Source organism: Phyllopteryx taeniolatus, chromosome 1 (genome assembly GCF_024500385.1).
Source record: "Phyllopteryx taeniolatus isolate TA_2022b chromosome 1, UOR_Ptae_1.2, whole genome shotgun sequence".
In the NCBI taxonomy this organism is placed as follows: Eukaryota; Metazoa; Chordata; class Actinopteri; order Syngnathiformes; family Syngnathidae; genus Phyllopteryx; species Phyllopteryx taeniolatus.
The window spans coordinates 9149178-9293356 of record NC_084502.1 but is presented as its reverse complement, the minus strand read 5'-3'; the positions used below and the strand labels follow the sequence as shown (position 1 = coordinate 9293356).

The window sequence follows — 144179 nt, the reverse complement described above, 5'->3', positions numbered from 1 at the left end:
GACGATGCTTGGGTGGTTCTAAAACGCAACTGTATTGAAATTGCATTTTCTTTTTCTTTGTTTTACCTCGCAGGCCACGGAATTCCATTAACCGCCTGACTAAATGGATGGAGACCTTATCTGAACACAGACAATCAAAGCTTTGCATAAAATAGTAATGTGAGTGTTTTATCACAGGCAGAGCAGACAAAAGCTTTCCCCCCACCCCCACCCCCCAACTCACTGACAAATACACACCCTACCTCATACATTGGCATGAGGACTCAAACAGAAACATTGTGGTAGTGCCGCAAAATGTACGCTAAAGTTCAGCGGCAGATCATTACAAGTATCACATAAGTTAGCTCAGATTCATGAACAAACTGCTAATTGACCTTTTGCCCCAAGACACAGACTGGCCAATCATAGTGCAGAAGAGAACTCTTTTCTGGCAGCACACTGCTGAATTCGTCAGTACACAGTTTATCAAATTTTGATGCATTGTTCATCTTGTAAAAGCTAATTATTTGTAAATCATGGGAATGTAGACTCAGAATAAAGCTATGCGGCCACATAGTCAAAATCAGCAGGCGCATCATTGTCTGCTCCAAGCTAAACAAGCTATCTGTGTTATCCGTAAAAACTATGATATAGTGTTGCTAGCTTGATGACCAAAATGCTAACGTGCAACTAACTTGAGTTGATGAGGAAAGCCACACCCCTGTCTGTGCATGTCAGCGAATGAGAATCATAAGGTCAAAGGAACTGCCTGAAGAGCTCAGAAACAGAATTGTGGCAAGGTACAGATCTGGCCAAGGTTACCAAAAAATTCTGCTGCACTTACGGTTCCTAAGAGCACAGTGGCCTCCATAATCCTTAAATGGAAGACGTTTGGGACGACCGGAACCCTTCCTAGAGCTGGCCGTCCGGCCAAACTGAGCAATTGGGGCTGAAGAGCCTTGGTGAGAGAGGTAAAGAAGAACTCAAAGAGGCAGTGGCCGAACTTGAATGGCCCAGCCAGAGCCCTGACTTAAACCAAATTGAGCATCTCTGGAAAGACCTGAAAATGGCTGCCCACCCAACATTCACCATCCAACCTGACAGAACTGGAGAGGATCTGCAAGGAGGAATGGCAGACGATCCACAAATCCAGGTGTGAAAAACTTGTTGAATCATTCCCAAAAAGACTCATGGCTCAAAAGGGTGCTTCTACTAAATACTGAGCAAAGGGTCAGAATGTGGCCGTGTGATATTTCAGTTTTTCTTTTTTAATAAATCTGCAAAAATTTCAACAATTCAGTTTTTTTTCTGTCAATATGGGGTGCTGTGTGTACATTAATTTGGAAAAAAAATGAACTTAAATGATTTGAGCAAATGGCTGCAATATAAAAAAGAGTGAAAATTCTAAGGGGGTCTGAATACTTTCCGTACCCACTGTATAAGCAAAGCCGCCGAGGGAGGACGAGCTTCTCCTGGTCTGCTTGGCTCATGCAAGCCTTCACTCTGGATATGTTCTTCAGCTGGTAGAAAGCTGTTTTAGTGATTGATTTGATATGACTACTGTAAGTCAGGTCGGAATCTATCAGCACACCAAGGTTTCGGATTTGGTCTGTGGTTTTTAAAGAGACTGACTCCAGGCATTTACTAACAGCAATCCTCTTTTCTGTACTTCAAAAAAACAATTGTCTTGGTTTAATTGAAGGAAGTTTTGGTTCATACATTTATGTTTTAGACAGTGACACAACAGCTCAATTGAACTGTGGTTATCTGGAGACATTGCAAGATATAAGCAAGATATAACAGTGTGTTATCTGCATCGCTATGATAGTCAACATAAAGGTTCTGAAGAATTTGACCCAAGGTTAGCATAAATAGACTGAACAGAAGAGGTCTAAGAACTGACCCTTGGGCGACCCCATATGTCATTGCCTTTCAATGAGATTGCAAACTTCCAATGGTTAAAAACCAACTCCTTTCCTCCAGGTAGGACCTGAACCATTTAAGGACTTTTCTATGTTGTGCTATTCACATTTCCAACCTCTTCAGCAGTATGTTGTTCTACTGTATGCATCGAACGCCGCACTGAGATCCAACTCATTCAGAACATGCAAACTCCACACAGGAAGGCCTGAGCCCAGATTCGAACCTCTAAATTCTGAGGCAGACGTGTTAACCACTTGGTCAAATTTGTAAATTTACATTTTGTACAATTTCAAAAAATCTGAGTGGATTTGATGCAGTAGCTGCAGTCAAAGTCAAGTCAAGTCTCTTTTTCACTGCTCAAGTTGATACCAAACAAAGAACTCTTCATTTGGATCTGTTAACTGTTTTTGGTCACCCTTTCCCAGTTTTCCCATACTGCCAATGAATGATTGCTTTGAAGGAAAAACATTACTTGTCTTGCTACTTTTTTTGATTGCTTTTTTTTGTGTTTTACCCTCCATGTTCTTTCCTCCAGGGTTGGCCAGTTTGAAGGCTCAGCATCAATCGAGTATGTAACTCTACAATGGTCATTCACTCTGCGTTGCTCACAACAACTTTAAGGAAAGATTCCTGGCTTCTTAAAAAAAAGAAATTTGTAAGTTCACGGCATCTCATCTAAGTATGACTTCACATTTTTTGCTGATTTTATTTATTTATTTTCCCCCCCAAGGTATTATACTACAGTTTCCCCTACCCTCATCTGCCAGCTACAACCAGCCGCCAGGCTGTGAAACCTGATGTAGTACCAGTAGTACGAGAAAATAAAAGCAATCATGACAAAATCCCTCAAAAAAAAAACATTAACAGTGTGACTACATCAGAATTTTTGAGTGGCTCACTTGAATCGAAAACATTTTGAAAAAAACAACGAATACAAATAATATTCATATACTGACATTTCCCCCTCTAATTAATTAGTGTGATGATGATGTCTGTAAAACAATGGTAAAATATTCAGATTTTGATCAAAATTAGTTGGGTATGTTATATTCTGATTTTCACGTTGGTGCAGACCTCTTTGTATTAGACCAAAATGTGTCACTTTCTAAAAAGGCTGTTATTATATTTTTATATATTTTACATGTATTTCAATATATATATATATAATTTTTTTTAGGAAAGGACATTTCCAGAGATTTATATATTCTATGTAGGCCTATCTTTTTTTCTTTTTTTTTTTACTTTTCAACACTTTATGGTCATCCATAATTGATATTCAGGAAATGAACCTTTTTTTTGCAGCAGATGTAAAAGAAGTAATGACATAATGGACCTAAAAAAACACTGAGTTCATCTTTCTTTCTTGTTGTGATCCCAACTCTGCAAGCCAACATTTGGTGCACTCTCCAAGTTTGAGCTAAACAGCCCGTGTAGCCAGATGTGCTTTGCATTCTGGGATGCAGCAGAGCATGTATTTACTTTCTTGCTTCCGCCCCAGAACATCGAACCAAAAAAGCACAATCAAGAACATCCACACGCATGCAAAGTGCTTTTTTTTTTTTTTTTTTGCTTGGATTTTTTATTTATTTTTTTTTACGTGAAAAGAGAGCGCCGAGAAAATGTTGATCACGCTTTCTTTCAAAGTAAAAAAAAACAAAAAACGAAAGAGCCGTTTAAAATGCATGCACAAAGTGAATTACAATGCTGTTGCTGATTGTTTTAATAGAGGAGATTGGAAACTGAGTGGAAAATGGAGCAAATGGCAACAAGCAATCAAATAGCTTCTTATCTCCTGAAGGTCAACTTTGTATTACGTAAGAGTTTGTTTGTGTGCGTGCGTGCGTCTTCCATGGACAATATCATGTCATGTGGGAGAGCGTGTATCAGGTCTTCACACTGCACTAGATCCTCAAGTGCAGAAAGAATCTCATTTCCCCTCCTCGGCTCGGGGTGTATTGATGCGCAGAACTAGCGGCCCGTGTAAAATTGACCATGAAAGTCACTCAATTCAGATCAAAGTCAATACAGCCCCACTTGCCTGTTCAATAGCTGCAGCGCATTAGAGGTTGCAAGGCGCCTTTGAGGGCCTCCCCTCTCTTCCGACATTCGTCAATGACCAGTGACACTGACGAAAAGCCGCCATTGTGTGACAACAGATGAAGTGATGGATAGATGGCTGCCCTTAAATAGAAGGGTAACCCCATGAAGGGGAAATAAGCTATCTATAGATTGGGAATTACGCAGTAGTGTTGTCACATTCGAGACTGGTCTTGACGTGAGACCGCATTTTGAAGGTCTTGGTTTTGTCTCTGACGAGATTCCCAAAGGTCTTGGTCTCTGTTTCGGACTGCCTGGACACGGGATTTTCCGTCGAGACCATTACTGATCTGCTATTCTTCAACTTCTTTATTGTGATTAAAAAAAAGGGAGAAGCACTTGATAAAAGGACAAATACCTTCAATTCCTGTGTTACCAACCTCCCTCCATCTCCATAATAACTGCAACCTTCACGATGTTGTGACTGAGGAACACAGCCACCGTCCACACGCAAGCGGAAGTGGAAGGTGCGAGACATAAGTAAGAAACTAACTGAGGAGACGCCGGAGCAAGATATGTCAGCTAACTCGACGGTAATTCAATTTTGCTTCCTCAACCACAAAGACTGTGTTACATATTATATCTTTCAACCATGGTTTCAAACATTATTTGAGCAACATTTTAATCCAGCTTCAGCAACAGTTTTCACCCTTTGCACCAAGGCAGGACACTCATACACTTCCTGAGTGATTAGGTTATGAATTGTTTTGTTTTTGTGAGGGTCGATATTCTCAAGATCTTAATTTCCCCCAACGGGACCAAACATCGGTTTGACCAGCAAATAAAAGGGGACAGAATTCTGGGACAAGCAGTTCATCCAGAAAGAAGGCAGACTCTGTAGGCTTGTCTCATTGGGTCAATTCCAGTATGCTGAAAAAACAGACCCTGATACTTCGCTTAGTAAAACATTTAATTTGCTGTATATTTTGGTATGATCATTGACTCCCTCCATGAGCTTTTCAACAAAAGAACTGGAAAAACTACAACTTCATATGTAAAACAACATGCAAACGAAAACACTCTGCAGTGTGTAATTTCTGCAGTCTTCCATCATTGAAACGGTGGGGAAAACGTCAAGCTTTAGCCCGCATCTCGAAAGAAAACAAGCGGATTAGCGTTGTATTTGGAAACCGATTCAGAGTGGGGGTCATTCATGTTTGCATGCACGAGGTGCATTCAGGTACACTATGTAAATAGAAGAGAATGTGTTCTTTGTTAGGAAAATTAGGATTTATATCAGACTGCTTTAGGTAAAACACTGCACGAGCACACTGTCATAATATGGAATTTATTTTTTCACAGTAAGAGGGCGGCACGATGGACGACTGGTTTGCACATCAGCCTCGCAGAGGGGCCGGGTTAAAATTTGGCCTCGCTTGTGTGGAGTTTGCATGTTCTCCCTGTGCCTGCATGGGTTTTCTCCGGGTACTCTGGTTTCCTCCCACATCCCAAAAACATGCGTGGTAATTTCTCGTGTATAAGGCGCATTTTTATTTTTTTTTATGGTGTTGGTCTTGTCTCGATCTCGGCTTGTCTGGTCTTGGTCTTGACTCTGTGTCGATTCCCAAAAGTCTTGGTCTCAGATAGTGTTGTCTTGAGCCAACACTAGTCACAATCATTAACACAATGTTTGGAGAGGAGTCAACAAGGATTATGACAAAAAATACACCAAATGTGGAGGTGGATCTCTGGTGTTTTGGGGGTTGTTCGCTACAACAGCACAGGGATTGACAAAATGGCTGGCAAGATGATTGCAGCTTCTTATCAGTTGTTATTGGAGGACAATTTCATCAGCCTGGAAGCTGTGCATGGGAGACACCTGGACTTTCCAACAGAAGTCGACCCTTCAGTGGCTACGGCTAAAAAAAAATTGAAGGATCTGGTGTGGCACCTTTGGGGGGGTCTCAAACGTGCAGTTCAAGTAAGACAACCAAATAATTTAGGAAGGCTTAAGGTATTTTTGAACAGTAACCGTCTCATTTCCTTTATTGCTATGATTTTTAAAATGATTCTCCTATTCTGAAATGCCTTTTAATACTACCATATGTAACACTGTTTAACAATGCTTTGAGGATCCTCATTATGCAGTGCTCTCTTTTTCAGCAATGTTGTAATAAATGACTTCTTCCAAAAGCAAATATTCTCGTTCTTTATACAAACATACCGCTCATAAATCACCACTCTATGTAAGGACACCTTTAACAATGGTTTGCAACCATCAGCAGGTCACTGGGTGACAAGATTAGGAGAGATGTGACACCAGCTGAGATGCTGCCATCTCCCAGGGTTCATTTACTTCAGCATTGCAGCAGAAAAGCTGCAATTTTCCAGCCCAGTTGATCCCTAGTTATTAATGCATTACCTCAGCAAGGCACTCCCCCGCACACACACACACACACACACACACATTGCCTTGGAAACTTTTTTTTATGACAGTTTACCTTTGTATCACGGATGGTGCTGCACAGACTCTCACACATTATTACCAAATTATCAGGTCATATACACTGCTAAAATAAAGGAACACATAAATCATCCCAGTGTCACCATAGTCAGTCACACCTCCGGGATGCAATTTGTAGCACTAGAACTGTGTGGGGCTCTGTACAAACTTAGCGATTTATCGTGAAATAAAAATGCCACCGGAACGCACACCACACAAGAAATCGTGTTAAAAGTAAAATATTAATTCTAATGCAGAAAGAGAGGTCCAGAATCACATCGGAATTCATTCTTGGTCCTGGAGTCAACAATGTTGCACACCAAGTTTTTTTTCAATCAAAATATTTGTTATATTAGGAATGGCTTTGCAGGTGCGTTCACCTCGCTGTGGTAGCATGAGGCGGTATCTGCAGCCCACAGTAGTTGCTCAGGTAGTGCAGCTCATCCAGAATTAGTATGGTGCTCAAAATCACACTATCCGACACCAAGACTTGCCCGAGACCAGAACTCACAAAGACCTCTTTCATTTATGACAGCCAAAAACGGTGAGCTTCAAAATGTGATCTCAAGACCTAGATTGCTCTCGAGTGTTACAACACTACTGTGTGATTCCCAATCTATAAATACTTTCTTTACCCTTCATGGGGGTACCCTTATATTTAAGGGCAGCCATCTATCCATAACCTCATCTGTTGTCACACAAAGGCATCTTTTCAACTTTTGGTGATGATAGTTAAATTTTGGTCTTGTCCCTCCAAATGACTTTGTTCCAGAGGTTTTGAGGCTTGTCTGACATATTGTAAGTGTGCTGTTTCCTGGTATTGTCTCAGAAATGTCTTTATTTTTTTTCCTGCCTACTCAACTGTTGTCCATTTTGGTTTAAACATACATGCAAATCAGTCGCCTTTCGGCGAAATTCGCCGTTTTGAACTCAAAATAGGCCATTAACGTGAATCGTATAGATCCGATGAATTTTTCCTTTGGGGGGGCGGCGCCGTCGCTGACGTCATAGACTGTTTCGTACTCCTTCAACGCTGGTAGCTAGATCCATTCCACACATCCACCATCCACACGCAGATGTAATTTCTTAATATTACTTCGCGGCGGAATAATATGCTCACGCATCGGTCTGAGGTTCCGCCTCTGCGCTCGGGACCTGCTTTAGATAAGTCACGGGAGGTTGACGAGACCAGAAAAAAAACACTTCCGCCGCTTCTGCTGTTAAGAAGTAACGGTACTTTTACTCCGTTACAACACTCTGAATGTCGCTCGCTACTTTTATTTATCAATTATTGCTTATCAACTATTTCGTGCACGAGACTACGACTTCCGCATTGGCCGCTGTTTGCGCCAATCCAATTTAAGCGCTAGTGACCTTTAAGTCTAGTTTACCAATTAAACGACACAAGAAAGTCCTCACACAACGTCTTCCATTGGGCTTCCCGGGCATAGGTATTAATACTAGATAAGCCAGCCCGGCTGATTGTCGTGCCTATGTGGCGGCCATGTTGGGAAGGTTTTCATTACCATGAAGGCAACGACGCGCTACTCGTGTTTACATTTAGACGAACAAAAACAACAGCGTTCATGTATTGTAGTATTTGTCTGGTACTGTCTGCCCAAATATGGACATTTCACCCCACTTATAACTTGAGAAAACACCTTGCAGTAAATTGCAGATATTTTGTTGTAGTTTTGACTGTGCATACACACATATACGCAGCAATATAAAAATTTGCACATTCACATTTTATTTTGCAATTTCTTTTTTTAATGATGATCGTGCTTTGGTTAAAATATTAAGTTACTCACTATTTCCTCAGTACTTGAGTATTTATTTCACTGTGTATTTTGTACTCTTACTCAAAACATTTTTTGGAGGACTACTTTTTCCTTGACTCATATTATTGTTAACTAACAGTACTCTTACTTGAGTACAATATTTGGCTACTCTACCCACCTCTGGAGCAGACATCCTCTATTGCTACTCTTACGTTTAAGCAACATTTTCGCTCATCAGATCAGCCAGTGTCGTATTTGTTGCACTGGTCTTTTGTATTTTCGCGTTGATTGTGCTGCTGGTCGTGGGCCTGGTTGTAGTCCCAGCGGAATCGCCAAGCACAAGTAACATCGTCGACAAGAGTTGATCCGCTATTACATCTTGTATTAATTAGGAAACGCGCCTACAATTATCTAATTAGTTTAAGGATATTAATGTTAAATGTATTAAGTGACGGAGCGATTTTAGTGACTGAAGCAGCTGAAGTTGCTTTTGGGGTTCTCTTTACATTTCGAACAATCTTTATCTTGATCTGGCTGAAATCTTTGTTGGTCTACCTGACCGTGGCTTGGTAACAACAGAAACACTCATGTTCCACTTCCTTGTCAGAGTTTGAACACATTTTCAAATCTTTGGATAACTTTTTATCACTGGATTGTTTTTTTTTTATTAATCTAGCATTCTTTTACAGTTCTTTTGCTTTGCCCATGGCTCAGTATCCAGCAAAGTCAAGGAAGTCCTAGATGAAATGTGTAGGGGGCTCTCAAGAGCTTAGAAACTCATTGTTTATTTATACACAGACACTAATTGCATTCAGACAAGTCACTGGTGTGGACACTTACCCTTAATAGACTTTTAAATCTCTGTGTGTCAACATGTATGTATATTATCAGACCAAACATTTAAGGGTATATAAACTTTTGATCAGGGCCATTTGATGGATTTCAGTTGTTATGATTTAAAAACAGCACACACACTTACATAACAACAAATGGCCTTCTCTCACTAATATCCCTAAATAAAAAAATAAAAAGGTTTACGCATTACCCAAAAAATTGCCCAGATTTCACAGATTTTGCCCAGGTATGTAAACTTATGAGCACAACTGTATATAATCATCCATCCAGTATATACATATACATTATGTATTTGCTCTTGGAAGAAGTCATTACAACATTGCTAAAAAAAAAAAAAAAGAGAGAGCTTCATAAGCAGGATCCCTAAATCACCCCTAAACCAAGTAACGCTTTGTTTTTATATGCATAAAATTTGATGTTTCAAATCTGTTGAATATGCAAATGATTTCAAACGGGGTTTGTTTGAAAGTGTTTGTTTAGTGGCACACATTTGTTTGAAGAGTGAGGACCTTCTGATGCTTAAAAGAAACTGTGGAAGTGTTTTTCATCTCAAGCTGATCTTAAATGACAACACTGAATCCCTGTGTTCGGGGAAAAAAATATATATAAATGAAACATTTGAAGAAAATTGTATTCATTATTTATCAATGTTCGTGGACATTTCCGACAAGTTTTCTGGAGAAGAAAAGGGCTGTGTCATAACACACAAACTATTAAAATAACTAAGCTTTTGTAATTGACAGCAAATACGCAAATGGTGGTCTCCACTAATAAGTAGATCTACCTCAAATGAATAATTACAACCAAAAGCCGCTGTGTTTTTTTTTCCTCCCTCAGGAAAAAGAAATGATAAGAGTTACACACAACACCCGAAAGAAAACATGGCGTCTGTAAAGCTGAAGTTTAACAGTGGAGTTTGAAGAGAAGCATTGAAAAGGATATGTGACTGGAAAACAATTGTATGAACTAGATAATATTGGAATAACTATTGTCTAAATTAAATATTATCACTGATGTGTGGGGTAGATTAGTAAAATAGAGGAAATTTACAAATAAACTGCTATTCTCCGCAGTTGAGTGACTTGGGTCCTTTTCAAAAAAATATATTAGCCAACTCCTGTAGCTTGCGCTGGAGTGTATTTGTACAAGATTAGACACAGTTGATGTCTTAGCAATCAAAAAGTAACACCCTGTTAAGTGCCATCTTATTTTGAGGGGAATATATTGCAATGGCCAATTAACAAGACTTTATTAAAAAAAATCTCATTCCTACCAGTGATGCAACAAACCAAACTGCGCCTGACTTCAAAAGACCTGAGAGATTTTCCACTAATGCACATTTGCTGCGCCTCACTGGCGGCAATACTTTATGCAGATTGAACAGCTCTCCTTTCAGCACGAGTGACTCCATCAGCATTTGCTTATTTTTCAAACGTGCAGGACATTAAACGGAAGGCCAGATTGATGAATGCCATTTCATTTTTCCCGCTTGCAATGCTGAGAAACCCCTGAGTGTTCTGATGCATGTCCTCTAATTAGAGGGGGTCAGCTAATGAGCCTCGTTTGGGCTTGGAAAACTAATAAGGGAAATCTAACACAGAGGTGGCGCCCCGTGGCAATTAGATAAGTTACCAGACAAGCAGTATTTTTTCCAGCGCTACTGGGGGGCACTTGAACATCTTCATTACCCGAGATAAATTTGTCCGTTGCAGTCATCAATTGATCAAGATTGATCAGACCGAAGACACCATCTTGTCAGAGCAAGTCGCTTCATTAACCGCTGCCTCGTTAAAGTGCACAACAGTTGCTACTCCATGTGAATGTCTGCCCAAAGAGAAACTTGCTTGAAAATAATAGTATAAACTGTGGTTTCTGGACAACATTTCTTCACCTGTTATGGAGCTGAAAATGTATTATTTCTGACAAGTATAACAGCATAAAAGCAAGAGGTAATCTTTTCACTTGTTCTTTTTTTGTTTGTTTGTTTGCTTATCACACAAATACACCATAAAACCATAAAATGTTGGTGCAAATAAGAATAAAAACGCTACGTTGACAGTGCAACACCCCCCTGTTCTAGAATACAAATGATATATGGTGTTGTATACAGTACATCCATATTCTGCAGCGCATGTGAAAAGTCTACACACCCTTTTTCAAATCCTGTTTTTGAGATATAAAAAAAATCAGACCAAGATAAATCTTTTCAAAACCTTTGTCCACCATTAACGTGACCTATAACCTGTACAACTCAATTGGAAAAAAACAAAATATTTAGAGAGGGGAAGTAAAAATATTATAACTGGCTATGTGGCTGTGTTCAGAATTAACCAAAGACATTCAAGCTCACATTAGTGAGTCAGCACACACCTGTCATCATTTAAAGTGCTATTTGGCTTTTCCTGGTATTTTGTTGTCACATTTTACTGCACAAGCCACGGTTAGCAAAGAGCTTCCACAACATCAGAGTGACCTCATTGTTCAGTTATCAGTCAGGAGAAGGGTAAAACAGAATTTCCAAGGCATTAAATATGCCATAAAACATCGTGAAGACAATATGGCACAATAGTGACATTACAAAGAAGTGGATACCCGCTCCCCCCCCCAAAAAAAATATTACGAAAAGAGGAGAAAAGAACTGTTCACTGCTTTGAGTGGCTTTCAGAACGTACTCATGGTAGCAAGGAGTAAAAGTTGCTTGCTTAAAGTGATTTATTGAAACTCCTTTTTAAGTGCACTGTAAAACCAAACTCATATTAAAAAAAGAATTACACCTACTGAATGTTCAAATATATCATAGCCTTTGTTTCTTTCTTTGTTTTTGTTCACAAAAATTGCGAGCGAAAAGCTAACACAATATGAACGACAAATACCATTGACGAGCTAACGAAAATTAACATTGAACTCGCGGTACTTATGTCTCAAAATCATGATTATTGTTACACAAACGCTGTATAAGCGCATACAAACAGGCAATATAACAGTACTCTCTGGCATATATTCTTCAAACTTTGTGTGGGAAAAAAAGTTATAACAATATTTGATCTTGACTTCTACTTTTTGTAAGTGTGTGACAATAGCACACTAAAATATTGTACTTTATAAAAACAAGTAATAACATTGAGATCGCATGAAAAAGATTTAAACAGTTTGTGCATCATGAGTTCATGCGTCGATTCAATTATTTCTGCTGCTCCTTCTGGTGTGCCCGCCTTGGCCACCTGGGGACAGTATAATACAGCCATAAGACGAATGAAGAAGAGAGTGACTCTTCATTTGTCTGTATTTATTTACAGTTTCACTATTCTCAGCAACTCAAGCTGCAATGATATTGGTCTTTCTTTCACAGAGGATAAAGAATATATGCCTGTGGGTATTATGATATTGTTTTTCTACGTGTTGCGCCACCATTTGTGTTCAAATGTCCTCTGCTTGAATGTGAATGACTTTTTCCATTCTTCAGGCAATTTGGTTGTTTTAAATATACTACGTAATTCCCCTTGTTTTATGTTTAGTTGGACAGTACTGTAAGTTTCAACTGGGAGTGGCATTAACCAGTTTGAAGCCTCTTTTTTTGAAGAATTGTTCACTATTTGGCAATGTGCTGCTTATTGTGAAGTGAGTTGAGTTCACTGCCACCATACAGCGCCAGTCTCTCAAATTTGCACTCGCAAGTCAAAGCAAAAAATCAGCCTAATGACAGCTCGTATCACAAAAAAACTCATAAGTCAGTTCACTCGTACCTTAAGGCATCACTGATTGTTGTCTTTGATCCTGGTACTAGGTTGTTAGGCTTCTGATAGTAAGTCCACCTTGGTGTTTCACTTGCTGTAATGTATGACAGCCTCATAAAAGTCCAACACGTTGTACGTCCTGCACTGATTGCTGTGGGGCTCGTAGCAGATGGGGGTGGCGAGGGGAAAATATCTTCTCAGTGTGGAATGACTCAGTACAAAACTTCTAAATGTGTTTGAGCCGTAACAAAAACATAATGGATCCACTGCACCGTCCTATGAGGCGCTCCAGTTCTCCATTGCTCCATTCTTTTGCTCCAGGGCACAATATTTGGAAGAAATGCTGACTTCTCGCGGATCCACTTTGTTTTGTTCATCCTCTGAGCAATCACAATCATTTCATAATTTCTTCACATCTGTTCCTTTTGCTGCACAGCAAGATACCCAAGTTTTGGACATATCTTGTTTACAGATATTAAAGTACTCGTTGTACTGTAAACAAGGGCTTCTGTTGTGAAACTGTAAGAATTTTCTAAAATAGCAAAATGAAAACGTCGATGAATATCTGGATATAGAGACGAAACGGCATAAGCAAAAGCTAGGCGGTATGGCCCAATATATATATATATATAGTATTAAGTCTATTTGTGCAGCCCATTATCAAATGGTCCGTGGACTTGTAACATGCAGGTATCAGTAATAACATTGCTCATATAATACAAATGTAATATACTAATATGCTTTTGATGGGGGCGGCACGGTGGACGACTGGTTAGAGCGTCAGCCTCACAGTTCTGAGGACCCGGGTTCAATTCCCGGTCCCGCCTGTGTGGAGTTTGCATGTTCTCCCCGTGCCTGCGTGGGTTTTCTCCGGGCACTACGGTTTCCTCCCACATCCCAAAAACATGCATTAATTGGAGACTCTAAATTTCCCGTAGGCATGACTGTGAGTGAGAATGGTTGTTTGTTTCTATGTGCCCTGCGATTGGCTGGCAACCAGTTCAGGGTGTACCCCGCCTCCTGCCCGATGACAGCTGGGATAGGCTCCAGCACGCCCGCGACCCTAGTGAGGAGAAGCGGCTCAGAAAATGGATGGATGGATGGATGCTTTTGATGGGATGCACCCCGCCTTTCGCCCGAAGATAGCTGGGATAGGCTCCAGCACGCCCGTGACCCTAGTGAGGATAAACGGAACGGAAGATGGATGGATGGATAATATGCTTTTAGTCACTGATGGTGTAGTGGTATACTCGCCTGACTTTGGTGCGGGCAGCGTGGGTTCAGTTCCCACCCATTGACGGTATGAATGTGAGTGTGTCTGTGTTTATGTGTGCTCTGCAACTAACTGGCGACCAGTTCAGGGTGTAGTCCGCCTTTCCCCCGAAGTCAGTTGGGATAGGCTCCAGCGCCCCGTGACCCTAACCAGGACAAGCGGTGTTGAAAATGGATGGATGGAATATGCTTTTAACCTAATAGGCTCCTCATCCTGACTGACATATGCGGTAACGTACGGATTCATTTCCAATTTTCGGATGTGTGTTTACTGTGGAGCTGATGTACAATCTTCTCTCTAGACACTGATTATTTACCCGCTAATTTGCTGTAATGGGGTTCCGGTCAGACGCCTGTAAAAGGCGTACTGTACCACCTGAGCACTCATTCTGGTGTTTCTCGACATTCCACATTAGCTTTGCGGTTAGCATGGTTCTCCATCTTCTCCCGTTTTCTGTTCTTGCTCGGCATGTCACGTGTTTATAGTTACTCCTCATCTGTCTTTAGTGATCATGACACTTATAATATAAATGTAGCTTATTCGTTGCCATGGAAGCAGGACTTAGTGACTTAGAGGAGTAGATCCACACCTCGGAAGGACAGTGTTTAGCTAGCCAGCTGGTGCGGCCAAAGTTAGCTTAGCACTTAGTATTCCCCTGATAATTTCCGAGCAGCCAGGAAAGCAGGGAGGATTGGTGACTGCCGGCAGCGCTTCCAGGTCTGGGGTCAGACGTGCTTGAAGACATTTTCACACTGAGGGATAGATGGGTGATGATGTCATCAACAAGCGTTAATGCAATTGGTCAGCAAAGTCCAAATCTCCGCCGCAGACCAAATTCATAGCCAACCGTCTACCCCTATATATCGCAAATACCGTGCACCAACATTTCACATCACTAGCGTAGTGACCAAAATTATCACAGCTTAGTATAATCACAATATTACTAAAAGAAACAGACACATACAATTAGAAACCATTTTCACATTGTAAACTGTAAGCAGCAACAACCAAAAGCAGTTACATGAATGCATTAAAGAGACGAAAATTACTCTCCCCTTTAGGGTGCCCTTTTCCTGCATTCTCTGCATTCATGTAATTATCTTGAAATCCATCTGCAGTCATGTTGAAAATAATAATAAATACACCCACACGTTTGCCCTAGTCCTTTTTGTAGGCATTAAAAAAAAGAATAAAAATTGCGCTCCACCATGTTTGGTAGCATCGTAACATATGCGTCATCTTTTTTTCGCATCCTCCTGTTCTTTGAGTTCGTTGTCTTCCTCCAAGGTTTAATATTTACCAGTTTATGCCACAGAACGGAAAAAAATGCCATGAACAGGCGTGTCTAAACCTTTTTTCCCAATGACCACATACAGAAAAAATAGGAGGCAAGGGCCAGATTTACATTCTTCACCTTTCATTTATTTACAGTAACTTGCTGAAACCAATCCATCAGCAAAATCATAAAGTGGCGCAAACAATCTTGATTCATGCTATTTGCTGATGTAACTGAATTCTCCTTATTCATTGGGGTGTTACAAATAGAAGTTTTGTTACAATTACAGTTTCTTTTTGTTTATGCAGATCTAGAAAAAGTTAACATAAAACCAATGTATCGCATTGAATAGTAGTAGTAGTAGTAGTAGTAGTAGTATATGCTGCGGGGCTTTTAAAAAAACTGACCGAAGCCTTCAAATGGCCCCCGGGCCGTAGTTTGGATGCCCTTGTCACATTAAGTGGATTTATGGACAGCATATTGGTGAAAATGTTGCTGTAGAGGTGGTTTGTGCAGATGTAAAAAAAAAAAAAAAAAAAAAAAGACAAACAAAAAACTCAAACATAATGTTATTTACGCTTTGTAAAATTTCCTACAAAATTCTCGTGAGAGCATGTTGCCCACAGTCCTACATTTGCCCAGTTTACACGATGTCACAGTCCTGCCTTCTGTCGTTGGACCATCTTGAGTTTGGTGCTATGCTCGGGGCCAGATTATTTTTTGATTCATTATTAAATTTTTGCAGCTTTATCTCACTTTCTTCGTCAGTGTTTTGAAACGTGCCAAACGCACATGTGCCAACAGTCCGACCCTGATGGAACAATGAGAGCGTAAATAATCAATGTAAGAATGCATTACCCTCGAATTTGAAATATTTAGCAGCTGTTAAAAGCAATTCAACAAAGGCTCTCCTCAATCATTAAAATGTTATTGTGTTGATTTTACTTTTTTAAAGTATTTCTATTAACTTATTTAGACAATAAGTGTTTTATATTTGTCGTGTATTAATAATGAGAATCTCAGGAGATTATTATTTTTTTTATTGTATGAGCATGTGTTGGTTTAAATAATTACAGCAATTACAATATACCTCCAGGATTGTATAAGACTGCCTAATGAGGAAGATATTAATGACGCCAACATTTGCAACAGATTCATTATATTCGTGTATGTCTAAGGATTCACATGGCTTAATAAAAATGGAGCTAGAGTGATTAAACCTCATTATATTTCAAAGTATTACTTAGGTAGGAGTTTGCATGTTCTCCCCGTGCCTGCGTGGGTTTTCTCCGGGCACTCCGGTTTCCTCCCACATCCCAAAAACATGCATTAATTGGAGACTCTAAATTGCCCGTAGGCATGACTGTGAGTGAGAATGGTTGTTTGTTTGTATGTGCCCTGCGATTGGCTGGCAACCAGTTCAGGGTGTACCCCGCCTCCTGCCCGATGACAGCTGGGATAGGCTCCAGCACGCCCGCGACCCTAGTGAGGAGAAGCGGCTCAGAAAATGGATGGATGGATGGATGATAAAAAGCCTCATCCCTTACTGTTTACAGAAGCATACTGTGCTATGGTGTCACTTTTTGGTGTTTTTATTCGTTCAAATGCGACACCCTTAACAAAACTTTCTACCTTTGTCACTGTATTATTAGAACCAAAAGAAAAGACCAACAAAAGAACTGAAGAATCAAAGCGGTTTGTGGTTGGGATGCTCAAATCCCCCCCCCCCCCCCCCCCCAAAAAAAAAATGTTCTATGCAAGGTGCCTCAAGCTCCTGAATACAAGATGCAGCGCAGCCAGTGGCAAACACAATGTTTTTCGCAGCCCAAGGCAAATGTACACGAGGCCCTCCATATGCTCGACGCTCCCACCCCCCAAAACGATCAGCCCTTCTGTTACTGCAGGAGACTCTGCTGTGTTTCGCCATTTTGTCACATCTGCTTTTTGGGAGAGGCAAAGGAATATGTTCTCAGTTAAGGAGCAGAAGGGCAATCTCTCCCAATGGTAATGTGTCCTACCGTTTACCCACCGCTGACTGGGCAAAGTGCTTTTTGTCACCACTGCAAAAGACAATTTGCTATGATCATTATGAGCAGCAGCAACTCCCCAGACTAAGATGTTAAAGGAGACATATTATGCAATTATTTTGCATTTTAAAACATTTCCTAGGTGTCTTAATAACATCACCGTGGCATGCTTTTGTCAAAGTACCACTAGGATCAAGAATCATAGCACACGTTTCACTTTTTCTTGTTGTGGAACTGACACGGCCTTTTCTACCGGTAAGCGGCTACTTGTCTATGAGCAGCCCAGAGTCGGAAGGAAAAAACGAGGTACCGCAAAGATGAAATTCAAGGCTGCAATATCGGTATCGATCGGAAGTGAAAAAGTTAGATTGGGACATCCCCGAAAAATATGAAATAAGATATTGTCCAACAATATCACTTTAACTAATACAATACATCACATTTTTTTTAAGTATCATAATTTAAAGCAACTTTAGCCACATGAAATGTTTTTAAATTAACTTTCTTTGTTTACACTGGTGAAACATTATCAACTCATTGCAGAAGTCTTTTATTTCCCCGACAGTGATGTCTAAAAATCGGAGTGTACCAGCTGGACCATAAACAGAGCAGGAGTTGAAAATGAAAAAGTTAATCTTTTGTTTTCATCATTCCTTGATTATTTTAGTTTGAATATATTTTGTTTTATTCTGTTTTATTTAGGGCAGTATTTAATACTGAATTTTGTTCAAATACATTTGTCCACATCAGGAAAATAAATAAAAAGTTCTGCAGCTAGTTCTTTGCGAATTCGTTACTGATTGTTAGATGCCTAAGACATGAACATATACCAGAACTTTGCACGGGTTAACATTACCGTGATGCAGTCAAAGGAGCAAATACAATAAAGCTGACTCTAATTGAGTATGAATAACATTCTTTCGTAATAAAAATACTGGAGTATGAGTAAATAAGTAGATGGATTGACCCCACTCTGACAAGTACACATTTTCCACAAAGTTACTCAAGTAAATGTAACACAATAAATGTAGCACATTACTACCCACCTCACCATGTAGACAACTTCATTGAACATTCGAGTAAGTGCTGCAAATATTGATAAATGTTGTTGACTTTGACATGAAAGTGCTTCCGTCTAGTCTAGTGGTCGGACTCCAGCCTATCTACTATGTAATGGGCGGAGACACTTGTTGAAGGGGTGGAGTTATGTAAATCAGCAAAAAAAAAATGACGTCACAAAATTCCGAATGGCTTTCTTACAGACACATTTTCAGAAATAAACAGCTAACAAAGATTTAAAGTAATCCCCCCCCCCCCATTGTTGGGGTAAGTGAAATCGGCAATATAGTAACACACTATTTAAATACTGTACACCCTAGGCATGTTTTTTTTTGTTATAGCATTCATGGCACATAAAGGTTTTTAAGGTCTTTAAACTCACTTAAAAAAATACAAACATAATATATTGAGAGAGAGCAAGAGATATGGATAACACCAAAATATTGTACAAACAGTATAAAAAAAAAAAAGAGAAACAACTGTAATGACACTTTCAAAAAATCTGCGAAGCGTGACGCAGGAAATAGTGACTGATTAATTTACTTGATTATTTAATTTTAAACTCAATTGGTGGGCTAGAATTCCAGAGAAACAACTATTTGTATGCAATCAATAACATTTTTTTAATTCATTTTTATCCCTCCGTGTGTCCCCATTAAAGCTGAATACAACCTCTTGCCAGTGTTGTACCCGAACGAGTTCAAGGAACGAAATTGTTGATGAACTTGTTCATATTTTGGGCGAACGAGAACTGAACGTAGTGTATTTCTGCCTGATGAATGTTATTGTAAACACACTCATTCTGGTGTCTGAACGGTTTTTGAATGACAGCTCATTTTCAGTCAAGAGTACCAGGTTTCCTCAGTGACTTCCAGTAGAAAACCGGGCTCAACACACTGTAAACGATCCTTCACGTACCTTCAAACGCCTTATTTGTCAACCCCTGACACCAACAGTCGGAGGGCCACATGCATCATAGAAGGGCAATGCATGCCTGGAGGGGGCGTTGAAGCAAAAATGCATTTGAATGCAACTCACAGCAGCACTGTGGGCAGCACCACTCCTTCTGCCTCCACAAATGATACGGTATCCTCCAATTATATACATTTACAACAAAATGAAAAGTGATTTAAAGAAAAGATAAATACTGTTTAAATGTTTTGCATGGCGGCACGGTGGCCGACTGGTTAGAGCGTCAGCCTCACAGTTCTGAGGTGCGGGGTTCAATCCCCGTCCCCGCCTGTGTGGAGTTTGCATGTTCTCCCCGTGCCTGCGTGGGTTTTCTCCGGGCACTCCGGTTTCCTCCCACATCCCAAAAACATGCATTAATTGGAGACTCTAAATTGCCCGTAGGCATGACTGTGAGTGCGAATGGTTGTTTGTTTCAATGTTCCCTGTGATTGGCTGGCAACCAGTTCAGGGTGTACCCCGCCTCCTGCCCGATGACAGCTGGGATAGGCTCCAGCACGCCCGCGACCCTAGTGAGGAGAAGCGGCTCAGATGATGGATGTTTTGCATGTTGAATATTGCACTTTGAGGTACATCCTGAGTTTCTACCTCAGCCTCGTTCCTTCCTCAGATTGTGTTGGTGTTTGCACATTTAGGAGTATATTCCTGTTTTTGCTTTAATTCCTCATTTTAAAAAAACAACAACATTTAAGCACTAGGTTTTTCCTCATGTTTTTGAGAATCTAGGGCAAAAGCTGCAGCTGGCTACAAGTCAGAAACAGAATCAGAATCATCTTTATTTGCCAAGTATGTCCCAAGGAATTTGTCTCCGGTAGTTGGAGCCGCTCTAGTATGACAACAGACAGTCAATTGACAGAGAACACTTTTGAGACATAAAGACATTGACAAAACAGTCACTGAGCAATAAAGGGTTGCTAGTTATCTGATAATGCCGGTACATTATTTTTTTTTTTTTTTTGGCAATTGTGCAAAAAGATGCAGAGTCCTCTAGCACTTAGAGCACTTCGAAAGACTAATATAGCAATAGTCCGGTGCAATGACCATTGTGCAAAGGGCGCCGAGACTTCAAGCGAGTAGTGCGATAATCTGGGACAATGTTGATTGTGCAAATGTTGCAGATACTCCTCAATCAGTGTGCAAATGGAGCAGATGCTACTCTGGCATGAGTGGCCAGTATTGGTCAACAACAGATATGCAAATAGTGCAGCGTGGCGAGACTACTACAGTGAGTGCACGAGTAATATATAATTGGCCCCACAGAAATGTGACAACAAACTGTTGTAATGTAATTGTAGGTTAGGTGTTTAAGAAGTTGATTGCAAGAGGGAAGACGCTGTTGGAATGTCTGCTAGTTCTAATTTGCATTGATCGGTAGCGCCTATCTGAGGGAAGGAGCTGAAAGAGCTGGTGACCGGGATGTGGAGGGTCCGAGTGGATTTTGCACGCTCTTGTCTTAGTTCTGGCAGCGTGCAAGTCCTCAATGGTGGGTAGGGGGATACCGACAATCCTTTCAGCAGTTTTGATTGTCCGTTGCAGTCGGAGTTTGTCCTTTTTGTAGCAGCACCAAACCAGACTGTGATGGCAGAACACAGGACTGATTCGATGACCGCTGTGTAGAACTGCCTCAGCAGCTCCCGTGGCAGGCCATGCCTTCTCAGAAGCCCCAGGAAGTACATCCTCTGCTGGGCCTTTTTGAGGACGGAGTTGATGTTGGTCGCCCACTTCAGGTCCTGAGAGACTGTAATTCCCAGGAACTTGAAGGTCTCGACGGTTGACACAAGGCAGCTGGACAACGTGAGGGGCAGCTGTGGCGAAGGATGCCTCCTGAAGGCCACGATCATATCTACAGTCTTGAGCGTGTTCAGCTCCAGGTTGTGTCGGCCGCACCACAGCTCCAGCCGCTCCAGCCGCTGTGTGTGGACTGAATGGGTGTCAGCAATGGGGAAATAAGCAACATGTTGAGGAAAGAGCTAATATGAACTACTGTAGTTCATTGTTAAAAAAAGCTGAACTTAGTTCTTAATTTTAAGTTATGAACTATTAGCTCAACTGATTTAAAAATTTGTGAGCTGTACTTTGAACTAGCTTGTAAAGAAAATGAACTTTCCCAACACCGCCTCTTGTATACCGTCTTGTTAAACTCCAACTTATTTGTGTTAAACTCCTGAATAGATTTCTACAAGCAACTTCAGCATCACATTGCAGCATGCTGTTTTTTTTTTCATCATGTCAAATCAAAATGATGGGTGAAGAGACTACAATGCTGAGATGATGTATCAACCTAGGAGAAGATAGTTGCTCCCTGAAATTGCCCAAAATGTATTCAATTTTAACATCAGGTTGTCAGACAAAATATGTTGTCATAAATCTTTTTTTTTTAATTTAAAGATATTTTTGAATGAATAATTGATATGTATCAAGAGAGGGTTATGTGAGACATCACTTTGAACAAGCTGGGTAAAAAAAGCTAAATACATAAGTTCTGGTTTTGCAAAGCACACGAGAAGGTCGGTAACTGTCAGAAACAAAACAATCATAATTTCACACCAAATAGAAGACTTCCAGTGGCACGGTGGGAGACTGGCTAGGAAATCCCCCTCACAGTTCAGAGATCGATGGTTTGTATCCGGGCTGTGGCCTTCGCGTGTGTAATATCTACGTCTCGCACCTTTCACTTCCCCTTGTGTGCTGAAGTTGCAGTCATTACGGGGTTGTGGTGGGGGGTTAGTAAGTTTTTTTTGTTTGTTTGACAGGTGCCTCTCTTTATTATCACATTATGAAGTTGAAGAATAGCAGCGATCGACGAGTGTCGACAGAAAATCCCGAGTCTGACCACTCCTAGACCAAGACTTCCAAAATGTGGTCTCGAGACCTCGACAGATCTCAAGTGTTACATCACTACCAAACTTCAACTCGGAGTGGCAATAAACTGATTGAAGCCTCTTTTTAAGAGTAGTTTACTATACCTGTAGGTCAAACTGGTGCTTGCTGTGAGTTGAGTTCACTGCCACCATGCAGCGCTCTGATCTCAAGTTTTTGTCCACAAGTCAAAGCAAAAATCGGCCGAATGATGGTTGTTGTATGTCATTCAAAACTCTAGGAAACACTTTACAAGTGTGATCACAGCCCGGACAAAAACAAACTCTTCAAGTAGTCTCATTCCACGTACTGTATTTTGCGGTCACCAGGGTTCCCTAATGATAGCGTCAACACTTGATCAAACAAACCACATTGGCAAAGCAATCGCACCGGAGTTTGTTTAAATAGTAATAATGATCTGTCAAGTGTGCACACACTCATAGAATATTATTAAATAAATGTTTATAATGGTTTTACAGTGATCACAATGTTAGTTATTTTGGTGTTGTGAGCAAATTAAGAACACCTAAGTTCAAAAACCAAAAGAGCAAAGCCTCCAGTTGCACACCTTCAAAGTTAAAAAGCACAAATTGTGTGTACATGTCAAGAGTGTGTGGGCATTGACGTGCTTTGTTGTTGTTATTTACCGTAGCTCGACAGCAGCTCTGTTTGTTTCATGACAACTTTTCCTGCTTAATTGGTCACCTTTAGTTGAACAAAGCAGCTACTGTCTGCTCGCTTTCTTGCAATGTAACAAACCTTTCTTTTCAATTTATACTCTCATGTAAAGGTCAAGGGCCATGACAAAGTTTGGGTTACATTTTATGAATTTAAAAAAAATAAAAAAGAACACTGAGAGCACAGACCTCAGTCACAGCTTAAATATTGGTCATGCTGATTTTACTGATTTTATTACAATTTGTTCATTTTGATATGGCACAAATCCCGAACCTGGATAACCATATCTTAGTAGCTATAAACTTTTTCGTAAGTATAAGAAATTCCTACTTGATCCAATGCAATTCGACAGAGTCAAACAAGTTAACCTGTTAAATTTGGTGTTTTGTTAAATATAAATGACTACCAAATGCACCATGATTGATTTCAACTTTGGATAGGTTTTGGTGTAGATTATGCTTTCGATAAGATTTTTTGTTTTAGCATTTTTTTTTTTTTTTTTTTTTTTTTTTTAAATCATATTTAACTAGAATGTCACCATTACTTGTTTGTCCAACATGTGCGCACTGACCCAAAAGTTGTGGCTTATTGAGGTCTGAGGCTCTCTGGAAATCCTGGATAGGGGAGTTTTCCTGAGACGCATGTGTAGCGTATATTGGTTGAAATAAAAATGTAATTAATATTGAAAAAGATACAAAGGAAGCTAAACACCTGCGTTCACTTCCGGGTTAGTCCAATTTACGCTTTAACGTTAAAATCCAACTAATTTTTATCTCGTAAAGGGGAACCACGTCACTTCTTATTTGTATAAAATTTAGGAGAAAGTGATGACAAACCTTTTATCATTCTCATCGAAAGTTTGCTACATTTTAGGAAATACAAGTTCCAGATGACAGAGGCTTACTTAAACTCAAAACAGACACAAAACACAACCAAGAGTAGAATTTTATAGAATATTTATTCAAATCTACGAAGGATCTATAGGGAAACACAAAGAGGGGTCTGACTACAACAAGGGAACACGAATAATGGTGAAAGAAAGAAAATATGAGTACGAAAAGGGAAATAGTACATCGTGTGTTGGACAAAAGTTGAAAACGTGAGCGTTTAATGTGTCCAGTCTGGACGAGAGAGAGAGGACAAAGTTGGGATTTTGTGTGAAGCTAGTAATTTCCCTGAAATTATTAGGCACTAATATTGTACAGTCTGGCAACCACTGTTGTGTTACTCACGAACGTAGATCAGATGGTCTTTGGGAGTAGTCTTTCTGCACACGTCTCAGAAAGTGGTGGATGAAAAAGATGCACAAAAATAAAACAAAAACAGCCAGAAAAAGGGAAAGAAGTTGGTCTTCATCCGTTCTGTGGGAGGTTGCGACCGTTTCTCTTCCTGCCTTTTCAGGGACTCACAACTTCAGAGCAATCACGCTTGGCTGGTACTTTTAGTAGAAGCTGCTCTGATTGCCTAGCGGTGGCCCACGTAGAGGCTGGGAAGCCGAGTCTCCATCCCCAAGGCCTGCGGTTACCGAGCCGCGTGCCCGAACAAAAGAAGAGGGAGGGGTGGCCGAAGAGATAGGAAGGGCCAGGGAGGAAGGCAAGAGCGAAGAACCAAGAGTGAGAGGCAGAGGAGGAGCCACCGGTTAAATACCCAGGGGGCGTGTTCATAGAGGACAGAGGACCGGACAAGACCACACCCATCAGCTTGAATCTAGTCTACAATTTTGACCCATAAAATGGGTCCATCCATCCATTTTCTGAGCCGCTTCTCCTCACTAGGGTCGCAGGCGTGCTGGAGTCTATCCCAGCTGTCATCGGGCAGGAGGCGGGGTACACCCTGAACTGGTTGCCAGCCAATTGCAGGGCACATAGAAACAAACAACCATACACACTCACAGTCATGCCTACGGGCAATTTAGAGTCTCCAATTAATGCATGTTTTTGGGATGTGGGAGGAAACCGGAGTGCCCGGAGAAAACCCACGCAGGCACGGGGAGAACATGCAAACTCCACACAGGCGGGGCCAGGGATTGAACCCGGGTCCTCACAACTGTGAGGCTGACGCTCTAACCAGTCGTCCACCGTGCTGCCGGGTTTAAAATCACATATTAATATAAAATACTACCAACTTTGTACTTTTTACTCATAGGTCAAGCATATAGAATGACTGTTTAAATTTAATCTTTGCAAATCCACTGCTTATGGTTCAATCACATTTCATGCTGCGTGGGGTTTCAAATTAGGACAAACAGTTCTCAAAGTCTTGCAGCTGCACCGGTAAAGTTGACACACTGACACAGACATCAAGGCATACATTTGTAATATTTCTGCAGAGTTTGTGAAATATCAAAACTGTGATTTTATCTTCAGTTAAAAACAACTGAATGGAAGTTTATGGCTTGCAGTACTCTCAAACGCCTTGGGTGCACATTTGAATATTAAGCAAATAGTTTGTTGCTGTATTTGCATTCCATCGTTGATCTGTCTCTTTTGGCTGCTGTCGGTACAAACGAAGAAAATGACTCCTTGATGACTGTAAACCAAGATTTCAAGGGGACTTTCTAATTAATTTAGGGTCCAGTAGGCATCTTCTCGTGGTTGTCTCGAATAGCAGGGGCGCTTGGAAGAAAGCAGTTTATCCAGCTGTGGGGGAATCACTGTGACACATCAGGTTGCAGGGAGCATGTCCGCTACACATGAATGCCATATGAATGCCATATAGAATCCATTCAGAAAATATGTCACACTTTAAATGTGAAATTAACTTATGTAGCAGAAGTTAATCATCGCCAGTGAGACGTGCGCGCCGCTCATATAACAGGCTATTTTAAAGGAGTATGTGTTTTTGTATTCTGTGTTTTAAAATTCCAATAGAAGTAACAACTGCTATGTTTCCAGTGCTCAAGGTAGTTTACATTAATCTATTCCATTTTATTTATTTTTATAATGTGCAGGACACTTTGCTTAAAAAAAAAAAAAAAAAAAAAAAAACAAGTTAATTTTATCATACATTTATTAATTTCGTTTTCTGGGGACGCAAATGGCACAGATTCAGTGAAATGCCCCACATATAATGTTTTTATTATACTATTTAATACTATGTTTTTGTAATGGGCAGTATATAGATAAATGCTATATCTTCTGTTATTTGTCAGATGCCTAATCTAACATTTACATCCTGAGAAACTCATAAATTCTCTTTGTTGAGCTTTCGCCTCATGGTCAACAATCTCATGGCTGCAAACGAGGCCAAACAGAGCGCCCTGCTTTGTTTAACAACGTGGCAGACAATCCACTCAATGTGTGTCCATCCATGCAGTTCCCTTCACTTGCTTCCATTTAGTCATGTAAATGTGGTGACAATCCAGCTCCTCGGTTGTCGACTCCACACAGAGTGCAATAAGCATTGTCTGATTGCGGTGGAATCTTTTTGGAGGCAGGCGATTCAATTCGCATTGTGGGAGTTACAAACAGAAGCAATCAAAGTTGATGCAGGCTGGGATTTCAGTGCCTGCTTATTTCCAGGCTTAAAAAAAAGAGGAGCAGTTAAACAGAAAGCAAATTGGAGGGAAGAATGGCAGATAAGGGCTCACAATATCCAAAGCTCCGCTACACTGTGTCCCACTCACAGGATGCAGGGCCCCTTTGGGTGTGCTTTTATAAAAGCTCAAGTTGTATCTTGATCCAGTCAGAGATTTTTTAATCTGCATCATATGATCACCATATACTTGCCCCTAAACAATGAGTTGTATTTTGTTGCTGCCTTTAAAAACGGCTCCTGATGCTTTTCATTTTTCATTTTTACTTCCCTCGTTTGATTACATAGTGATTCATATGGCAAAAATACATTATTTTAGAGTCTTCCTTCTCCCAAACATCACCGTTTTACCGCCACATTATGCGACATTTTACATGGTTTCATGGTTAAGGTGATTTGCATGTTCCTGCTCATGATTATATCATCCAAACTTTTAAAGATAGCACCTTCTGTTGGAACCCGCCCGTTTTTAATGTGAGCAAAAGTATTGGAACATAGGATGAACAGCTGTGTTTTATTGTCCGGGTGTATCCTCTTACTATTCAAACAATAAATAGTGCTGAATATGTATATTCATTTTCAGTGGTGGGAAGTAAGGAAGTACAAATATTTCTTCACTTAAGTCGATTTGTAGTAGACATTTTGTTTCTACATTTGTAAACGTATATCTGTACTTTTTACTCCTTACTTTGTCAAAGTAAGATCACGTTTTTCAAAGACAAAAAGATACAGAGTGGTCTTGATTGTTTGAGATCTCGGGTCTTATATGGCAGATAAACAGGAACAACAGCGACACGGAGGAATATAAACTCGGGAGCATTAACGACAATGACGCAACAGATTTGGAGAAGCAAGATATTCCCCATCCTTGGCCTTATTAAAGATAATTGTTTGATATTGTCGGCAACAAGAATGATCTGCGGTGAATCTGTTGTCTTGGGCCATCAGAAACACCACCAGCTTCTGGCGCCCCCCAAAAATACTCCGTCTAATCTGAAAAAACACATAGTGTATTTTGTCTGTTTCTTTTTGTTTGTTTATTTTTGTGTATGTACTTCTACTGAAAACAAAAAGTACAGAGTAGGTTTGGAACTGATTAGGCAACAGGTCGATGAGTCAAATTAACTACATCTTTGACGTTTAAAGCTTGAAGTTGTCTTTCGACTCGCCCTTGGAGCTATGGCGCTCTGTGGACCAGAGAAGTGTTTGTTCGGCCAACAAGGTGACACGGTCTTTATACTGTACGTCTGCGTGGGTCAGAATTAAAATAAACGAGTTGAGATGAGAGAATAACGGTTAGCTTCCTTAGCTTTGGCTGCTAGTCTCCAAATATTTATACAGTAGCTCCATATTCGCTGCCAAAATGTTATGTCAAATGCGTGAATAACTGTGTGCTAACGAAAACCTTATTCACCAACATCTTGACACTTGTGTCACTTTACGCCATTGCGTCGTAACATTTAAGAATTCACAAAGGGAAAGAAATGGAAGGTTTTTGACATGCCCAAGTCATTCTCCAGACCTAAACGCTATAGAGCATATATTTTACCTGATAAAGAAGAGACTGAAGGGAGTAACCACCCACAATAAAAGATAACTGAAAGCTTAGAATAACAAATAGAACATGACGGTTTGTGGATGGCAGTGGGTCACAGGCTTGATGGGGTTATATCGAGCAAAGGATTTGTTACTAAATATTGATCTTATTCACGGAATGATGATGCTTGAGTGGGTAGGGGTTACCACCAAGCCAATTTTAGGACATCATGCTTGTCATTCCAATTCTTTGTCAGGTATAAGCCTGTATGTAAATCTTAGTTTTGCAAATAATTAGTTTACACAGATACTTTTGCGTTCACTTTGCGTTCAAAAATCCTAGCGCGACACTTCAGATAGTCAACAATGACTGCTTCCCATGTATCTCTTAGTCCATAAATTGAGCAGATTTTGTATATTGTATGAATTCACGGAAAAGGTTGACTGGCTGGGCTCTTCCGCTCCTCAAGTGGCCGAGCGCGCTACCCGAGCACCTGATGATTAATGTGGTTGTAAAACCTGTTGGCCGAATTTTAAGTGCTTCACTAGATCATCTACCGAGAGCTCGGTCATGTGCACCAGAGCAAGGCAAGAACTGTGAGCTGGGAGAAGAGCATGGGAAACAAATCAAACGTCTAACTCGGCTATGCTCCCACCTTCTCTGTCATCTGGAAGACTTTATTTGTCTCTGGAGAGCTTTGCTAGTCAACTTTAGCGTGTCAACAACATTAAGAATGTGCTGCTTCTGGTTTTATTTTCAACATTTACTGCCCCGTAAAGCAAAAATGTTCAATTAATAGATGATCCGTAAGGTGGAAAACTCTAAATTGAATCGCACTGCTCTTATTAAAGCAAGAAAGGGCAAGTGCTCAAGAACAAATAAGTATTTTGTTGAATTTTTCTTTCCATCCGTTTGCCATTTTTTAATCAAGATGGCATTGTATTCAATAAAAACATAATAAAAGAATATAAAGGAATAAACTGGTTTTGTAAAATTTCTGTGCGTAACGTAGTATTTGTGTGTTGGATGTTTGCCTTTAATGGGCATCTGGTAGGGGTGATGGAATGTTGAAGGAAATTCAAGTAAGCACAGGGAGAAGCAAAGAAACAAACTCCACACTGGAGCCGAGGTGTGCTCACCGCTAACCCACCGTGCCCCCCTTGTTGAATTCCAACCTAGGGAAGCAATAAGAGAATAGAGCTGATTTTGCTGACATTCTGAGGTACAAGATGACACTCTTCGTTCTCCCCCGGCAGAATCCTGAAGGGTGATGTCAGCCCATCAGGTAAATTGCACTTACTCGGACTGACTCCCTGATTGCACTGTATGAGCCTCTGGCAGTCTCTTCATCTTACTCCCCTGTCTTCCACCCTGACATGGTCCTCCGTGCTTTGGCTAATCTTGCATTATAGAAAAATATTCCTATTAAATCTAATTTTGATACAGGTGAGAGCACTGTGGCAGTGTCTGAGTTTGCAGGGTTTGTGCATATGCGCGTGTGCGTGCTGGGGGGTTCTATTACAGTGCATTCATTTAAAAAACATCTATTTATAAAATCATTCAAACTTGTAATTTCGCTATGTCAAATTAATATTACCATTCAAAAATAATGATGGCTGGATGGATATATATTAATATACTCATGAATGTTGTTGGCAGCACAGTGCATAAGTGGTTAGGCTACCTCACAGTCGAGAGATTACATTGCGAAAACTCAAAATCTTACCAAGTCTCACAACTAATCTGATTACACTTAAATTAAGACTGATCACTGAAAAAGTACATTGTTTTTAGACAATTTTTACTTGTATAAAGCTAATTTTTACTTCCTAATAAGTCGGGGGAAAATTGCCAGTGGGCTATGTTTTATTTTTTTCTTACTCCAGTGGGAATATTTTCCCTTCTTATTTCAAGTAAAAATGAACTTTAAAGAAGTGAAAATTGTCTAAAAACAAGTTGATCAAAAACATGATGATTGTTATTCTAATTAGTTTTGACTAGAAATAAGACGCATATTCTTGATCAGATTTTGAGTGTTGGGTGTTTGAATCTTGGCAAGTTTGCATGTTCTTCTCTGGGTACTCTGGCTTCCTGCCCATTCCAAAAACGCGCATGTTAGGTTTCCTGAAGACTCTAAGTTGTCGGTGTGAATGCTTGTTTGTCTACATGTTCACTGCAACTCGCTGTTAGCTTACGTTGTTGTACCGTCGTACCATTGTTTTGCTGGTCTTGGAATAGTCGGCAGTCAATCTCAGGGCACATACAGACAAAATAATTCACACTGACGTCGAATAATTCATCTTCTTTTTGGAATGCGGGAGGAGCTAGCCAGTCCAGGGTGTAGTCCGCATTTTGCTGGAAGTCAGCCGGCATCCATTGTAGGTTCCATCTCGCTGGAACACTGACTGGATGAATGAAGAATGAATGGATAAAGAATCAAGTTAAATCACAGACACTTTTTGTAGGTTGCAAAAAAGTGGACGGGTAAAAGAAACAATGTGGTCCTCGCTTGTGGTACGAGTTCAATTGTTTCACAGCTATTTACATTTGTCATTCACATGAACGTAAAGCAAAGCAGTAGGTATTAAACGGTTGAGCCCTGTATATCCAAGCGCTGCGGTGCATGAATTGAGTTAGTAAATATTAGACTGCACATATGGGCTTGAGTCATTCTTTAAAAGAAAACACAATAACATTCAATTCAGAGGACAGCAGGTGTGCGGCATCCAATTAGTAGACGCAACATGAAGCGCAAGAGGTGCAGAATACTAAATGTCCAAAAGACTCAAATGAGACTAACAGCAGTCTTTGAGACATTTGTTGCTATTAGGAAATGATGTGCTTTTGTTTGGTGTCATCAGAAAGTCCAGTTCTCCAAAGACTTCAACTCTCAAACTTAAATGTAGGCAGAAAGTTGAACTTCAGCCGCTTTCGCACAACACGCATGCTAACATTCACTTAACCTGTTGCTGCGCCCTAACTCTGGATGCTGCGGTATTTCACAGTGATCCCCTCCGATTTGCGATTTACCAGGGCTTGGTCCCTAACCCCTGTGAAATGTGAGTTTACTGTACTCCACAGTCTCCACATTGCTGTTTTGTTGTCCTCAGTCTCCTGATGGTGACAGCCAATAACCACATGCCCAGAAGTAAGTGGAGGAGATGTTCGCCGTTCGCCATTGTTGTTGATTGTTAATGTGCTCAATGAGGCTTGTTTTAATACTCAAGCAGTGCTTGAGAATATCCACATGTATTATTTTGTGAATTTGGGCAACACAGTCCTCCGGTATCTTACAGTTTGCACGCCTTCATTCCTACCTATCATGAATGGAAACTTTTAATTATTATAAAAGTTCCCTGAGGTTTGTGTGACTTTCATTTCAAGGAAAACAGTTTTTGTTTTTGTGGTTTTTGAAGACTATTGTTGTCTGCTTTCTGTTTCCACTTTTCTACAACACACTCTTAAGTCCTTCACCCTACATTTACCTCTAGATAAGGCGTTATTCGACTCAAAGTTTCCTCAGGGCTCCTCAAAAATACTCAGTTTTATTGTTTATTCTGTATTTCTCTTACAAGTTTGTAAAAACCGTTGCACAACAAAATTGTTATCCTCCCGTTCCCTCTTTGTCTCCTTCTGACTGTGGATCTCTATCCTCGTGTGAGGTACTGATTGAAAGTCTGACTGCCGGCAGTGTTGGTGAGTTTGCACCATCCTTTTATAGCCTTAATTATATTGATGTGGCTCCCCATCTTTTCCTTTCAATCCCTAAAGTGTTAGGTAGGCGAATACAATTATCTGTTCAAAAACAAGGGATCAGCAAAATTAATTCTGTCTGGATTTGGCAATCTTTTAGCTGTGAGGCTCATATGACAACACATCATGTCATGCAAGGATTCTCTTTGTGAGGCACAGCTATTATGTACAGTATATAGTCGCTACATAGGAGAGCAATGACACAGTATTACGAGCTAAGCCTCTTTGCTTGTTAACCAATGCCAGTAATGTGTTGGAACATAGCCTCTCATAGCTGTATATACTTTACATTAGATCAATCCAGGCCAGAAGTGGCAGTGACATATGAGGCCCGGTTGTTTTTGTGGGGATCTGAAGCAGTGAGCGATGGAACGTGAAGCCCACAACTAGGCAGTCTTCCTCTGCGTTTCTGCATATTGCTGCTGGCGAACATCTGCAGGAAATCTCCCTTCTACCATGTTACCTGCATTGAAGTGTGTCTGTCAGTTTGGATTTGAATAACACCTTCTCAGTCCAGAAACACCACGGCAACATTGTGCACTACCTCCACGCGGTGTTACGTAAAAGGAAAACAAGCATAGAGCAAGACGGCCCTCCGATCCATGTAATGTTGTTTCCGATTAGCTTTGACGCTCGTCCACAGCTCCAGATGAGCGAGGCGACAACGGCAGTACCGCACGACAGAAATGAAAATCAGGTCTTTAGTCGGATGCGTGCGAGCAGATTTGAGTGGCATATAAATAAGAATACACTTCATCGCGTCTGGGTAAAGCAGGGGACACACCTACCGACAACAGGGCCAAATTTGAGCATTTTCCCTCCGTTCCAATCAAAGGCCTGATTCTCGGATGTCTGCGGAAGATTATTTTGAACGATTATCCGAGCGCGATGCGGGCTCAGTCAAAAGTGATTTTCCTCCCCAACCCTATCGGAAAGCAGTCGGGGGCTACAATCGTACCCGTTCAATAAAATTGAGTGTTTGTATAATGTGTTTCACAAGTCATTCACTGTATCTATGAATATTTCTGTTCGGGCAAAATTGATTAATTGATTGTTAAGCAATGGTCAATTGTGTAAAATTGAAGCAATTGAGGCATAATAGGCTGCAACCAGCAGAGGAATTGTTGACTCAGTCTCCAGTAGTTTGCTAAAATTAAGACAATATATATTAACAAAGATAATAAATAAATAAATATATTTATTGAAGATTGTCCGTAGGTGTAAACACAAAGCGTGAATGATTGCTTGTCTACATGTGCCCTGTGATTGGCTGCCGACCAGTCCCGCCCCCCCATCTTGGGATAGTCTCAGGCAGACTCGAGTAGGATAAGCAGTCGAAAATGGATCGCTAAAATAGAAATGGCATAAGCGCAACCCTTCTCAGGATGGAAATGCATTTCACAGAATATCCATGGATTTTCCGCTGCTATGTACAGTACATTCAAAATTTAACGATGTTGTTGTCATTTTTACGTGGCTTTGTAAAAGTTGACTCCTCCGATCTCAATGCAGTGAATTTTGTCTTGAGATCTTGCACATTTTAAACTAAATATATTTTTATTGTAATGGAACACAACAAATGAGTAAATGGAATCAGTAGGAAACTGACCTTTTCAATTTTTTATTTTCACTAATTTAACATGTCATTTTAATAGCCATTGTTTTCAGTGGCATGTTTGCCATAGGGCACAGTAGGGGACTGGTTAGCACATCTGCCTCACAGTTCTTAGGACCGGGGTTCAACCAGGGGTCCTGCCTGTGTGGAGTTTGCATGTTCTCCCCGTGCGTGTGTGGGTTTTCCCCGGGTACTCCGGTTTCCTCCCACATCCCAAAAACATGCGCAGTAGGTTAATTGAAGACTCTAAATGGCCCGTAGGTGTGAATGTGAGTGCGAATGGTTGTTTGTTTCTATGTGCCCCGTGATTGGCTGGCGACCAGTTCAGGGTGTTCCCTGCCTCTCGCCCAAAGATAGCTGGAATAGGCTCCGGCGCGCCCGTGACCCTAGTGAGGAGAAGCGGTACAGAAAATGGATGGATGGATGTTTGCCATTTTTTGTAGTGTGTAGTATATGTTGCTTGGCAATAGTAACCCTTGAACATATTACAATGCTTACAATTTTATAAAGATTTCTTTCCTGACTAAAGTCTGTTGAGAACTTGTTGATAGCCTTGGCAACACCAAGGGCTATGGTTAAATAACAAATATCCTAATGTGTGAAATATGTTTATTCCCTGAATGGAGCCTGTTCGCCTCGCTACTAACTGAAATAGATCTGCTCCATTCACTCTCTGAAAAAAAGCCCTTCTGGCTGCCCATGTCCAACATAATGTAATTATTGAAATATTGAAAGAAGACAACCACATCATCACCATCGTCATCATCATGTCCAATATTAAAATACAGTTGCATAGTAGGCCAAAGTTTTCCTCAAAAACGAGGAAGAGGTTTTATTCCTAAAAAGTGTATTTAATATTATTGTAAGCCAATGTATGCACTATGCAGTTAAAATACATTGCATGTAAAAGTTTAATACAATTTGGACCTAAATAAAGTGTTCAAATGTGATCACTTTAAAATTTAAATACAACTGAACTTTATTTTAAAACTAATCTACTGGATTTGAAAAAAAACAAATGTTTAAGCCACTTTCACATTAAGCACAGTTTGGGCAATAACAGTGCACTTAAATATGAAGAAAAAGAATACAGTACCTAAATAATGATTCAATTAAAATGCATTGCATGTAAAGGTTAAATAAAAATTGGACCTAAATAAATGTTCCAAAACAAGCAGTTCTAAATGTATGTATAAATATATAAAATGTAACATTTGAATACAACTGAACTGTACTTTAAAAAAATACTGTACTGGATAGAGAAAAAAAACATTGAAGCCACTTTCACATCATGCAGTTTCAACATTTCATTCAGTAATTCTTTCGCATACCATTAGAGAGAGAGGCGGCACGGTGGCCGACTGGTTAGAGCGTCAGCCTCACAGTTCTGAGGTGCGGGGTTCAATCCCCGTCCCCGCCTGTGTGGAGTTTGCATGTTCTCCCTGTGCCTGCGTGGGTTTTCTCCGGGCACTCCGGTTTCCTCCCAGATCCCAAAAACATGCAGTAATTGGAGACTCTAAATTGCCCGTAGGCATGACTGTGAGTGCGAATGGTTGTTTGTTTCTATGTGTCCTGCGATTGGCTGGCAACCAGTTCAGGGTGTACCCCGCCCCCTGCCCGATGACAGCTGGGATAGGCTCCAGCACGCCCGCGACCCTAGTGAGGAGAAGCGGCTCAGAAAAAGGATGGATGGATACCATTAGAGAGAGCTTGTGAACCACACTTTAAGAATCACTGTCATGGAGGAGGTGGCCCTTTGAGAGAGCAGAGCTAGGTAGTAATGCACTAAATTTACTCCGTTACATTTACTCAAGTAACATTTTGGTTACATTGTACTTGTTGGAGTAGTCTGAATGCAACATACTTTTGACTTTTACTTGAGTATTTATGTGAAGAATCTGTACTTTTACTCCGTTACAATGATTGACATGGTGCTCACTGCTTTTATTTATCCATTATTGGGTGTGCGATCTATTTTTAGACTGCATCATCGACTTCTGCATACGGCGCCAATCCAACGTGATCACTAGTATCATTTGACTCCAAATTCATCAATCAGACGGCACAAGGCAGTCACATGACCACACACAAAGCCTTGGAGGGCCAATCAAAATGACTCATTTTGGTGGAGAAAAAAGCCTCGCGAGGGTTTATTTTACAGACTCTGAAAAACTACAGCTTCGCCATGCAGCGTAGTCTTAAATTATGACTGCCCAAACGTGGATATTTCAGCCCACTTCTAACTTGAGGAAACACCTTGCGGTAAGTTACAGATGTCTCTCTCTCTCTCTCTCGCTCTCTCTCTCTCGCTCTCTCTGTCTCTCTCTCTCTCTCTCTCTCTCTCTCTCTCTCTCACTTGCATGCTCAAACACATACACACACAGACTATTAATGAGTCTGGTCAGCAAACGGCTTGTTCATTCAGTCATTTAAGAGAAGAAACCAAATAATATTCCAATATTACTGTTGGGCCCAATGCATGTGTTGTTCATTTTTGGGCAGTTAAAAACTGAAATGGTGGCCTTACATCTATTATTTATTTATTTATTTATTTAATTTGACGTTCATGCTCTGATTTTATTTTTATTTATTTTTTTAATCAAGTTAGTTACAAGTTACTCTTTACGTGAGTAGTTTTTCACTGAGTACTTTCTTACTCTTAAGTAAATATTTGGAGGACTACTTTTTACTTTTAGTTGAGTCATGTTATTCTAAAGTAACAGTACTATTACTTGAGTACAATATTTGGCTACTCTACCCACCTCTGTTAGAGAGCCTGTTTTGCGCTACAAAAACCATCAAATCACCAAAGACTATGTTGTTAAAATGTAACACCTGGCTCATAACACCTGCAGGATACGGGAGCCTGCCTTACAAAGCTGCCAGATGTGTGTTCCGTTTAATGTAGTATAAAATAAGTGTTTGCATAAAATATATCTGTATCAACAGGTGGAGGAAAAACCTGTGGTGGTTGTCACCAGTGCTCGGGAGAGGCCGTTCGTTCAAGGATTGCTTGAGGTACAGTGGCTGAAATAAGTATTTAACATGTCACCATTTTTCTCACTACATATATTTCCAAAGGTGCTATTGACCTGAAAATTTCACCAATTTCACCAGTAACCCATACATACAAAGAAAGTGCAACAAATAAGCTCAGAAATTAAGTTGTGTGTAATAATGTGAAATGACACAGGGGAAAAGTATTGAACACGCCAACTGGTATTTATTTAATACTTTCTTCAAAAGCCTTTGTTTGCAATGACAGGTTCAAGACGCCTCCTGTATGGAGAAACTAGTCGCACGCATTGCTCTGATGTGATTTTGGCCCATTCCTCCACACAAGCAGTCTTCAAATCTTGAAGGTTCCGTTGGCTTCTTTTATGGACCTTGAGTTTCAGTTCTTTCCATAGATTTTTGATTGGATTCAAGTCAAGTTATTGGCTGGGCCATTCTAGCAGCTTTATTTTTTTTTTCTTTGAAACCAAGTGAGAGTTTCCTTGGCAGTATGTTTTGGATCATTATCCTGCTGAAATGTCCACCCTCGTTTCATTTTTATCATCCTTGTAATTGGCAGCAGATTTTTGTCAAGAATGTCTCGGTACATTCAATAATGTGAAGTTTACCAGTACCATTTGCTAAAACGCAGCCCCACGCCATCATGTTCCCACCTCCGAACTTCAATGTTTGTATGTTGTTTTTAGGGTGATGTGCAGTGCCATTTCTCCTCCAAACGCCGTGTGCATTATGGCATCCAAACAGCTCAATTTGGCTCTCATCAGACCATACTATATTCTCCCAGTATTTAACTGGCTTGTCCAAATGTTCAGCAAACTTTAAATGAGGTTTGACATGCTAGTTTTTATTTCTTTTCCTTCTTTCTTTTCTTTTTGAAGCGCTCCACAGGCGGTCCTTGGCTCTTGTACAACTCTTCTAATTATTCTTTGCACTCCTCTGTCACAAATCTTACGAGGAGCACCTGACCAAGGCAAATTTATGGTGCTATGATTGGCTTTCCACTTACGTATTATGGCCCCAACAGTGCTCACTGGAACATTCAAAAGCTTAGATATGTGCCTGTAAATAATGCCATCATTATGTTTTGCAACAATTACTTTGCGATAGTCGTGAGACAGCTCTTTGCTCTTACCCGTCACGAGATGTGTCTTGACTCACACCCTGGCAATGAGAGCTTTATGTAGGCCATCAATTAGGACTGAACTAGCTGATATTCATTTGCACTGACAAGGGGTTGGATTGCCGTTTGATGGATAGATTTGAGGTGTTGTCGTGGCTTTTCATGCCTTTTTGCACCTCCCTTTCTTCATGTGTTCAATACTTTTTCCCTGTGTCATTTCATATTATTACATACAACTTAATTTCTGATCTTATTTGTTCTACTTTCTTTGTATGTATGGATTACCTGGGTTGTTCCCAACATCTGGTGAAAATTGCATGTTAATTGCGCCTTTGGAAATATGTTTAGTGAGAAAAATTGTGACGTGTTAAATACTTATTTAAGCCGCTGTATGTTCACATACTTTTAATACAATACGACTCACAAGTATGTATCAAAATGATATGTAACCTGGCAAGCTAGTGCTAGCACTAATGGGTGTACATAAACATGCCGCCGTTCTGTGGAATCATGCTCTAAAACGTCAGTTAACATTGGTTTGTGCGAATGAATAACTGTTGAGAACGACATGAAAAGTATGTTGCAAAGTAGGTTGCAAATCGATAAATACATCAATCTGCTTTTTGACTTGTGGAGGCAGAGCTTCATCACCGAGCCTCTGAATTAGTTTGTGTAATTGATTGCTAAATATTAATTATATTTGATTAGGATTAAAAAATGGCCTCACCACCTGTGGGAGGGGCCATAGGGGTCGGGTGCAGTGCGAGCTGGGCGGTGGCCGAAGGCGGGGACCTTAGCGATCCGATCCCCGGCTACAGAAGCTTGCTCTAGGAACGTGGAATGTCACCTCTCTGGCAGGGAAGGAGCCCGAGCTGGTGTGTGAGGTTGAGAAGTTCCGACTAGCTATAGTCGGACTCGCCTCCACACACAGCGTGGGCTCTGGTACCAGTCCTCTCGAGAGGGGTTGGACTCTATTTCACTCTGGAGTTGCCTACGGGGAGAGGCGCCGAGCAGGTGTGGGTATACTCATTGCCCCATACGTTGGGTTTCACCCCGAGAGGAGGGTAACCTCCCTCCGCCTTCAGGTGGGGGGACGGGTCCTGACTGTTGTTTGTGCCTATGCACCAAACTGCAGTTCAGAGTACCCACCCTTCTTGGAGTCTTTGGAGTTGATGTTGATCGCCCACTTCAGGTCCTGAGAGACTGTAATTCCCAGGAACTTGAAGGTCTCGACGGTTGACACAAGACAGCTGGACAGCGTGAGGGGCAGCTGTGGCGAAGGATGCCTCCTGAAGTCCACGATCATCTCTACAGTCTTGAGCGTGTTCAGCTCCAGGTTGTGTCGGCCGCACCACAGCTCCAGCCCCTCCACTTCCTGTCGATATGCAGAGTCGTCACCGTCTTTGATGAGGCCGATGACAGTGGTGTCATCTGCAAACTTCAGCAGTTTGACAGCCAGGTGCGTTGAGGTGCAGTCATGTAAATGCCACACGGGCGGGGCCGGGATTTGAACCCCGGTCCCCAGAACTGTGAGGCAGATGTGCTAACCAGTCGTCCACCGTGCCGGCTCAGCAAATCCATGAACCAAAAAAAAAAAAAAAAAAAGAAAAAAGAACCACCCTTGGCAAACGCTAAGTAATAAAGATTACCTCAATTCTAGGTTGGTTTCACAGTCAGACACATAGGTACGACCTAATAATTTTCCACTTACAAGATGATTATACCCCTAACTGCTCTTTAATACGCCAATCTGGCTGTGAATATTTGTAGAACAGATGTTGCCGAGAAGATGCTCATTCAACACATTATGGGCCAAATATTCTCCCAGGAAATATTACCAGTCAATTTCAGTGTGGATGCAATTTTTTGTTGGCTTCTGTCGCTTCCTTGCTCCCCAAAAGAACTGTGTTACTTTCACAGTTGGGCAGATGGACTAAGGACAAAAGGAAATAAAATTATCCCAAAGGTAATTCGGAAAAGACCTTCACAACCAGCAGGGAAGAAAGGGCAGATGACCAATATCATTTGTTATCACCTTGTCATTTTGTTTTAAGCTGATAGCAATTGCAGGATGAAGCAAATGATTGACTATTGCCATGAAACATGCCTGTATTAGAGTCGGAACTTCTGTAGTAAGTTTAACTTTTACAGGCTATTATACCAGTATTGCACAATAGTTAGTAAAGACTGAATACCTTTTTAATATATCTAATTGAATGTGATGTAAATGCACCCTTATGTCTTTTAAGATCGTAGCAAACTGGGTTTTGTTGAAGAAAAAAAAACATTTTATGACAGCAATCAATCTACATGTTATATGATCAGTTGTTTTTGTCAGAGACCTCCCATGGCCTTTATTTAAAATTCTCAAATTATGTTTTTTCATGTTGTAAGTTCAAAACAGGGTTTTCTTCATTTTGTCAGTTATTTTATTGTGTATTTTATTATATCCTTTTATTCACTTTTTTTCTATTCACACAGTAATTCATTGTTATATTTTTATTCATTGCAAAAAACTATTTTTCTATTATTGCCATTTTGCTTTTTAAATGTATTACTTAATTCTACTTAGCAGTTCAATTGTATTTTTAAAAAATTTGTTTTTTAAATTCTACTCAACTCAACTTTATTTATAAAACACTATAAAGACAACTACAGCTGCAAACAAAGTGCTGTACACATAAAAATCGAAATTTAAAAATAAAAACAATTCTAGATTTATCACTGAATTATTTTTGGTTGTTCAGTTTTTCTTTTTATTTAGCTTTTTTAAATCTGGTATTATTTTATCTTGAAGCTAGTGTAAGTTGTCATACATATAAAATAAGACAAATTCTCCCGTCAATCATGACATGCACATGCGTCACAGCGTATACTCCTGGATTTAAAATCTATGTCAGTATGGAATTCTAAATGCAGGAAAGGGATTGAAGCCAATGAAATAGAGGGAACAATAATGGCTTGTGATGGAAGAACGGCTTTGCATGTCTTATCTTACATATTTTGCAACATGTGTCGAGCACAGCTCATTGGCTCGGCCATTAGCAGGAACAGGCTCCTCACTTTCCATCTGTGTTGCGTCCATTGATTATATCGGCTCGCTTGGGCACACTTGTGCTATTACACGGGGGTTCTGTCTGGAAGTCATTGCAATATTTATTGAGGAATAATTTGAATTTTTTCCGTAACCACGTCCGTAACTTAAAACACTCGTATCTCAAATCATCTGTCGACTTTGAAATGAATGAATATACCTTTCATCTGTTTCAGCCTCCCCCCACCAAAAAAAACAGCGTGATTTCAAAAATGAGATTTTTAACGAGGAAAATAGCACTCCTGATTTTTCATACACAGGTAGTTTCATGCAGATATACATATATAGGGGCACGGCCCTCTATGACCCGTCCACGGCGATGGGTGTGACCCCGCCTCTCACCCAAAGTCAGCTGGTTTGGCTCCAGCTCAACCCTCGACCCTAAAGAGGACAAGTGCTGTTAAAAATGTGGGTATATTATAAACAAAGAAAAGTAATTATTGGTTCTGGAAACTGTACATCCAATCACGCAAAATAATCAGTGCTGAAACAGAATCATCTGTCTAGTAAGTCAAAGATGGTCAACCTGAGGATAAGTTAAGTGACAACATCCTCTACAAATCTCTCTACAGAAACTATTGCAAGGACAAGCAAGCAGACACAAGCTGTCGTCCTGCAACAGAATGCTCTCTAACAGGTGCTTCCAGATGTGATGCCCTTACTGTTACTCTTCTTTTATGAGCCAAAGCTGTGAAGCAGAAAGTCCTGTCAAGCTAGAATTTTATGAAGAGACTGACATCTCTAAACCCTTGGGAAAAGGGTGGAACAATCATCCAAATACAGTACACTGAAAATCAAGAACGAAGCACACCAAGGGGGATCTGTGCTATTTTAAAAGCACACAATGGATATACTGAATAAAACAAGAAACAATCTATGGCTTTGCCATTCTCATATTATGATATCGCACACTGTTACTGTTCAACCTCATAAGTCCACTTGGTGATTTGCCTTGTGAACATTATTGTAGTAGTATTGTTAAGTCTGTAGCCAATCAATCAATGCAAACGTTTAAATCTGAGATGATTGGCAATGAAGGTACAGTATATTTTCAATGAACAGTCTAATTAATGAATGTACATCTGTATGTACAATGATCTTCTGCAATGTCTCGAAAAAGTGTGAGAATATGAGTTTGTTATGGTAAGAACTGTAAAATGCAAAAACTTTGCATGGTAAAACTTCCAATCTAACCACGTTTTATGTGTTTCTGGAAAGCATCTTTATCATATTACTTTCACATTCAGCTCACTTATCAACAAGACTTTAGGCTTCCACTGGTAAAAAGCACTCTGGAGCTGCCAACCCTATTTGAGCAGGACAGAATTGGGACATGGGTATCTCACTGCGAGGCCATCAGCGGGCATATGGCTCAAACAATACTTGTGCCAATTTCACATATGTGTTTGTTCAGCGCGGTCTCTCCACTGTCCTTATTAAGTCGTCGAGTCAGACGGCTGACTGTGTTTCATCTTTAGGACTGGTGTCCTGACATGGCCTGGCCTCCATGACCACAGACCCTGTTGTAAATTGGAAATGAATGAAGTGGCAATTCTCCCAGCTCAGAGAAAACAAGGGGATGGCAAAGGAGGCAACCAATTAATATTTCAACAATAAATCCTTTGTGGCCTGGGATTGACTGCCCCAACTGCTGCGTTTCATTGCATATCCCCATTAAGAGAGAAAGTGTCAGTTCTCAGACAAAAACTGTCGTGAGGGAAGAAGGTGGTTTCCCCAAAACATTTTCATCTCAGGACCCAAATTAGAATTGTATATTGACCTGGGCTACTAAGGCTGGAGTTACACTACAGACATCAAGTAACACAATTCCAATGTTTTGCTCTCAAGTGGCACAATTCTGATACATGTCATGGCAGTGCAGAGAGAATAAACCCAGGCATGGATAAATAAATGAAGTCATTTAAAAAATGCTGTAAGAAAGAAATGAAAGAAATGCTGTAAATCTAAACTACTGAAAATGATGTTCTAAATATGGTACCGTAGATGTGTATTGATGATTAAATGATAAATAATCAGAATAAATAAATAACTTCTGCTGGTGGTCAATGCAGTAATGACAAGGTTAGCCTGATTACATTCAATCAGTCAGTCCAGGCCAACTAAACACTATGTAACGTTTAATATTTTTTATATTATTTTTTTTTAGTGTACTTCCATGTTGCGACTTGCCAGTGTTGACATATGTGTTCTTGGTAATGTGCACTTTTTTCTGCGCATACGTGTCGTTCCATGCGTTCAGTGAATAAACACACAGTGATATCGGATGTGTCACTTGAAACAAACTGGACATGTAAATCGACAGCTCGAGGCACTTTTAAGCATTTGGGCCTAGTTGGAGGTTAACCAAAATCGTATGCTATGTGATGTCATCTTATCTCATGAGCATTCAGTGCTCAAATTGTGAAACCTATGGGGCATTTGAACTTTAATGTACCGCAACCCTGAACAGGATGAGTGGTAGAGAAATCGGATGGATGGTGCTGCTGGGATACTGCATGCAGAGTATACAATATTTGAACAGCTGACACATTTGTAAACTCTTCAGCATGTCTATTAACCTGTAATTTATTATTCGATGTGGCGTGTCATGCACATTCACATTTCACTCTGCTGACTACACGACGTTACATGCTGGAACAAACTTTGACGCTCTGATGACTCATTCATTGTCTCCCATTTTTAACATTTCAGTGTTAACGAGTTTATCTGCTGGACCAGAGACTGATGGGGCTCAACTTGTTATGTTTGGATGATTAGATTGGCTGAGACACAATAGGGAAATTGTGGCATGTGCCGAAAACACGCCGTGGTTCAGCAGCTCTCATGTCTACTTGGCATATGTCAGTCACGTTGGCCATGAACAATACAGTGTACATCCAGTGCTAGCATCTCCTCCATGCTCCTTGCAAGTGTTTCCATTTTGTATTTGTGTTTGAGGCGGCACGGTGGCCGACTGGTTAGAGCGTCAGCCTCACAGTTCTGAGGTGCGGGGTTCGAGCCCCGTCCCCACCTGTGTGGAGTTTGCATGTTCTCCCCGTGCCTGCGTGGGTTTTCTCCGGGTACTCCGGTTTCCTCCCACATCCCAAAAACATGCATGAATTGGAGACTCTAAATTGCCCGTAGGCATGACTGTGAGTGCGAATGGTTGTTTGTTCCTATGTGCCCTGCGATTGGCTGGCAACCAGTTCAGGGTGTACCCCGCCTCCTGCCCGATGACAGCTGGGATAGGCTCCAGCACGCCCGCGACCCTAGTGAGGAGAAGCGGCTCAGAAAATGGATGGATGGATGGATTTGTGTTTGACTGTTTGTCCAGTTCATATCATATCTGTTGTGCCCGTGTCCGCTTGACAGCATCGGATTAGTTTACTAAGCGGCAGATTTATTTCTTTTACCACCACTTCATGGAGCACATCTCCCAAGGTAAAAAAAAAAAATGTTGAGGAAAACAAGGGCAAGTTACTCTGCTACTTTTAAGAAGAAAGTGATTAATGTTGCTGTCAGAAGGGAACCGTGAAGGAGCTAGACAGTTCGACATAAACAAAGCTAATGTGAGATTATGGAGGAAAGCCAAAGAAAAGGTCCTACCTTGTAAAACTGTACAATTTTCAACAAGACTATTAAAATGTTATACCTTACCATATAATTGAGCATTGATTTGAGTTCATCACAGGCTCTGTTTGTTGCTAATATGAGAACTTGAGTAGAAATGCATGGTGAGGAAGCGACACGAACATCAATACATGCTCACAGAGCAAAACATTTCTTTGAAAAACCTCATGAAATACGGTTAGTACGTCATGTTTAGAGCCTCGATACCAGAAAATTGATGGTGCATATTATACATAGGTAGAAGGGAATTCCTAATTTTAGGAGTCACATTTGGAGGTGTGTATTATAATCGGGGCCGTATTGTACATGAGAAATTATGGTAGCTTGCCTAACACTGAAAATGTGCCACATCGTCACAGTGGTTGGTGATCTTGGATGCAATGGATGATAACAAGTGACACAAAAGAAACACGACATTGGCAATTGTACTGTATTTTACGGGTCAATGTATTCTTTTAACGAACGATCAGGAACTTTTGTGGTGCGCGGAAGAACCAACAACAATAATAGCCCGGTAACACACTGCTGTGGAATGGCATTCCAGTCCTCAGCCAACGTGGTAATACATTGACAGCACACCCAAGCAGATCCATTCTTTCGACTCCCAATTTGTGATGGTAGTCACTGATGAAACACCACTCTGTGGGTGCTCGCGTTGTCATCTTGGAGGTTTGAATTCAGTTGCTGAGTGTGGAGGTATAGGATTGGAATCTCACCGTGTTATCTATCCCTCTGTTTTGAGATTGCCTTTATTGGTGACATAACACTCACTCCATTAAAAAAGTGCAGCGATTATCAGAACCTTTAGTATAGTAAAGACCGAGCACATAAGCACAATGCACATACTCCATCTCCATCGATACGCCATCGCATGCCACGAACACGTTCCTTACAAATGGGACATCATTTAAAAGACAGTTTAAACCGTAAAAACTTAAATTATATACAGAACACAAATCTCCAAATGTTTTCTTTTATTTTACATACAGTTTTATATACAGTTGAAAAAAAAGACATTATTTTCTTTTCCCAATGTCTGATATGAAATCAGACTAAACCTTTCCTATTTTTGGTCAAGCAGGATTACCAAAATTATTTCTATTCGCTAGATGCCAGAATAATAACAGAAGGATTGTTTTTTTTTGGGACAATTTTCCATTACTTTCTTCAAAGTCAGAAGTTCACAGTACATACATTTCACTAGCATTTGGTACCAGTGCCTTGAAACTGTATGACTTGGGTCAAATGTTTTGGATATGTTTCCATAAGCTTCCCACAACAGGAATTTTACTCCGGGAAAAGAACCGGTGTAATGGAGCCAAGTTTTTAGGCCACCTTGCTCGCACATGCCTTTTCAATTCTCCCCATAAATTTTTAATACGATGATGCTGCCACCCCCGTATTTCAAAGTTCTCAGGCTTTCAAGCTTCCCTCTTTTTCCTCCAAATGTAATCACTCATTATGGCCAAACAGTTCAATTTTAGTTTTGTCAGACCACATGGCATGTCTCCAAAATTAAATTTGTAAACTGTATTTTTTTTTTATGTGTTTCTTTTGGAGTAATGGCTTCTTCCTGGCCTTTCAGCCCATGTTAGGTACGGTACTTGTTTCACTGTGGATAATGACACACTCTTAGCAGCTTCAGCCAGCATCTTCACAAGGTCTATTTGCTTTTTTTTCTTGGGTTGATGAATGCACATTTCGGACCAAAGCACATTCATCTCTGGGACACAGAACCCGTCTCATTCCTCAGCAGTACAATGCCTGGACATTGCCATGGTATGTATACTTGTGTACATAGTTGTTTGAACATGGGATAAACATGGCACCTTGAGGCATCTGGAAATTTGCAAGTCCGCAATTCTCTTCCTGATATTTTGTTGTGTGTTTTAGGTGTGCCTTCAAATACATCCACAGGCGTGTCTCTATAATTACGTTCCCAAATTGTTGAAAGACTGTAATCTTACTGAATATAAACTGAAACTTCTGATTTAGAAAAATGTAATGAAAAATTGTCTGAAATAAAAAAAATCCATATCTCATTATTCTGGCATTTAGCAAATAGAACACATTTTGGTAAGCCTATTTGACCTAAAACAGGAAAATTTTACTCTGATTTCATGTCAGACAGGTGATGGAAAAAAAGAATGTCTTTTTATATAGTGTATGTAAACATCTGTTTTCAACTGTATACATTGGTTCAGTCATTTTATTGAGTCCAACCTGTTGTTTTTTTTTTCCCCCAAACATCAAATTCACCCATTGATCCATTTTCTATAGTGACTATCTGAGCAGCTGACATCCTCACTAACCAGAAGCACCGTTCTAAATAGCCATCCACCCATTTTCCGTAACACATATCCTCACCAGGGTCGCGGGGTGCTGGAGCCTATCCCAGCTGACTGGGCGAGAGGAGGGGTTCACCCTGAACTGGTCGCCAGCCAATCGAAATATGGGTAGTAAAATTGTTCTTTTATCATATGGAAAAACCAAGCTTTCTCGGAGGCTTTATACATGTATGTAATCAGATATATGCACAGAGGAACACTGAGGAAGCACCTGAAGGCACCATCACTCTATTGGTGTGAACAGACAGAGGAGGGCTTGTGAGGGTTGATTTTATTTTTATTTTTTTTATCTATGTGCACTGGAGTCACATGGTTTCAGTTTCCATGCTCTTCTCCTCTCAATCTATCTATGTAGGGCAGCTTGTGGATCAGCTGACATCCCCATCCTCCCACATGCCCACACAATCTTGTTAAAGCATGCAGTTAATCTGAAGAGGAAAAGGGCTCTCTTCACTTGCAAGTCGCTCTTTCATCATGCCATTGTGTTTCCTTCATCACGTTGTCACAAAAGATTTCGCATCTGCCCTAAACCCAGGTGCTGGGATGACTCTTCCCTTCATCGTGGCTCCCTGTGATGCCCTTTTTCCGCACTGGGAGTGTCACTTGGAATCGGGATTTTGCGCAGCAGGTGCACATTTTTACCTCATAATGTGCTTGTACGGCTTGTCACTCAAAACCACACGGGGGGGGGGGGAGCTTGCAAGGACGGCATTGGTGGCAACATGAAGGTCTCTACCTCAATTACAGCTTGGACGGAACTTTGGAGTGTTCAGTGTTATTTTACACTTTCCGTTGCTTTAGCAAGATGACTCATATTTACCTAACAATTAAGTGGGGAAAAAATGCAGCCCTATGGGGGGCACAAGCCAGTGCAAACTGCAGGACGGTCCCAAGCCCGGATAAATGCAGGGGGTTGCGTCAGGAAGGGCATCCGGCTTAAAAGTTTGCCAAACAAATATGAGCGTTCATCCAAAGAAATCCATACCGGATCGGTCGTGGCCAAGGTTAACAACGTCTGCCAGTGGAAATTCAGCTACTGTGGGTCGAAGTCAAAGAAGATGAGGAGGTGGAAAGCAGAAAGAGAAGAGGAAAGCACAGAGCCTAGAACTGAATGTGGGGACTTTGAATGTTGGGACTATGACAGGAAAATCTTGGGAGTTGGTTGACATGATGATTAGGAGAAAGGTTGATATATTGTGTGTCCAGGAGACCAGGTGGAAAGGCAGTAAGGATAGAAGTTTAGGGGCAGGGTTTAAATTATTTTACCATGGTGTAGATGGGAAGAGAAATGGAGTCAGGGTTATTTTAAAAGAAGAGTTGGCTAAGAATGTCTTGGAGGTGAAAAGAGTATCAGATCGAGTGATGAGAAAGATTAGGAAAACAAAGGCAGAGCAGAAAACCATGTGGTGGAAGCTGAGACAGGACGAGTGTTTTCGGGAAGAGGTGAGACGGGCTCTCAGTGGACAGAGGAGCTTCCAGAAGACAGGACCACTGCAGCCAATGTGATCAGAGAGGCAGTAGGAGAGTAATTGGTGTATCTTCTGGCAGGACAGGAGAGAAGGAGACTTGGTGGTGGAACCTCACAGTACAGGACATCATACAAGGTAAAAGGTTAGCTAAGAAGAAGTGGGACACTGAGAGGAGAGGCGAAAGAAATACATTGAGATGCGACATAGGGCAAAGGTAGAGGTGGGCAAAGGCCAAACAAGAGGCATATGATGACATGTATGCCTGGTTGGACACTAAAGAAGGAGAAAAGGATCTATACAGATTGGCCAGACAGAGGGATAGAGATGGGAAAGATGTGCAGCAGGTTAGGGTGATTAAGGATAGAGACTAGATAGATGGAAAGACTACTTCGAGGAGTTGATGAATGAGGGAAATGAGAGAGAAGGGAGAGGAGAAGAGGCAAGTGTGGTGGACCAGGAAGTGGAAATGATTAGTAAGGGGGATGTTAGAAAGGCATTAAAGAGGATGAAAAATGGAAAGGCCGTTGGTTCTGATGACATTCCTGTGGCGGTATGGAAGCATCTAGGAGAGGTGGCTGTGGAGTTTCTGACCAGCTTGTTCAATAGAATTCTAGCGCGTGAGAAGATGCCTGAGGAATGGAAGAAAAGTGTGCTCGTGCCCATTTTTAAGAACAAGGGTGATGTGTAGAGCTGTGGGAACTATAGAGGAATAAAGTTGATGAGCCACACAATGAAGTTATGGGAAAGAGTAGTGGAGGCTAGACTCGGGACAGAAGTGAGTATTTGCGAGCAACAGTATGGTTTCATGCCTAGAAAGAGTATCACAGATGCATTTTTTGCCTTGAGGATGTTGATGGAAAAGTACAGAGAAGGTCAGAAGGAGCTACATTGTGTCTTTGTAGATCGAGAGAAAGCCGATGACAGAGTACCCAGAGAGGAACTGTGGTACTGCATGCGGAAGTCTGGAGTGGCACAGAAGTATGTTAGAATAATACAGGACATGTACGAGGGCAGCAGAACAGCGGTGAGGTGTGCTGTTGGTGTGACAGACGAATTTAAGGTGGAGGTGGGACTGCATCAGGGATCAGCCCTGTTTGCAGTGGTGGTGGATAGGCTGACAGATGAGGTTAGACTGGAATCCCCGTGGACCATGATGTTTGCAGATGACATAGTGATCTGCAGTGAAAGCAGGGAGCAGGTGGAGGAACAGTTAGAAAGATGGAGGCATGCACTGGAAAGAAGAGGAATGAAGATTAGCCGAAGTAAAACACAATATGCATGTGCATGAAGGAAAGGGGTGGTGGGGGAAGAGTGGGGCTACAGGGAGAATAGATAGCAAGAGACTTTAGATACTTGGGGTCAACTGTCAAACCGTAAAGTTTATAAAACAGTGGTGAGCCCAGCCATGATGTACGGATTAGAGACAGTGGGACTGAAGCGACAACAGGAAGCAGAGCTGGAGGTGGCGGGAATGAAGATGTTGAGGTTCGCTCTCAGAGTGACCAGGTTGGATAAAATTAGAAATGAGCTCATCATCCAAGGTTCGATGTTTTGGAGACAAAGTTAGCGAGAGCAGACTTCGATGGTTTGGACACGTCCAGAGGAGAAATAGTGAGTATATTGGTAGAAGGATGATGAGATTGGAGTTGCCAGGCAAGACCAAAGAGAAGGTTGATGGATGTCGTGAAGGAAGACATGAGGGCAGTGAGTATATTGGTAGAAGGATGATGAGATTGGAGCTGCTAGAGGAAGACCAAAGAGAAGGTTGATGGATGTCGTGAGGGAAGACATGAGGGCAGTTGGTGTTCGAGAGGAGGATGCAGGAGATAGGCTGACATGGAAAAGGATGACGCACTGTGGCGACCCCTAAAGGGACAAGCTGAAAGGAAAAGAAGAGAAATAACTTGACTGACATTAAGTCAAAGGGCTCTATTTTCCAAGCTTTGCGGACGTGTGGTGGATGTCAGATGTATTTCATTCATAAATATTTGACCAGCGGGCATCAAACTCTGAATCATTGTAGAAATCAATAAATTGTGCACATTATTATTCTTATTCTTATCATCATCCTCACAAATGATCAGGGGTGAGGATAGACTTGAGGTCCACGGACATATTTAGGTTGCCATCGGTTATAACCGGCTCATTCTCTATTTAATAATGGTACCCACTCCCCACTCACATTGTGAGTTGCCACACAGGCCAAGACCAGTGACATGCTGCACGCATGCATGAATCACTACAATTACGCATGGTCCTCTTCCGCATGGTCCCTTTCTGCATAGACACGTGCCCGTGCACAACTGTGACTGCGCCACATTTAAAGGTAATGAGAGCAGCCGCTTTGATTGGCGGTGAAGTGTTTAATTGCACAACGGCGCAGACCGCACATCTCCGAAATTACGAAAACCCGCTGGTCACAAAAATGGAGCCAAATTTTTTTGAGTAATAATGGATATTCTGTACAGTCTCTTTCATAGCCTTATGAGTTAACTAAAGTTGGTAGATTTGATGCCACCTATGGAAGCATAATTGTCCTCTTTTTGAAGAAGCCATGTATTTCGGAAATGTTGCTTGCAGTCTATTCCATTTTTACAAGGAAAATGCATCCATAACGCTTCTTTATTTTGTCCACAGCATACTGAAAGGTGTTTCCTACCTCATTGAGAACATTGCTTCCTTCATCCTTTTGCGTGCTGGGGTGAAGTGCAGCAATTTGATCCAGAGGAATGCGGGGCAGCACCAGAAAGGCCCTGTGATGACTGAATTGCCACTTCACGGCTGGTGCTGTTCTTCATTTCATACCCAACCCCACACAGTGTGAGAGAAGACAGGCGAGAGTGTCATCCATTAACGTAGGAGGGCTGCATCCCGGCCCTCATTTGAAACGCGAGGTATTGTCTGGTAAGAGGAGGCAGGATGTTGTGCTGCAAGCGTTCATCCCCATGCTAGAGTGGCTCAAAACCTTGAGACCTCAAACACTTATCTGTCCTTGTAGGCTCTTAGAGCTCGCCTCCTGCTCTTTTTTACGAGCTGTGGTGGAATTCTTCTAAAGCACACTCCTTCCCTCAAAAGAGGGAAAGTGAGAGAAAATCACAGCAAACTTCAACAACTCCCCCACATAATCACAAGTGGGCCTTTTCAGACATCATAAAAATGCACTGAGCACTCAAGTGAGCTGATCGGGCTCAAGAGGAAAGCCATCCTTTGAAAATGAAGTAAACTTCTTAATTCGCCTACAACTTGTTACTGTATAAAATGTCTCCAGGCTGTAGATTACAGCAATTCATTGCCTAAAGGTGGCTACATTTTTAATCTGCAATTGTCACATCACCAGCATCTTCTTCTTCTTCTTTGTATCATCACACGAGTCTCTCTTTTTTCACATTAAACCCAAACATAGGTTTAACCACCGTTTTCCGTTCTCCATTCTAACTTTGTGATGATGTCACGTAAACGTTGCATGAGTATGTATGGACTCACAGAGCTGTATGAATGTCGGTTCTTTTGGTTGTCTTGGCAACACTGCCATCTCATGGTGATGGAAAACACAACGTGCGCTCTCCTCCAACATCTTTATTGTAACACTAGCGGGTTAAGGCGCCCGGACTCCAGTTCCTGAGGAAAGCCCAATACTCCAAACACATCAAACAGTTCAAGGTTTTATTGCAATGCCCCAGGATCGACAATATGTTTTGTCATCTTCTTCTCTGCCAGTATCCACAAATCATTAGATCTGCCAACCCTTGAGCAACCAACATAAAACTGACCATGAGAAAAACATGAAGAATGCAAATCCAATCCAGCAACTTTCAGAGACTGATCTTGTGACTCGTTGATACTCATTGCAAAACCAATTGATATTGGAAACTGAGGCCTTCTGAATTGAACTGGTAAATCATTAGAAAATGGTATTCGGGCTAGAAATGCTGTCTCACCATTAGAAGGACCTGTGATTATAATAGCTTCAAGCACGTTAGGCGACATCTATCTATCTATATACTTAAAGCTCAAAGTTTGTGTGTCCGTTTTCAAAGAACTTTCTAGAGCAAAAATCTTTTCCTGCACGTTTTTGCACGTTCTGGCACATTTTGCACGTCCCTGCATGTTTTGCAATAAGCCTCCACTTATAATACATGTTTCTGCATGTTTTTACATGTCCTTGGTCGCATGTAATAGTAAGAATTACCTGTCATGATATGTATTACTGGCGGCACGGTGGCCGACTGGTTAGAGCGTCAGCCTCACAGTTCTGAGGACCCGGGTTCAATCCCTGGCCCCGCCTGTGTGGAGTTTGCATGTTCTCCCCGTGCCTGCGTGGGTTTTCTCCGGGCACTCCGGTTTCCTCCCACATCCCAAAAACATGCATTAATTGGAGACTCTAAATTGCCCGTAGGCATGACTGTGAGTGAGAATGGTTGTTTGTTTCTATGTGCCCTGCGATTGGCTGGCAACCAGTTCAGGGTGTATCCCGCCTCCTGCCCGATGACAGCTGGGATGGGCTCCAGCACGCCCGCGACCCTAGTGAGGAGAAGCGGCTCAGAAAATGGATGGATGGATATGTATTACTAGTTTGGTATTTAAAGAGGGCGTTAATCGTTAATGCATATATCAGCTCCTATCCTGGAGAATGGCACTCAGCCAAATTCAGCTGGGATAGGCTCCAGCTCACCTGCAACGCAAGTGAGGATAATATTTATATTTAAGACTTTTGGCCATTTATTTTTTATATCATAATATATAATATATATATATCATATTACTTATTCATTTTCATAATTTGCATAATCACTAATCTACAAATATTTTATTAGATCTAAAATGTATGTTTCTAATAAAAATATAGAAAATAACACCAGTGTGGGTGGGGATTTTATTTGAATCATTATTTGTATTATTTGTGAAAACTGCATCTGTAAATCTAGTACAGTGGGGGAAAAGACCATTAAATGCATTTTATGGCCATTCTGATGCTATGCTTGTATGCCATATTTCTCCTGTCCAAATGATTAAAAGAAATACAAAACACATTTTTAACATACTTTTATGTTCAATTTTTTTTATTTTGGGAAATAAAATATAAAATATGCCCTATTGTTTGCAATATGTTCTAACTCACGTAAACTACGAATATAAATAATAGTACAGAAATAAATAATTGTATACATCTCATGTCTTCATTTTCAACATTACAAAAAAAAAAACTCCTGGTACATTTAAATTTCAACATCTTGACACAAATCTGTTAATATATTTATTAAAACTGTATATTAGCTTTTTTTTATTTTATTATTTTTTTTTTTTAAACACAAAATAAGTGAAGCATAGACTCATGTTCATTCAAGCTCAAACAACTTTGTTTTTGAGCAGGTTTTTGTAATGAGGTCAAACTTATTCTTTAGTAGAGGATGGGTCTTGTTTCAGTCTTTTCCTAATCTCAGAAATGCAATAAAAACTCTCAATGAAGCGTTTAAGGTGGGTTTGGGTGTTAGTGTTGCGTTTAACAGTGGGTCCCTTCTCTGACCTCAGTGCTCCCTCTCTGTGTTAGGGTTGCGTCTCGCAGTCCTGCCCTGAAGTTGTCAATTCAATGTGTGCTAGCTGTAGTTCCTCCTGCTCCTTCCCGCAGCACCACTTACAGCATTTCACCCCAGCGGGAAAATCTCCGAATTCATTCTTGTGATGCTCCCACTTCACCACCAATATCCGGTAGAACTCTATGAGGACGACTAGGATGTTCTTGCATGTGAAGAAGATCATCAGCTGGTTGAGCACTTTTTCACGTATCATGAGATAAAGCCGGTAGCACATGAAGGGGCCATCTTGGAGTCCCACCGTCAGAAGCAAGATCCACACCTCACTTGGGCACCACGTCCTCACGTTCTGGACAATACGGCCAGTGGCGAAGCGGCCCCGGGTCCTCCGGGCATCCCCGCCCTTATGAGTGAGCATCAAAGGGAACTGCATGAGTGCCCACGAGAAGAGAGCTAAGCCAACAAGGACCACTTTTTTGTTTTCCTTGATCTCCTTTTGCCTGAAGGTATCAAAGATATCAAGGATATCAGCGCCCAGTCCCACGTAGACCATGAGGAGCTGGGAGAGCTGGTCACGGGACAAGTAGCCCATTGGCATTAGCCAGCGCCCGATCACCAACACGATGAGCATGGTTTGCTCTAGACCAGTCACCCAGTCCTCTGGATGGATGTCCATATTCTGGGTCAAGAAGAAAAGCACAGCATTGTTCACAAGGAAAATAAAAAGTAACTCTAGGCATTAACTTGTTGAACTGAGAGTTTTCATTTCTCAAAAAAAAAAAAAAAAAAAAACACTGGCATTTCTAAAAACTCAGTATAAACCTGACAGTTGACATTAGTTAGTCATTAATGTGAAAGAAATTCTCAACTGCGAATAGCTCATTAAATCAGTTACAGTATGGTCTCTGGCCCTATATTGTATGCCTACATGTAATTAGATTTTCAAGAAACCACAGGAGGAAAAACATCCAATCAGAGACAGAAGGCATGACTGACGGGGTGCAGTGGTGGGTAGTAACACGCTACATTTACTCCATTACATTAAATCCAGTCACATTTTGGTTAAAATCGTACTGGTCAGAGTTATTTGAATGCATCATACTTTTTACATCTACTTGAGTTTTTATGTGAAAAAGAATCGATACTTTGTTACAATGATTGACATGCCGCTCGCTACTTATCCATTATAACGTGCACGATCTATTATTAGACTTCATCGACTTCTGCATACGACGCCAATTCAATGTGATCACGAGCTTCATTTGACTCCAATTCCCCAATCAGACGGCACAAGGCAGTCACATGACCGCACACAAACCCTTTGTTGGCCAATCAAAGTAACTCATTTTGGCGGGGAAAAATACAGCCGTGCAAGTGTTTACTTAACAGATTCCGAAAAACAACAGCTTCGTCATGCAGCGTAGTTTTTTTCACTGAGTACTTTGTTACTCTTACTCAAGTAAATATTTGGAGGACTACTTTTTACTTTTACTTTAGTTATATTATTCTATATTAACAGAACTCTTAGTTGAGTACAATATTTGGCGACTCTACCCCCCTCTGATGAGGTGTCATTCATTTGCTGAGCACTCACGTGCACTCTCATAGCCACTCATTGACACCCCAAACACCCCGCCCTAAGCCCTACCCCGAAGCCTCGCGCTGACCTGTTAGTTAGTTTGGGTCTCAGGAACATCCTGAAACTTTAAAAAAAAAAAAAAAAAAAAAAAAACACCCATTACACATTTGCTAACAACTGGGGATAACACGCAAAAGAAGCAGAGCGAAGGGCCCTCAGACACTTGAGGATTCAGAAGTAACATGGAATTAGCAACATTTCTGCTTAACATGTACGTTTATCACCTCTTTTTGACTTTTAATTGATTGTACATTCCAAAAAAAACCCAACTTCAAACAGTTAACATTTAGTGTTATAGTAACACCCTATTACGAAAAAGTAATGCTACCAACATAGTAGCCTAGGATAACGTAAACTTGTTTACTGCGCTAATGCTAGCTTAGTATTGCTAGCGCTGCTATTTTGTTGAAGTTGGACAGCATTCTCTGTGACTGTTTATCACAACTGCGCACTTTCTTAATCGGATGACATGAGGAATCGTGCTCATGCACGTCAATGAGAGGTGTGGCTTTGGTCAGTGACTGTGGAGGGGATTGGTGAAGTGAGGCGTTCAAATATTGCTAGTAGTTTTAAAACCACAAACCTCCCTTTAAGTGCTAGGTGGCCAGGTATATTCGGGGGTGGGGAACTCTCGAGAAAGGGCTAGAGGACAGACCTCCACCAAGGCCAGTAAATGTGAACCAACAAATTTGGAATCTCCACTTTTATCAGGATCCGCAATGTGTCATACTCTCTTGAACACAAGCAAAAATCAGCCATGACTGGGTCTGCATTTTCTAGGACTATAGAATCTGGATTGCCACCCCGATCTAAATACACTCTTAGGGCTATATTTTTGCGACTGGCATAAATCCGGCACGGCGGGCAACACAACTGTGCACCTGGGGGGGGTTAGACCGGTGTTGGAAATTCCGTACACCAGCGGAGCCCCGATCTGAGTAACCAGGCTGCGTGACTGTGGGTGTGTCTACACCCGACTTCATTTACCGCCAACCAAAGCGGCTCCTCTCATTCCCTTTGTGGCACAACAGTCTCGATGGAGAGATCTGTTTGGAAGAGGAAGAGTAATCGCAGCCACCGTGCATGAGTGGAGCAGTCGCTGCTCTCGGCAGTGTGGCAACAGACAAGTTGAGAGGATACCCTTATTGAATACAGAATGAGCTGATGACTGCTGGTGACTCAAATACTGTATTTCGGCAGACCTCATGTACAGTATCTATCCCCTGATCATTCATGTGCCCCTCCCCATCGCGGTGCCAGCCAGTGGGATGATGTAATAAATATATTAGTAATAATGCGTTCAATGAATTTACTGTATTTCTACAATAATTCGGATGGCTTGATCAGAATCAGAATCTGTTACATTGCCATCGTCTGATGGTTCAACATGAACCATAGATGGTAATAACGAAAATAAAAACTCCAATATAAAACACACTAAGACCTAAAAGAAACAGTGTGCAACACGCATCAAGTGTCGGCGTGAATTTTTAATAGGTGATACCAGCTGATTTAGGGTTCAGGAGTAATGGCCGGTGGGAAGAAGCCGCATGTGGCGGGAGGTCCTGCCTGAAGGGAAAGGGTTCAACAGGTTGTGTCCAGGGTGTATAGGGTCAGCTGTAATCTCCTGGAAACATATAGGTGATGAATGGATAGGAGCCTACAGCCAATCATCTTCTCATCGGCACGTACAGTGCGCTGCTGTCTGGGCCAGTTCCTGGTGATAGAGGTGAGGATGGACTCAAAGATGGCCGTGTAAAACTGCACCAACACCTTGGTTGGCAGCTTGAGTTCTCAGCTGCAGGAGGAAGAACTTCCTCTGCCGATGCCCGTTCACATATTTATAAATGAAATACATCTGACATCCACCACACATCTCCGGAGGGCTCAGAATCTGTCTGCCTGCGCGCCGATCAAATTCATTAAAGTTGCTTCAGACCAGCTGCGCCAAGATTTAGACTTGGTTCCAGCAGGCATAAGTTTAGACCGACTTTCTGCCGCCAAATTGTCACTCTGTATATCAAAGGACACATCTTCGTTGCGCCAGAGTGCCCAGTTTGTCGCAGGCCAGTCTGGCAAATTGGCAAACACGAGCAGTGGGCCTTGCGCTTGCACAAAAAAATCAGGATATGCCAGTTTTTGTGCTCCACCGTAAACACGTCATCTATGAAAATAGAGGACTGAGAGTCTGTACCGGTACACTTTGACTAGATACACACGTGGTTTTTGTTTAATCCTGTGCACAATTGTTTAATCCTGTGCACAAACAAAAAGCAAAAAGATCATAAATATAAATATTTGTACATCCATTTTCTATAGGGCTTGTCCTCAGTAAGGTAACCCGTGAGCTGAAGCCTATCCCAGCTGACTTTGAGTGAGAGGCGAGGTACCCTGTACTGGTTGGCAGGTAATCACAGGGTATGAGTATCAATAATACTCTATGTAAATTTCTTGTTAAATGTTTGGCCTCGGTGGAGGTCTGCGCTCTCTAGCATTCGCGAGCCAAGCCTAGATCGACACCTTTATCGAGGGTACGGGAACATTTTAACCGATAACAGACCTGTAGGACTCTCGAGCAAGGGCTAGAGCTTTTATCAGCAGCCTTCATCTGAATACTTGAAGTATTTGCAGTAAAAGAAAATTTCAAGTGTTACAGAGAATGACATATTTAAAAGGGTGTTTTAAGAACTTTTTGTCATGCTGCACAGAAACAACAACATAAACCTGTCTTGGTGGAGGTCTGCGTTCTTGTGTGTGCTCTTGGAAGGGCTTGAGTCTGGACCAGCACCATTTATCTGACTAGGTACTCAAATTTTACGGTGTTTATGTTCCCATGCTCCACTCATCAGCAAGTAAAGGTTTCGCCTTGGTTGAGGCTTGCACTCTTTAGCACTTTCTAGCGAAGACTGTTTTGAAATTATCTCAGACAAAAACAAAGATATATCAACCTTGGAGGTCTACGCTTGTGTTCTTATCACACGTATCTCATTTTTTATTTTTTTTTTACTATCATGTGTCCAATAAGGGATCAGGGGAATGGGTTGTAATGTAAATAGTAAATATGTTAGGTCTCCAATATACAGTAACTTCTAAAGAATGTGTAAGCTTCGTTGCTTGGAGTTTACTCAAAATATCCTAATGACATCCTTTGACACATCCTAAATGTCTAAAGCTGCCACACAACTTCCAAAGAAACTGCAATATAACCATTACAGAAGAATGGAGATCCGTTTTTCCCCAGACCTCAAAGCATATCTTTATAAGACATTTCCTGCAATGAATCTGCCTACTCGCGAATGCAGCTGCTAGGCCTAATGTGGCTGAGTGAAGGTAGCGGTTCAAAAAGGTAGTTTGGAGGTAGGACACCTACCACAGATATTGGGATCTTTTTCAACAATTTATAGTTAATCTCTGTTAAATTCAAATTGATATTCTCTTCCAACAGGCTCAGCTCCAGGACCCAAATAGAGGGGACGACAGTGCAGAGGTAGAGGAAAACCATCGGGGAGAACCTAAAAGAGAAGGTTGATTTCTTTTTAGAGGATGCTTTGAACATTAGTTAAGAATACTTTGGAGAAGGCAATGTGTCATTGGAAAAATCTTAAACCCAAGAAATGTCTTTATAAATGTTAAACGCAGAGTTTCCAACAAGCTTCAAACCACTGGTTACATTTTAGAACAGTAAAACAAAGGTTGAGGACTTGGCCAGGAAGCTGTCTGGAATCACATTCTTTGGACAAGGTCAACTCATGTCATAATTAGAAGAGAAAAGTATGGCGAAAAGATGATCCAACTCATGATCCAAAGCATACCACATCATGGGTACAAAACATAAGGGAGGCAGTGTTACGACACTGTCATATATAAATGCTGAGTGTTTATTGGTGACGCAACTGCTGACAGACGTAACACGAATTGTGACGTGTATCGCGCTATACACTGCTCACAAATGATGTGACACTGACAGGCCGCAGCGCCACAGTAAACTAAAACCATGGTGGAGGACCTAAAAAGAGGGGGAGATTATTTTTACAGCCACGCACGACAGAATAAAGAGGTCCATTTCTTTCGTCAGAAAGTATGATCTTTTAGAGGGGCAATTATTCTCATCATAAATGCAAATCCCACTTGACAGTGCAAAGCTTCGTGCATGAGGAGAGAACTTCAAAGTAAAACTAGAACGGGCGAGGCCTGAAGAAAGCGTGCGCATCTGAGGATGTTCAGTCAGCTTTCCAATGAGCAGGTATGACACTAAACACTAATATCCTTTAGAAGCTTGCATAATGGAGGTCATCCTCAGTTTATATTTACTCAATGCAGACCCACTTGTTATATGTCACCCCCCACCTTCCAAAAAGGAAGAAAAAGTGTCAGCCAGAAAAACCTTTTTCTGATGGCACAGGTTGTGAAAGGCATGATGGCATGTTGCCATAAAGGACGGAGCAATAACTGAACAGAGGAATAGATTTATTCGCAAGCCGCGAAGGATGACACAACATTAAGTGGGAGGGAGTATTATAGGCCTAACGCAAGCTGCCTCTTGTTAAAGTACCAGGACAGGTCACCGTCTGAAAACCAGTTCTCCCAGAAATGCAGTGGGATTTTTGTACAAAAATTGTATGCACTATAATTAGTAGAGAAACAACATTTGAGGTGGGGTCTTGGGGTAATGTTTTTATGTCTTGACAGGCTGCATTGCTGTTTCAATTGACACAGCATTTTATGATTATTATTTTTTTTTTATTATTTCCTATATGGCCCAATTTGAACATGGTTCGTGGCAACATCAAGAAAAATCTCAGCTCAAGATGAGACGTGTTTCAAATGTGGATATGAATTGGATATCTACATATGCAACTGCCTTGTAAACAGATTGGATCTACGTCCAACAAGAGGCTTGGGTTATGGAACACACATCCACAATTAATTAAAGAAAAAACCTAGACCAGCTTTTCCACAGCGAGGAGTCCGTGCACTGGTTTTGAGCACTTATTTTGTCAATAAGTTCCTATTTTCATTTTCTTCGTCATCATTATGTTATTCGCAGGGTTTAAATCAAACCTTTCATACAATTCAAAGATCATTATTTACTACTCGCTGAAAACATGGACTGCACCCTGTTCCTTGACATTTATCAATGATCTTTTTAAATGCATAATAATTATATATGATAAATATTTACCATTTCCACTCTGCATTTCGGGTGCACTTCAGGGTGATGGCGAGCTCAATAGCTAGTAGAGTGATGCCTAACAGGAGAAACCAGTACATGGGTCCTTTTACGACCACCACCCGCCACACTGTCACTATGCCGTGGACCGCAAACAGGACGCGGCTCAGTAGAGCCAGGCAGATGTTCAACAGAAGGCACATCGTTTCCGAAAGAACCTGCACATAACATTATGTATTTTACAGAATGAATAACACAACCCCCCCCCCCCCCCCCCCCAATATGGTTTCCGAATGAAGCGGCAACAAAGACTCCTTCACATTGATTGTATTTTGCAAAACAATTCAACTTACACAAAATGGACGGTGTCAGACTTGCAACAGGTGAGAGGGAACAAAAAAATTGCAAAAACGCTTGCTCATTAAGCCTTGCGCTCAAAACACTCTCCTTATATATTAATAGTGCAAAAGAGCAATGCAGAAACATGCTCACTGTTAATTAGCAAACAGGATTATAGCGTCTGAGCTTCGAGAGAATGGAAAACGTGCGGGGAACGGAAAACAAAGAGCTTGCTGGTGGATAACAGTGATGACTTAATTATGACATAAGAAATGTCACCCTTTGTATAACTCAGAATGATCAGAAAACAAGCCTTGTTATAAGGCCTATTTTAATACTTTTATTTACTTTAATTTAGGATTTTTAAAGTCCCCCAAATCTGAGTCAACTTTCAATATTGGGTTTCGCATGAATATCAACTTGACATGAATTCATTAGTTCTTCAGTGACCAGACAATCCAATTGGGGTGTTTCTGTTTTCAGTCTGTTACCCAGGAGAATGAAGGTTATGTAATTATATTTATTAAGCATTAATAACTTAAATATCAAATATCCATAATGTGCAAAAAACTGCAAATGTCATTTTTTTTTCTGATTATCAGTGTATTAATCGTTTATGGCTCCATGTCTATTCACTTGTTTATTTTTGGCTCAAGTATATATATATATATATATATATATATATATATATATATATATATATATATATATATATATATGTGTACTATATGCTGTTGCCGATAATGCTAGCCATGAATCTTGAAAGTAATCCATTAAATAATGTAGTTTGGTCCAGAAGTAGCTTCATTTGCTGCTTGTTTGAGGGGCTTGCTGCTTTCACTTTTGTCTTCAAGTCCATTAAAAAGTAGACTTTACACCGGTTTTATCGGCCTTCTCGGTATTGGCCGATAATTAGCATTTTATGCTGATCGGCTTTAATGTCATAATTCGCCGATCCGATCAATGAATCGGCTCCGCGAAAGACATTTACGTCGCCATCGTGCACAGTATATTTGAATCAAAAAGCTGGTTTATTTTTAGCCTTGTCGCGTGTCTTTTGGCGTAGTCCTGTAAATATCTGACGGCCAGTAAAGTCTGAAAAACATGGCGGTGTGTAACAGACAACACATCTGAGACAGACAACAGGTAATGCCCGGATCAGACTACAAGACAAATTAGCTCTTTCACAATTGCACTATGTCAGACTACTGCAATAAAATCTTGTATTCCGATACCACCGCATCCCGTTTTTTCCGATCACTGGGCTTCATCGTGTCAACGCAAACGCGACCGGATACACTCGTTACCATGGCGACGACAACAATGGATCGCGCCGTGTGTTTGAAAAACGTGTGTTGGTGTTCACCGGTGCTCAAGAGAGGACGTTCGTTTAAGGCTTGCGTCAGGTATGTTCACGTACTTTTAATACTATACGGCTCGCAAGCAGGCAACAAAAACGTTATTTAGCCTAGCAAGCTAGTGTTGAACGTAAACATGCCGCCGGTCTGTCGAATCATGCTCTAAAGTTTCGGTGTGGGTGAAGTAATTTAATTCAAAATGAAGTAATTTAATTACAGTAAGTTAGCACCCATTATTTCTGTCATGTTGTAATGTTGGTTGTCACCCTGCTTATTTCAGCAAGACAATGCCAAACCACATTCTGCACGTGTTACAACAACGTGGCTTCGTAGTAAAAGGGTGCAGGTACTAGACTGGCCTGCCGGCAGTCCAGACCTGTCTTCCATTGAAAATGTGTGCCGCATTATGAAGCATAAAATACGACAACGGAGACCCTGAAAATTCCAAGTTAATGATTATTTGCTAAAAACAATAAAGGTTATCAGGTTGAACATTAAATATCTTGTCTTTGTTGTGTATTCAATTAAATATAGGTCGAACATGATTTGCAAATTTATGTTTAACACAACGTCCCAACTTCATTGGAATTGGGGTTGTAAGGTCCCAACACCTGTGGAATGAGGCGCATGTGTGTTCAAAAGGTATGTCAAGAATCCGTGTGCATGTGTCTCCATGCTATCGGTGCCATAGTGTAGCCGATAAAAAAAAAATGGCCTCTCCTTTTGATTGTCATCTGTCATGATGTCATCTCTCCTGGGCTGGGGCAAAGTTGGGTCAGCAGCTGTCAGAAAGCAGCTATCTCCACACATTGACAGATCTGATAACGACAGCCTTCATTAGCCTCAACACCCTGCAAAGCCTGGTCTAACAAGGGGAAAGAAACATGTGGATAGACCACTGAGCAGCTATTGCCAGAATGTTGGGGTATGCTGGAATATTAAACAGAATGTGGAATGCCTCTGTGGGGAGTAGTTTCAGATGGTTTGCAGCAGTGTACCCTCCAAAATGTAATATATTTCACCAGCTGCTGTTGTTTGAAAGTAGTGTTATATTACAATCACTGTCTCTGAATTGTACTGTGTTACACTACTTATGTGTTAGTTTTGAGTCATGGGTTATTGACATTGATGACCTTTAACAAGGTTTAACAAATTTGCATGAATTGTCCCTCTAACCAGCACAAGACCCATGTAGGCCTAATCAATATGCCAAGAGACTCCATGTGATTGATTTCCAATTTGAAACAGCATTATGCGACAAAGTATAGGAAGTTTGCAACAACAAATATAAATGCGCTGAAATCCGCATATCAAGCCGCAAACAGAAATCTTGTCACATGACACAACAATAAAAAGCAACAGACTGCTCACATAGGGTGGCGTGACTTTTGGGTAAGGGCAAGAGGCCAGTCTAGATGCAGAAATAATAATGCATGACTGAAGTGATGGATACAATGTTGGAAGGCAAACAAAGATGAAATTACAGTTAAAATGTTGCAAATGTTCCTCACTCTTATTCAACTATTTATGTCAAAATGGAAATTAAATTTTATTTTCGTGGGTATTTTTGTTATGATAAAAAGGGCGTTTTGTTTTGAGTATTGCATGGGTTCTCATTTCTGACCCCTCACATATTTTCTCTCAAACTGCATTTCCAATAAATCACAATCACAACTAAAAAAAAAAAAAAAAAAAAAGTACTGAGGTATATACTGTAGACAAACGTAATTCACTGAGTTGATTCATCTATCCCTTCATTCTCTACAGTCCATCTGGGAACCAATCCCAGCTGACTTTGGGTGAGGGCTTCGTGCAAACAGTAAAATACAATAAATTTGAAAATATTACTGTGTGGGAACCTCAACGCACCACTCGCCGCCCTCCCAGAGCAAGTGAGCTCTGACCTGTGCATCTCGAGAAGCGCGGCGCTGCACACCTTTTTTGACTGAAGTACACGGGAGAATATACCCCATAGTCTTTTTTTTCACATTTTTGGATATGCACGCATACTGAGACCAACGGTGGAAGAAGTCCTTTAATGGCGAAATTGGCAGAACTTGAAAAATGAGATAAGACACTTTAGACAGCGTCCAAAACAAAAACGTTAGTTGGGAAGGAAACAGGTGGCAGACGACAACGGGGATAAGCCGCAAAAGGGCAGGATGGTGATGGCGCAAGAAGAGAGTGAGAGAGTTATCAGCCATGCAGTAGTAGGAACACTTCATCTTGTTGTACTTGCTCGGTTGGCGTTTCGATAACACGCGGCCCACTTCAGATGGTGGCTTGCAGGTCTAAGCGTTTGATGGATATACTGTATGTGTATGTGGGGGGGGTCACCATTGCAGGTGCACGAGCAGGGTGATGCACTTATTAAAGCTGTCCAGGACCATGTGACATTGCATACTTGCATTACACATCTGTTTGTGTTAAGATTTGAAGGTCACAATTTCCCTTCCATTTTCACAGGCTGGAACACATCATTCCCTCTCAAGTCATTTTAGTGTCTCCTGCAGTGTGTTTCAGGTGCCAACGTTGAAGTGGCACAGCTCCAGCAGTATTGTATATATATATATATATATATATACAGTCCTTCCTGGATGGCAGCCTTCGGCATCCAAGTTCTTGTTCTTCCCTCTCACATGGTATACGCCACCCAGTAGATCACATTGACCACGGCGAAGGTAAAAGGGAACACGGCCCTGGCGTAGATGTCGATGGTGTCGGCGTCAATGGGCTTGCAAACGCACTTGGAACAACACTTCTTTTCTTCCTCGCTATCTTTCGTCTGTCTGGACCTCCTCCTGGACTCGGATTCTTCGGAGACAGCCTCCCCCGGGATCTCGCTGCTGGAACGCTGTGCTCGGCTGTGGCGGTTGGAAATGACCACGCCCTGGTTCATACCGGTGACAGATAAGGAGAACAGAACCATGGCCTGTTTGCCGTTCTTCACGATGGACTGCAAGGACACACAGAGACGTTTGTAAACAATCTCTGAGGACAAAGACAAAATAGTCTGAATACTAGCTATTGTTTATGCACCTAGAGCCGTATAATTGGCATCCCCCCTAAAGTTGCACATAACTTTATTATAAATTATTTTTTGTACATCTTAATATTAACAGTGGTTCACTTTGTTTTTGTTACAGTTGTTTGATATTCAGCATTCAAATGAAGGTGAAAGCATTGCCTGTCCCGTTAATAAAGAACTGAGAATTTGTTTATGAAATTTTCGGTTGTTTTTTGGGTGGGTGGAATTGCAACTTACTTAACTTTTTAGTACCACCTAGAAAAAGTACCACCTCGAAAAATACTGAACTATCCAGGTACCGCAATGAAACAACATTAAAATACAGTTGCGCAGAAGGCCTAAATGTAAATAAAAACATTTATTAATTTATTCATTTTAAAACATTTTTTAAATAATGATTTCATTAAAATGTGCTGTAAATAAAAACGAAATAAAAATGTTACCTAAACAAATATTTGAAAACAAACAGTTCTTAAAGATTTAGTGCAAATGTATTCAATTTAAAAGTTAAATACATCTAAACTGTAGTTTGGCAGCAATTCTTTTGCACACTACTAGAGGGAACCCGCATACTACTTTGAGAATCATTAATTTTTTGGGATCTTTGAGAATGTTGTTGCTGATTGATGAATTACTTAACACATTTCAATGACTTTATGCAGGCAAAGGACAAGGAAGTATGCCATTTATTTTGGTGCAGATCTGGAAAAAGATATCTGGTATCTATGAAAGTATAAAATTAAATACTAATCCAATTTGTGACTGTTTTAATTGTTTAGTTTATTGGGTTAAGCTATTGCATATTAACTTCAGAAATGTATATCAGAAATTAACTTTTCCTAAAGGCATTGGAGGGATGTGGGAGGAAACCGGAGTACCCGGAGAAAACCCACACAGGCACGGGGAGAACATGCAAACTCCACACAGGCGAGGCCAGGCTTTGAACACCGGTCCTCAGAACTGTGAGGCAGATGTGCTAACCAGTTGTCCACCGTGCCACCGGAAACAGAATAATAAAGTTATATTACTCCCTATAAGGAAATCTTCTATTTACCCATTATGGGTTATGGAATTCCATAGCGGTGTTGAAGATCGGAAGGTTAGATGTCTGACAGCGCTGTGATTTAAAAGCCAGGACTACTCATTGCTCACAATACTGCCTACAGCAGTCAGCAGCCGATAGGCCAAAACAGAACAGGAATGGGTTCCTCACCTCAGAACCGAGCTTGTTGGCCTTCACCTTGGCTTTCTCTTTGAGTCTGTAGTCAGCATTGTAATGAGCGAAGGCGTACTCGATTAGTGCAGCGAACACAAACACGTAGCAGATCCAGAAGTAGACGTCCAGCGCCTTGATGGCTGATGCACGAGGCAGGGAGGAGCGGGCGCTCACCATCAACGTGGTCATGGTGAGAACGGTCGTGATACCTGTTGGGCCAAAACATGACGTGTTGATGCTAGATATTTGACCTGTGTCAAATGTACATCAGCTAGGTTTTGAACTTATTGTTTTCTTCGACTGGCAGCTAAAGTAGGATCAGTTTGAGAAACACTTTGCTCCTGAGTGAGATTTGCAACTTTCAAGTATGAAATTCCCTTTGCAAGAAACTTAAGGTCATTTTCTCTTTCTCTCTCTCAAGTCTTTTCTTTATGCGCCTGGCTTGCAGAACTTCAGTGTAAACGCATTCTTCCGTAAGGACTTCTGACAGCTCTGACAGCAGCTCATGTGTGCGTAAATACCCCAAAAAAGTGTGACTAATTTTTGCTCTACTTATTTCAGGTAGAAATTAGCTTGAAACGAGTGACAATTGTCTAAAAACAAGGTAATTTTTCCGTGATGCGTCTTACTTTAATTATTTTTAATAATTGTTAATTTAAGTTAAGTGCCCACCACTTCAACACGCTTTGTGGGAGAGCATGTTTTTTTATGTATGAAACAAATCCAATACAAGTAATTTAATCAGAATATTGTGCATATGACTGAACGCATGTTTGGAGGTCCATCATCAGATGAGCCAGCCGTTGTTTATCAGCAGTGCTCTGCAACCAGCTTGCGCCACAAAGACCATGTGTGAGTCATTTAAATGTATTTCACAACTGACATTGATCAAATAAAAAAAATGATGCAAAATCCAAGTCGTCATTGTGCCATAACATAAAACAAATGCAAATTGCACCACATTGTTTAGAAACAAGCAGTTCAAACATTGTAATGCAAATGTATTGTACTCAAAAATTAAATACGATTGAACTGTACTTAAGAAAAAACCTGTAAGTCACTGTATCATATGCGCGGTTTTCAAGGTACTGTAGTGTAGCTCGATACTGTCTATCAAAGTGAATTATTAATGAATGGGAAAACTAATGGTGTGTAAATCATTGTGTGTCATGTCCTTTAAGCTGCCAGTAAAATATTGAACCAATCTTTTTTTGTTGACTTGTCCAATACCAACCTAAGGATACACGAGCAGGGACTGCTGATTGGCTGATCCAAAAGGACACCCATGACATGGCAACCAGTAATATGGAAGGCATGTATGACTGGATGATGTACACTCCTCGGTTACGTCTCAGCTCGAAGCGAAGGCTGAGCCTTGGAAATCTTCCCGCTGAGAAGAAAAGGACAACCAGTTGTTAACTGCATTTTTTGAAGAGTGTAATTATCAATTTTGAAAACGTCTTATGAGTTGAAATACAGCTGTTCTTCAGACATGCTGATGCCTGGGAATTTTCAGCCTGGTTGTTTGTGTGTGGAGTCAAAGCTTTAAATGGTAAGATCTTAAGATATGTTGCAGAATGCAGCTTTCGTGCTATGTACTGTACTGGAGCTGCTATCCTAATCCTCCTATGTGGCTCAGCACCGAGCCAGGCCTCAAACATTCCTTCCGTACATAGAATACAACAATAAAAAGGACTCAATCAAAAGAATATCTCACTTCAAACGGAGAGACTCAAAGCACTACTAAATGCATAAAACACAAAAAAAAAATCACCCTTGACTGAGATGGAAACTCACCAGATTTGAAATTCAACATCTCCGTGACAAACCGATAGTCTGTGATGGTGAATTGTGAGAGTTCGAGTTTGTCCAGGCCATGAATGTGCCTCTGGCTTTCCGACCAGTGATACACAATATCCTCTGAGGAATAACCATCTAAAAAAGAACAAAAGATAAACAAATATATCACTAGGTAAAGAATTTGGGGGAGCTTCACCCCCACCCCCCCCTAAAATATTTGAAAGCCCCCCTAAGTAATTTGTTGTCTTATTATTATATTAGTCCGTCAACGCAAGCAAAAGGGCAAGTCGAAAGTCCTCTGTAAATTGGCCAATTGGAAGATGGGATGTCAAAACCACACGAATCGAGATTAGTCGACTTCAAGCTTTAATCGTTGACGCAGAGTACTAAAGTCGACTCATAGACTAGTCGACTAATCGGTTCAACCCTGTTAACTAGTGGTCGTGGAAATAAGAAAATCAGTAAATGAGTTAAAAAATTTTACTCACGTGTTTTTGAGTTAAAAATAAATTCTGTTGGGGAAAAATTCACATTAAACGTTTTTATTTTGTGGGGGGGGGGGGACACTTTAAACAAACAATGTATCTTGGTTAACATCGGCGTTCCATTCGTATGGCAGCGATGTTAACGATTTTTCAAGTCAGAACGCGCCATAGTCTATCACTAACCCAGTAGTAAAGTCATATTTACAGTAAATGTTTGTATGATCAACACTTTTACACGTAAGTTCAAACTATCAAATAAAAAAGTGTAAATATTGTGGCAACTGAGCTTGCCTTCTTGTGCCGTGCAACAATGTATTTTTATGCCGCGCGCCATTTGTAACCTCATAATGTCGTATGTCTGGATCGTAAACCAGAGGCTAAGGGCCGCCTCAACATTTATACTTATTTCACCAAATACATTTTTAACCTCATGGACCCGCTGGAAGGTTTTTGAGTACCCTCATGAGTGCACACACCACAGTTTGGAACCTGTTGTACTTGGCCTACTAAGTATTTTTCTTATTTTGAATTGCATTTGCCCAAGGTGACCTACCACATCCGATGCCACAGAACCGCCATGACATAAATGCAGACAATAGTTGAACCTTCTAAGATGTGTAAATGAAAAGATATAGGCAAATTTAAAAAAAGCATTTAATTTGCAGCTTACAGCTTTCCAGGTCAAGCATACACTCCTGTTCATCCATGGGGTACTTTGTCAGGTCCATGTCACATGCCACTGTTGAGGTAATTCTGTGGAGGATAGCGCCTCTATTAATCAACAACCTGATAACTATTCTCAATAATTGTTACATTTTTACACCAAATGAAAGACTATCTAATGCTGCCGTAGCCATCACACATTTGTAGTTTTTTCAAAGACAAAAAGTCAGTCCAACGTTAAAACGGCGCTTGATTTTCTCAGCTTCTCAAATCGTGTGCATCTTTCATGACAGTGGTAAGGTTCTGCAGCGTTGCTGTTGCAGAAGCTGCCACCGCTTCAAGATGAATGAGTTAAATCTTCAGAGGTTACCATAGAAACTGTGTTTATGCCCCTCTCATGGCATGAATAATGAGGCGCAGTAAATAGGGGATGTCGGTGCACTGACTTTTTCTCAAGTGCAAACATTTGAAAGCGGAGAAATAATGCCAACATTATCAACACCTCAACTTGTTTCATGGTCAACATGCTGCCCGTACCGGCTGCTGTATAGAATGACGCCATTGGGCTGCAGGCGTATCAGTTTGTTCTCCACAGTAACGTCGTGGAACCAAGCCGATTTGGCGTTGACGATGAAGGTGTCGGGCAGCCAAAGCTTGTCTACGAAGCGGCTGTCCAATCCCAGCGTCTTGTTGGTGTGGTTGTAGGACAGGCGGTCATCGTGCCAGCTCTGCCGCAGGAACACGGTCATGGTGTACTCCTGCCAACAACCACACACAAACATGAAGGCTGAGTCATGGACGCACCAACAAACTATAAAGAAGAGTTGTTAGAACAATTTATGCAGCTTAACCCTTTTTTTAGGATGATCGTTGAATTAAAAATGTCACAGTGAACCCTAAAACCTACCCCCGTTATTTTTGGAAACTTAGCTAAAACAATGTTGAAGTGTGTTGAAGAGCTTCATTTAGATAATAGTAGTGCTTTGCCTCCATCTTGTGGCATTTCTAGGCAACTATAAATATTTTGAGGGGGTGTCATTTACTCACGGATTGTTGCAGTGCTCTGTCACAAATAACAGGGGAACACTGTACAAAACAAGACTTTTTGTGAGACGGTGCCTAATATTGAAATAAGTCATAAAAAGTCACAAAAAAAGCCTTCCAGGACCTTCTTGAAATTGTGATGTTTCTTCATCATTATATACCACGTTGAGGGTTTTCTCATATTAAAATAAAAACTCACCATAATTTGCAGGACTGTTCATCCTGGTGAAAATATATGTTTGGCAAATAATAAGAAGAACTTGTAGTAGTAGTAGTAGTATACAGTTGTCTGGGTAGCATATTTTTACATTCTGACCCAAAGCCATCTTAACTTAGCAACCTGAAATGTAGTAGTTGTCTATTATTAATAGATCCAAAAAGAAAGGCTCAAAAACACATGCACAAAGAGACACAAGAAGTCATTTTGATTTGGAGTGTGTTTGGGTTATCTTTTCTAGTTGGTATTTGATGCATGTACACTGAAAAAAAAATCATTTGAATTTACTTAATTCGAACATGTCATTTGTTTATTTTTGAGGAAAGGGGGGGAAATGCTTCCCTCCTCCCCTCCCAGGTGGCTGGGGGGGCACCCTGTCGGGGGCATCGCACAGAGCGCCATTCGAGGCAGCACCGCCACTGCCTGTGACTTAAATACTCGCACTGTGATCAGTTATTATGCACACAATAAAATAAAATCCCAGTATGAATGCAGTTCTTCAAACAGGTTTGACTTCTTTTTTTTACCACTCAACATATTAAGTGATGAAACAACAATGTGGCAATCTGTCAAATGTATCCACGCTATCTGCTTCCAAGCCCTCAAGAAGGATAAATCAGGATTACGAAAATAGAAAATCTGTGGTCTTTGCTGTGGGTTGATTTTTTTCCAGGGAATGGCTCAACTTTACCATGTTGGCTTCAGAGATGTGATCGATGCTGGCCACTTCGATCGCCATGGCCACGTTCACGGGTGGACCTGCAGGGGGAGAAGTGAGAAGAGAAAAGCAAACATACACACATATGCACGCAGACACATACACACAAACTCACGCACACACTACTACATCACACATGTATTTCCCTCCCATGTCTCCAACACTCCTACGGTGCACAGAGATTAGGCATTATCCAGTTGAACCATCCAGTGTCACATCACACCACGGGCCGTCATAAACACCGCTGAGCTTTCATGGGCTCACACGGGGCAAGCTTCTGCTGCCGTCCATGCAATCCCACACATACAGTATACAAACACACACACACACACACACACACACACACACATGGCTGGGTCCGCACTCTGCAGTTTGCCATATGATTAGCATGGAGCACGCCCGCAAGCCTCGACGGCACAAACTAGCGGGGGAGCTCAGCGATGCATAACAGAGAGGCCATTTAGGCTGAACATTATGGAATCATACATAGCCGTTCCCCACCATTCAACGCTTTCCTTCCGGCAATTGTTAATGGCAAGTCAAACTCCAGTGGGCAGACACTGCATGTATGCATTGAGGTGATTTACACTGTACATGTCAAGGTCATCAGAGGAGAGCGTAGTGTTGTGATGCATTCACTGGAAAGATTTGCATTTATGCACAGACTCGAGCTTATACTGGATCCGGCACGTGCGCACACATAGCCAACGGGTGGTGCTCAAGCACCTGTCCTTTTGTCCTGAACCCAGAAAGGGCAGTTTCCTCATCCAGCTCAAAAGGACAGGTGCTTGAGCACCACTTAGTGGCTCTGTGTGCCGTGCCTGCATTCGAAGATATACGCCATCATAACAACATATCCTTGTTGCGTCTTTTTCCATTCCATGATTGCAGGGGTGTCCAAACTAAGGCCCGGGGGCCATTTGCAGTCCGCCTTCCTTTATTCACGGTGTGTGGCATATACTCAAAATAACATTTGACATGGCCTGTGTCCCTTTTTTTTTTAATGGTGGGAGGGCAGTGTGAAAGGTGTGAGTGTCAAAAAAGTGGAGGGATTGCAACACTCACAATCCCCATTCAAGATTACTACAACTATAACTACTACTACAAAAAACATTGGTAATATACAGATATTGTATATTACATCTGTATATTGTATATACAGATATTTTCTAGATATTGTCAGCCTAATTGCATAATTTCCAAGTCATTTTTTGACATGTTCAGAAAACATTTTTAAAAAACCACAACTAATTAAACAAACAACTAGAGTCCAGTTGCCACGGTTCAACTTTTCTGGATTATTCTGACCTGGATGAATGACAATCTACACAGACAGAAGGAAAAAACATTTTTTAGCAAGCACATTGGTACTTTTTACATTTATATTAGGTTAACGATATGCAAAATGCAAATAAACTATTTACAACTAAAATAGTAACCTTTCTCTTCATTACGGTGAATACAGTTAATAAGCAAAAATAGTTTTTTCCTCTTTCTGCTCCTTGTCAAGGTCTAGTTAATGATCTTAGAAAAATTACTAGAGATTGCAAAATGTTTTGGTAATAAACGTAGAGATTAACACAATCCAGGGGTGGATCTATTCTCGTGGGTTACAGGGCTGTGGGCCACACCAAAGTTTTTTGTTTTTTTTAATAACTACAAATTATAGACAATGTACAGTAAAATTGCTTGGTAGATTGCGTTACCGTGCTTAAATAAATTAAAGGCAAGTGGCACTTGCATTCTTGGATTTTTCTGCATGTGGTCTTTGGAGGAAAATGTTTGGACACCCTTGCATTATTGGTATCATGAATATTATGTCCGTATCATGTTCCAAAGCAATCTATATTTGTGAATCTGTGTTTGTGACATGGAGTTCTAGGTTAGCTACCGTATGTGACTTGAATGAGGGGAATGGCAGTACACAACAGACTTGATTCCTGAATGGTCAACACCGCAGAACACTGCTTCATTTTATTTATTGATTTTATTGATTTTTTTAAAAATTATTTGTAGTATTTGTAATGTTCCATTCATCAATCTGCATTGAGCACAGGATGCTGCATGATGATGGTCACTGTGCAGTACATGCCCCACATGTCCACCTTTGCACGACTGAGTTAAGCTGTGAGATTGAGAAATCTATCTGTGTGGTCATTGGATGGTTCGCATCTTGCAGCCATTCTTAACAAAAGTGCATTTTGCTCTTATCCTCAACAACACTGTAGCCACTTTTTTATGTCCACTAAATACAGAAGGTGTAAGGAATGCATCTCACCGAATAATGACACGTAAAAAAAAAATGCAGGTTAGAATATCTAAATTTAAATTATGCTAAGGATGGCTGTAAATGTCGGGGGATGAAATGCAATCCAATGCCACGAGGAGTAGATCTCATACTCACCTCCTATCCCAGGGCGAAAGTTTCTGGCATAGCCTTTCATGAGCTCGTCCAGATTAGGCAACCAGGATATTTCAATGTCTGTACCTACATAGTCCCCAATGTCACTCAGCATGGCCCTGGAGGAGACAAAGAAAGCGCAAGCACAGCAATCTTGAATAGTTTTCCACTCACGTGTGAAGAAAAAAAAAAACTGCTTACAAGAAAAACAAATAATAAAGCTGAAGTTCGTCAGGTTTTGGGGGATTTTTACATTCCGTTCTGACTTCAAGTGCTCCTTTTTGGATGCCCGTCTGTCTGAACATATAGCAACTGTATATTTTCCCCTGCAGTTGGATTTAAAGATGTAACCGCTCTGAAACGTTGATCTGTTTTGTGTGTGTTTTTTTTAAAGAAAAAACCTTATTACATTTTTTCAAAAAATACTTTGAAATTGAAATATTCAACTTTACATTTTATAGGGCACACGTTGAAATGCTTGGAAATTCATCATTTCAGCCATGTCAAATTGTTTACAATTCTACATGTTTTTCTTTTATTTTAATATTCTTTTCTAAATGTGTTAGTCATTATAATAATGCTATACTTTGGTCATATATTTGCTTCATAAAATATACTGTCCTGTAATTTCTGTACATCTTCCATTCAATAGATTCACAGAACATGTTTGCTCACACACAGTCAGATACCAGTTATGGTGTGCCATTTTAGCGCAGTACAGCTGCAACACCACTAGGTGACAGTTTTGCACTCCTAAAACTTGAATCCTGTGAAGAGGGACGCCACGTCTCCTGCATATAAACAGCACACTCTGCATCTTATTGCACTTGACAGAATGTCAAGTCTCCTCCACCCTGTCACGAGAGGCACATATTCAATAATGAGTTTTCACTCAATGCGAAGACCTTTCACCAAAGATTGACTTTGATACAAGACGACTTGCAGAAAATAAATGCAAGAGAACGTAAGGCTGACATTCATAACAGGCAGAGCGTCCCGTGTCGGCATTGACAGTGAAATAGATGCATGAGGCCTTCATCGAATGCAAAACCACGCTGTGACCTTTGGGAGAAGGTCGTAACGTTTGATGAAAGGCACCTTCGCAGCATTGCACCTGCAGCTACATGGAAGCGTGACTTTCCCATTTTATAAAGGCATACAGAGAAAGTATCTGTAATCATTCATCCACGTGAACAGCAACTAAAATGGTATTCCTCCTACCATCATTCGCTGAGTGAAGCCATTTTGTATCAGCAGCAGCAGCGGTATTTTTAGCTTGGCAATCACTGCCATGTCTGAAATAAATGGGATCATTGTGCAAATTAATTCATCACTGTGTGACTCCTGGATTGTGTTCACAAATGGTCACTTCTAAATGTGGAAATGAAGCATGTTTCTTTTCTTTTTTTTTTTTTTTTTTTCCTTGGCAGGAGAGTGTTATTACACGACAAGGTCAAACAGGCCAAGACCAACTCGTAAGGAGCAATTGAACTGGGATCAAAGGTATTTCAGGCTGCATGTCATTGCCAAGGTCACATTTGAACGTTTGTGGAAAACAAGAAAAAACACAACAAATTTAAGAAGAAGAAGAAGAGTCAAGATTTGCAGATTGGCATGACCTGGATGACTGAGAATCCCCACAGACATAAAGAAAAAAAAACTTTGTTAACAAGCTCATAGGTATTTTTCATTCAATTTGTGACTTCGTGTTAAAAATGACTTGGGCAATTGTGCTATTATGCTAACAATGTATTATAATCCATCACTGCCAGCATCACCACCATTTAACATGGATATTTGCCTTCTATAGCTGTCAATGGCACGAGCCATTCGTTTTTCTTGTGCATCTACTGTGGCTCATCATTATTGACACTTGACAAAGACAAACTCGAATCTAGCAGAGATATGAAAAAATAAAAGATGTATTTTGCAATTACATTTCAGACCTTGCTAGTTCAAAAATTAATTCACAATGTCAGCTGACTTCACTGAATGGTTTGCTATACAAAGACTACGAATCAGGTTTGGGAATGGGTTTCTGTCACTTTGAAGTTTCAGATTTATTTATTTTTTTTCAGTACAAAGACATTTGGTACAGTACATCAAAATTGTTAACTCCTTTGAAACGACATTACACGAACAAGAAAATCAGTGCAGGGCAAACAAATAACTGTGTTTTTTTTTTTTAGCCTAATAATTCCAAGTGTTCAAACTCCTATCGTTGCACTCGTTTGCATCCTTAACTTCTTTAAATAAAAATTGAAAAAAAACATTTATGTTGCATGTTCCTAAAAAGAAAAGATTCAACCTACTGTATTTTAGAAATGAAACAAAACAAAAAATCAAGAGTAAACATATCTCCATTAGGGGTGTAACAGTGGCCAAAAAAATCCTGATTAGGTTTTGATTTCATGACTCAGTTTCCATATGAGAACAAAGTGCAAAAGCTAAAATTATTTTGTGTACACAGGAGCAGATTTCAAATTAAACCTTCAAAATCCTTTTATAGCATGAGAAGGCGTGTTCAAACCTTTTGCTTGGAACTGTACAGCTGAGCAAAAGGGAATACACGTAGATGCTCTTCAAAGACACATTTGCTCTCCAGGGGAGTTGCATTAAACGTTTGCACCCTTCCATCCGTGACAAACAATTCAGAGAGTCGATTTCCTCTCTTCCCCTCTTCCTCTCTTTCAACGCCGGGATCTTCACCCCCGTCTCGGTGTGTCAGCCAACATCTTTGAATGAATTTGATGTGCGGTACAGCAAAAGCTTTGAGACCTAATTAGATTTACTGTAGACGGCGGCACATCTAGTAACACAAAAGCAGGCCCCTGATCCTCACTTGGAGACACTCTTTAATTTTATTGGCAGTTAGTTGAGCAGTGTGCAAATGAATAAATAATCCAATTGCATGAATCAAAAAAAAAAAACGTGTGTATGTCGCTAAAGAGTTACTTCTACAGTATTTATGTATAAAATAAATAAGTGCTCCAGTAACGTTTCAGATGTTTGGCATTTAAATGTTACTACTAGCTCAATAAAAAAAAAACGGCCTCCTTTTAATAAAGCACATTACAAAATAACGTTTTTGCACTCAAATGTATCTCTTAGAGGCATTTGATATGTTGATTGCAGCATATTTGTTTACCTCTCAGGAAGGAAATGTAGGAAAAGCTCATGTGGAAACAATTAAATGTAGACTTCAGACTCCTTGGTCAAAAACAATTATCTGCTGGAAAGTGGGATCAAGTGTATATATTATACATAGTTTTTTTTTATTATTACCAAGATTAGCACATTATTGTTTTTAGTAGTAGTATGTTATGAGGACGAAAAAAAATGCTGCCTGGAAGGTATGTACTTTCTCATATAATATTCATATTTGGACTTCAATCACAGCATCACAGCTTTTATTTTTACATCGACAAGAATCCTGAAAGGTGCCAAGAAATGAAAAACCTGCAAGTCCCTTCACAGCAGCCAGAGAAGAATGACCCTTCAATTCATTTTTTTAACATTGTAAAAATGCATCCTCCACCATCCACGATGAATTATAAGTTGTAGTTATGCCGTTCACCACTCAATGGCAGACAGAACTTTGTGGCGCTTCCACGGATTGTTCGCCATGAAAGGAGAAGGAAACGCAAAATCTTATTGGTCAAGAATAAAATGTTTTATGTGCCCACACTAGTTTAAACATATTATTCTGAGTAATATTGCATTTGTGGAAGAGAAATGAAACAGCTAAATACATATTTCACCGATCCCAGGGGCCAGCCATGTTGGGCAATATCACCCTCTGCTGGCAAATGAAATTGATGTCACAAGCGCCCTCGCGCTTGCATTGTGACCATCAGGTGACCAAACCCGAAAATCAGGATAGCGGGCTCCCTATGTATGCTGTGATATCTACGAGCAGAACTACGGGTTAATTACATGATGGTTTGAGCAATATTGTAGCAAGTTTGGGGTCAAACCATCATGGCACCATGGGTGCCTGCACTATCTGAGGTGTGCATGCACGACAGGTCGGCCATCTTTGATAGCGAGCTACGACAACAACAGTAGGACGAAAAGGACAAAATACATATGTACCGATGCGATTCCTTACACGAAAAGTCTGCTGTGAATAAGGTTAACGTTAGGGATAAGTACTAGTGTAGTGTAGCTTATTGCATATGCGCACTGCAGATCGTGCGGGCACCGCAAATAGTGTCTTGGCACCGCCGACTCCTCCAAGATGTAGAAGGAGGAGAAAATGTCACGTTACTCGGAAGAGCATGCTTGCATAGCCCGCTGACCGGCCAGCTAATGCAAACCTCTGCTTCATAAGCGATAGTCTGACCAGGATCGCACACAAGTCACAGTCACGGTTACATGTTAACCTGCAACAAAAATTGAAATTGACAGTTACTTAAGACACACATTCAACAAACTACAGGTGATATAAACACACTTAAATGAAAATTATGAACGTCCATATTATGGAAGAAAGTGCAGCATTGCGCACCGCAATGCATGCTAGGTCTACAAAAGTACACAAACAACAGCGATTTTTATATCTAAAAATAATCACTGACGGTTTGTTTAAAGTGCGCGAAGAGTTGTGTCCTGTGTGTCCTCCAAAACATGGACATATTTAACACGTATGGTTGCTTGGACAAGCGGCAGGACGGGGGAGACGCGCCAGGGCTCCTTCAAAAAAAGCAGAGTGAACTTTCGTGCCCAATACTGCACTATAACAGATGGGTGAGTCAGCCTATTCATTTAGGGATTGTGAATTGACATGCTGCAACAAGAGGGGTGGGTACTGCCCAAAATGTTTTGCCTATCAAAACCGGTCCCCCAAAAAACATAAGGGGCAACTTTACATTGCAAATCCATTCATCTACAGGGGGGGTTGTTGGTGGGCGAGAATGTCGCCCAAATCAATAACCACCCCAGAATGTTGCTACTTTGGCTTTTGCACCAACACTTGCACCACCTTCCTAGAAACGTTTGTGGCTCTGCCCTGCAGTTTTCACATGATTTGGCTAACTGGTGAATTACTGTATTTTCTCGTATATAATGCACCCCCCCCATTATACATAGGTATAGGGGAAATTAATTTAAAAAAAACAAAAAACTTTGCCATTTTATAAATATATGCCGCCATCTAGAGGGTATGAAAAAGCGGTACACATTCATTTCAATATGCCGCCGCCAGATAGAGGTTATGAGAAAGGTGTACACTTTCATTATAATATGCCAGCGCCACCTAGAGGCTATGAAAAATGTTTAGCGTACACTTTCATTCCGATGTGACAGGTGTACGTATGACTGCACAATATGTACAGTTGCGCTCATAAGTTTACATACCCTGGCAGAATTTGTGAAATATTGTTTTTTTTAAATATGACTGATCAGAATCAGAATCATCTTTATTTGCCAAGTATGTCCAAAAAACACAAGGAATTTGTCTCCGGTAATTGGAGCCGCTCTAGTACGACAACAGACAGTCAATTGACAGAGAAATATTTTGAGACATAAAGACATTGAGAAAAACAGTCACTGAGCAATAAATGGTTGGTAGCTATCTGGTAATGCCGACACAAATTATTTTTTATTTTTTTTTTACATTTGTGCAAAAAGATGCAGTCCTTTAGCACTTAGAGCAGTTCGAATGACTAATATAGCAATAGTCCGGTGCAATGACCATTGTGCAAAGGGCGCCGAGACTTCAAGCGAGTAGCGCGATAATCTGGGACAATGTTGATTGTGCAAATGTTGCAGATACTCCTCAATCAGTGTGCAAAGGAGCGGATGCTACTCTGGCATGAGTGGCCAGTATTGGTCAACAACAGATATGCAAATAGTGCAGCGTGGCAAGACTACTACAGTGAGGGAGTGAGTGAGTAATATATAATTGGCCCGACAGAAATGTGACAGAAAACTCGGACAAAAAAATTGGCAGCATGTTGCAATAGATTTGTAGGTTAGCTGTTTAAGAAGTATATTGCAAGAGGGAAGAAGCTGTTGGAATGTCTACTAGTTCTAGTTTGCATTGATCGGTAGCGTCTACCTGAGGGAAGGAGCCGGAAGAGCCGGTGACCGGGATGTGGAACAACAACCGGTGGCACGGAGGTTGACTGCGTGGGTTTTCTCCGGGTACTCCGGTTTCCTCCCACATCCCAAAAACATGCGTGGTAGGTTGATTGAAGACTCTAAATTGCCCGTAGGTGTGAATGTGAGTGCGAATGGTTGTTTCTTTCTATGTGGCCTGCAATGAGCTGGCACTCAGTTCAGGGTGTACCCCGCCTCCTGCCCAGATAGGCTCCAGCATGCCCGCGACCCCAGTGAGGAGAAGCGGTAAAGAAAATGGATGGATGGATGAACAACAACCATCATTAATTTCTTTATGGTTATGTTTTGTTTGATGATAATGCTTTTCTGAAATGCTTGAGAGTTTAATTGGAATCCCATTAAAATAAAATTAAATGTGTTTCGCCTGGCCCTTCATGTTTTCTTTAAAAAATTGTACCCATCTTACAAATTCTCCCCGGGTAATCAAACATATGAGCACAACTGTGTGTTTTCTCATTTACTAATTAAAAGTAGGGCTGTAAATTGTAAAAGAAGAGCAAGTAAATAAAAAGCAAGTATTATGTGTTCAAATGAAGTGCTTAACTTCAGAATAATTCTTTGAAAAAACAAAAATAAAATAAAATGCAGATACTTTATGTTTTGATCATATGGGTAGAAGCAAAATCATACATTGTACAGCCCCAATTCCAATGAAGTTAGGACGTTGTGTTAAACATAAATAAAAACTAGATGTAATGATTTGCAAATCATGTTGAACCTATATTTAATTGAATACACTACAAAGACAAGCTATTTAATGTTCAAACTGATAAACCTGATTGTTTTTAGCAAATAATCATTAACTTAGAATTTTATGGCTGCAACACATTCCAAAAAAGCTGGGACAGGGTCATGTTTACCACTTTGTTACGTCACCTTTTCTTTTAACAACATTCAATAAACGTTTGGGAACTGAGGACACTAATTGTTGAAGCTTTGTAGGTGGAATTCTTTCCCATTCTTGCTTGATGTACAGCGTCAGCTGTTCAACAGTTCGGGGTCTCCGTTGTTGTATTTACGCTTCATAATGCGCCACACATTTTCAATAGGAGACAGGTCTGGACTGCAGGCAGGCACTCTTTTACTACGAAGCCATGCTCTTGTACACACGTGCAGAATGGGGTTTGGCATTGTCTTGCTGAAATAAGCAAGGGCGTCCATGAAAAAGACGTTGCTTGGATGGCAGCATATGTTTCTCCAAAACCTGTATGTACCTTTCAGCATTAATGGTGCCTTCACAGATGTGTAAGTTACCCATGCCATTGGTACTAAACACAGCCCCATACCATCACAGATGCTGGCTTTTGAACTTGGCATCCATAACAGTCTGGAAAGTTATTTTCCTCTTTGGCCCGGAGGACACTACATCCACAATTTCCAAAAACAATTTGAAATGTGGACTCGTTGGACCACAGAACACTTTTCCACTTTGCATCAGTCCATCTTAGATGAGCTCGGGCCCAGAGAAGCCGGCGGCGTTTCTGGGTTATCAACAACCCAGAAACACCGCCGGCTTTTGCTTTGCATAGTGGAGTTTTAAGTTGCACTTACGGATGTAGCGCTGAACTGTATTTACTGACATTGGTTTTCTGAAGTGTTCCTGAGCCCATGTGGTGATATCTTTTACACATTGATGTTGGTTTTTGATGCAGTGCATTCATTGTTGGTTTTCGGCCTTGCCGCTTACATTCTCCAGATTCTCTGAACCTTTTGATGATATTATGGACCATAAATGATGAAATCCCTGAATTCCTTGCAATTGTACGTTGAGGAGCATTGTCCTGAAACTGTTGGGCTATTTTCTCACGCACTTGTTCACAAAGAGGTGAACCTCGCCCCATCTTTGCTTGTGATTGACTGAGCAATTCAGGGAAGCTCCTTTTATACCCAATCATGGCACCCACCTGTTCCCAATTACCCTGTTCACCTGTGGGATGTTCCAAACAGGTGTTTGATAAGCATTCCTCAACTTTCTGTCTTTTTTGCCACCTGTCCCAGCTTTTGAAAACGTGTTGCAGCCATAAAATTCTAAGTTAATGATTATTTGCTAAAAACAATAAAGTTTATCAGTTTGAACTTTAAATACATTGTCTTTGTAGTGTATTCAATTAAATATAGATTGAACATGATTTGCAAATCATTGTATTCTGTTTTTATTTATGTTTAACAAAACGTCCCAACTTCATTGGAATTTGAGTTGTAAAAATGCATTATATAAGGGGAGAAGGATTTTCCAGAATTTTTAGGTCAATTTTGGGGGTGCGTATTATACATGGGTGCGCATTATACATGAGAAATTACAGTAAATAAGGCACAATCAAAATATCTATTTTTAAACTTGAAACACTGATCAAGGCATCAAATCCGGATATAATATTTTACAATTCGCACACGTTGCTTGTTTATTGGACCTCTAAGTTCCTTGTATATTGGGGTTTGCAAACTTTTTCGGCTCAACACTGAAATTGGGAATTTGGTTCTTCCCTGATACCCACCCTTGCCCAAATAGATCACATATTACCATAACACTGAGATACAAACGGTACATAAATTTATGATAAAGAACACAGAAGACAAATTGACGACAATAAACATGAAGAAAAAGCTCCTGGCTGAAAATATTGTGTGTATGCTTAATGATCAGCTTACAGCATTTTGCTCTGACTGGTCATCCCACGGTTCTCCGTAGAGTCAAAACCTGTTAAAACTTGTTAAACTGATGTTAAATCCGATGAAATGCTCTTTGCTGTCTCCTATTTTTTGCTGTTCTGGTGTACATCCGTAGCTCTGTAAAGCATCTACACTGCCATGCCTTCACCAGAGACACGCCAATATGATGATGGGGGGGGCATCATAAAGCTATTCTACAGTATAACCAACATCAATCACATCCTCACCTGTCTACTGATTTAACATGGATAATGCACTCTGAATTATCTCTCCAGATTCTGTTCTCTACAATATTCCTTGCATCATCCAACATGAATAATCTATTATTAGATGCAGACTGGCGGCACGGTGGATGACTGGTTAGAGCGTCGGCCTCACAGTTCTGAGGACCCGGGTTCAATCCCCGGCCCCGCCTGTGTGGAGTTTGCATGTTCTACCCGTGCCTGCGTGGGTTTTCTCCGGGCACTCTGGTTTCCTCCCACATCCCAAAAACATGCATTAATTGGAGACTCTAAATTGCCCGTAGGCATGACTGTGAGTGCGAATGGTTGTTTGTTTCTATGTGCCCTGCGATTGGCTGGCAACCAGTTCAGGGTGTACCCCGCCTCCTGCCCGATGACAGCTGGGATGGGCTCCAGCACGCCCGCGACCCTGGTGAGGAGAAGCGGCTCAGAAAATGGATGGATGGATGGATGGATGGATAGATGCAGACTTGGGGTGGTGAATCAAAAGGTGAGAGTGACAGCTAATCAGCAAAGACCAACCTGGATAGCAAAAGGTAGCAAAGGCCTAACTTTAGCCACAAGCAACTTTGGTGGAACGGAGGAGCGAGAGCGAGTCATTATTTTCTCAGATGGGTGGGCGGTTGTAGTGATGCGGGCAGGCTGCAACGTTAAGCGTGTGTGTCCGAGAGCAAGAGAGTTGACACACAATGAGGTGGAAGAAGCACAGCCTACACTGCATTGTACTGGGAAGAAAATAATATAGTGACTGGATGGAGAGAGGAAAAAATAAACAAAAGATCAACTGACAGCGAAACAGCCAAAAGGCCAAAAGCAGTGTTTTGACCAAATTCAACCAAATACTGTATGAGGCCCTTGACACAATTCATTATGCGACCCTATGGGGAAATTGCAGCTCAATTGATTGTTTTTTTATTCCAAGAATTTGGCTCTCGTGAGGGCTTAGATCAGATTGTTTTTTTTAAGTACTCTCTTACAGCATGTGGGGTTATGCTGGGTCATTCAATGTAGAATAAAACAGCAATTTGGTGCTGCTGTTGAATTATATAGCTGACATAGACCAGTAGTACATTATTTTCATTAAATCTCGCGGCATACTCTTACCCATCTGACAAGACCATAATGGTTTGTGTTCAGGATGTCTTAAGAACACATTTATGTAAATTCAAACTAATAAGACATGGGAGTGCAATAGAATTACCTCATATATGGTGTAATCAGAATCAGAATCAGAATCAGAATCAGAATCAGAATCATCTTTATTTGCCAAGTATGTCCAAAACACACAAGGAATTTGGCTTTAACAAGGTTCACCGTTTTTTTTTTACGTATTTGCAGCAATCATCTAGTCTCACGAGGGGCACACGAGGCCATAGCTGCAAATATGTTGTAAATATAAAGATACTGTATTTACACCTTGGTAGGGCTCTAGTTTGGTGGCTATGGTACCTTCAGGTTCGAATATAACCCCTTCATTTCTCAACTCAGCACATATCTTCCAATCAGGTAAAGTTGTGAAACCTCCAGTGAGCTATTTACACGATAGAGGCGTGTTCTGTTCCATCACCTAATGTTTGACCCCTATTGACCAGGTCCGGATAGGCGGGTGGACGTTAAGTGTCATTGTGAGCCGCCACACACAGGTGCACCTGCCCACCTCATTTGACATTCATCTCCATAACAAACAAGTCACCTCCTTCTATGCATATGCATTATGCAAATTGTGTCATTGAGTCCATTGGCACAGAAGTAAAGCACACTGCTGGTACTTTTGTGCAAGTGAGTTCAATTAAAGGTACAAATGACAGTTATGACAGGACAGTATATGATACACGATATGTATGTGTGCGTGCGTGTGTGCGTGTGTCACTGCCTATTCTTGCTTTTTGTTCACATTCATACTATATGCATACAGTGGATATAAAAAGTCTACACACCTGTTTAAATGCCTGGTTTTGTGATATAAAAAAACAACAACAAGGGGAATCCTATCCAAACTTTCATTAATTAATGTGACCTCTAACCTGTACGACTCAATTGTTGAAAAGAAAGCTATAGCCATATAGTATGATGCTGCCACCACCATGCTTCACTGTAGGTATGATGTTCTTTTGGTGATGAGCAGTCATGTGTTTGGAGCAAAAATACCTTTAGGAATTATGCCCAAAAAGTTCATTCAATCTTGGTGTAACATTTTAACAAAAACACACATGAAATCTTTCAGATATGTGGATACATGGGTTATGGTTCACTGAAACCTAGGGTGAACTTTTAGGCTATACTTTGAAATTTTATGTTTGGTGCAAACACAAGACTGCTCATCACCAAAAGAACATCATACCATACCAGTGACGCATGATTGTGGCCTGTGTTTTTCCCCCCGGCTGGAACAGGGGTCTTAGTCAAGGTGGAGGGAATTATGAACAGTTCTAAATAGCAGTGTTAGCACAAAACCTTCAGGCTTCTGCTAGAAAGCAAAAACATGTCAGCAAAAACTTACTAGAACATCTAAACTTTATTTACGGATCATCAGAAACACTTTAAATTGTGGCAGGTGTGTGCTAAATCACATTTAGCATGAGTTTTAATATGGCTGCATAATTCTGAACACAAACACATCCCATCATTTATAATGAGTGCAACCATGTTTTCACGTTTTTTGTTTTTTTTACTTCCCCTCTCGACTATATATATATATATTTTTTTTTTCAATGAAGTTGTACAGGATATACTGTTTTGAGATTTTTGTTGGTCTCATTTCTTTAAATCACAAAAACCTGGAATATCAACAGGGGTGTGTAAACGTTTTATATATATATATATATATATATATATATATATATATATATATGTATATATATATAAATAAATATATATATTCATTCATTCATTCATTCATCTTCCATTCCGCTTATCTTCACTAGGGTCAAAATGTTCTCATCTCATATGCATTGCTTTGGTTTCTGCTAGGCTGTGTCCAACTTTTCCCACATATTGAATAATTGACGCACTCTGTACTAACAGAAAACAGCAAACTCTCCCACCCACAGCTCAAATATAACTGGACACCTGTAAAATTAATGCTCATCTCACCTGGTGAAGAGATCCCCTCCGACAAGGAGCAGAGCCAGAGTGCTGAGCAGGATATTTGACAGATCCATCTTCTCACGTACTTAAAATAACAACGACCAATAAAATCTCAGCGGAAAACGATGCCAGAGCTTTGTAAATGTTATTTTAAGGAGCTTTCCTTGTGATCCAATGATGCGAGGAACAACAAAGTAAAAGTGCGTGTCTGATGCTGATGAAAACGATAGAAATAGTCATGATGATGGCGATGATGACACCATGTTGTCCGAGGGCGCGCAAGGAAAAGGCGCACTGGAGGAAAAGCGCAAAAGTCCAGCTCCAAACCGAAACGAACCGATCCGGCAGCAGCGCAGTGCAGCCTCCTCCTCCTGTTCTCCAGCGCCAGGCTGAAAGAGAGAGAGTGAAAGAGAGAGAGAGACTCACTAATCTGTTGTTCTCCCCTCCCTGGCTTGGCGTCTTAACACCACACTCAATCTGGCCACATAGACACAAATATGGAACCTTTGGATATTATAATACAGCATTATGTAATGTCGTATATAATCATCCCCATTAGATCATATGGCGTCAGGCTTTTACACTATTACAACTTAATACTGTTGCTGGCTGGATGTTCATATAAATGACTCGCCAAAACATAGCCAAGCCAACCTTATGTAATGTTCTTATAATAATTATAGTATATAATTAGAACTTTGTCTCTTAGATTTGCTTGGAAATATATCTTTACCCTTTTGGTCCTGAGAAAAGGGGTCCAATATACACGTTCTACACTAAATACAGAATAGTCGTACAAATGACAAAGTAATGATTTTGGACAGAATGTCTGTTCTCCCTGTCCACTCTCTGTTGCGTGGGGCAATGGGGCCCTTTGTAACATTTTGTTTTTTTCAGGCTTGAAAGCACAAATGATTGGTACGACTGGCATAAATATTGCTATCTTTCTGAGTGCGTAGAGTGTGTAGAACGTCTGCCTCACAGATCAAAGGTTCTGGGTTCAAATCTTAGCTCAGGTCCTCCTGTTTGGAGATAGGTTGTTTTCCCTGTGCTAGTGTGGATTCCTTGAAGACTCTTAATTGTCCTTAGGCGTGAATGTGAGTGTGAATGCTTGTTTGTCTTAATGTGCCCTGTGATTGTCTGAAAACCAGTCTACTGTGTACACCGCCGATCTCCCAAATATCAACTGGGATTGGCTCCAGCTCACCCGTGACCGTAGTGAGGACAAGCGGCGAGCGAGAAGTGGAAGGATAGATGACAGTGATGCTGTCAAATGAAGAAAACGTTACCGCTTCAATACTGATCAGCTAGAATGCACTGTCAATGTCTTTTTCCAGTTGCACTTCATCAGATAGGGACAGTATCTGGCATGTGTAACAAAAGATTTTGCATAGCTCACAGATTTATCATTCTTTCTGATCCAGTCCAGACATTTTTCTGCTGAATATGGGTTTAGAAATATCAGCAATAACACTGCAGCATGACATTGGAAGTGTTGGTGAAGGGCGTGGCATAGCAATATTAAAATAAAATAAAAAATCTATTATAGCTAGGACCAACTATTCTTTGCAATGAGAAGTTATTGAACCAAAACATGTTTTCTATTTTCACCCTGAATACAAATTAGATTGCCACTCTCTTGCATTGCTGTATTAAATGTGTTTCTACTTGAATTAGCCATACATCCAGTCTTTAGTGAACTTAAGAAAACCTTCGTGTACTGATAGATTCCGACCTGACTTTCAGCAGTCATATCAAATCAATTACTAAAACTGCCTTCTACCATCTGAAGAACATATCCAGAGTGAAGGCTTGCATGTGCAAAACCGACCAGGAGAAGCTCATCTATGCTTTTATCTCAAGCAGACTGGACTATTGTAATGGTCTTCTGACTGGACTCGCCAAATAGAGCATAAAACAGCTGCAGCTCGGGTTCTGACCAGAACAAAGAGGTCAGAGCATATTACTCCAATTCTAAAGCCTTTACACTGGCTCCCAGTCAGCTTTAGAATATATTTTAAAATTCTGCTACTGGTCTATGAATCACTAAACGGTTTAGGTCCTGAATACATGAAAGAAATGCTAATGGCATATAAACCCAGTAGGGCTCTGAGATCGACGGACTCGGGTCAAATTTTTAATTGTACACTTATTTTTTTCTCTTTGTTTTAAATGTTTATAAGCTGTTTTTTTTCCTGTTTTTAAATGCTTTTAATCATGTTAAGAACAGTGTGTTACCTTGTGTATGAAATGCGCTATATAAATACATTTGCTTCGCTTGAGATGCATTTTTAATTGAATGAAAAGATAAAAGCTAAGACTATTCAAAAAAAAAAAAAACACGTCATTTACATCATAAAGCTATTGTTATTGTTTAGAGATATTGCATAATCATGACCCCCGAATGTCAGCCATGTTGTCTCGAGCTAGCAGTGGAGATGTGTTTACTTCCGGCTTCCCGTGTTTCCTAGGAAACCGCCAAACATGGCCAACTGATTGCCTGTCAGCCAAACAAAAGGTCAAGTCGAGAGAAGCGACGTGAAGAGTTCGAGAGAGGTGGAGTGAGGTAACTGATAATTGGCTATGTTGTGGTTTTGCGCGACTTCCGGCACATTAGCAACGTCGTAGCAGCGCGAAAGTGGCACGTTGACGCTGCCTCGAATGTCACGCAGCTCTTAGCTGCGTCCCAACACATAACCAAGTCCACTCCTCGCGTAACTCTCTCGACCAGCGACAACAATGGGATATACTTTGGAAATCTAATAGGTTGCTCATTCAGAGGGGAACATGGAGGAGGCGGACAATGGATGTGAATGGGATGTGGCGTCTGACACCTGCGAACTGGCAACCGAGCAGCTTAGCTCTGATGAAGAAACTGATGGTGAGTGATACTTCTTTTATTACAAAGTAGCTCTTATGTCATGGACTGTACATAGGCGAATTCAATTTCAGGAAACCAAAATATGAAAAGCGTCTTGTCGGTTTAATCCTGCAAACTGCAGTGAGTGAACTACTTTAATAATGAATTAATAATTGTTTGCATTGGTTTCTGTTACATTCTCTACCCAATGCTGTTGCCAGTCAGTTCACAGTCCATTGTGGCTGCAATGATATGATATTCGCATTCATTATTAATGCGTTTGTTTCCAAAGGCAAGGAAGAGGATGACTTTAAGACGGACGACTTTAAGGATGGAGAAGTAAACGAGTTTCCTGATCTGGAATGGTTAGAAGAGTTGTACCAGTGGGTAATCCTTGATTTACTCAAATAATGATCGTTCTTTGACAATACATCTGAATTATTTTATTTATGAATCGTTTTTACACTCATTATAATCCCTTGAGGGGAAGTTCAACTCACACTTTACCGTATATTTGTGCTGCACAACATACAGAGAACCAGATCAAACTCATGCAGGTCTTTAAAAGAGATCTCAGATAGGGGTACGGAACGATAATCAGGCAGCAGACCAACATCTCTCCAACAACTAGTTGGCATTTTGCATTTGTCCACTGCGGGACTCGAACCTTATGCTTCCAAAGCTGCGTTGTCTTAATGTGTGTCTTCTTGTGGTAGAACATCCTTATCGCCCTGTATTTTGCTCCAAGACACGATTTCATGTTATTTTGTCGAATATTTTGCCAAAACAAACAGAATTTGTAGATCATATATCACGTTACATAATAATGGAACCGTTGCAATTTCCCTTCTGCCCCCTTCAAAGAGAGAACGATAGCGATGATGACCTTGCGGGTGAGCCTGGCGATGAGAAGCAGAGGACTTTTTCAGCGACAGCGCGGATGTTCAAGCTGAGACGGAACCTGGACCAGCTGGACAACTTCCACAGACAGAAGGAAAGTGCCCTGCTGAAAGCCAGGTTTGGTGCACACAACTCAGCCTAATGCTACTTTTATGCTTTGTTCCCGGCCTGGCAGCACCATTTGCCTGCAACGTACTGGATTTGTTTCCCTCTGTAATTAAGTCATGCTAATTGTCAGCGCATCACAAATTCCATGAAAGACACGTCTATCATGGAATTTGTGATGGGATTGCTGAGTCCTGGAGGGTCAATGGCGCAGTACGGTTTGGCCCGTGGTCTACCACAAATGACAGTACGTTTCCCTTCTGGCTCTTCACGTTTGATGGGGTCCCTCACGTTTCTGCATGTTTAAGTCTGACGCATTTTTCACATTGTGTCAAACAATGATTTCTACACATGAAACGTGGAAGCCAGGCAGCTTTGCTGCACGTTTGTGGCCAGGGCAGACTTGAATGAAGCTCCCCGGTCTGGCCCGGCTTTATACACCCTTCCAGACCATGTCAGACCGTAGTAGACGTGACTTTATTTAGGGAGTAACGCTAAATTGCGTATCGCACCGGGCCAATAAATATGACGAAACGACTACCATACTTGTCATGAGGACTGTGACAAAAATGCGGCAAAGCGGGACAAAACTTGCACCAATCACCGGAGGTGACAAAACAAAAAAAAGGACTGATATGGACCACAATGTACCGCTTCCAAGTTTTGTCACGGTATATTATGTTTTGTCACATTAAGGTGGTTCACCCCATTTTATTACAGCCGACTTGGTTTCTCTTCCGCACTGTAAATGTCGTGGCACATTTTTCGACAGTTTAAAAATCTATCTGAGCGTTCGCCACAATCACGGCCTGTCATGTTTCCCCATCCCGTTCCCCCACATTGTGTCACATCCATTCCGTTTTGTCTACGGTGCCTGAAACGCGATTGTCAATCAGTTTATTTCCTTAGCAACTGATTTTAAGTTTGCAATGAAGTAGTTTCCATGCCTGTCATTTGCTGTCCATTTTTTCCCTTTCGTCGGTCTGCACTGCGAGTCATGACGCGCCCGACGATGCATGATGCAGTAGCCAGCAAATGTGTCTGTCATTTTATTTTGCACGAAAACCTTTTAAAGTCATCGTGGAGCTGTGCTGTACTCTGATCAAACACGAGTTAAATGGAACTCAAGCACTCCCAGCTTTTAACCCATCTGGGGCTCTTGCCACATGCCATGTGTTATCATTTTCTTTTCATGACATTTTCTTTTCATGACGATTTCTTCTCCCTGCCACAATTTTGTTGTTGAGGCACTGTTTATATATTCGTTTGTCTTGTACCGTCCTTTTATTGAAATGGCCACACTTGAATATGATGCTTCTGATTGCATTTGGTTTGGAATTGTTTTCTCTCTGTCAACACTTGCAAGCTGTCGGTCTCGTGTTTGTTCCCATTTCCAGAGAAGACCTCAACCGCTTACATCACAGCATTGAGAGTCTACTGGAGCAGCGGGATGTCTTGGAGCGAGAAATAGAAAATCAAGAGGCAGCAAAGAACAGGTCCGTTCATCATGAATGATAAAATCTGTTTGCTTTAATGATCATACAGTAGATAACAAAATCACACACATGTTACAGTGGTTTCCTCCAGTCTCTACTTTCCACTCTGTTTATCTCACTCTGCAGTGTGGCAGTTATTCGTTTGCGGGCTCAGCAGAAGAATCTGTGTTACGAGCTGCAGAGGGAAGAAGAGATTGAGGCCCACACCAACAATGAGCTGAGGCAACAAGAGTGAGTCTCCATGGGGAAAAAGTGTTTTGGCAGGGACTAACTAGCTGAACCACTGTTCTGCACAGTCGGTGGCACAGATGGAGCCATAAAAATAGAGGAACCTGGCAAGGTATACCCTGCAGCATAGTCTGGCCACACCTTGGAAGTTGCCACTCATGTAAATGTGTACATTTATAGTAAATCACCGAATACTTTGCAGTAGAGCGATGCGATATAACGATATATATCGTAATGCGATATCAAAAAACATCTAACGTAGGAAATAACCCTCTTGTCATTTTCAAGACTGTAACACAACAGTCACCTTTCTATTACGTCATCGTTGTACTTCAATCTCCAAGCATAACTCAGCAATTTACGCTCAATTAAGAGCGGATTGGTCGGTCATGCCTGGAGAGTGGGGCACAGGGATGACGTGCTAAAGAGGCAAGTGTTACATTACATTGGTCACTTGTGAGCTGAGCTCAATAAACCGAGAGAGTAGGAATTTGTGTGACAAGAGGAACTTGAGCTGCCCTGCATATCGCACGCTACACTTGCCATTGTATGAACGATGAATGAAGGTTAATGTAACTGCAGTCACGCTACTTCTTTGCACGAGCATGTTTACATCACCAACACTCACTCATTCACGACACTGCTCGATGTGCATGAATGTGAACATTGTGCATTACATCACATTGCAATGCACACGACAACAGTGGACGTTCCTTGCAAACTGGTTAAATGCTATTTTTCCACTTGATAGTTTTTTGGTTTTCAAATCTTGTAGTCATTGTGTTTTCAACAATACTATAGCGGGATATACTGTATATTGTTAATAGTATATAAACTTACCTATATCAGGATACAAAATTGAGTCCATATCGAACAGCACTACTTTGCAGTTATTTGTCTAACACTATGACAAATCCGAGTTGTCAAACTAGGGATTGGCATAGCAATCACTCAATTGACAGCCAAGACTACATTTGTTTTTGCTGAAATGGTTGCTTTTGAATCATGTCTTAGAGCAATTGTCATTAAATGGAGTGCCCTACTTGGTTGCAACAGCAGAGGCGCATTTTGAAGAACAACATGATTACAGCTACACCGGTCTTCCACTCTGGCAAAACGCCTGCGGGAAGCTTTATTCTGCTCAATATAACACTGAGGGTGAAGCAAAAGTTAAAAATATTATCCCACCTCATACAAAAATGATTGATGATTCATTTTCACTATAACCAATCAAGAAAATGTCTGTCCAAAACTAATGTCGAACATGCACTCCCTTCCAAAAGTATTGGAGTTTTGACGGAAAACATTTATGTTTGACATAGAAAACAATTTCAGTCTTCAGTAAAGAAAGAAAGGCATTGGCCTCACTGTTTCAATACTTTTGGAGCGGAGTGTTTGCATCCGTCCCCCACAGTAACTGGTCTTCTTTCAGTGTGGCCAGTTATCATTCTGAATGACACTTGACACGCGTACTTCAACTCAGCCACTTGTGATTATTATTATTTTTTTTTAAACACAGTCTTTTGTTTTCAGAATGATCACATTTCCTGCAGCAACTTCACTGTGGTAAATGCTGTATACAAACATCTTCACCAAACACGGGCCTTTTTCCCAAATAACACCAAGAGTCAGTAATTTAAAACCTTCACACAATTGGTCACATACAGTCTAGAATTTGTGCCCAGAAACATAACGAATAGGACTTTTAGGAATAGGAAATTCATTTTACAGGAACTGTAAACATGATCGGGAGAATCCAACTAAACCTTTTGGAAAATCTCCCATCTAAATTTTGAATTAATACTACCTGATATACTGTATTTGAGTCATCATCAACCAATGTTCCTTCATTAGAAGGAGCTGGTGTAGTTTAGGATCATTTCTACGTCTATTGTCATTGGGCAACTTTCCTTAGCAAACAGTCAGACTTATTTTGCCACAATGTATTTGTCTGGCATTTAGATTAGAGCTGAGCGAGGTTGAGCTGGAGGTGGGCAAGTTCTCCATGCTGCGGCAGGAAGTGCAAGAGGAGGAGCGGGTCTTCCAGATACTCAAAGCCCAGAATGCAGTGCAAAGGCTACAGCAGGAGAAGAACAACAGCCATACCCTGCAGCTAAAGATTCAAAATCTCAAAAAGTTGGAATCTTTCTTTTTTTTTTGGCTCAATGGATTTGAATGAAGGTTTTTTATGTTTTTATTTTTTTTCATTTTTTATTTTTATTTTATTTATTTTTTGCATACAGACTACGGGTATCATGATCTTGCGATATGAACATTGTAACTCTTTGCCATGCAGTGGTACCTTGATTTACAAGTTTAAAGTTCCCCTTGCATCAAGATAAAACAAATGTCTACTGTTTTATGCATAACACAGTAGGTCAAATTAAATCTGTGACATGGTTTAAATTTGACATCTATGGGGTTTGTCGATTGAATGCAAAAGGCAATAAACGGCATAAGGCTTGCAAAACGAGTGGATTGGAAATCGCCGTCGTCGAGACGTACGTTTGCTTATTAATATTCAATTAGCTGGCCATTTCGTGGTTAGTACCCACCCACTCAACTCAGCAATAGCAACGCAGCATTTCCGGGTTTTAAACGAGCAAGTCTCCGCTATATAAAAACAGTCTATAGGTATACGTATGTTATGTTTTACATCAATACTTTAGTTCAAATTTTTAATGTAACTGTGGTGGAAGAAATAGCGAAGCTTGCTTTCATTGTCGCTAGCGCTGATTGTCATGGCAGTTTTAATTCCTTATAGCCACACAAATTGGTAAGTCAAGGCACCACTGTAATTGTATAGAAGACTAACTATTGCATTGGTTTACAATCAAATCCAACTGCAGTGTACTACAGCTTTCAAAAGGAGAATCATTCTTAACATTGCAAAGTCTTATAACCATTAGCGTGTGGTATACATGTGATCCCTAGTTTTGATAGGAGAAATTCAGACATGTTGGAGAAAATGGGAACTTTGAGCGAGAAGAAAACTGAAGATGGCCGGACAAACCGCAAAGTAGGGGCCAAGTACTTGAAGGAAACTATCAGAAGGTAATCGAAAATGATCCCGAGTACTAGTATCGAGGTGACGTACTTTTACTTTATATGGACAAAGGGTCTGTGACACACCCTATAATATAATGATTTATCAGCTAAAGGTCATTTGTAATTGTAATTTGTGATTTTACCCACGAATCGTAATTATTCCTCTTACCAACATAAGCTCCACCCATGTTGTCCAAAAGTCATAGAAATGGTGAAATAACCCACAAGACCTGCTTGCTTACTAGTACCGGCTGTTATCAAGAACATGGATAGTGTTGTGTTGTATTTGTATTACCCTTGTGACTGTCCTCTTAATTTAGAATGCAACAGCAAGAGGTTGAGAGAGAGCAGAAGAAGAGAGAGTCAATGCAAAAGAGAATACAGGCTGTCAAGTTACTGAAATCTAACATTGAAGCAACCCAAGTAAGCAGCAGGAAGCCCCTCCACACCCTATAGCATCATACTTTGGAAATTTGGATAAACAGAGTCTTATGTATACCGTATATCTAAGAGTTGGACAGAAACTAGGCATTTACCATCTTCGTATATACTGTGTGTAATGGAACATGTACAGTATTAGCTGCACGGTTCTCAAGATGTTGTTGACAGTTCTGACCTCTCCTTGTAATGCAGAAAAATAGCATACATCATCTGGAATTTTAATTCCTGCAACCATGGTAACATACAGCTAATTTAAGTGTATCTGTCGCTGCACTGGCAAGAACTTAAATAAAACTAAAGTCGACGAAACAGCATTTTTAAGGCGGCTTAGCTGCATTTTAAAGGATGATGCAATGTACATTGTGTATAATGTGACCGTATACCACATCCACGGTTGTTCAAAAGTACATTTGTTGGAGGTCCAACACTATCAGTTACGGAAGGCTGGTCGACCTTTGGTTTGTTTGAATTCAAAACAAAATTTCCCACAGGAAAAGATGGAAATTAAAATAATCAGTTCCAGATTTTAATTGTCGGTATCATAAAAAAAAAAATGTAACTTCTGTCTTAATACACGATAAAGGAAATATAACTATATAAAGCAAACTCAAAATAGAACGACTCACATATTGATGTCAAGTGAAATATTAGCATTTTAGGAAGTAGAAAGGGAGGGTAGTTTTATCTGTGGTTCTATGATTATCATCAAAATTCCCAATATTTGTAGTCTCTGGTACTGTTCTGTGGTTGCATCACAAAAACAACAGCACCAAAGAAAAAGTATCGCAAGATTTTGCTGAAATCACATACTATATGCTGATGTCTCGCATGACTTCATGCATGGTGACAGTTTTTGTGCAACCTTTAGGCTTATAGGCATTTTTTCCACACAATCATTTTAGTCGACTGCCAAATAGCACGACCATTTTTGAGGTTCCACTGTGTTCACATACATACACATTCGTCAGGTCACGACATGAGTTTTTATAACTGCACCAATCACAATTTCCCCAAATTTGGTACATCAAATTGTGGACTATTTGAAATATTAACCCGATTATGTCTGTTTGCATTTCTTTTTGTGTGTGGATAAGTTATCAATATTTACCTCAACTAGGTTAAGTTGTAACATTCGTAAAAGGTTGTTGTGGTGTTCGCTCATAAAGCTCATGTTGTTTCTTTAGGAAAACTTACGGGTCAGACACAGCCGAGCCAAAGCAAACACCCTGAAGAAAGAACGGCAACAGAAACGTCTGAAAGAATCCTTGCATGCGCAAGGCATCAACAGCACCAGGCACATATACCAACAGAAACGAGACGAGGAGATGAAACAAAAGCAAGAGTATGTCCTCCCCTCTGCCAGCATGTTCTCATGAGAATTTCGAAGGAAATTTCATGAAATGTTACAGTGCTGTATTTGAACTGGACTGTTTTCCAGCCACACTCGGCCTGTGTGTGCAAACCCTCGACATGGCACACTCCCAAAAAAACCGAAGCAAGTGGTTAGGATTGTTTTCATGAGTTCATTAAGAAAAACAAATTCTTCAAGTAGGTCACTGAATGTGTAGTGGTACATTCGCCTAACTTCGGTGCAGGCAGCGTGTGTTCAGTTCCCACTCAGTCACGCGTGTGAATGTTTGTCTGTGTGTGTATGTGCTGTATGACTGACTGGCGACCAGTTCAGGGTGTAGTCTGCCTTTCGCCCGCAGTTGGCTGGGATAGGCTCCAGCGACCCTCAACAGTTATTCAAGTAAACCCCCCCCGAAATATTGAAATTTTACAATAATTACAGCAAATATGTTACCCCAAATCCTACTCAATTAGTGTGAGAACAGGCTCTTTCTCCTCTCCTCTCTTCCCCTGTGCTCTCTGCTGCTCTCCCACATGCATGTCCTCCACTCCCACTCCGTGGAGCAGTGTGTAGGTGTTTTCGCTCGCTGTGTGCCGAGGTATATGTGACCCCATTCCTGTATAATCCTGTGCTGTTGATGTGCTCTTCTCAGGGAATTCAAGGAGAGACAGAAGGCGAGAAGACTAGAGATTGTGGAAAAGCTCGTAGAGGAGGAGCAGCTGGTGAAGAGTAGAAAAGCACACCAGGCACCGTTGCCAAAAACCAAAACTGGTCACAAGATCCTTTCCCCAGGCAGGATACGAGAGAAGCTCCTGCGTTACCTGGATTCCGTACACCCATCGGGCACAGAGAGAGACACAACAGTGGGTGGATGTCGTCACGTGTGATGCTATTTGAGTGAAATTACTATAAGGATCATGTGTGTTTTCCATCAGTTAAGAAACTTCAGCGCTAGCGGCTCATCTTCAGAGTCAGAGTACCAGGAGGACATTATCCCAAAGGAAATGCAGCACCCGAGCCTTCCTGACAGCCTGGAAGAGCCCGAGTTCTGTGGGCTGTGGGACCAAAAGTTCAAGGTGAAATGAAAGCCCCTGCTGGCTAAAGCTAATCCCCACAAGATGTGAACATGACAACACCATAAATAATTTCCTGAATAGCTGCATAGCATTTGTTTATATAAATGACACAAAAGGATCCCACGAGCCACTCATTTAATTAGGTACAGTTATTGTTATTATGATTATCATTATTATTATTCCTCCAAGTTCTGTTGAGGGTGTTGACACTGTCGAAGTACTACATTACATGCATAACTAGAACCGCTTGATTTGTTGCTTTTTTTTTCTTCTTTTTTTCAGTTCACACACATACAGTATATGCATGTGTACACACACACACACGAAACCCAACAATTGCTTTTCTTTGCAATAATAGAAAGCAACAGAACATTGATTGACAGAACATCTTTAAATATTACAAAAATAGTCTGCTCTATCAGATTTTACAGTGCTCGTGAACAGAGGTGAGCTGCAGTATAAAACGGTTTGCTCAAAGGCAGCTCCGTGGCGCTAACTGCAGTGTGTCTTCTCGCTCATTGCCACGGACGTACGTTGGCTCTCGAGCTCATCCAGCAGCCCACACATGAAATGTAGGGCGACAAGCATCACTTCTCATTGTGCTGGTGCCTTTGATGCCTCGGAGCGAGCCACAGTGCAGCTCTGAGGCCTGAGCATGTGACAAGTGGAGTGTAAGTGATCTAACGGACCCGACTCGTGCCCTCATCAAAGCTCTGTCTCAGCATAGTTAATGACCGGCAATAGATGAGCACAGCGATGGGAGCATGCTCGTCAATTGATACGTTACTGCCAGGCGTGTAATCAAATGACACTTTTTAACAAGGTTACATAAATGAGGATGAAACAATGCTTTTTCATATCTTTGTTGTCCATTTAACCACCTAATGTGTATGTGAAAAGACTGCAGACCCCTGTTCAAATGCCAGGTTTTTGTAATATAAAAAGACCAAGATAATTCATTTCAAAACATTTTCCACCATTAATGGGACCTATAACCTGTACAACCCAAATGAAAAAAAAATAAAAAATCTTTTCAAGAGGGGAAGTAGAAATAAACAACTGATATATTGTGGCTGTGTTCAGAATGAAGCAATCACATTCAAACTCGTGTTAAATGGGAGTCAGTACATACCTGCCACTTTTTAGCGCCTCCGATGAACCCCAAGTAAAGTTCAGCTGCTTTAGTACGCTTTTCCTGACATTTCTTTTGCTTTCTAGCAGAAGCCTGAAGATTTGGTGCTAACACTTTTAGCACATATTTTGAACTTTTCATAATTCCCTCCACTTTGACAAAGTCCCCAGTTCTAGCTGAAGAAAAACAGCCCCAAATCATAATGCTGCCACCACCATGCTTCTTGGTGTTCTTTTGGTGATAAGCAGTGTGCGTCAAACATTCCTTTTGGAATTATAGCCAGAAAGTTAAGCCTTGGTTTATATATAGAGTGACTCTCTAACATGGACTTAGCATAAAAGTGTCAATTTCATTTAAAAAAATAATTTAAAAAACAACAACAAAAAAACCAGTGCACAGAAAAGGCCTTGGACAGCTATTTCTGTTTGACCCAGTTTTGTATCCGCTTTATCCATATTTGGCTAAGACCGCCCCCTTTCCGCTGATTGGTTGCCTCCGTGTAGAAAGCCCACTTGGGAGAGCGCACGTGTTTATTATGTTGGCAGCGCTGACTCTGTCAGGGAAGGTGGAGATCTTTGCTAGTGACGTAGATAAGCTCGAGAAATTCGAATGACCTTATTTCAGGCCTCTCGGCAGAAAAACTCAGGGATAGGTGGACGATTTGAATTCATATTTCACGTTTTACTGAGGCACCAAAGAGACAAACTCCATCCATCCATTTTCTGTACCGCATATCGTCACTAGGGTCAGGGGCGTGCTGGAGCCTATCCCACCTATTTTTGAGTGAAAGGCGGGGTACACCCTGAACTGGTCACCAGCCATTCGCAGGACACATATAAACAAATAACCATTCGCACTCACATTCACACCTACGGGCAATTAGATTCTTCAATTAACCTACCATGCATGTTTTGGGGATGTGGGAGCAAACCAGAGAACCCAGAGAAAACGAGGAGAACATGCAAACTCCACACAGGTGAGGCCAGATTTGAACCCGGGTCCACAGGACTGTGAGGCAGATGTGCTAACCATTCTCACACCATGCCGCCCAGAGACAATATTACATCCCAAATAGTACAAATAGCTGGTTTGGCAAAATATGCCCCCTTTAATGGACCATAAGACATTTTCCCACATGCTTTTGGGAGATTTCAAGTGTGATTTTGCAAAATGTAGCCAGGCTTGTGTGTTTTTCTTTGTAAGATATGGCTTCCATCTTTCCAGCCCACTCCTCATTTTTGTCGCTGGCCTCATTGTAGTTGGTTTCCCTCAGAGGGCCATTATGACTGTAAAACCATTTAAATGTTTAATCGCCTCACAGTATTACACATACGCAACAAATTGGTGAATATCTAGTTTTGAAATCAGACGTCAAGGATAGTTTGTTCAACAATTGGTCTAGTTAGGGGTTTGGTAAAAAAAAAAAAAAAAAAAACGTTTTTGCAATAGCTCATCATTATTATGGTTTTCATTACATATGACAATTTGAAATGTTGGTATTGATCAGAATCATCTTTAGAATTTTATCAAGAATCATGCAAGTTTATGCACCTGATTTGCTTTCGTGGGCCTCATGCAGTGCCGTGAAAAAAAAATATTGGCCCCTTTCTCAGATTCTTATATTTTTGCATACTTTCCCCACTTTAATGTTTAAGATCATCAAACAAATGTAAATATCAGACAAATATGACCCAAGTGAATTTAAAATGATGTTTTTAAATGGTGATTTCATGTATTCAAAATATTCAGTAGTGAAATCATCAATTCATCTATGGCTAATCACAATTTTTGGTTAATTTACACTGATAACACCCAAGCCTGATTACCTCCAGACCCGTTCAATCAAGAAGTCACTTAAACAATCTGTCCCGACAAAATCAAGTCGGAGCTAATAGAGCTGCAACAAAATGACACGATCCAAAGAAATTCCAGAACAGTCGAGAAATAAAGTAATTGACATCTATTAGTCTGGAAAGGTTTCCAAAAGCCATTTCTAAAGGTTTAGCATTCCAGCGATCCATAGGGAGAGCCATTATCCTCACATGGAGAAAACATGGAACAGTGGTGAACCTGCCCAGGTGTGGCCGGCCTACAAATATTACACCAAGAGAACAGCAATGACTCATCCAGGAGGCCACAAAGGAACTGAGGACAACTTCAAAAGAACTGCAGGCCTCCCTTGCCAGTTAAAGGTCAGTGTTCATGACAACAATAAGGAACAGACTGCTTTGCCCAGTGTTCCAAGGCGAAAACAACTGCTGACCAAAAAGAACATAAAGGCTCATCTTACTTTTGGAAATTAAAAAAAAAAAAAAACCTCTGAATTGAATCCCACGACTTTTGGGAGAATATTATATGGACTGACAAGATGAAAGTTGAGCTTTTTGGAAGGTGTGAGTCTCGTTACATCTGACCTAAATGTAGCACACTATTTCAGAAAAAGAACATTATACCAACAGTCAAACGTGGTGGTGGTAGTGTGATGCTGTTGGGCTGCTATGCTCCTTTAGAACCTGGACAACTTGCTGTGATTGATGAAACCGTGAATTCTGCTCTTTAACAGAAAATCCTGAAGGGGAATGTTCAGCCATCAGTTTTTGATCTCAAGCTGAAATGCACTTGGGTTGTGCAGCAGGATAACGATGTAACAAAATGAAGTGGCCTAATCAAAGGCCCTTCATGCTCGAAAACCCTCCATTTTGCTGAATTCAAACAATTCTATAAGAAAGAGTGGGCCAAAATATCTCCACAGAAATTTGAAAGACTCATTGCCAGTCACAGAAAATGCTTGATTTCAGTTGTTGCTGCTGATGGCCCAACCAGTTATTAGGTTTAGGGGGCGATTACTTTTTCACACACGGTCAGGTAACTTTGAAATTTTTTTTCCCTTTATGAATGAAACCACCATTTAAAAACAGCATTTTAAGTTCACTTGGGTTATATTTGTCTGATATTTACAACCCGACTGGGTTTATATTCCATTAGCATTTCTTTCATGTATTCAGGACCTAAACCGTTTAGTGATTTATAGACCAGTAGCAGAACTGTAAAATCTATTCTAAAGCTGACTGGAAGCCAGTGTAAAGACTTTAGAATTGGAGTATTATGCTCTGAGCTCTTTGTTCTGGTCAGAACTCGAGCTGCAGCTCTTTAATGTTCTTTTTGGGGAGCCCAGTTAGAAGACCATTACAATAGTCAATTATACCTGAGATAAAAGAATGTGTGAGCTTCTCCTGGTCTGCTTGACACAAGCAAGCCTTCACTCTGGATATGTTCTTCAGATGGTAGAAGGCAGTTTTAGTAATTGATTTGATATGACTGTTGAATGTCAGGTCGGAATCTATCAGAACACCAAGGTTTCGTTATTAATAATTCAGATAATTCATCTCATTTAATTATTCAATAAATTAACTTTGAAATTGGCTCCTGCAGTTAGAATATATATATATATATTTTTTAGCTCAAGATGAAGCTATATTTATATACCAATAAACTGATTTTCAACAGCCAAGCACGTTGCTCTACTGATATTAAGCAGTTTTTTTTTTTAATGCCAATGACCTTTGATATCATTATGTTATGTTACAATACTATAGGGATTATACAGTATGTATCATTTCATCACTAATTTCATCCTTGTGTGACTACAGCTCCCCTTGAATGAGAAGACACATTTGACCCCGACAGAAGTGAAACGAGAACCTGCAGTAGTTTACCGAAAGCTCAGCACAACCCCCAAAAAAGTTGGTGGAAAACAGATAAAAGGGCCTTCTTTCACCAGTAAACCAGAAGTAATCCTTTTCAAGGTATGACGCACGTGAACAAAATCATGTGTATTTTTAAAGCTTTCCAAATGTAATATTTATGACTTTATCATTTAATGTCTATTTTAGGACTTTGAAGTGGGGGAAACCTATAAAAAGAAAGTAATCCTGACGAACATCAGCTATATCACTAACCACTGCAAATTTCTTGGAATCTCTGCTCAACTACAGGATTTTATTATGATCAAGTAAGTGATTTGGTCAGAATTTGAAGAGTCCAGTCCATGACTCATCGGCAGTTGCATTTTATTTATTGAAAAGAATGTGTAGATGATGTAAAACACAATCTGATCCGGGACACTGGCCGACTTCTCACTTTTGTACCATAGCAAATGCTTTAAATAGAAAAACAGTAGTCATGGTCATTACATGGTCAAACCGCCATCTTAAATTCTGTAATAAGTACAAGAATTGAAATAACATTTTACATTATTAACTGTCATACAATTGTAAATCCAGAATTAAAAATTCCATAACACTCCGACTAAACTTTGTATGTACGACTTAAGAGCGTAATGCAAAAGTGATGAGTTGAAAAAAACTACAACTGAAAAACTTAAACTGCACCTCAACGACGCTGAAGTCACACATTATCATGTTTATTTGTTCCCTAAATTGTGTCGCTATTAGAATTAGCATTTTCACTGTAACATTAACATAGAAGTGAAGACATTTGAATATTTCTGCATGCCTCAAATTGCAGTATTCATTTTGCATATTTTCCCCAAAACGGTGTTCAATTTCCAAATTATACGACCTTACAAGCGTCACCATTAGGTACGCAGGCACAATTGAACGCAATCCGATACGAAAATTCCGGCTTTAGAGCTGCAGACATGCATTGAACCACTTAAATCAATGCCTTCACTGACAGTGTTGTCAAAGCATTTTCAAAACATCTTTGTGGGCCGGAGAGCGTTCATTATCACTTGGAAACATCTGCTTATGTACCACTATTTGCCACAAGCACTTGTCATTACAACAATTCAGTGGACGTGAGAGGCACGCCTGTCCTCCCACATGCGGACAGCAGCTCGCGTCACGACGCTTAAAACCCCTCAACTGCTGTGAGTCAAGTCTACTTCACTCTCTCAGCCTGTTAGGGGTGCACCAGGAATGTATTGATCACCAGGATTCTAACTGCATATGACATTCCCTTCAGCGTGCACACCCCCAAACCTTGATTTGATTTCTTGTTGCCTCATTGCACAGCGTCTCCCGAGCTACAAATGATCTTCTGTAAACACTGTCTCAACGTATAAGCTCTTGCCCTCGGCTCTTAACGCACGTGGCTCTGTTTCTTATTGACTGAAGGACATCACTAAGTATACTGCACATTCTATCACTCAGACTCTTGGAATGTGTTCATTATTTATTATTGTTTTTACTGAAACAACAGGAAATTGATTTCCATTTTTAGATGTTGTTATATTAGCTAAATACAGTGTTACAAGTTACTTGCAAAGTGTAATATCTAAGGTATTACTAATTACTGTCAGAGCGAGAGAGAGAGCGAGTAAGATAGAGACAGAGACAGACAGAGAAAAACACCAACCCACGTTTGCTGTACACCCCCTGAGTTTCTAAAAATTAACCAACCGCACCCCACTCGTTGGCCAGCGTGGGTGCATTTGTGCCACAATGCCAGAATCAGCTCACCGCTTCACCACTGGAAATGTTACCAACAGAGAGCTTTGTTTTCTATCTATCTATCTATCTATCTATCTATCTATCTATCTATCTATCTATCTATCTATCTATCTATCTATCTATCTATCTATCTATCTATCTATCTATCTATCTATCTATCTATCTATCTATCTATCTATCTATCTATCTATCTATCTATCTATCTATCTATCTATCTATCTATCTGTCTATCTACAGTGGGTACAGAAAGTTTTCAGACCCCCTTAAATGTTTCACTATTTGTTATATTGTAGCCATTTGTTAAAATCATTTAAGTTCATGTTTTCCTTATTAATTTACACACAGCACCCCATATTGACAGAAAAAAATGTATTGTTGAAATTTCTGCTGATTTATTAAAAAAATAAAAACTGAAATATCACACAGCCATTAGTGTTCAGATCCTTTGCTGTGACACTCATATTTGACTGTGCTGGTGCTGTTTGATTATACTGATTAGGAAAGCCACGCACCTGTCTACATATGACCTTACAGCTCACAGTGCATGTCAGAGCAAATGAGAATCATGAGGTCAAAGGAACTGCCTGAAGAGCTCAGAGACAGAATTGTGGCAAGGCACAGATCTGGCCAAGGTTAAAAAAAAAATCTCTGCTGCACTTAAGGTTCCTAAGAGCACAGTGGCCTCCATAATCCTGAAATGGAAGACGTTTGGGATGACCAGAACCCTTCCGAGAGCTGGCCGTCTGGCCAAACTGAGTAATCGGGGGAGAAGAGCCTTGGTGAGAGAGGTCAAGAAGAACCCAAAGATCACTGTGGCTGAGCTCCAGAGATGCAGTCGGGAGATGGGAGAAAGTTCTAGAAAGTCAACCAACACTGCAGCCCTCCACCAGTCGTGGCTTTATGGCAGAGTGGCCCGACGGAAGCCTTTCCTCAAGTGCGAGACACATGAAAGCCCGCATGGAGTTTGCTAAAAAAAAACAAAAAAACTTGAAGGACTCCAAGAGGGTGAGAAATAAGATTCTCTGGTCTGAGGAGACCAAGATAGAAATTGTTGGCCTTAATTCTAAGTGGCATGTGTGGAGAAAACCAGGCACTGCTCATCACCTGTCCAATTCAGTCCCAACAGTGAAGCATGGTGGTGGCAGCATCATGCTGTGGGGGTGTTTTCTGCAGGGACAGGGAGACTCGTTGCAATTGAAGAAAAGATGAATGTGGCCAAGTACAGGAATATCCTGGATGAAAACCTTCTCCAGAGTGCTCAGAACCTGAGACTGGGCCAAAAGTTCACCTTCAAAAAAGAAAATGACTCTAAGCACACAGCTAAAATACTGAAAGAGTGGCTTCAGAACAACTCTATGACTGTTTTTGAATGGCCCAGCCAGAGCCCTGATTTAAACCCAATTGAGCATCTCTGCAAAGACCTGAAAATGGCTCCCCAGCAACGTTCACCATCCAACCTGACAGAACTGGAGAGGATCTGCAAGGAGGAATGGCAGAGGATCCCCAAATCCAGATGTGAAAAACCTGTTGCATCAGTCCCAAGACGACACATGGCTGTATTAGCTCAACAGGGTGCGTCTACTAAATACTGAGCAAAGGGTCTGAATACATGGCTGTGTGATAGTTCAGTTTTTCTTATTTAATAAATCTGCAAAAATTTCAACAATTCCATTTTTTTCCTGTCAATATTGGGTGCTGTGTGTACATTAATGTGGAAAAAAATGAACTTAAATGATTTTAGCAAATGGTTGCAATATAAAAATCTATCTATCTATCTATCTATCTATCTAGAAATGTTGGTGTAAAGACAAGATCCTTACTTTTGAAATAAGTATCCTCTAAAACATGTAGATTATACATTGCACTGGTCAAAAATGAAGGGGACACTTGAATCTGATGTCCCAGATCTGGATGAAAGAGCTAAATTGAAAATCTTTATGAATTACCTTTTCATTAAGGTAATAAAAATTTATGGGGAAAAAACTATTTGACTGTCTCTCGGTATCTCCTCCACAGTTTTGACACTGCTGGGAGAGACATGGAATCCCTGTAGCATCATGCTTTTGCAAAGTGCAATGTGTATCTTCTCCTGTATGGCCTCATTTGAAGCGCTTTATATAGTGCTGTCGTAGGCTTTTTCCAACTTTGTCTCATTCAGCGTTTAATCCCTAGTGAACTGTTCTATTTTACGTTGTCTGCCGCTTTAAAACGTGTCCTGGAACTAGAAAAAAAAGAATGACACAAGATGAGAATTACACAAAAAGAGAATGAGACTGAGAAATTCTGATGAAACTGTTATTTCAAGTTAGCATCAAAGTGCTCACACCAGGTGGAATACTTTCATACACTGCCAGGTCACAAAAAAAGGCTTAAATGAAGCCCACTAGTCCGTTGCTCATAGTATGCACAAACTGAAAATCAGCGGCAATGAGAATCCTGTCAGAATTAAACATCTTTTCGTTTTTATCACAATAAAAACACAATACTGATGCAGTGTAATGGTTTAGCATCCATTACAATGTGCACACTTTGCTGATTATGCTCACAGTTTTGAATAGATGGCATTTTTACAATCTTATTTCCATCTCTGGCAACCCAACCTCTTATTTTCATAGTGATCGGTGCTGTTTCTGAGGGTGCAAAAGGTTTCGGTGCCCTTTGGGCAGCTGTCAGTTTGCTGTAAACATGCTATGGGATGGACATGTTGCTTTCAGAATCTTTTGTTTCCTTCCTTATCTCAAATGTTGGTATAGCTAAACTGTATATGAATAACAACATTTATTCCCAACAATAGCCACTTTTTTTCCTCTCTGTAGAGCACAAACAGAGAAGGGGGTTGACCTTTAACCTCTGCTCTGAGTTAAGCTCATAGGCACTACTCTCAGGAGATGCATTTTATATGAGATATTTAATCTAAGGCTTCTTTTCTTTTTTTGTATTGAAGACACATGGGTGACTTAAGTTTGGTTTGGAAAATGTTTTTATACTGCAGCACACTGGCGACCTTATTAGTTATAATAATGCATATCAATGTAATCCACTGCAAACACGCAAAATTTTATTTTCCATTTGAAAATTATGAAGCTGTTTTTTTTTTTCACTAACTTTGATATTGTTCTACAGCTTTCAACCTCCTGGTCCTTTATCGACTGGGATGTCCTGTGAAATGCAAATTACTTTCCACCCTTCGGTCAGTAGCCCAGTTATTGTGTTTTTTGCTTGTTTGCTTACTTGTTTTTTTTTTTTACCTGGCAACAGTGTAAAACCACACGTGACGTCAAACGTATTCTCAATAAACCAATTATACCTCTGGACTCAGAGTTGGGAACTGAATACTGTATGTCGTGTCATAAAGCAACAACTTCCTTCTCTCTGACCCCTATAGATCAATGAAGACCTGGAAGGAGAGGTGGACTTTGCCTCAGCAGCAGGTCGCTTCTCTGTGCATGTCAGGTGCACCATAAAGAGATGTGATGTAAGCAGTGTGCTGTGAAATATCCATTCCTTCTTAATCCCTGTACAACAGAAAGGAGATATATATGTGTGTCTGTACATATGTAAACACAGTTGTGCTCGTATTGAAAACATTTTCTCACTTGTTTGCGACATGAATTATGTTCAACAAGATTTTACAACATTCAGTGCCTAATAACTGATTGGGCCACCCTCTGCGGCAACAACTGAAATCAAGTGTCAATTTGTAATTAACTGTAGTTAATTTTGAACAACATTGGACCCGCCATAGTGATGACACACTCTAGCCTAGCTGTACTATATATTGTTCTGAAATTGGTATGTCCAAGTATTTATTCTGGCAGGTCGATGCGTTTCACTAATGATATTAACTTGCTTTATGTCTAGTTGGAGGTCGACAACCAGTTTATTGACTTTGGATCGCATGTAATGGGCCAAATTATTTCGCGGACTATCACCTTGACCAACAAAGGTGCACTAGCAACGCGCTTCAGCCTGGACACGACGAAGCCCGTTCCAGAAATTCACCAGGTCCAGATGCCATCCCATCGCTCGGCCGACACACAGCAGGTCAGACAGACACTCAAATCTGCTCGTCCATTTAATATTGCTGCAAATGCAGCAAACTGTTGTTAAATCGGTTATGGAGTGGAAAGAAATGTGTTAAAAAATAATCTATGGAAAGCTAATTCATTTGCATGTGATGATCGATGATAGGACACAATTTGTGCTGATCAGAATCAGAGCTCTGCATCCGTGGCCACCAGAGAACTACACAATATGGATCATGTTTTGGATAAGTCTTCAGTATCCCGACAGTGCCAACGAGGTAAATCAAATCAAATACACAGATAAACAAACAAATGATTACAATTCAAACAATTATATTATCGATGTACAGGGCAACACGAGACATAAATGCATGCATTTTTGTTGGAAAACCACTATAAGAAATCAACTATTAATATAAAAACAATTTTAAGAAAAACAGACTTTTGTTCATCCATCCATCCATTTTCTGAGCCGCTTCTCCTCACTAGGGTCGCGGGCGTGCTGGAGCCTATCCCAGCTGTCATCAGGCAGGAGGCGGGGTACACCCTGAACTGGTTGCCAGCCAATCGCAGGGCACATACAAACAAACAACCATTCGCACTCACAGTCATGCCTACGGGCAATTTAGAGTCTCCAATTCATGCATGTTTTTGGGATGTGGGAGGAAACCGGAGTACCCGGAGAAAACCCACGCAGGCACGGGGAGAACATGCAAACTCCACACAGGCGGGGCCGGGGATTGAACCCGGGTCCTCAGAACTGTGAGGCTGACGCTCTAACCAGTCGTCCACCGTGCCGCCAGGCTTTTGTTCTGCTGTGTTAATGGAAATTGCATCAGATGTTTTCCACCAAGAAAAATAGTGTCATGTCTTTTTTTTTGGGGTGGTGGGGGTGAGCATATGATTGAATGCCCTCAGTCAACTCTGGAGGAAAATTAACAACCAATTATCTGATATTGTTTCTTTAGTATTGAAGCAAGTCTCCCTCTAATTGTCCGAACTCCTGTTTCTATGTCAGTGTTGTACTGCGCAAAATGTTGCTGTGTGCAATCTGTTTGGATGTAGCTCAGCTTCCCATAGCTGAAATCACATGACATCAGACCGCAAATTAGATACTGAATCAACACTGATTTATCAACAGTCAATTCCACACCATTGAATTCTTCATGACCAATTAACAGATTTGTCAAAGAGAATTCAGATTAAACACTAAAAAGTAAACACAAGCACACAGTGACCCTAAGCAGGCTTCACCTTGTATTGCTCTCACAGGAAAAGACAAGGAAGTCTCCTCTCGAATGTTGCGTCAGTCTTCATCGCTGCATTCGGCACTTTCCTCCACCAAGGCTTTGATAAGATGTTCACTCGCTCCTCTGGTGGCTGTAACAATGTGTTATGATGTTGCTCTGTCTCTGTTTGACCTCAATTGATGGCTTGTCATGGAATGTTTAGGTCTTCGTTTTGAGTTATTTTAAGTCTGAAAGAAAAAGAAAACACACACCCATTGGTACATCTATTATAAATTAAGCTACTGTCCAAGGTTGACTTTGGTGTCTTCTCAAGCAGGTTTAGTACTCCAAGAACAAAAATTGTTAACATTGCTGTATGTGTCGGCAGAATCGCAGGTTTCAGCTGCAGATCCGAGATCTGCTTCTGTGTCTTCCGGCATGCATGCCCAGATCGCAGAGGGCTTTTCTGACTCTTGTGACATACGTATAGGGAATGTAAGTATTGTAAGGGTTTCACATACAGTATGTCAATGACAGCATATGGGTTTAAATGACTTTCCAACATACATCACATTGTTTGTTAATATAATAATTGATTGGCTGGCTGTGATAAGCTCCAGCTCACCCACGACCCTAATGAGGATAAGCAAAATAGAACATGGATAAATTGATGCTTATTAATGGCAATGTGTTCAATGAATTGATTTCAACAATGATTCAGTGGATTTGGTGCCCGATGCTCACGTACTGTATTTATGAATGGAATATGCCTGACATCCACCACACATGTCCGTGGAGCTTGTGTATTTGACTGCCTGTGCCCCGATCAAATTCACCAAAATCGTGTTAGACCAGTGGTCTACCTTACTGCACTGAACTTAGACGCAGTCTGGGCAGGCGTGAGTTCAGACCGACTTACTGCCACCAAAATGTCACTGGGCATTTCTAAGAACACACCCTCACTGCGCCGCAACGCCAAACTTGTCGCAGACGGTTCTGCCAAACTGGTTAACCCGCACAGTGAGTCTTGCGCACGAAATCAGGATATGCCAGTTTTAGTCCTCTGCCGCAAATGTGGCATCTACAAAAATACAGCCCATAAAGGCCAAGGCCGACATTCAAACCAGGATCCATTTGACCGTGAGGCAGATGCTTTCGTAATTGAAATTCATACCTCTCAAAGTGATTGCTGTAGTAGCTTAATTAAACATCACTGTGATAACGTTGACAAATTCTTTACAACAAAAGGTCAAGTGCAGTCTAAAACAAATCTCCCCTACTTAATATTTGGATTAGATTGGATTTTAATTGTACATATGTTGTGGTACGTGTTTTATTACGTATTAAGCAATCAATTTGTTGTTTGGACACGTCCAGAGGAGAAATAGTGAGTATATTGGTAGAAGGATGATGAGGATGGAGCTGCCAGGCAAGAGAGTGAGAGGAAGACCAAAGAGAAGGTGGATGGATGTCATGAGGGCAGTTGGTGTTAGAGAGGAGGATGCAGGAGATAGGCTTACATGGAAAAGGATGACGCGCTGTGGCGACCCCTAACGGGACAAGCCGAAAGGAAAAGAAGAAGAAGAAGAAGCAATCAATACATTCCGATCTTAGCATGCTCCATTGTTATGTCAAACTGTGCTGTCCCTTTAAAATTTAAACGATGAAACTGAACTGACAATGCCTGTGAGGAAGTCAGACAAGAGCAATTACACTTTGAGTGACCCTAAATTAAAAGTCAGTTTGTCATGAAAATAATGGAAGATACCAAAGCGCTTGTAAACACTGTATATTCCATCCATCCATCCATTTTCTGAGCCGCTTCTCCTCACTAGGGTCGCGGGCGTGCTGGAGCCTATCCCAGCTGTCATCGGGCAGGAGGCGGGGTCACCCTGAACTGGTTGCCAGCCAATCGCAGGGCACATACAAACAAACAACCATTCACACTCACAGTCATGCCTACAGGCAATTTAGAGTCTCCAATTAATGCATGTTTTTGGGATGTGGGAGGAAACCGGAGTGCCCGGAGAAAACCCACTCAGGCATGGGGAGAACATGCAAACTCCACACAGGCGGGGCCGGGGATTGAACCTGGGTCCTCAGAACTGTGAGGCTGACGCTCTAACCAGTCGGCCACCGTGCCGCACACTGTATATTGTACAGTGTAATAAAGTTCCCTTTGGAATTTCAATCTGTGGTTAGTGTTGCACGACAAGACTTTGTTGGGATTCATTTACCTTCACTTTAATATGGCCATAAAACACAGGATTATTTATTCGTTGTTTGATGAAGGGGTTGTTAATCACTGAGGTATCATGATCCTGTTCAAGTCTTGTTCTTAGCACTTGTGTTTTATATCTGGTACATTAGCCTGTGCGACGTTCTTGAGTTGTTCAGGGTTCATTACGTCTCTGTAGCAGGGGCTAATGGCGCATCACCTCTCCATCCGCATTTGTTATGGCCTTATGTTATTGCATGTACTCGCATGCCAGCCCCTCCGTCATTGTCATTTTGACTGATACAGTACTTGCACATGGCCTATTTGAAGGCTGTGCTGTATAATGGCAAATAATACATCACGCTATCCTGGCCCGATTATAGCGTGAAAGAATGACTTCTATCATTCATTTATAATTTTTCCATCATCACCTTCGTGCTTTGTAGCAGTTGGATTGTGTGTCATTTTAAATTGCTCAGCTGACTGATTTGGGTGGATGCGGTAGTGGTGGATGAAGTATCAGTTCTGCTTCGCAAGAAGAAATGGTGAAACTGTCCTGCATTCATCATGGTGTATTTTATTCTATTTTACATTCCCATGGTTACTTAGAATAAATACTTGTTTTTTCTATCTCAGGTAAGAGAAGGTGATATTGGACCTTTTGAAAGTGTCAAACTGGAGATAATATTCTCTCCGACTGTTCCCGGAGAAGTCAAATTGGACCTCTACATCAAGTTTTCAGATCCGACCAGCTGCCCAGTAAGACAAAAGAATGGTCATCATAATCTATTATAGGATGATGAATTTTTGTTTCAAGATAGGAACTGAACACACACTGGCTCCAACAGATAGCCATCCTGGTGAAGGGTGAGGGAGTGGGCCTCCCAGTATGGGTGGTCGAGCCCAATATTGACATGAAGATCTGCATGTTTGACCACCTTTATCAAGAGGTGGTCACACTCCAAAGCAGGTATGGCCCCACACTTTAGATGGTACTTTAGTCTCAAATCTAATTTTTAATCCCAAAGTGTACCTGTACATACACTGTGGTTGCTATCGTACAGTGTTCTATTCCCAGAATAGTCTCATACATTCATGATGAATTAATCAAAAAATAATAAAAAAAGAAGAAGAAGCAGCTTGAAGCCAATGGCGATTCAGAAATAGAATCAAACATTTGCCACCGTGTAATGTCTCATTAATGTTCAACCGACACAATAACTGTAGCTCAAGCCATAAATACATCAGAGATACAGTGTGCCTTGGTAATATAAATGAATAGTTTGCCTTGTGCGGCACGGTGGCCGACTGGTTAGAGCGTCAGCCTCACAGTTCTGAGGACCCGGGTTCAATCCCCGGCCCCGCCTGTGTGGAGTTTGCATGTTCTCCCCGTGCCTGCGTGGGTTTTCTCCGGGCACTCCGGTTTCCTCCCACATCCCAAAAACATGCATTGATTGGAGACTCTAAATTGCCCGTAGGCATGACTGTGACTGTGACTGTGAGTGCGAATGGTTGTTTGTTTCTATGTGCCCTGCGATTGGCTGGCAACCAGTTCAGGGTGTACCCCGCCTCCTGCCCGATGACAGCTGGGATAGGCTCCAGCGCGCCCACGACCCTAGTGAGGAGAAGCGGCTCAGAAAATGGATGGATGGATAGTTTGCCTTGTTGTCAGATGGCTTTACAGTCCAGATTCACTTCAATACTGCATTTTTGCTACCTTGCTTCAGCAGGAAGCTAGTTAATTAATTATTATAGTGATAAGTGTCACTTTAATTGTTTTTAGTTTAAATGTCACTGTGCTGACATTTAGAGACACCCTCCAGCGAGAATGTTGATAATGTCTTGTTCTTTAGGTACTTGGGCATATTGGTTAAATGAAATGTAATACTGTACGGCTTGTTTTTTGTCCTGGATGTGCTCAAGTCAAACCTTGCAACCCTGCACTTTGTGCATAAATAATGCATACTGGCGCACAGTAGTGTGTCATTATGATTCAGACTTTTCTCAGTAATGTGACTGAATGAAACAAGTGATAGGCATTATTGTTTATTTATCGTTAAAGCGATTTGTAATGGATTATGAACGAGCAAGTTGGTACCTAACGCAACTCCTCACAAGTTCCATCCATCCATTTTCTTTCACCGCTTATCGTCACTAGGGTCGCGGGTTGCCGGAGCCTATCCCAGCTATCTTCGGGCGAGAGGCGGGGTACACCTGAACCGGTCACCAGCCAATCGCAGGGCACATCGAAACAGACAACCATTCGCACTCACATTCACACCTACGGGCAATTTAGAGTCTTCAATCAACCTACCATGCATGTTTTGGGGATGTGGGAGGAAACCGGAGTGCCCGGAGAAAACCCACTCAGGCATGGGGAGAACATGCAAACTCCACACAGGCGGGGTTGGGATTTGAACCCCGGTCCTCAGAACTGTTCTAACCAGTCGCCCACCGTGCCAGCCCTCACAAGTTCCTTCATTTATAAAGTATACAATTGTACACTCTGCCAAAACAGTCCTTTTTTTGTACACGAACGTGGCTTATGAAAATCGAAAACTTTCCTTTTCCAAACAATTTGGAAGAATTACTTTGAATTGTACTTACATATTTAATGTGTGCATTCATAATAAAAATAAATGAGCTGAGAAATCCGCTCTAATATAAATAATATAATAAACTAATATCATATAGATTATACTGTATATGAGATGTATTATGAGGACAGTAGGAAGGGTTAGAAACGTGGGTAGGCCGGTGGTTCATCGCCTATATAGTCATTGTGACACGTAGGGGAGTAGGCACATTTGTGCAGGGAGGGGGTTGTTTTATGATAACTGCCATCTGGTGCGACATGTGACAACATGACAACGACAACAGCCTCAGTGTGGACGGCAACTCTGAAAGCAAACCATAAAATATGTCACTCTGATTCCAGCAGTATGGGCAAAAATGCCTTGACAGTTTTTTGTGGGGGTGGATAGAGCTGTCTCAACATTTGCCATCATGTCTGTTGAGATCTGATAAGCAGATATCATACAGAATTTTTCATTAACATCCTCAAATAGTGGCCTTCACTTTAATAGACTCTGTGCCTCAAATTAGTTGCTGCAGTGCGTCGTTCGCTTGAACAACACCTCAGGAAAATACAGTACAGTGGAAGCTCAGGTTACACATTAAATTGGTTCCGTTCTCAAACTGAAACGTTAGCAAACCGAGGTAATGTTTCCCATTGAAATGAATGGAAATGCAGTTAATCAGTTCCAGCTGCAGAACGATGTTATATTTACTTTATTTTGATCGGTGTGTGGATAAAAATAAATATTGTGCAATATAGAAATAGGTGAAAACACAATTTACGGTGCAGCGCAGCATTGGATTGTGTGATATGGCTGCCATTTTAGGCAAAAAAAACAAAGATACTTGAAGCACGGAGGCAATGATATTCATGTGACGTGAGAAACAGCACAAAGTTCTGAGCTTTCTGAGCACAGTGGTACATTTTCTCAAACCCTTGCCACATTCCAATTGAGACACTGACAGGAAGATCACCCATTCATCAGACAAACATTTGGTATTTGTTTGTGGCTGGTGGCGTTTGAATGTCTGGACATTAGGATTTCAACCACATTTTCCTACATTCCAATATTTGTATACTTACTCATTTCAAATCAGTACACAAATGTACATCAGCACTAAAAAAATAAAATAAAAATAATAAAATCATTGATCCATTATGCATCCGTTAGTATTCATACGAGGGAAAAACTAATAACGATTCTGGAAGCCCATGATTATGATTAAATAATAGTATTTTAATTTTGCAGGATTGAAGTTTTTTTCACGGGGCTCCATAACTCTGTCGGCACCCCTGAATGTCAAAATTATAATTTGGCTGCAGTAATGACAGCATCATAATATCGGGTTGGGCATCATTTGAATTTGAGCGATTCCGATTCCTTAGTTCGATTCCGGTTCCAAACGATTCTCGATTCCGATTCTTTTAGGGGGCTGGGTCAGAAAAGTTTACATGGTTTAAATAAAGGGTGTCCAAATTATTAACATCCATTTTCTTAGCAGCCCGCAGCATAGACTAAAATGAACATTTGACTCGAGGTTCTTTATAACCTGTATCAATATCAAACCTATGAACTAAAAGGCAATGTGTGTGGAACTAACCCAATTGACTTAATATTAATTAATGTTTCAGCTAAAAGTTAAATTTAGCATCGTTAAAATAGTTATTTTAACTGTTTTAACTATTTCATTTTATTGTTTCACTCACGCGGCACGGTGGACGACTGGTTAGAGCGTCAGCCTCACAGTTCTGAGGACCCGGGTTCAATCCCCGGCCCCGCCTGTGTGGAGTTTGCATGTTCTCCCCGTGCCTGCGTGGGTTTTCTCCGGGTACTCCGGTTTCCTCCCACATCCCAAAAACATGCATTCATTGGAGACTCTAAATTGCCCGTAGGCATGACTGTGAGTGCGAATGGTTGTTTGTTCCTATGTGCCCTGCGATTGGCTGGCAACCAGTTCAGGGTGTACCCCGTCTTCTGCCCGATGATAGCTGGGATAGGCTCCGGCAGTCCCGCGACCCTTGTGAGGATAAGCGGCTCAGAAAATGGATGGATGGATGGATGTTTCACTCACCCAGTTGACTGAGAGTTGACTTCACTGACAGCTGAGAGTTAGTTGATTTCACTGAGGCTATATAGCTGCGCCTGTATTCTGTTTCATCACGTGAAATGGTTTATATGTGTTATAACTTCCATCCATCCATCCATTTTGTGAGCCTCTTCTCCTCACTAGGGTCGCGGGCGTGGTGGAGCCTATCCCAGCTAACATCGGGCAGGAGGCGGGGTCACCCTGAACTGGTTGCCAGCCAATCGCTGTGTTTAACTTGACTTTTTGTTTTAAGCTTGTAGCCTTTTATTTTGAAGGGTAAGCACCGGAACTCGGCATTTTGGCACAAAAAGTAACTTCACACGGCACCGGTGATTGTTTTTTATTTATTTATTTATTTATTTCTATTATTAAATTGTTTTTATGGATAGAACCAAATGCTATAAAATGCTGATTACTTTCCCTACCCACCAATGAGGCACAATGTTAGTGTTTATGATACTGTGAGACAACATTTATGTGAATTTTGTCCCAATTCATTGTGATGTAAAGTTCCTATGGTAAACTTTTAACCCAATGTTAAGCTTTATTATTTTTATTTTTTTTTGTCATAGGCGCTTACGTTGGTTTGAAGACTAAAATCAACGCTAAAAACCATCAGTCCAAAAGTGCAAGCAACCCTTTCCCTTGTTGGCTGTCTCAATGTTGGCATAAATGTATTTTATTGTTTCACTCACTCAATTGACTTCATTGAAGCTCCGCGCGTTGTAGGCTGAGGCTCGGAGCGCATCAGACACTACACATCGCATCAGACGCTACACATCAGGAAAAACTCCTTTGCACAATGTAATCTTATTCCAAGCACGTCATTGTGGCCGTTCTTCTTTGTTGCTTTTCGCCACTTCTTCTTCACGGTGTGAGGACTAGGCATCGAAACTGGGAACCGAAATGTTTAAATTTGGACTGTACTGGGGGGGGGATCATTTGCGTGGACATCTCTCATTGAATAAAACCTCTCATCATCCAATGAAAGTCGTCAAAAAAAAAGTGATGAATTTGTCCCCCCCTATTATTTTACAAAGGTGCAAAGGTGCAACAATTTTCATGGGTTTGAAAATTCCCATGGTGGAAAGCCATTTATATCTCAAACGCTGACTGAGGCTTGTAGCCACAGGCACAACCGTCTGCTGGAGCTCCTAGAAACTGGGTGACCTAATTGATATGGACCTGGGATGCACATCTCATTATGAGGTAATTTCTGTTGGAGAGACGCAACAAACAAACAAAAAAAGAGAAAAGTAAAAGAAAGTGAAAGCTTTTGTATGTGTGTGTGTCTCCAGCAGAAATTGCCTCATATCGAGATGTGCATCTGAAAAGTTTGGAGATTTGACCTTCAATTTCATTGGCGGACGGACCTTGAGGAAAAAAAAAAATATATATATATATATATATAAAATGTTTTTTGTTAATATTGTCAGAAAAAAAAATCTCAATGCCACTAGGTAAACCATATCTGCAGTATACTGTAACTCTACATGATGTGTTTCAGTAGCAGTGTTGCCAAACCAAAGGTCAACTTGCCTTAAAAGTTACATGTCCAGTATACCTACTTTTAAGAAAAGAAAGTAATAAACAATACTGCTATAATGTCTTCCTTAGTGTATTGAACCCAGTGTTGGGTTATGTTATGTTAATGAAATTACAATAAGTACACTATTGCTCTTTGCTATAGTAAAGTACAGAAAAGCAATACGTGTAACATTTCTGTAATATTCAAACTTAGAATTTCAGTAATGTATGTTACATTGCATTTTCACATCACAGTTTCTGTTCACTCAGTCTGCTTGTGTGGCTCGACTGTAGTTTTATTGTCTGACTGTAGCGTCATTGGCTACACTTGATCTGTCACTTGATCGGTCACTGTCATTGGACAGGAGACGTGCCAATCATTACAACAGAACCACTGATTTGTTGTGATGTCCCTCAGTGTGTGTACATGTCATTACAAGCGGCATGAAGTATTATGATCAGGACAAGTTTAAGCAATCTGCCAATTAAATGTTATTTAGTTAGTTAGCAAGTAGCGACCCTCCTGTTGTGTTATGTAAATTGCTGTTTGTTTTACAAGTTCAGACTGTCTGCGAGGCTATGAAGGTATCTGAATGTGAGTGGATGGGCGAGTGTCTGAATGCGATTGGATGAATGAGATGTACAGGTAACTGTCTATCTGCATAGATGGTGAATGCATCATAATGTAGGCTACCTAAAAAAAAAAAGTAATGCGGTTATGTAAAATGCTGAGGGTTGATTTTGTTTTATGTTTTTGTTTTTTGTTTTACCGTACTGTAATATTAATATACAATACATATATAACACAATATCTTTCAGCTGTCAGTCTTATAATAATCATCCATGTGTTTTGCATGCCAGCACCAGCAGAGCCTTGAAGCTTACTTTTGACCTGTGGCCAGAGATGAGGAAACACATGGAGATCATACCAAGGACAGGCTTTCTCCAGGCTCAATCAAGCTTCACTGCACACCTCAAGTTTGTGCCAAGGTATAGGACACATGCAGAAGATGCAGTCATAATGGAATCACTGGAGCAGCCGTAATCAAATTTCAATTTTACCGTAAGCCTGTTAATATTGACCTCCTGCAAAAGTGTAAAGGAAAGGACTTGCACTGGATGTGTAGCACAGTCGCACTAGGCTGTAATTTTAGAGAGCCCCATATATTAAAAGCACATTTAGTAATACTAATCGCACGCAAAAAAAGATTTGAGTGTAGTAGTGAATGCCAGGAAATCGACCAGGAGACCTCCAAGGCAAATATGAGATGCACGCTCTATGTGGGCGCTTGTTTTCTTCTTCCCACCCTCTTTTCCTTTGTATCTTGGCAGTCTAATGTATTGATAGCTAGGAAGTTATGCATTATGATGAAAATATGGCAAATTATATTAAATGACAAAGTTAGGGGTTCTCCCAGAGCAGCGAGGTGGGAGGGGAAAGTGAGGGAAATGGCAGTAATCTGCTTTAGTGAATCAGCAGAGGTTTTAATGTGAGGATTAGAGCGCGAGTCGTGCTGCATGCGGGAAGCCTAGCAGAAGCCTCAGCCTCCGCCCCCTCCCTACTGCCTCTATACTCTCTTTGCTTCTGCACTGCTCACTCTGGCTTCTCCCACTCTCTCACGCAGACTTGTATTTTTCTTAGCCTTTCACCTCTGTGCTTTACTGTAGTGGGTTTTTTTTTCGTCTCAAATTAGTTTTTCTTATTCCCGACAACAGCTCTAACTCGCAGCTCTCGCAAAGCTTCGCATTACGCTCTTCCGTCAAATTTCTTCTTTGTTATTTGCGAAAACGCTTATCCTTCTCGTCCCATCGTGGAAACCTCACTGTTTATGAGCAGGCTTGTATTCATAATGCAAAGAGACAACACTCTTTGACCGCACTGCTGTTGGAGATATTTCCATTGTTTGGATAGTATTGGGAAGATCAGACGTTTCTGAAGATTTGTTACCATTTGTGGATAATCCCAAATAAAGAAATCAGTCAATCCATTTCTGGGGATCTATTGACAAAACACACATACAGTTAGCTCCAGCAGTATTTGCACAATAACAGATTTTTTCTCCAATGCTCAAACAACCACGCTTAGAGTTGTGTTTTCAAAAAGTTATTGATGATTTAATATTTTAGGAATTCATAGTAAAGGCCGTCCTTATTGAAAGAGCAAATGGTGGTGGCCTACTGAAATACGCTAAAGCTAAAGACAAAAGTGGACAACGGTAAAGACAAACAGCTTCATAAACATCGTGTGAGTTGTACAATTTACGTGTTGCCCTTCAAACTGCTGCTCAGGGCCATGTCTTTACCATTATTGATCCATTTATTTGAAAATGACCCTTATGTACCACCAGAGTGGATTTGAAATTAAGCACTCAAGATGTGATTCATGCGTAGAGTTCCTGCTTTAATTCAAGAGGAGTCATATTCACCTTTTAGAAATGACAGTGTACTTCAAATATGGCATGATAACTAGAACCATTTCATTTTTAAGAGTTTGAGGAAAATAATTTGCAGGCAGTGACTATGTACATCAAAGATGTTTTGCCATGCCTTCATGTGTACTTTCCTTCAAATAAAAGAAATCTTCTGTTTGGCTTGAGATCAGGCCACTGACTTGGGCATCGAAGACTATTCCATGTATTTGCCTTCAAAAAAGTCTTTGGCAGTATGTTTACAGTAATTGTCAGTCATTCACCGTGTTACTTCCATCTGCAGTCACATCAACAAATATCTGTTGTTGTTTTTTTGGGGGGGAGCGAGGGGGGGGGTCTGTTGCTTTGGCCTTATCGTAAATTCATGCTGTTTTCCCCTCCTCCTCAGCCAAATGATGATGCCCAGCACGAACTTCCTATCGGTAGTTCATTAATATGTCATCTCTGGCCTGCTTCTGTGCAAAATTTGGAAGGTTGCTTTTGTGGGATTTCATTTAAAATTCAACCAAGGCCTTCCACCCACAGGCCAGTTTGAATTTTAAAACCCTTGTTGCTTTCACTCTTATAGTCTTCTTCTCAAACACACACACACACACACACGAGAACCTAGAATGACTCATAACTTTCCTGCAGGTTCTTGCTCTGCTTCCTGTCCATAGTCAGACTTCTGCCTGCCCACCAGCTTTTCCTTCACTGCATCCTTCTCTTCTCCCACCATCCCCCCCTCCCGACCCCATACTGTAAATCCATCGTATTGTTCCATATTCTCCATAATCCCCTCTCCACAATATCAAGCTCAGTGGTTCATTTGCTAGTGACCCTGGTCATCTGATTGGAATGCTACTCATTGTCATTTAGCTGTGCACAGAATGCAGAATATGCTTGTAATGGTTTAAGTCACCAGGAAAACAATAAGTGATGAGTGGCCATTTGACCTCTTCGTTGAACAAATTGTTCACTTGACCAGGGAATTAATACTGTTTTGTTTCAAATAACAATAAGAATAATCGAAACATATGACCTCTTTAATAGAATTTGAGCTACCTTATTGAGCCAAGTGCTCTTTTTTTATTCTTTACAGTAATTTAGACCTGATTCAGATTATTTTATTGTGAACTAAAGATACATTTTGCAGGCGCGGGTCTCTGCTGTGGCAAACCTGATGGCAGAGTCATTGGAAAAGTATCCCTTGAATCAGCGGTTTTAGGCTTAATCTCGGAAGAGTGTCCTACAGCTGCAGTTCCATCTGATAAAAGGGAGATTACAAGGATGATTTCCTGCAAACAGATTACGTGGAACGGCACGGCCGGCGCTGCCACCGCAAAGCACGCCGCTGCGCTCACCATTAGCAACATTTTTAATTAAGTTGAGGGAAACAAACTTTGTTGCCTATCATTATTTGGCCAATATCTTGTGAGGTCATTGGACATTTTTGGTTCATTTATTTGTACAGAATAACATATCTCTAAACCTCTTAATCCATGTTGTAATCCCTTTTATAATCACTTTTTAATAGTGAAGTCAAATCCATGCAGGGGTCCATGTTGCAGTGGATGTAATTGTTTAAAAAAAAAAAACATGGTTTGTAGTTAAATCTGCCTCAAAATGCTTAAGAGTAGAACCTCAAAAGTCGAAGACCCCAAAAGTGGTACAATTTAGCGTTACACCAAATTTAATTACAATGGACTCTGAATACTCATGGTTCAGCATAGTCAGAATAGTCACCTATAGTCAGAAGTTCAGAATAGTCACCTATTTGCAGATTTTTTTTCCAATTTGTTTTTATTTTTTTTTCATTCTTATTTTTGTTTTGGTTTTTTTTCTTTCCAGAGAGAAAACACTTTTATTTTATTTATTTTGTTTTAAACAATTTCAATGCAATAATAATGGGCGTCAATTACCACAGATTTTTGCTATTCGTGGTCCGGCCCCGTCCCACCTCAAAAGTAGACATCACACAAATCTTCAGTAAATGTTGTGAGACTTCAGCTCTGCAGACATCGAAATTAAATTAAGGCCACTAGCATGTTTTCCTTCTTTGTCTTTTTTGTTTTGAATTTTGTGATGCCGCCACAAAAGGGTGGCTACCAAAGAGGAAACGTGTAATGTTAACATAACACAAATGAATCTCAAAATCTGCAGCCAAATGCCAAATGCAGGTGCAGTTAATACAATATCAATTACATACACGTTTTTATAATTATATAAAAAGCATGAATGGCTAATGATTAGCATGAAGCTGACGAGAAAAGCTTGCTCGTTCTCACAACCAGCCATGCAGAATCCATAACTTAAATGGCAGCCACAAACAAAAGACGTGCTATCGGACTGCTCATCAACATACAGTATATTACATTCAACACCGACTGTTTCCAGCTCAAACGCCACGAGGTGATAAACATCTTCCTGTGCCTTCTATTACGGTTCTGTCAGGTGTCTTCCGCGATTTAACTGAATTTTAGTTAACTTCTCTTATTATTTGTATGACAGTTAGGAATGTTAAAGGTGTTTATAAAGGTTACAGTTTGATGCTTTGGAGACTCCACTGCAGAGCTGTTATTTCAACATAGATTTAAAACAGTAGATTTTGGTTTTTTTTTCAATCGTCATTCTTAGATAAAAATTGATCATAACTCATTAAGAGTCAAGTAAGTAATTTCTACAGTTAACCCGTGTCGCAGAGTCACTACTTCACCTGTTCAGGTTCTGGACTCATCTCAGTGTAATCACATGAGACAAGTAGAGAAGGACTTGCGGTTGACGCTGTGGATAATCTGGGCACAAGGAAACGGAACACGCACACCAATCTGTGAAGGAGGCTGACAAATCTGAAAAGTCATCCATCCTCAAAATTCCCCAGAGCATATGGGCCTGGTGATACCCCGCCAGGCTTTTCCACTCTGGCCTGCCAAGCTAATTCAAGAGTGACTTTCCAGCAGCGATTCTATTAGCAGGCACCACCAGAGTGCTTCCTTAAATACACGCTCTGCACTCATTGGTCAGGCTACAACTATTCATTTTCATCACTCCCCTTTGTTAATGCTCAGATGTAATTTGGGCATTTTATGAAGTAATTTTTCTTGCTCGCAGCCGTAAATAGACTGACAGTAGAACCGCACATTTCCAGCATGTAATAATAATGCCTGTGGTATATGAAATACACACTTGTTGTCAAACCCGGAATATGACAAATTCTTGAAGACAACTTGCCTCGAATGCTTTTGGAGCCTTAAAACCACCATCTGCAGCATTAGCTCTCAAACCTTCATCCAACATGAACAGCACGGCTGAAAAACAAGAGAAGCTAGGTTGTATTTAGAAAGAGCGGCTGGCTTCCTAAGAGAAAATGTGAGAGGTGGTAGATAGTTCTATATTTGGAACTCGCGTTGACATTTGACCAAATGATGAAGATGTACATTTCCCTTTGACATCCATGTACAGTTTTCGCTTGTATTCTTCAAGCATGTAGCTCTTGGATACGAGGGGTATTGAGGGACCGGAGTTTTACATGTGCATAAGTACTGGTCCTCTTTGAATCATACTTCCATCTCCTATCACCATGGCTACAACCTACAGCAGTGTGGAGGCGTGCTCTGCGTCTCTCTCCTGCTTTCCCTGGCGAGCCGATCCCACAGTCGTGGGTTAAAGTCAAATAATGGGCCTTCTGGGTCTGAATCCTGGTCTTTGTTTGAAAAGCTCACTTGAATTTTGGTATCATAGACATGAGCTAAATTGTTGGCGGTGTTTGTACTATTTTTTTTATTACCATTGTTTTTAACCCTTTAACACCTAAGCCTCAAAATGTCTGCCTGGTTTTGACTATTAAAGGGTCAGAAAATGTCGTGTGAATAATTTTTTTAAGTTAACGCTGTACACTGGAACGTTAAAGGTTTAACCTTCGCCTTTCATTAAAACAACAACAGAAAAATAAGAATAAAGGGGGAAAATGGCCTACATCGCAGCTCCATGTTTTAGGTGAAAAGTATTTGTGTACTTTTCCTTTCCCTTTGTCCTTTTCCATTTTATTGCTTGTCCATTTTCTAATGTGCGCCATTTTTTAAATGATATTTTTATAATCTACTTTTGACTGATTCAAAAAAAGCATACTTCGGAATGAATGGGAAGAATCCATTTCCAATGTCAAGTTGTCACCATCTTGAAATATTGAATCATTCTAAAGGTAATGGCAAAATACATTTGAACATTCTTAACTGTGATAAGAATGTAAAAAGAAGTTATTCACCACAAAATGCAATTCAAAACAAGTGTGGTGTACAAGGAAGTGCAGGAGTGAGGGAGGGAATTTTTCATTCTTTTGTCTTTTGTTTTCGTTTGTCTCCCAGGAACACCTTACCCCAAGATGCTAATAAGTATTTTGACAGTGCTACTAGTGTCCTGGAGGTTCCAATGGCAGTGCAAGTTGCAGGGCAGGTTGTTATTACACTTAACATTAAAATGATGTCATTTCCGTGATTCTAGAAACATTTTCTTCATCCTTATCCCCGAACAGAAGCTGCGCCACTGGAGGTTGGAACCTATTTATAGGGTTATCTAAAATTATCTCGTACCCCCTAGGCCCAGTTGCTCCATGGGTGTTAACAAGCCAAGCATAAAGGTTGTTCCGCATTGTCTAAAGGAAAATGTCTCTCGACTGAAGCCTAGATTCTGAAATACAGAGCAGCTGCTTAAACACTGGTATTGCACTGATGCCAGTCGTGTTTTCATCCTGGTAAATCTAAATGTATTCAGTCTTCTTGCAAATCGTCACCTTCCGCGTCCTCCCTCTCCAGCCCTGATTCCCTGTCCCTGCATGGACAAGGAGGGGAGGTAGAGCTCTGACAATGAGCCAAAGACAAGGGCAGGATGTTCCTGTGGAGCACCAAATGTGTCACCTACACGCCCTGAGCTCCTGGCATTAAAGCTTGCACACACAAGCAAGCGCACATACGTTGTTGTAAGGTCAAGAACCAATATAACCTGCGGCATTTGAGAGCAAATATTTGCAGAGAAATATAGAAATTGGGGTTGGTGGGATATGATTTATATGCCAAGGCTTTAGAGACACGATAATGACAACATGACATGATGATTGGCATTACTGTTTTTCCTCCACTTGAATAGACGACGTCCACTTGAATGAATGAATGTCGCACATCAAGTGGGCGCCTCCCAGGCATCATTACCACAGCACACACTACTTGCGGAGCATCTGTAAAGAAGTTGGAGTTTACGCTGGAGTTTAAATAGAAAGTGCTCCCGTATGCAATGCAGACCAAAAGCAAAATAAAAAAAAGAATTTTTGCCAACACAGGAGTGAGGGAGGAAAATCAGTTTTATCGATTAGCTTTCAGAAAAATAATGTAAGTAAGCCGATTTCTGGGAAGATTGTATACAATATAAAAATTGCACAATGGATATAAAATTATAAAATGCTCTCCACTCTACAGCCATAGTTACTCCCTGCATTTTAGTGAATAAAAAAAATCACTATACAGTATGAGGAAATACGGTATGTCCGAATAAACAATTCTAAATGAAATAAAGTTGTTACGGATTATAATACATTTATGTGTACTATGCTGATATCAACTGCATTTAGAAAATATTCAAAGCTTTAACCACTTATCATGTTGATTTGTTCAGGTGCAGCCTGTCATTTACACGGTCCAAGCAATTGTGACATCATCCGACTTGAAGTTTGGTCAGAGCGAGGTGGACTTTGGCTACTGTTCTATCTACCAGTCAGTCAAGAGCAGCGTACGCCTGACCAACATGTCCCTGCTACCTCAAGAGTTTGGTTTTGTTGGCCTTCCAGAGGTATTGCGTCCAAGTGTGTTTTTCCACCAACTTGCTTGTGGCATCTAAAGGCAATTATCAATTGATCGCCTTTTTTCACTATTGGCGGTAGAGCTCGATCCTGGAATAGTGGTGATTACTGTATTAATCTATGCCAGCAATGTATAGTGGCAGGCAAAACAATAAAATGCTCTTCCATTAGATGGCAGAGGGCACATCATTATCTGTCTATTGACTTTTTTTTTTTTTGTGATATTTTTGTTTGGTCGTGTGCCATGAGATTTTTCCTACAGTTAACCCGTGAGGAAATACTGTGCAACATTATAGACTTTTGGGTTCAGAAGTTGTGAAAGCACGTACAACTGCATATAACCATTGATAGTTGGATATATTAAAATGCGTGATATTCCCTTTGCTTATTATAAAATCTAAGCATTTGCTGTATGTTCTGCTCACACTGCAGTTTGTTGACGTCCAACCTAACGATGGCTTCGGCACGCTTCTCCCGCAAGAAACACTGGAGATTGATATCATTTTCAGCGCCAACAAAGCAAAAGAGTACCGTTTCCATCTAAGTTGCAAGTCAGGAATCAACAGGTGAACTTGGAGCCCTTTATTGTATGTCACTGAAATGACAATTGAATTATATTGCATTCGTATTTGTCGTCAAGAGTTTTTCCCCTGGCTTGCCGTGCCATGGGCGTTTGCCCAACGTTGGCGCTCTCCCATTCTCTGGTGCAGTTTGGGCCCACGGCAGTTGGCGACCACTCCACCGCTCTCCTTTACCTCACCTATAACCAAACCGTCCGAAACCAGTCCAAACAACGACCCTCTGCTGGGGCCAGACTGTTTTCCTTCACCCCACCTCAAGACTCCAGCATCAGTATCACTCCTGCTGCAGGACGCCTGCTGCCTGGAAAGGTCAGAGCAGGTTGGGGCACGTCTTCCGAGTTCAGGCTTACATTTAACGAACAGTTCCGTCATTTGTAGTTAGATGTTATTACTCAAACGTGAACTACTCCTGATGTTTACATCTTGTATTTTGGGGGTTTATAACGAATTGGAAGTGTTTTGAATTTGCTTATCAAACTTCAAACTCATTCTCGCCAAGAGTAAAGAATGCACTATTTTGAGTTGATTTAGTGGGAAAATAATTGGTCCATGCATTGTTGTTTATTGTCCAGTCTAGGTCAGCTAAATACTTTAGTTTCTTTTCCTTTATTGCTGCACCCTATATTTTTGGACAATGACAATAATAAGATCCATACCCATTTCTGAAAAACTATTCTTATTCTATTTATGAATACATTTTAGTTGTTGTATTTTTAACAAAGAAGACATACAACTCATAGTAGCTCACTGATCTTCCAGCTCATTACCAAGTCGATGCAGTTACTACAACATTACTCCGAGCTGCCGGTGGTTCAATGGAGATGTTGCTACGGTGTTAGGCCGCCCTCTGCTGAAAATCTGACAGAAGTGAGCGTCATTTTTAAAACATACTCTTGAAAATAATGGCTGCACGTTGGAAGACTGGTTAGCGAGCCTCACAGTTTGGAGTCTGCGTATTCTCCCTGTCTGTGCAACAGTGCAAGGGGTACTACAGATACCTCCACATTTCAAAAACATGCATGTTAGGTGCATTGAAGACAACCTATTTAATTGAACGTAACATTATTGTTGTATTTATGTATTCTACGATCACCAATATTAACCAGTGTTTGTCTTCATCTTTGTTCCTCCACTCTAGAGGTGTTTGGTCCTGGTCACATTTAAACCCAAATTGGAAGACCGGGATATCAAGGAAGAGGCCCTGCGTCTCCTCCTCAAAGCCAAGCAGACCAATGAGGAGGACATTAAAAAACTCCTTGAAGAGGAGGTGTAACTTCGCCCTCCTTTATTTTGCAACTCAGACCTCACTAATAATTTTGTTCACTCTCATGTCAGTGATGGTACTGATTTTACTGTTGTTTTGAAAGGCTAAAAGGGAGGCGGAGCCCAATAAAGGGAAGAAATTGTCCAAGAGCAGCAAAATGTCTGATTTTTCCAAAACTGCAACCCCAATAGAGACACCACCCCCCGACAACATAGATGCAGGGTAAGAGTGTGTTCTAACATTGTACGTCGAATAAATTGTTTTTAAAAGAACCGTTTTACACGTGTGAAGTATGTTCCAAGTAGGCTAAACCCAATTAACGTTACGGACAGTTGAAAGATCCAACAACACAGGATTGTTGTTATTAAAGTTTTCTTTATTAGCAAAACTCCAAATACTGTTATCTTTCCTTTCATGCTGCCGTGTTCACTCATCCACGCGAAGATGAACATTACTTGTCTTACGTCGTATTTGCATCAACACTCAAGAGATCACTAGTTTCAATGCAATCCTATCATGCAGTTTCAGTTGCTCTGCCCTTTTAGTTTTGCATAGTTTTTATTACCGTATATAAATTGTGCCTGTAGATGGAAACCGTCCTATCATTTGACAGCGTGTCATCCTTTTCGCCTCGCAATTGGAGGAGCTGTTCCTTTCTTTCTCCTTCTATCTTCTCATCATTCTGATACAAATTGTCCTTGGTTTTTGTCCAAGTCTTCTGACTGTTGGATAGTGTTTTTGGTTTTTTAGATGTATAGTATTGGCAAATTCCTATCTGGTTGAACGTTACCAGTGGTTTGCACCTTGTTGTAAATTATGTTGTTCACTTACTTACTAAGACTCACCGACAAACAACAAACAATCTAATTTTCATTGTTTTATTTCAAATTTGATTTCTAGAGGTCAAAGGTTTGAGGAGGCGAGGGCGTCTTTGCTGCACTCATTCACCTCGCGCTACAGCGAGTACACCATCCCCTGCTTTGTGTCCGACGGAGACCCACCCGAGGAAGACAGGCAGACCCAGCCAACATGGAGGTAAAACAGCCAGAGTTCAAATTTAGAACTGCCTCGAGCAGTAGTTCCCAAAACTGCGGTCCCCACCTCCCCGGGCGTCCGCGAGCCGTGACTAATTGCAAAATAATTTGCAATAAATTACAGTATGCCATATAATTTTTAATGAGTCTGTACCTACAAATGGGGAGCGGCGTGCTAACAAAACAAACACTTAAACGAATAACTCTCCCTACCTTAGCTTTCAGCCAATTAAAAGCTCTGATATGACTGTGACTATGACTCATACGCCAAACAATGTTAAAAGGATTCCACTCAGTTTTGTCTTTTTCGCTAGTCGCTTTTTCGAAAAACAGGTTGGAAAAGCCACTGAATATCGCGATCGAGTCACTAACTTGGCAACACTGACTGTGCTTTTGTAAACTAGCTCCTCTCTGATTCCAGCGTTGTTGTTAGTGAAAGCAGTGATAAATATTGTATTTTATTCAATGGAATTTTGTGAATTTTTGGTGTTAAGATAGGGGGGAGTGAGGTGGGGTCCTTGTAAAAATGTCTCTCTTGTAAAGGGTTCCTGGACCCCATAAAATTGAGGACCCCCGATGTAGAAGAATGTTAAGAATGGATAAGTGTTCCACACACTCATTTCGTATATTCTGTATAATATCTCCACAGTCCTCTCAATACCGTCTACTTGAAGCTACAATGTCCTGCTGTACAGCCTCCTCTAGTGGTGGTATCCAGCAATATCAGAAATTATGCCTTGGATTTCCACCAAGTGGCAGTAGGTTAGTACTGTACAGTAAGTACACAATTCCCAAGTGTCATACCAAACATGCGTGTGTATGGTTGTGTTTTAAACTTAAGGCTTTTCGGTCCCTCTTTTTTTTTTAGGAGAGAGAGTGATTAAACGATTTTCAGCCCAGAACATTTCGGAGGAATCTTTGGAGGTATTGATTTCACCATCGAATATTGAGCATGTAGTAGCAGCAGGAGCAGTAGTAGTAGTTGTTGTTGTTGTATATTCAACACACCAGACAACATAATTTTACAGTTAATTTAGTATATTCTTTTCTATTCAGGCAACTATATTTTGGTTGAAAAAATCTGTAAGCCTAATTACATGATATTCAACAGGGTGTGTTTTTTGTATATATTACAGTGTATAATGTTGATTGTTGTTGTTTTTTCGATTTTTAATTGTGCCTGCTGGCTAAATGTGCCTATTTTTCAGTGATGTCTTCAATCTTCAATTGCCCCTGCTGCTGTGACTCAAATCAATATTACTTACCGGCTACATGTCACCATTGTTTTGTGCTTGTTTTCAAGTTGAGGTCATCATTGCTGGATATATATGGCCCCTTTTCACTTCTTAACTCACTCAGAGGCATAGGACCTGGAGAGAAACACACGCTGGTGTTGGCCTTCTGTCCTACGTTAGAAAAAAAGGTGCCATATTTAAATTAAGGCTGCTCATTGATGGTTCTTTCCTTAGTTATTGACATATGAATCATGCACATTTGTCATTCTATGGAATGACATTGAGCATGTGATATATTTTGAGCAGTATCTAATCAGGTCTTCTGATCTTTAGTACTGTGAGACTTTGGAGGTGCGCTGTCAGAAGATGACCTTGGCCGTGACTCTGCGGGGGGAGGGAATAGTTCCTGCAATCACCTCCTCCCACTCTGGAGGTCTCTTGGACTTTGGTTATGTGATGGAAAAGGAGAGCACCTCACAGGTCCTGAAGGTGAGCCAACACAGTCTCATCAGCACGAGCTGATCGTCCAATGGAAAAAAAAATAAATACATCATTTAAAAATAATTTGATTTGATTATAATAGGTGAAAAATGTCACATCCCTGTCTAATAATTGTTCTTGTGTTATTTTGTTGTACACTGGAAAACTTTCTTTTAATAACTTTTGAGTCATTTTTTTTCCAAAGCAAGCCAAGGTTATTTTAAATGTCTAAATATTGCTCATTACGACAGTGTAAGAGCAATGTATAATTAGGTTGCAACTTGTAGGATCCAGAACCAGGTTGTATCCCCATCCACTCGCTTAATGACCTTGCCAGTAATGTGCAAATAAAGATTGATTATTTGGGGTAAGCTGGTGATGTTTGCATTGCACCTTCTAGATCAGGGGTCTGCAACCTGCGACTCCAGAGCCATATGTGGCTCTTTCATCCTTCTGCTGTCTCGGACTTTGGAAAATAAATATTGAGTGTTTGATTTCAATTTGTTTTGATTTTACTTTGTTCGTTTTTCAAATGTAATTCTACATTTGAAGATCACGGTTTCTTTTGTTAACATTAAAATAAAACATTTTCTCAAAATATGCATCACAAGTGCCGACGTGCAATACCTGGCGCTAAGATTTATTGAGCTATTTGACCCCAGGTAGGTAAACCAGCCCAAATGATTCTCTGAACATTTACGGTTGCCGACCCCTGTTTCAGATCTTCAAATGGCAGGACTGTAAGGTTTTGTGTTGTTGTCGCCACTTAAGCCTTGCGTTGATTGTAGCTCCAGAACAGCTCGGCTGTTGCAGTGGGTTTCAAGGCGATGTTGTACAGCCTCTCGCCCTCCAAGACTCAAGGTGCTGATGAGAAGGTGGCCCTACTGTTGGGTGGCTACACAGACTCTAAGATCCAGCCTGTGGTGGGTAAGTAGGTGGATAGGTTGCTAAGTAAGTAGATGACTAAGTGAGTAGGTAGGTAGTAATGCTGGGCCAGAGGTAGTTGCAATGGATATAATAAGTCTTCACTTTGTGATCTGGAAAAATGAGACCAAGATAAGTCATTTCAAAACTTTTTTTTTGCCAATAATGTAACCTATAACATACAACAACTCAATTAATGCAACTTAATTGAAAACACTGAATTATTTCAAAATGTTTTCCACCATTAATGTAACTTCTATCCTATACAACTGAACTGAAAAAAAATAGAGGGGAAGTACAAATAAACAACTGAGATAATTTGGTTGCACAAGTGTGCACACCCTCTTATAACTGGGGATTTGGCTTTGTTCAGAATTAACCAATATTCATAGTGTTGTTAAATGGAAGTCAGTACACACCTGCCACCATTTAAAGTGCCTCTGATTAACCCAAAATAGAGTCCAGCTCTTCTAGTCAGGCTTTCCCGACATTTTTGTAGTCACATCTTACAGTACAAGCCATGGTCGGCATAGAGCTTCCACAGCATCAGAGGGATCTCGTTGTTCAAAACTATCAGTCAGGATAAGGGTTTCCAAGGCATTAAATGCACCATGGAACAACAGTGATATTACCAAGAACGGGACGACAGAATTTAAAAGATGAGAAAACTGGTGAGGGAGGCTGCTAAGAGTTGAAGGAATTTCTGGCAAGTACTGGCTGTTTAGTACATGTGATAACAATCTTCCGTCTTCTTCATATGTTTGGTAAGATGGCAAGAGAGCCCCATTTTACAAAGAAAAACATTCAACCCTAGCTACATTTTGCAAAACAATCTCTCTAATGTATTTGGGAAAAACGTGTTATGGTCCGATGAAACCAAGGTGAAACTTTTTGGCTGTAATTTCAAAAGGTACGCCTGGAGCAAACATAACACTGCTCATCACCAAAAGAACACCATTCCTACAGTGAAGCATGGTGGTGACAACGTTATGATTTGGGCCTGTTATTCCTCAGCTGCAACTAGAGGTAATTAGAAACAGTTCCGAATAGGAGTCAGTGTAAGCATTCTCCTTGAGGCTTCTGCTAGAAACAAAACAATAAAAAGGGAAAAGCCTACTAGAACATCTGAAATTTATTTGGGGTTAATCAGAGGCACTTTAATTGTGGCAGGGGTGTGCTGACTACCACTTAACATGAGTTTGGATGTGATTGGTTACTTCTGATCCCAGCCACATCCCCACACTTGTGCAAGCACATTATTTTTACTTCCCCTCTCTATAAGATGTCTTCTTTTTTTCTTTCAATTACGTTTTACAGGTTATAGGTCATATTAATGGTGGGGAAAGTTTTGAAATGTTTTATCTATTTATCACTGTTTCATAATACTGTTACAGAATCCAGCCTTTCAACAGGTTTGTGTAGACTTTTTATATCCTCTGTATATGAAACTAAAGGTTGTGCCGGCAAAACTATCCGCTCTCACATAGTGATATGCAATTCTTTCTATGTGAAATTACCGTTTATGACAAAGGAGTAAAAGAGTCATTCTTTAATTGCAAATCGGTTGTAATTGTGGTCGACTGTGTGGTCGAATTGGTGTATTTGATTATCAACCTTATCTCATGTATCAGAAAAACAAACAGCTGTATCAGTGGCAACCACCTTAGTATAAATTGTGTATATGTTGTGTCATGTACAGGGACCCACAACTACAATGGGCTAAGTGTTTTCAGTGTTCAGCCGGTGGAGGCAAGCATTGCTGCAAGACAAAGCCAGGACGTGGTTGTCACCTTTCACCCCGATCACCCCTCGGTCAACTATTCGGATCGGCTCACCATTGAGCTTGTCAATAAGGTCACAAAAAGCAACACACAGCTTTAATGGTCATTAGGCCATGCGAGCTGCCGATGCTATCGCTAATGTTCCAATCTTAAGTGTGAATCTGTTTCTGTGTGCTAGACTAAACTGTGTGTCTTGGATCTGAGAGGTGCAGCGTCTGCACACAATATGTATCTAAATGGAGGAGACCCACTGACAGTTCCTATTGAATCCCTTCTTCCTCCACTAATAACCAGTCAACCTGAACTCGCAGGTACATTAACTTCTGCCGTCATCTCTGATGTTCTCAGCCTGCGATATTATAAACTCGATGATTAATGGTATGGAACTGATCAATGCTACACCATTGCTATTGATGAAATGATGTTCAAGTGCATTATCCAACGAGCCGGATAAAGCAGACGGGTATTTTTTAAAGATGATTAATAACTCCCGGGCTCACTGCTTGAGCTGCATGTGCAATTACTACAATGTATGCTTTAACTGTCCCCACTGACGGTTTCTTTGCTTGTCACGAGACGGTCAATTCAACTTGGGGGAGGGGGGAATGAGTTAACATTTCCTGCTCTTCTCTACCAGGACAGTCAGAGGAGATGGAAATCCCTGTGTTGGTCACTCTGCGAGCGAGCTACAGTATGGGGACCATCAGACCTGCAGTCAGGGAGCTGCAAATAGGCTGCATACGGGCCAGTAAGAAGGTAGTGAGGCAGATGTGAAACGTTTCTATAAAGAGCATGATCATGTGTTATAAAGGGGTCAATAATCTTTTTAATACCAAATTGCACAAAATACAATTGTAATAACGTACCTCAGTCACTGCTGTGGACGTGAATGCGAGTACACGGATAAATATATTTGTCGAGAACATTTTTCAAAGGTTAGGGGTGGAAGAGAGTCTTGCCTAGCTGGTCTGTGAAATTCAGGTTTCTAGAGCACTATAATGGCTAACAGATCCCTGTAGATAGTAGTGCATCACCTTGGATATATCAAGGACAGCTTTTGATTAGACGATAAAGATTAAGGGGTGAATCTTGGCTCGTCATGTCCATCATGAGCGAGAAAAATGCCACCATGTTGGAAGTCGGACAAGTTTAGGTGTAGTCTGTTAAATCGAGGTGCCACTGTATCTGTAAATAAATTATTATTTTGCCATCAAAAGCCATTTCTGAATCTCGTTTTTCTTGTTTTATAGTTTGATGCCACAAAAGCAAAATATATTTTCACAAAAAGCTCATTTGCTCCGCTTTTTGGGCAGAAACCAGTGGTTTTGCTTAAACCAACCCGTGTTCTACTGTTGACTACTAAAATAACGTAAAAAAAAAAAAAACTAGAAACAAAAAATTCTGATCAAAAAAGAGATTACTCTTTGGTTGGTCAGTTCTTATATTGTCGCAGAGCACAATATTCTTGAAAGATCAGTCAAAATATGGGGCACTGGCAATATGGCAACCTGCAATGAAAAATGAAAATGGCTGGCAGTGAATGAGTTTAAAAGCCTGCATATGGATGCCCACAATGTATCCAACTGGGCATCTTTAAGGACTTTCTCATGCGTTCCAATATACAGGTATAAGAGATGAAACCACAAATAAGAGTGGAGTTGCTTTACCTATTGATGAAGGTGGTAAATTACAGTTTTGTCGCTGTTGTAATTGTTGGACTGTAGTTGTAAAAGACAGCATAACAGTTCATAACCATATCTCATTATTTAAAAATTGTTAAGGCCTATATTCAAGTCCCCAATGCATGTAAAGTGAAATATGTTTGTAGTATAAGCCAATGCAGTGATTGTATTCTGACTGCTTGTTTGGACCCACCCATTCAGGGGAGTGATTTTCTCTGGGACAACCTGGCTTCTCTGCAGCAGAGGGGCTTCAGTGTGGAGCCCAGCAAAGGCAGCGTAGAGGCAGGCAGCAGACACACCATCAAGCTCACATGGACCCCCCAGAGTGGACACAAGGTCAGGAAGATTGCAATTTTGGCTTCTTTTTGAATTAGAAAGGATAAATGTTTTCAAATGCAATATATGTGATCATCAAACAGCAAGTGAAATTTCTAATTAACACAATTCCAAATATTGACTTCCCAGTGAGTGAAATTGTGTAGTAATGATGTAAATAATTTGTGTTTCAGCCCAATGAAGTGGTGCAGATGTGTGTGCCTCTCACAGTAAAAGGTGACGAAACCAGGGTATACAACGTCACCCTCATGGCTTTAGTCTCCACTCATGTGGACTGATTCCTTTTTTTCATGGATTCTTTTCTCTAGATATTCTGTTATTGAGGCAAAAGATTTGCTATTATTTTTTATTGTGGTTTATAGGTCTATATGACCAGAATGACCATGCATTCTGTACAGACAGAAAAAGCTGTCCTATCTCGCTATATTTACAAATGTTTTAGAAATTCCTAACCCTGCACCTTTATCCAGATCTGCACCAAACTGTATGATAAATCAATGTTCTTCTTTCATACCTAGTTTCTCTGTTTTTTGGGGGGAAATCAGTCAAGTACATTGCTGTGAAAAAGTATTGGCCCCCTTCTCAAATTATTGTTATTTTTTTGCATAGTTTCCCCACTTCAATGTTTAAGATCATCAAACAAATGTAAATATCAGACAAATATAACCCAAGTTAAAAAAAAGAATTCAGTTATCTGTGTGAAAAAAAAATTATCCCTCATGTTAAAGTGGCACTAAGCAGGCCCAAGAAAATGTAAATTTGACACACCACAGAAAAGAGCAATTTTAACACTGCTGCCAAATTTGAATAGGAAAACTATTCAGAGTTACCTGGCCCTGTGTGAAAAAGTAATGCCCCCCTAAACCTAATAAGTGGTTGGGCCATCCTCAGCAGTAACAACCGAAATGTTTTCTATAACTGGCTATCTCTCCTAATTGTGGTGTCATGAACATTGACCTTAACTGAGGTCAGGAGGCCTGTAGTTCTACTTTTGATGTTGTCCTGAGTTCCTTTGTGGCCTCCTGGATGAGTCATTGCTCTTCTCTTGGGGTAAACTTCTTAGGCCGGCCACACCTGGGAAGGTTCACCACTGTTCCATCTTTTCTCCATGTGAGGATAATGGCTCTCCCTATGGTTCGCTGTAATCCTAAAGCTTCAGAAATGGCTTTTGTAACCCTTTCCAGACTGATGTCAATTACCTTATTTCTCGGCTCTTCTGGAATTTTCTTTCTTTGTTTGTCATTTTGTTGCAGTTTTTTTTAGATCTTTTGTCCGACTCGATTTTGTCGGCACAGATTATTTTCGAGTGATTTCTTGGTTGAACATGTCTGGAGGGAATCAGGCGTGAAAATTATTCAAAAATTGTGATTAGCCACAACTAAATCATGATATAACAAGGGGGGTAATTACTTTTTTCACGCCGGGCCAGATAACTTTGAATAGTTTTTTTCCCTTAATTAATGAAGTCCCCATTTAAAAACAGGATTTTAAATTCACTTGGATTATATTTGTCTGATGTTTACTTTCGTTTGATAATCTTCAACATTAAAGTGGGGAAACTGCGAAAATATAAGAATTTGAGAAGGGGGCCAATACCTATTCACGGCACTGTACTCTTTGTATAATCTTTCTTCTGGAAAACTTCCTTGAATTAATAAGGTGACCCAACTCTTGTTGCACTTTGTTTCACTGCGCAATGTAGCGCATCCCTTAAACTGTGGTGTCTAAACTGCCTTCCTTCTCAGCTGAGAAAAAGGACATTCTTACAACCGCGCAGTGATTGAGTAGCTATCACTGTGGCCTCGCAGCAAAAAGATTCCAGGTTTGAATCTGTGTCTGCTCGGGCCTTTCCCTGTGGCTTTCTCCATTTGCAGTCCAAAACTAAACCAAAGACTATATGCTTGGGTCAGTGAAGAGTCTACATTGCATATCAATGTATGAATATTTTTTTCTGTATGTGTCAATTGTCAGTCCTGTGATTGACAGAAGACCTGGCCAGTTGGGATGAGCTGAGCAGCCACCCTGCTATATTGTATATAGAAACTGGATTCATGGAAATTGATATGTGCAGCTCCAATTATATACAACCCCAATTCCAATGAAGTTGGGACGTTGTGTTCAACCTATATTTCATTGAATACACTACAAAGACAAGCTATTTCATGTTCAAAGTGATAAACTTGATTGTTTTTAGCAAATAATCATTAACTTAGAATTTTATGGCTGCAACATGTTTCAAAAAAGATGGGACAGGGTCATGTTTACCACTGTGTTACATCACCTTTTCTTTTAACAACATTCAATAAATGTTTGGGAACGGTGGGCACTAATTGTTGAAACTTTGTAGGTGGAATTCTTTCCCATTCTTGCTTGATGTACAACTTCAGCTGTTCATCCCACCATAACAATACACACCTACCCAAAACGTGACAGATTAAGCCTGCTCACCCCAGGTTTCGCCGGATTCGTTTTTGATGTTTGTCAAGTAAATAGGAAAAAAGAAAACTATCTTTCGGTGTATATCTGAGGGCACAACCATAAAAACAGTTTTTTGCCTGTTTTTGTCAAAGACAACAATGATAGATTTAACATTGCATTTGTCTACAAGGAAGAAGTTAAACTTGTTAAATGTAAAATGAGTGACTTTGCTTTAAGATTTTTTAATATAAAACAATGCCAATACACGGTACAGTTCAAAACCTATAGGCGACCATTAGATTTGTTTAAGCAATGCTACATCTACCATATGATTGTCTCGCTCTTCATTAAGGTACAATCAGGCAATATATGCAGTATAAAGAAGATATCATAGATGATATTTAACGTGACCTCTCATAATTCAACACTAGCAGGTAGCTGCCGATCTAAAACCTAAATGGAAAGGTGCTTTAAATTTACAAATTGCGATTGCAACAACAAAATCCGCTTATGGTTTGTGCATGTGAACAGCAGATGTCAGCAATGCCACAGTGTAGTCCAATGACCTCTCCTGCCTCCTCTCAGATACATGCAGTAAGCATTTATCACAGATTGTAGGAGATTATACTAAAGCAGATTAATGGACCCCAACCTGCCTATAAAAAGCAAGGTCATTATGAGCTTAGCCTCGTGTAATGTCGCTGGCTTTTACAAAGCAAGTCCTACATCATATTAGACAATATTGCCGTTATTTTGCCACTTTATCTAATCTGATTTTTGCTCTGATCTCTATTGCTAATATTGAGCGATGATGCCACTTACTGCGGTGTTCCTGTACCTTTATGTGAACACCCACTGGGTTTATAAAAATAATCAAATCGACATCAACCAGCCACAGCATTAGGTACACCCGCTGAACAGAATGACATTCATTATTTATTATTTCGATTATTTCTTTGCAAAGTTAATGATTGTTTGACTGACATTGTCACAGAGGGATTAATATAACAAAAGGCCATCCATCCATTGTGGTGATAGGTTGCCGAGATGTAAACTGCATTGCATCTTATTGAGAGCTGTTCATAATATTTTGGTTAATATCTGACTATCAAACACACTCAGCATTAATCTTAGACAAGACACATTTTGGGGGGATTTCATGATAGTTGATGAACCTCCGAATGTGACATCAGGGCTGTGCTCCATTTCAGTATAGAAAAGGGGAATATCAATGAGAGTACATTTTCAAATTGGCACATTTTTCTTGGTATACTGTAATCGATTTATTTTAGAATGAATTCAATAATTTGTTTAAAAGAAAATCTTACTGATATCACCACGTCTTAGCACAGCACAACTTTTCCTTCCTCTTTTGCACTGGGTGCGTGAAAAAGCGTCAATTCAGATGAATAACTTCTCCCCAGGGTGGCCTGAAACCCGGTTTAAGTAGCTTCACAACACATGCATGCAGACAGGCGAGAGCGTATCCGGGGGCAACTAAATCACAGCAGCAGTAACCTTGGCCAGATGATTTAAATGTAATGTAAAAATGTAAATATCAGACAAAGATAATACAAGTAAACATAAAATGCAGTTCTTAAATACTGATTTTATTTATTGGGGGGTATTCAAAACTACCTGGCTCAGTGTGAAAAAGTCATTACTCCCTAAACCTAATAACTGGTTGGGCCATCCTTAGCAGAAACAGCTGAAATCAACCATTTTCTAAGACTGGCAGTGAGTCTTTAGCATCTCTGTGGAGACATTTTAGCCCATTCTTGTTTTAATTCAGCAACAATGGGGGGTTTTCGAGCTTGAATAGGCTTTATAAGGTCATGCCACAGCATTTCAATCTGATTCAGGTCCAGACTTCGACGAGGCGACTCCAAAACCTTTTTTAAGCTATTCAGAAGTTGACTTGCTGTTGTGTTTCGGATCATTGTCCTGCTGGAGAACCCAAATGCGCTTTAGCTTGAGGTCACAAACTGTAGTCCAAAGGTTCTCCTTCAGGATTTTCTGGTGAAGAATTCACAGTTCCATCAATCACAGCAAGTCAGCCAGGTCCTGAAATAGAAAAGCAGCCCCAGACCGTCACACTACCACCACCATCTTTGACGGTTGGAATGATCAGAGGTGTCGACTCGAGTCACATGACTTGGACTCGAGTCATGAATTTGATGACTTTAGAGTCCACTTGACAAAATGTCACAAGACTTGCAACTCGGCTTGGACACCAATGACTCGTTTCTTCACTTGGACTCGAGCCCACCGACTTGAAAAGACTTGCTACTTTTAATTATGGAGAAACAAACACTGCAGCTCTCTCAGTAGCTTAACATGCCAAAGTTTATTGTATTACAGGGATTTCACTCAGGTGGACGTGTCCCACCATACAACGCTTAATTAGAGCTTATGCATTTTAACAGTTAAAAGGCCTGTTGGGCACACTCAAGTATGGGAATTGACTAGGAGTTCACTCTTTCAGACATTAATTAATTTAATGGTTTTATTAAAAAACTAAAATAAAACTGCAACATAAATCAACAATAAATGTGGCAGTTACAAAAGGTACACATTCCACAAAGTGCTGGTAACATATACAGAAACGACAACGACATTTAACGTAACAATAACTAATAACTCAGTACACCAGTTGACTAACATGCATGTGATACGCTGTTCATTCACTAATAAGTTCCATAGACGCTATAGGCTTTAATTGCTCGCGCTGGGCCCACTAATAATAACACAGGTTATATTAAAATATCAACTCACAGGTTCTTACAGGTGTTTAGACACTATAAAAAGCCTTCCCACCGCACCACTCATCAGTAGTACTGCCTTGTTCATTTCCCACATCCTGTCCTGTCTTCTCCTTTTCTGTCCTCTCATCTTGTTCTATTGGTTAGTTGTTGCAGTTGCATTTCCTCACCGGGTGTCTCTCTCCCAACCCCCACCCACTCCCATATATATATATATATATATATATATATATATATATATATATATATATATATATATATATATAAAAGGGCGTGCTGGAGCCTAACCCAGCTGAGATGTTGTCCTGGGTTGCTGTTTGGCTCATTTTTGTAGGGCAGCCACTCCTGGGAAGGTTAACCACTGTTCCATGTTTTCTCCATTTGAGGATACTGGCTCTCACCATCGTTCGCTGAAGTCCTAAACCTTTAGAAATGGCGTTGTAACCCTTTTTCACTAGTGTTTATCGATTATGGGACTGCTAACAGAGTAACTGCGTGAATTGTGAGCTGTATAGGACCATACACTCTGTAATTGAAGACTTTTTGAAGGCAAATAAATGAGATGTTCTTCTCTTGGTCAGTAGCCTGATTTTAATCCTACGGCGCGTGCTTTTCTTTAAGCGCCATATTCTCCTGTGTTTTCTGGCTGCGCGCGTGCTCTCGTCCACTCAAATCTGTCATTTACACACCCGCATTTCAGGTACGCACTCTGGTTGGAACAACGCTAAAATGTCGGCGTTATGTGTCAAATCTGGCCCTGCGCGCATGATGCACGCTTTGTCCCATGGACTTAAGCACCGCTCCTCTGGGGGAAACAACGTATTGCACATTTTGATTCGCTTAACTGCCTAGCGAGGGCCGACTCGTGTTGACGGTGAAGGACACACCTGGCCGATAATACTCACCGACTGCCCAACCACCATCATGTGTCCCTCCCACATTATGCTGACGGCCGAACGTTGCAATCGCAGAGCTTTTCCGCTTCAAAACATGCTGCTTGGAATTCGTGTTGAAAGCGCAGGGCTCATTATTACAACAACTACAATCATTAAAATGGCACAATAGTGAGTCAGATATTGAATCTTTTGTTTATTATTGGCTTTGATGTCAGTCGTCAAGTACGTTTGCAAGGTCTGTGGCACAAGGAAGTTTGCAGGGCAGCGCGGAGTAATAGAACGGCAAGCATACCCCTTTATTACACTGCGTTCCAAATCATTATGCAAATGATATTTTTCTCTGATTTTCCTAAACAGTTGATACAAATTACAGTTGTCATAATTTTCAAATCATCACCCGTCAGAGTATATTTCAAATGTTTTTGAACAAACCTCCCAGTGATAACAGTATTTTTTTTTATATAAAAAACTGAAAATACACTGTTTCAAATAATTAAGTAAAACAGAGTTTCAAGACATTTGACAGGTTTTAAAGAACTGAAAATCGTCATTTATCGAATTTGCAGCATTAGGAGAACATTTACTGAAATCAAACGCTATTTCAATCAAAAACATAAGTTAAGTTACATTTTGAGAAATAATTATGCACAACAGTTCCAAGACATTTGACAGGTTTTAAAGAACTGAAAATTGTCATTTATTGAATTTGCAGCAGAAGGAGGCCATATTTAATGAAATCAAATTACATTTTGACATAGAACCCCTGATTTGACAGCAGCTTCACAATTCTTGCATCCATTAATCTTGTGACTTGTTGGAGAGTTTCTGCTTAAATTTCTTAAGATGGTACATTTCATGCTTGAAAAGGATTTTGTTAATGAATGCACTTCTTTTGATACCATGGAAGGATCATTTTCACACCTTCAGGGACCCTTAAGGGGCCGACAAGCTCTCTCCCCAGCTACATACTCCATGATTTACAGCCAGTCTGAGACTTGAATCAGTCACGCCTCTTTAGTGGTTGTGCCCAAATTTCCAGGTTACGCACGGTGGGTGTGTCAGAAGTCTGGACGGGAGAGTGTGCTTAGGTGAAAGATGTGTAAGCCTGGCGCGTAAAAGAAACACTTAGGCACAAACGGGAGAGTATGGCCCTTACTAAAGACAAACATGAAAGCAGCTAGACCCACAAACAAGCAGAAAATAAAGGGGTATACTCCCCAAATCAGCCAAATCGTAGGAGAGCTGTAGCCTATCCCACCTGACTTTGGGTGGGAAAAAAAAATTACAAGCATTTACAATCATATTTACACCTATGGAGAATCTCGAGTCTTCAATAAACCTAACATGCATGTTTTTGGAATGTGGGAGGAAGCCTGAATACCCGGACAAACCCCATGGAACATGGAGAGAACATGCAAACTCCACACAGTAAGGCCTGAGCCGAGATTTGGACCTGCAACCTTAGAGTTGTGGGGCAGACACGTTAACCATATTTTCAAGTACTGTGCTTTAAACAAGGCACAACTCAAACAACATCCAAACCATAACTGATAATACTTGTCATCATCCCCCATTGGATTAAGACACTCCCGAAAGACAAGTTCCACGTCTCCAACTAACGCTTGAATCTACTATCCACCATAAACCCTCCCGGGAGCACGACACCGAGACTACAGGTCATAATGACTGCGTTGTCTCTGTGCGTCTCCAATCCACAAACATGCACAGGAAGTAAATCCCTGCTGATTGCCCAGCTTGAACGAGAGAACAATATCTTTCTATCTATCCATTTAATCCATCCAGTGACCAATCCATCCAAAGTTGAATACTGTGCCACGCCATCTGTTTTGGCTTGCAAATAACACCGTACAGTACTGGATGTAGCAGTTGTGGTTATGTAAATCAGATAGCCAGCCCTTTTCTCAGCTACAGCCAGGTCCATGAAAATTGGGACAGTCAACCCTGGTGAAGCTCTGCCAGGCCTACTGCAACTGTTTTGAGTTCCTGCTTGTTTCTTAGGGCATTTTGCCTTCAGTTTTGGCTACAGAAAGTGAAATGCATGCTCAGTTGGATTCAGGTCAGATAATTGACTTGGCCCATGCATAACATTCCACTTCTTTGCCTTGAAAAACGTGGTTTTCGCAGTAAGCATCCGGTCATTTCCATCTGCACTGTGAAGCACCGTCCAATGAGTTCTGAAGCATTTAGTTGCATATGAGTAGATAATACAGTCCGAAACACTTCAGAATTCATGCAGCTGCTTTAGTCAGCAGTCAGACCATCAATAAATAGGGAACCAGTTCCATTGGCAGCAATACATGTCTATGCCATGACACTACCGCCACCATGCAAATAACACACACAAGAACAAGGACAACATGCAAACTGCGTAGAACGGCCACAGTCAACACAGATTTTAACATGGAATCTTAGTACAGCACTGCACAACCACCAAACACTGACCTTGAAAACCCTAATTTGGAACCTACCTTAACCCTTGTTTAAATGCCTAGCCCTGGCTTGATACCATGATTTGAAACACTAACTCATTTTAGAAACTAAGCCTGTAAACTTTGGAATATTTTTAGAATTGATTTTATATTGATTATTCCATCGAATAATCAGATTTTAAAAAAAAACTTTATTATTATAAGTATTAGTCTCAATGTAAAATTAATTATTTTTCAATTACTGTTTGTCAACTGGTTATTATTGTTTATTTGGTATTGTTTAATGATGAAAAAACCCAGATAAACAACAATGAAGCAATACGCAAAACAAGAGGGAGTGATGTACTCTCCAACCTTTTTGCAACAGAGCTACTTGGGTACTGATTAATGCAACACTCCTGAGGTTACATCAGGTTCACTTACATGTCACTTACAGGTTAGTCACACTATGGCAGAAAATAACGATTATTTTCAAGATAGATTAAATTATTATTTTTGTCCATTTC

The 144179-nt window shown here is 40.7% G+C and overlaps 3 protein-coding genes across 6 annotated transcripts; 1 reads left to right on the top strand and 2 right to left on the bottom strand.

The window, feature by feature from the left end:
• Nucleotides 1–53284: 53284 nt before the first annotated feature.
• Nucleotides 53285–60645, bottom strand: LOC133477131 (transmembrane protein 26). The gene is made up of 3 exons (XM_061771946.1): nt 60421–60645; nt 58609–58750; nt 53285–54278 (listed from the first exon to the last, which is right to left on the bottom strand). The coding sequence occupies exons 1-3, from the start codon at nt 60609–60611 to the stop codon at nt 53613–53615; spliced, it is 999 nt and encodes a 332-aa protein (XP_061627930.1). The 5' UTR covers nt 60612–60645; the 3' UTR covers nt 53285–53612.
• A 3480-nt stretch (nt 60646–64125) lies between these two features.
• On the bottom strand, nt 64126–86194 carry gabrd (gamma-aminobutyric acid type A receptor subunit delta). Its single transcript, XM_061769289.1, has 9 exons — nt 85806–86194; nt 73681–73796; nt 71250–71317; nt 69835–70055; nt 69305–69387; nt 68147–68284; nt 67584–67739; nt 66347–66558; nt 64126–65061 (listed from the first exon to the last, which is right to left on the bottom strand). The coding sequence occupies exons 1-9, from the start codon at nt 85871–85873 to the stop codon at nt 64741–64743; spliced, it is 1383 nt and encodes a 460-aa protein (XP_061625273.1). The 5' UTR covers nt 85874–86194; the 3' UTR covers nt 64126–64740.
• A 2034-nt stretch (nt 86195–88228) lies between these two features.
• On the top strand, nt 88229–135832 carry cfap74 (cilia and flagella associated protein 74). Of its 4 annotated transcripts, none has more exons than XM_061769276.1 (39): nt 88229–88365; nt 88566–88680; nt 88952–89042; nt 89524–89676; nt 91062–91160; nt 91287–91391; nt 93351–93524; nt 94323–94442; nt 94757–94859; nt 96062–96219; nt 96881–97091; nt 97164–97304; nt 102087–102242; nt 102330–102448; nt 107034–107100; nt 107296–107385; nt 107772–107954; nt 108102–108213; nt 109553–109659; nt 112019–112141; nt 112231–112352; nt 118436–118564; nt 124347–124434; nt 125647–125820; nt 126263–126396; nt 126471–126720; nt 127550–127678; nt 127779–127897; nt 128576–128710; nt 129359–129471; nt 129578–129633; nt 130013–130132; nt 130278–130433; nt 131213–131351; nt 133048–133202; nt 133308–133440; nt 133767–133885; nt 135013–135147; nt 135321–135832. In XM_061769276.1, the coding sequence occupies exons 2-39, from the start codon at nt 88587–88589 to the stop codon at nt 135423–135425; spliced, it is 4917 nt and encodes a 1638-aa protein (XP_061625260.1). In that variant the 5' UTR covers nt 88229–88365; nt 88566–88586; the 3' UTR covers nt 135426–135832. The 4 variants fall into 4 exon arrangements, with proteins under 4 accessions (XP_061625260.1, XP_061625265.1, XP_061625255.1 ...); XM_061769281.1 differs by having other exon boundaries at nt 88237–88365; nt 88579–88680; XM_061769271.1 differs by lacking the exon at nt 88229–88365 and having other exon boundaries at nt 88372–88680.
• The last annotated feature ends 8347 nt before the right edge of the window (nt 135833–144179 follow it).

What these genes read in the sequence shown, in the direction of transcription:
- LOC133477131 (XM_061771946.1), bottom strand. Translation starts at nt 60,611, where the DNA reads ATGTGCCTTCTGTTGAACATCTGCCTGGCTCTACTGAGCCGCGTCCTG. An exon ending in CGAAATGCAGAGTGGAAATG is followed by an intron (nt 58,751 to 60,420) that starts GTAAATATTTAT and finishes CTTCTCTTTTAG; the next exon opens with GTTCTCCCCGATGGTTTTCC. An exon ending in AAAAGATCCCAATATCTGTG is followed by an intron (nt 54,279 to 58,608) that starts GTAGGTGTCCTA and finishes TTCTTGACCCAG; the next exon opens with AATATGGACATCCATCCAGA.
- gabrd (XM_061769289.1), bottom strand. Translation starts at nt 85,873, where the DNA reads ATGGATCTGTCAAATATCCTGCTCAGCACTCTGGCTCTGCTCCTTGTC. An exon ending in CTTTCGCCCTGGGATAGGAG is followed by an intron (nt 71,318 to 73,680) that starts GTGAGTATGAGA and finishes CTCCCCCTGCAG; the next exon opens with GTCCACCCGTGAACGTGGCC. An exon ending in GATGTTGAATTTCAAATCTG is followed by an intron (nt 67,740 to 68,146) that starts GTGAGTTTCCAT and finishes TTTTCTTCTCAG; the next exon opens with CGGGAAGATTTCCAAGGCTC.
- cfap74 (XM_061769276.1), top strand. Translation starts at nt 88,587, where the DNA reads ATGGAGGAGGCGGACAATGGATGTGAATGGGATGTGGCGTCTGACACC. An exon ending in AAATTACTTTCCACCCTTCG is followed by an intron (nt 107,101 to 107,295) that starts GTCAGTAGCCCA and finishes TGACCCCTATAG; the next exon opens with ATCAATGAAGACCTGGAAGG. An exon ending in ATCCCGACAGTGCCAACGAG is followed by an intron (nt 108,214 to 109,552) that starts GTAAATCAAATC and finishes ATGTGTCGGCAG; the next exon opens with AATCGCAGGTTTCAGCTGCA.